Source organism: Andrographis paniculata, unplaced genomic scaffold (assembly GCF_009805555.1).
Source record: "Andrographis paniculata isolate CXL003 unplaced genomic scaffold, ASM980555v1 Contig59END, whole genome shotgun sequence".
NCBI classification, from domain to species: domain Eukaryota; kingdom Viridiplantae; phylum Streptophyta; class Magnoliopsida; order Lamiales; family Acanthaceae; genus Andrographis; species Andrographis paniculata.
Window position 1 is genome coordinate 3,581,247 of NW_026137594.1, and position 144,179 is coordinate 3,725,425.

The window sequence follows — 144,179 nt, forward strand, 5'->3', positions numbered from 1 at the left end:
TATACTTTTATTTTTAATAAATGTATCAATATTAAATATATTTAATAAATTTAATTAAACTTTCTTATTTTTATATATTTTTAATAAACAAATATTTTTATCTATATTTAAAATTCTTAGGGTGTGTTTATTTGTGGGTTTTAGTTTTTTAATTTAGATTTTTAAATAGTAATAAGTTGAATTTGAATAGTTGTTTGATTTTATATAAATAGAGGTTGATGTGATGTTTTGAATGTATAATAAATTTGTAGTATAATGTAAAAAAATTAAAATAATTATTTGATGTGGTATTTTTGGAGGGAAAAAAAATATGAATAGTAAAAACATGCGGTAAAACTCACAAAAGAACACAACTTTAATTTTTTTTAAATAAAATTACTTTATGTTAAATATAAATAAATAAAAAATTGTTTTTATTTAATTATTGTATTATATAAAATTTTATTCACTACGTAATAATATACATTATAATATATTATAGAAATATGATGTTTAAAAAATTTAAGTACGCATTTTATTTTTTTGTAATTATTTGTTTATTAATTTTTATTTTATAAATATCTACCAATATCATTCATATAGAAAAAAGTAATAAGATATCTAATAAAAATAATAAAATAATATCATAATTTATTATATAACTTATTACTCATTTCGTCCTAGATAATTTGTCTACTTTAGCTGGGGCACATAGTTTTAAGTCTTATGCAATTACTAAGTAATTATAAATTGGATTAGTAAAAATAAATACGATATAATTAAAATAAAGAATTATAAATTATAAAATATTACTTTTTCCGTTCAATTTCTATTGTCCTAAAGTATATTTGCACAGTTTTTTAGGTGATTGTCTTTTTGTTATGAATTGACAAATTTGCCTTTAATTGTATGGTATAGAGATTAAAAGTAATAAATGAATGAATGGTAAAAATTTAAAATTTGTGTTTTAAAAAAAAATGACAATAATTGTTAAACGTCCCAAATAAAAAAATAAAATATTAATTTGTGAACGGAGGGCTTATTTCTTTTTATTATTTTAAATTCATTTCAAAGTTGTAAAAAAATTCCTAGTGGAAGGAAGTGAGTAAAATAAAGAGGGCTTTAAATTTGATACCAAGATTGGTACACGTGAGAAACGTCTACTTGTTAAATGCGTGGTTGGAATTTTAAGTGGGCACTCCAAACTTCTGCCTTAATTATTAATGCCTATCCAATAATAATAATAATAATAATAATAATAATAATCTTTTAATATTATTGTATTGGCAAAACAATAGCAAGTATCGCACGTGGAGCCTTTTGGGCCATGTTAATTTTATCCAAACCAAATTAATAATTTTTCATTTGACTTTTAATTATTTAATTAAATGTGTGCTAAAAGTATAATATTATGTAAAGTGGTGTAGGCCCAAAAGCTTAAGAACTCACTTCAGTCGCGGTATGTTTGGTACAGAAAATTGACAATAAAAAAATAAAAATTTTATTTTTCTTGTTTATTTGTATTTTTATTTCTCTTTTATATTCAGAAAAATTAAGAGAAATAGTATTGCAGTATATATATTTTTATTTTTCTTATTTTTTTTATGCTATTTAATTTTTATAATTATTTATATTATATTATTTTAATTTTATAAAAAATATTTTTAATTTATCATTCAAGTATTTAATTTTTTACAATTTTTTCTGTTCGTCCCACATACTATGTTCATATTGCCGTTTCTGTCCGTCCCACATACCATGTCACTTCCCTTTTTTGAAAAATTATTATATACTTTAATCTCATTTTAAAATTTTTAATTTTATTTTTTTTAAATTTTAATTAAACTAATTAGTTATTTTATTTTTAATTTATAATTATTTATATTATAGGATAATTATTTTCACTAATACATTTTTAATTATCTAAACATTACACCCCTCTTAAAATACCGTGTCTACAAAGTAGCAGACACGGTATATGGGATAGAGGGAGTATAATTTTTTGTTCTAAAAAATCACCATAAATATTTTTTCATGATTCTCACTCGTTAAAATTCTCTTTTTTAGATTAATTATTTATTCTTGTCCGATTCATTCAATTTTTTTTACGTTTCTCAATTGAATTCTCTATTTTACCATTTTCATTATCTGCTCAGTTCCCTTTCTCTCCAATTCTATTATCTACTCTCATTTATCTACAATTTTATTATCTATACCAAACGCCACTTATTGTTGTAATCATTTCGTGATCATGACGACACTTATTAATATTCTATACATATATATATATATATATATAGAGACAGAGAGGGGGGTAGAATTAGGGTTACTTTGCTTTGCGAAAAACTTTTAATATAATTATTTGGCAAAATTGCCCATAACTCCCTTGTGGTTTCGAAATTCAGCGTAAATTTTCCATCTACTTTAAAAATTGCATGGTACTCCTTTATACTTTAAAAATTGCATGGTACCCCCTTATACTTTAAAAAACGTTGCATGAAACCCCACCACCATGAAACTTTCCTCATGTGATAAGAAGATGATTTTCTATCTATATGTTTTGCATGGCAGGAGGGTTTTATGCAATATTTTTTAAAGTATAAGTAAACGTCATGCAATTTTTTAAAGTAAAATGAGAATTTATGCTGAGTTTCGAAACCATAAAGTGGTTTCATGCCATATTTTTTAAAGTATAAGGGGGTACCATGCAATTTTTAAAGTAGATGGAGAATTTTCGCTGAGTTTCGAAACTACAAGGGAGTTATGAGCAATTTTGCCTAATTATTTTAAAAATATTAATAATAAATATTTATTATTTTTATACTATCTATAAATTTTTTTTTGTATTTTACTTAAAAATATATATATTTTTTAAAATCAAAATGCAAAAGAAACAAATCCTTATATTACATATATCTATAAACTAAAATATTGTGCAACATAAAGAATGGTCGAATTAGTATAACAGTGATTAATGATTGTTAAATTATGTTGTCATCCTTTCGATAAAAAATTTAGTCATTTTTATTTTAAGAGCAATGGTTACAATTTCGGCATGAAAAAAAGATTAAATTGCATAAAATCAAGATGTATTTTCACAAAATTCGTGTCAAATATCATATAATTCTAAAACAGTTTCAAACTCCTTATAATTTCATAAACTTTGCGTTTAATCTATTCGGCGGTCCTTATTTAATGTGGTAGCGAAGATAAACCTATTCAAAAGATATATTCCGTGTATAGCAGTGGAATAAAAAATCACCTAAAGGGAATTCGAAAACTCTACTCCTTCTCGCGCGTCCATTCGAGATCGCATTTGAAGTTGGCTAATGATTCTGAACTACCGATAAATCCTACTAATGATCAATCTAATGAGCGAATCGAAATCTGTACGATAATGATTAAATATGGCTATAAATTACCAAATCCAATCCCCGAAAGACCCTGCAACACAGGTCAATCAGTTGTCCGAGTAACCAACATTATTGCAAATGTAATGGTAAATCGATATATACATGTAAAATGGTGTCATCATCAAGCACTAAATGTATAGTATAAATAACAGTAATATCCAAAAAGTCTATACATAATAATCATATTATATGTATAAGATATGAGATCTATGAAATAAGAGCAACGGCGAATCAAGTGGATCGCATTACTATCAAGCTCCCAACAAAGAGATACAATATATTTCATATTAATATTGAATCACGATGATACAACTATTAAGTTATCAAAATTATATTTCGAACACAATAATTAAGTTGAGAGTGAGTGTATGTTATTCTCCTATAATTACTTATCCGTTTCGATAGATAGATTAAACTAACGAGCTCAATCAATATGAGATTGTCCGTATATTGTTGTGACGGACAGCTAACTACCTTTATAAGCAAAATACATATCTTTATTTTTTTCTGATTTAAATTAATAATTTCATTATAATGTAATATCAAGTATAAATTTTCTAATACATTTAGTTTTATGCAGTTAAAATAAAGTTGAATCATGTTATGAGTTTGCAAATATAATTTGTTAACCTAAGAGATAAATCACTTAGTTATTCAAAAGAGCTACTTTATTAAATTTTTAAATATAATATGTTGTTTTTCAAACTTTTTCTAGATTATTCTATTGTAATCATAAAAGCTTTATACTTAATATCATTTTAATCAACAAATTTTAAAATAAAAATATTTAAATTTATGAATAAACAGACAAATCTAAAACACTATCAAAATTAAACCTGTCAAAACGGGTTAGTGGGGCGGATTGGCCCACAACCCACCATAACTCGCAATAAGCGGGTTGTTTGCGGGCCAATCCGCGGCGGAGCGGATCAAAATTTCATCAGCCCAACCTAACCCACTGGCGGGTGGCGAGATAAGCGGGCTAGCTCACGAACTTTATAAAAATATTAAAATAATATTAATGTTATAAATATTTTCGTAATTAATATTTATAAATAGCTAAAAATAGTTTTATTGTAGAATTTAAATAATAAATATTTTAAAATAAGTAACAAATATAAAAATTTTCAATTCTAAATATTATTAGTTGGTGTATTTAAAAAAAATTAATATAAGAAATACTTCATTTTAAAAATAAATTATAATTAATTTTATGAATTTGTGAAATTATAAAATGGAAGACGAACAAAACAAATGATGAAAAATCGAAACAAACAACAGTGAGTGACATGGATAACAGAAGAAAAACAACGTGACAATATTGATAATTTATTTAAACTAATGATAATATAAATTTTATTTTATTTGTCTTAATTTAAAGTATTTCTTTTCAGTAGATTAAAAATAATCATATATTATTTATTAAATAAAGTATACAAGATGATTTTGATACTCTTTACTTTTGTACGTTATTTATAAATTAATGGTATATTTGTAATTTATATAAAATCAAAATATATACTTATATTAATATTTAATAAGTTTTATTATAATTTTTTAGTATGACAGTTAAAAATAGTAGAAAAATATTTTTAGTTAGATAGATGAGTATTAATTATTATATTTAATTAGCCCGCGAGCTAACCTGTCCCAGTGCGGGTCAACCCGCAGGCCACGCGGGTTGACCCATTTAGCCCTGCGTTTTAATGGGTTTAAAAAATTACAACACAATCCTCCTTAAAAGTAAGGTGGGGCGGGCCAATCCAACGGGCTCAACCCATTTTGGCGGCTCTAATCAAAATAACTTAAATTCATATTAATATGAAATTCTCCAACTTTAAATTTGAAGTTATAGCTAAACCTAATAACTTAAATATTATCGTGTTTTGATAATATAATTATCATCTTTGTTGTTGATAATTACTCCCTCCGTCTCAATACAATAGTCTTGTTTATCATTTTTATCCGTTCTAAAACAATATTCTTATTTCCATAAATAATTATATTACCAAAAAATTACTCCTACTTTTTTATTTTTATTACACAATTGCCACTACTTTTTACACTAATACACTCCTAAGGGCAAAAAAATATTTTATCCGTACTTTTTAACCAACTACCAATATAATATTAATATTCTATCCAACTCAATTAATACTAATTAATACTGTATTTATGGAATAAAGGGAGTATATTACTATTATTATTATTATTATTATTATTATTATTATTATTATAATTATAATCATTATCATCAACATTATTATTATATATTATAATTTAGTCCTTATCCATCTAAATATATAATAATATAAGTAAAAATAATAATACAAAAAAGATATTAATATTTATTTCTATTTTTCTTATTTGATTATGACAAAAAATTGATAAATAACTCAATTTTATATTCCATAATTTCATTCTTTTATGTATACAGAAAATTAAGAGAGAAATAAAATAAAGAAAATCAATCCGTGTTTATTTATTTTATTTTTTTACATTTAATTTTTACAATTTAATTTATATTTATTTTTAAATTTTTCTTATATTATCTATTATTTTATAACTTTTATATTTTATTCAAATTTCATTATATGTCATATTTAAATTATTATTAAAATAAATTATGAAACTAAAAATATAAATAAAAAATACAATATATATATATATATATTTTATCTAATTTATTAGTAATTTTAGTTACTGATTTTTATATTTTTTTTCAATTTGTAATATAATTTTTCTTTATGCTATAGTATTTTTTTCATTTTACATTTCTCAACCAGAATTCTTTGTTCTACCAAATAAAAAAATCAATTCTCATTCTCTATTGAATTTTTTTTCTATAATTTCATTCTTTATTCTGTGTACAAAACGCACCCTTAAGATACAAAACAACAATACTTTTGTCATAAATATTAATTTATCTGTTCTCAATAAATTTATCAAAAATTTTAATTGATATAATAATATTATTTTATATATTTTAAAATAGGGATTATTGCAATTCACCTCCTTAAAAGAATTTTGTCCCCGAAATCTAAACTCGAACACACAATATTATTAAACTAAACAATCGGAAGCATGCTTTATATATCTCTTGTTTTATATTCCATGAAATTTGAGGTGCCAAACAATAAATTCAGTCACCAATTCGCTCATGATTTCATATGGTGCAACGAAATAAGCACTTAATTTTGCTTCCATCCAAAACTTCATAATTCTTCTCATCTGAGATACTTTGGTTAAAACAAAATCTCCAACTTTGAAGTTGACCATAACATCGAGTTTTATCTGCATAACTCTTATAAAGATCATTATTATATGAAGATTCCACCAAATCAAGTAGTCCTCCCATTTTTTATTTGAAATTCCATTGCACGAGCCCTTAAGGGGTGTTTGTTTGGGGATTCGGATTTTGAGTTGGGATTTAAATAGTAAAAATTTTGAATTTGAATAGTTGTATAACGTGATATAAATAAGTGTTGATACGATGTATTGAAAGATTGATTTTTTAGTATAATATAAAAAATGAAAAATAAATTTTGATTTGATATTTTTTGGGGAATAAAAATGAGATGAATAGTGAATTTAAAATTCAACCCCCCAAATAAATACACCCTAAATATTTTATGTATGACTTAAGTATATATGTAAAAAAAAAAAAAAAACTTTTTGAAAATTCTAAGGGTATTGAAAATTTTATAAAATTAAATGAAAAATAAGTTTTATACATAAAAAATTGATATATTATTTTACATAAAATAAATATTCAAAATGATATTTATAAAATAATACCATATCAAATATAAAATTAATTATATGGGTGTGTACCTTTGGATCTAATATGCAATATATGCATCATATTAACAATGGTAAATGCAGCCTATAACAATAGATTATTAAAAAAGATTATATAGAGATTTTTATTTTTATATATTTTTTTATATCACTTAAATATTCTAATAATATAAGCAAATATAATTCAAATAATTACAATCTAAATTTTACTCTTTCTAAAATATTTACTTTTTTGTCGGTTCGACATAATTTATTTTTTTTTAAAAAAAAATATTATATTTTTTTAATTGTATTTCAAATTATAATTTATAATTTTTTTTAATTTTTAATTAAATTGTTTAGTTATTTTGATATATAATTATTTTTATTATACTTCTTTTTTTCCATAACTATAGTTTGGGTTGTGTTTGGTACGAGATTTAAGGAATATTGATATTAGATTAGTAGTAGTAAAAAATACATGTAAAAGACGTTTTTGCCCTTGTGAGTGTATTAGTGTAAAAAGTAGTGTCAATTTGTAATAATAATGAAATAATAAGAGTAGTTTTATAGTGATATAATTATTTATGAAAATGAGACTATTGTTTCAGAACGTACAAAAATGATAAACTTGTATGGGGATGCAGAGAGTATAAAATAATAATTATTTTAGTAATACATTTATATTTCGCCTAAATTTTCCTATCTACTTTTATATGAATAATTTAATTGAGAGAGAGCGAATAATAATAATTAGAAAGTTATTATATAAAGTTATTTTTATATAAATACAAAAAATATTACATAGTTTATCCAAAAATCAGAATATATATATTTAAATATTTTGATTTAAACAATATCTCAATAAAACATTTTCTATTTATTCTCATATTTTACTTCTTCATTTTTTGTGTCAGTCCGTTTAAACTTGTTCTATTATTGATTTTAGCGAATTAAAATATTAATATTTATAATAATTATTATTATTTAATATTTATTTATCACTGTAATCATTTCGCATTATTCTTTTTTATTTTTTTTTTCTAAATTTTCATTTATATTATATTATATTTATTAAATATACTTTAAATAGGTATATCTATTAAGGATAAAAAATATATATATCTGATTGTTTTGGATATATTAGGGGTGTATTCTTTAAGTTTTTTTCTTTTTTTTTTTCACGTTTTTCTTTAAAAATATTAATATATTATATATTTATTATTCAATTTTTTTACTTTATATTAATTTTTTTTAAAAATTATCTCATAAAATAAACATAATATAAAATAATAATAAATAATAAATATGTAAAATGAAATATTAAATTATAATTTTTAATATTAATATTATATTGATTTATAATTTAAAAAACAAAATATTTTTTTGTATTATTATAAACAAAAATAGAAAGTATTTTATTAGTGCTCATTTAATTTGTTGATTTTAGTTTAAATATTGAGTTTTAAGTATTATGTATAAGTAATTAAAAATTATATTAATAAAATTAATTATAATTTAATAAATAATTATAAATTAAAATAACTAAATAATTTAATTAAAATAATGAAAAGAGTAATATATTTATTATGGAATGAAAAATGGAAAATGGCAGATAATGGTAAGTAAACGGAGGAGAGATTATTAATAAAATCTTATTAAGAAGAAGAAAAGCACCCAAATGATTAGCACCGATGTGACTTCCTTCGCAGTTCTTCCTTCTCCTTCCGTCGTCTCTGCTTCTCGCCGTATTCGCTCCCAACTCCGGCCCTCAATCCCTGTTGACGGCGTGGCATACCCTCCCCTCTCTTCTCAATTGTGCTGTCAATTTGGATGTGCGCCTGTTTTTTGCCAGTGATCTGATTGTCGAACAAAATTGGGGATTTCTGGCGCCGCCGACCGACCATCGTCGATTCTTAGGTGCCGGGAATCACTTGCGTTTCCCGATCATCGAACGGATATTGGTCTGGGCTGGGTTGATTCGTGGAATGGTCGGTCTGATTTCTGCGGCGGATTCTCGATAAGGCTCCGAGTTCCGATTCATCGCGTTTTAGTTCCGATCCAATGGTCTATTTCGATCGCTCTGTTTCGGTTGAGCAGCACGTCGGCATGACCAAATCGGTGAATTCGACGAATTCTTGCCTGAAGCTGAAGCGAATCAATCAGAACAGGCGGACTTCTTTTAGTCTTCCCAATCACTTAAACATCCCGGCTTGCGAGCAATCGCGCTATGCTATAATTGACGTTGTGATCTTAATTGCCGTAATCGGTGCTTGTGGATTTTTGTTCTATCCTTACGCTCGTATTCTAGGGCACAAAACTATTGAATTGGGGGTGGAAGTTTTGAACGCCGTTGGTGAAGAACTTGTCCGTGCCCCTATGGTGTTTGCATGCTTAGGGCTTGCAATTATCTTCGCATCAATGGCGCTCGTAGCAATATTAGTCTGGGCAGACAGGAAATGCGGGAGACCGGACTGTCAGGGCCTCCGCGCCGCCGCTGAATTCGACATTCAATTGGAGACTGAGGAGACTGTGAAGAAATCAAACAGCCTAACTAAAACTGTGTTGAAGAAGGGACTGTTCGAATTGCCGCTTGATCACAACAAGGAATTGGAAGCAGAGCTGAAGCAGATGGCGCCGCCTAATGGAAGAGCAATTCTGATTTTCCGGGCGAGGTGCGGCTGCCCTGTTGGGAGGTTGGAGGTTCCAGGTCATCGGAAACCTCGAAAGGTTAAAAAGTTAGCATCAAATTGATAGATTAATTTTTTGCTTTATACTGAATAGGAAGAGTATATTTGGTGCTGAAAATATTATCTGTGAAGAACATGCCCCTTTGTGGGGTTTAATTTTCTTTGAAGGATATGGATTTGAATAATTTCGACAGAATCATGGGTGATGCATATCTATAAACTGGTTTATTTCAGGGGTATATGTTGGATCTCTTGCTTTCAGTGGTTTTATAGTTTCGAAAACATGTTTATGCTCTTTAATTCTTGGTTTGCTCTGATATCTTTATAGCTGTGATTATGTGAGATCATTCTAATGGTCATTTCATTGAATTTGGGCTGCTGTATAGTTCTTCTGATGTTTCCAGCTTCATTAGTGTTTTAGTAATTTTCCCTTTGCAGTGTGGTGCTTTTGCCGAATAATTTATTTATTTGCACCCGGAAAAGATGGACTTCTTGTTTTGAGGTAAGAGCTTTTCCATTTCATGTAGCAATAGTTTGTAGATAGAACCATAGGATTATCTCCAAATCATCTGTTTCGACTCTTGGAACCATATAAAAACACTTTTAAGAGCCCTCTAGACTGTTCCCAACTTGAATAATCACACCAAGAATTTTCTGCTACATTTTATATACTCTGAAACTGATGTTGTTTAGTTGATGGTAGTTCAGAACTCTGTCTGGTCACATGATCTTGAGTATGAACAGCCACTTAGTATTTGCTCACTTGCTCTGTCTTCGATGAGAAACTCGGGCGCATATACTAAAACTTTACCTGTGTTTTGCTTGTAGTTCCCATTGCTATAATGTAATGCTATTGTGTTGATTGAAATTAAAGGGTATTGTTATTTGTTACAGTTCCAAAATGTTGCTCAAAGATTGGTGTCCAGTTTTGATGAATGTTATGCAATTGCAGAGTGAACAAGTGCATAGAAATGTATGTGGGAGTGAGAGTAGGAATGATTTAGATGCATTTGGAACATTTTGAGCTAGTCTTGGATGGATGGATGGATGGATCTCATCTTGTAATTTAATTGCATTACAAAGACAGACAGACAGACAACCAAGTTGAATGACAAGGACACAGAAAATCTTACATGATTCATGCCCAGAAAATCTTTTATTTTAGTATAAATATACCAAATATTTCATATTTATTTCAAAATATTATCTTGGTCCAAAATTATGCAAGTTTTATTCAAATAAAATATGTAAGATAGTTTAAATGACTTTATTTGAAATAAATAAATGATAAATTTTATAGTTTTTTTATGTATAAAAATTAGGTAATAGTTGATTGATTTCAAAAAACTAAAATTATTAATTATTAAATTATTTAGTTATTTATTTTATTCAAAATATATTATTTAAAATATTTAATTTTTTTATATTTATAAATTGTTTATAATTAAATGTGTGTATACAATAAACATAATTTTAAACTTACAGATTGTTTTGTATCTATTTTAATATAATATAAAAGAATTACATGATATAAATTAGATAAAATACGACATGTTTTTATTCACTTTTACTTAAAAACACAGGTATTCGTTCTTTTAATACATGTATTAAGATATTATACTAGTTATTTATTTTAATTACTATTGAAATTCAAAGTATGAATGCATAATAATAATAATAATAATATTAAAATAACTCTGTCATCAGTCACCACTCCAGTCCGCAAATCGTCAGGACCCGTAACCAAATCCGAACCCGGCCCGCAGGACAAAGAGGTGGACCCTCCATCCTCCGGTCTCCTCCGGCAAGCTGAAGCGGCAAAGCGGGCAGGAGCGGCTGATCCGGAGCCACTTGTCGATGCAGGCGGAGTGAAACTTATGCCCGCACGGCATCTCCTTCGCCTCCGCTTCGTGCTCCGCCAAGCAAATCGGGCACTCCTGATCCGGGTCGGGTACCCGGACCCGAATCAGCGATTCGATCGCAGCTTTCGACGCCGGACATGGACAGGAACAGGAAGACGAAGACGAACCTTCCCAGGACAGAATTTCTCGCAGCAGAGACTCAACGTCGAGCGACCCCTCCACCACCTTGATCAATCCCGTCTGCTGGTGCACCAACACCGCCACCGACGACGACATTTCCAGCTCCATTAATTGATAGTTTTCGATACGAAAATCGACTCCTGCAGCAAATTGAAGTAAAATTATTCTATCCAGCAGACGAGGCTAGGGTTTTATGTATATATATGTATATGTATATGGCCGAAAGAAGGCGAGATTATGCGAGTAAATATTGGAGGCGAAGATGTGGCGCAGCGTTGGGTTTTTGGGAGGTCCGCGGACCTCAACGCCAGATGTGGGAGAATAGTGGGGCAATTGAGGTCCTGGAGCTTCTGGGAGCACGTTGTGTGGAAAGTGGGCACTTAGCTTGTAGGCAAATGGTGATTGATAGTCTATTTGGTTTTAGGAGAAAGTTGTGACATGAGTGCCAAGTAGGTTTGTCGTGGACCATATTGGCCCTCACAAATTTTTATTAGTATTATTTTTATTTTATTTTTATTTCTATTTTTATATTTATCATTTTATTTTCTTGTATTATTATTATTATTAGGCACAATTTGGATTTTGCATGCAGTTTTTATCTGTCAGATAATTTGGATAAAATGTCGGCAGTGTCGATCTACCAATATTTGCGAACCTATATTATTCTTTATAATTATATAATAAGACAACAAATAATATATATTGGAATATTGTTTTCAAATATGATTATATATTTATGTGTAAAGAGTTACATTATTTTTATTTTATTTTATTTTAAATGAGGTAAAAGTTGTAACATGTTTTATTTTGTTTAATGGTGACCGGATTATATCTAATATAAATAAATAATGATTCAATATTTTTAGAGAAAAAATCAAGTTTAGTTCAAATATGATTAAAATTTATCAATTTTGGTCCAAATATAAAAAAAATAAAAAAATCATTAATTTTAGTTTTATTGTAAACAGATAAGGGTGACTTATCTGTCAATTTTTTCACTATCACCCCTGCTTCACCTTAATTGTTATTTGAACAACCGTTAAAAGACTAACGGAAATTGATGACATTGACGTGACAGCTGGCTTGGAAACTATACGGTCTGTGTATCTTTCTGTTTTGGTGTAAAATTTTATTTTTTTTATATTTTTTGTTTAAAAAAAATATTTTGAATTAGAACAATTGATATAGTTAAAATTGAAAAAATCATTAGTCATTCTAATATAATTAAAATGTATCAATTTTAATTCAAATATAAAAAATTATATGATATGTTCTTTTGAAAAGATTTTGCCTAAAATATTCATCAAAATCTTTCATCTTACAAACATCTAATTACACAATTATTTTTTATTTTTATACTATTATATTAAAATTTTATTTTACATTTCAATACAATTTCAATATAGACAGACATACATAATTGTATTGAAATATAAAATTAATTTTTAATAATATAATATACAAAAATAAAAAATAGTGGTGCAATTGAATATTTTTTTTTTTAAAAAAAATGGTAAATAAGTAAAATTTTAGGCAAAATCTTTGTTGAACTAAATTTGATACATTTTAATTATATTATGATTACTATTGATTTTTTTTTTTAACTATATCAACTGTTCTAAATTTTAAATATTTTTTTTAAAACAATATAATAATAATAAATATTTATACCAAAACCGAAAGGTACACGGCCATGTAAAATTATACCTGACCGTATAAGAACATGACAATGTATAATTGTACACTGAAATGGCCGTGTGACAACATGACCGTATATAATTGTACATGGCCGTGCAGTTTCCAGGTCAGCTGCCACGTCAACTCCGTTACGTCCACGTCAGCAATTTCCGTTAGTTTTCTAACGGTATGACCAAACTTGATTAAAATTGTTTATAATGGAACAAAATTGATTGAAATTGTTTATAATATGACTAAAATTATGAATTTTTATATTGAGACTAAAATTGATAAATTTTGATTATATTATAACCAAAATTGATTTTTTTCCCATATTTTAAATATAAAATTATTTTTTTTGAAAGAAAAAAATGAATATTAATCTTTTCAAATTGGAAACAAACACAACCAAAACGCTTTTGATAAAATTATATAGATATCTACTACAAAAGAAATTCAATCAAAAAATTGTTCAAAAAAGTGTTATATTTGCAAGAAAAGTAAATATTACAATCATTTTTAAGTTAGAAAAATAAATAAAAACTTATGAAAAAAGGAAAATTGGAAAGCAAGAAATACAAAATGAAAAATATATTACTAACTTTTTGATATTTAAATATTAATTATTATATTAATAGTAGTACAAATTAATAGAAAATGAAAAAGATAAGTTTATTAGTCTCTTATATACAAATACAATGACATTTCTGAAGTGATTTATTTAAATATAATGATATTTTTAATGTAAGTACAACGATGCAAAAATCAAATGACAATCTTGCACCGGAACATAGAGAGAATATATCCTTTAATGTTTGTTTTCTTATTTTAGTTTTAAATTTAGATTTAATTTAATATTTGGATTAAATTAATTTTGATTGGTATATATTACATTTAATTTATTTATATTAGGATTTAATTATATCCATTATAGATTGATTGTATTGATTATAGTCTATCAAATTTGTTTGATAATATGCGAGGTCTTTATTTTAAGGGTCAATAATAATACAATATTTTAAATTTTTATAAAATTATTTTAAAATTTATTTTATTTAAATAATAGTTCGATTTAATTTTTAAAAAATATATATATAATTTTACTTTGAAAACAAAAATTTATTTAAACAATAATTTAAATATGATATTACATAAGAAAAAAATATATATATTTATAGAAATTGTGACAATTATATATAGTAGTAAAATCAAACTAAAAAATACTCCCTCCGTCTCATGTTTATCATTTTTGTCCGTCTCAAAACAATAGTCTGATTTTCATAAATAATCATATCACTACAAAATTAACCTTATCTTTTCATTATTATTACACAATTGCCGCTACTTTTTACACTAATACACTCACAAGGGTAAAAAAGTCTTTTGCCCGTACTTTTTACTCACTATCAATATAATATCAATATTTCTTAAATCTCGTACCAAACACAACCCAAATTATAGTTCTGGACGGAGGGAGTATGTGTTTCTTTTACCGCAGAATCGTTTTCTACTATTTGGACTCTACATTTCCCGAAGAAAATATATTTTTTTCTCTTACAAAATATTTCATTATACATTATTTTTATACTAAATCTAAACCTAAATTTTCCAAACTAAATGAAAGAAAGAGACTGGTCTGGAACTTTAACCATATTTTTCATGTATATATACATATTATTTTTTTTAAAAAAAAATAGTATATTTAATCTAAACTTTGTAAAACTCTGTTGGAGTTTTTTAAAAATAAATACTAAAGAGTGTATTTCATCGTGATTTTGTAAAATTCTGTTGAACTTTTAAAATATAGTATATTCAATCTAAAATTTTAAAAATATTTAAAAATTTCAAAAGTATTATAAAATCCATTAACTTTGTTTGATTCTTGTTGAAAATTATGAATAAATGATACAAAAATCTTATTGTAAGAGAGATTTATATGGATTCTCAAAAATATATTATTATGAAAAGTGATAAATATTATGATAATATTATTAATAATATTTAATAAAATAATAATTTCAAATTTTAAAATATATAATAATAATAATAATAATTTTAAAAATTAAAATATAATAGCAAAATATTAACAAAATTTTCAAAAATATATATTTTTAGTTGAAATTATAAATTAATTCTTATTTTCTTTTGGATTTTAAAAATAGTCAAATAAATTTAATTGAAAAAAAAAATTATTATTATAATATTATAATATTAATAATAATAATTTAAAAAACTAAAATATATAGAAAAAATATAATAGATTTTAGAAAATAAAATATAATAGCAAAATATTAACAAAATTTTCAAAAATATATGTTTTTAATGGAAAATTACGAAGTAATTCTTATTTTCTCTTGAACTAAAAAATTCAAATGAATCTAATTGAAAAAATATAGAGAGAATTTGAACCAAAGTCATTAGGGACATTATTCATCTCCATATCTTTATTCCATTGTTATTTTACATAAAATTTGTTTAATTAATAATACATATTTACATATATAAAATTAAAAATATTAATATATAAAAATAATATTTCGCTACAATTACGATATATCATTAATAATATATATATTATTTTAATGATTATATTTTTGATATTTTTTATTTAATTATTTTAATATTTAGTAAATATGTTTAGTATAAAATTTTTACAAATTTATAAATTAATAAAAAAATATTTTATAATTGAAATCGTATAAACCTATAAACAATTAATTAAAATCTATAAAAAAATCCATTTAAATTAATATATAAAATTCAAATTTCCAAATCCATGTAACTCTATATATTTTTTTAATTCATTTAAAATATCAAATGAATACTCTATAATAGTATTAAAAGTTCAAGAAAGTCTAAGGGTGTATTTGTTTTTAGGTTTTAGTTTTTAGATTTGAATTTTTAAATAGTAGAAACTTAAATTTGAATAAATATTTAATATGATATAAATTGAGATTGACGTGATATTTTGAATATAAAATAAATTTGTAATATAATAATAATAATAATAATAAGTAACTGTTGATGTGATATTTTTTTAGGATAAAAAGAATCTTAACAGTAAAAACTGTAAAACCCACGTAAAAAAACACAACCTAATTTTTTTCCAACTAAAATTAAAGAATGTTTATGAAATAAATTAAAAAAATATCAATGTCTGAAGTAATTTTAAATTTGGAGATTACGGTGCATTTGTTTGAGAGATTTTGTAAAAATTTCACAGTTCATCCAAAATTTTTTTTCAATAATATCAAATTAAATTTATTTTTTATTTTTATATTATTTTAAAAATTAATTTTACATTTAAAATATCACATCAATATATCACATTATACCACTGATAAAATATAAAATTCAAAACTTTTAGTCTTCAAATTATTACTCAAACTTCAAACGTCCATACAAACAAACACCTTTATTAACAATAAATATATATTTTTTTTATCCAGTAAGTAGGCACACATAATTTTTATTTAAAGATATTATTTATTATATAAAATATTATATATATATATATATATATATAGCCAAATACGTACGCTTGACGCCTTCTTCGAAATTCCAATCGATCGGCACAGGAAAGGAAAGGATTGTGTGAACTGCCATCGCTCTCCGCCGAGAGAGAATCCCCATCGAGGCTTCCGTCCATCCATGGAAGCACAACCGTCGCCAATCGCCATGGATTATTCGTTCGAAATTTTACAAATCTACTGCCAGTACTGTGGTAATTTAGTGCATCTGGTCTTCGCTTTCGTTTTTGTTAACTATGAGTTTGCTTATCGGGGTTTAGGTTGGACGAGTAAAGTTCTTGAAGTTCTTGATGTAGGGATGTCAGGAACTTTTAAATTGCGTTAAAAGTGGATTACTGTCTTTAGGTATTTGTGCCGGTTTAATTTACACGAACTCTTGAAAACTTTTAGGAATTTTGCCTGTGAGTTGTCTGCGTTATAATTGTTCGTTTATGTGGTGAGTTATGAAGACTTGTTTATGACGAAGTTGTGAGTTGTATTTTGTGAGAATGCATAGCCTAGCTTCGCTTCCGTTTTGATGGCCAGCAGCATACGGTTTTCTGTGTTGGTGACTATTTTCTCTGCTTATTGTATTTGCACTTGTATTCTGAAACTGATTTTTTTTTTGCCCCAGAAATTACTTCAGCTGCGGCAATGATCGATGGAAGAAAGGGTTTTGGGCCAGATGGTGAGCAGCAGGGAGCGAGAATATCAAGAGAAGCACTGGCACAATTGTTGAAAATTTTTGAGTCAAGAGTTGCTACAAGGTATCGGTTTTGCTACTATGAGATTCCACACTAGGTGCATTTTACAGATAAATCTTCTGAAGTGAATTCAATGTCCCATTTGTCCAGGAAAAAAGAAAAAAGAAACAATCAAATGTAGATAAAATAGGCTATCATCTGATATTGTCTGCTAATTCAAAGGATGACTTGGAAAATCCAAGTTGTGTTTCCAATTCATTGCATATGTAATTATGTATGAATAAATATTAGTAATTGTTTATAGCTTTCTTTCTCTACTCCCCACTTGGGCCATTTTTAAGTATGTTAAAAATCAATTTCCTTACAGAAAAGAATATGATATTTTAGGTGATTAACCTAGAAAAGTTTGAATATGAGAACTAAGAAGAGTCCTGATGCAGGATTTCAATCTTTGAGGAAATGTACAAGTTTATGTCAAGACTAAATTTCACGGTAAGACCGATATTATTAGTTCTATTCTATACCCTCGATTCAATGGTTGGCAGAGTATTCCTCTTGAAACACATTACCCTTTTCTTTATAGGGTGATTTTGGAACGTTCTCTCGCTTTTATGATTTTGTTTTCTTCATTTGCCGGGAAAATGGTCAAAGAAACATCAGTAAGTTGATATTTAGCATTCACTGTCATTTGTATTTACATTGAAAAATCACTGGCCCAAGATCTAATTTTAAGTACCATAATTGTGAATATTTTCCAGCTGTAAGTAGGGCTGTTATGGCCTGGAGATTAGTTTTGGCTGGCAGGTTTCGGCTGCTTGACCAATGGTGCAAATTTGTTGAGGTAAGGTTATTGCAGATTTGGCCTTGATCTATGCGAAACCGATGTGTCATGTTATTTTTATATTCATCATTTCACACAAGTTCTTGTCGCATTTATTGAAATTGTGTTATGTGGACAAATAAACAACATAGATAATGAATGGTGTGCTTACGTCGGAAATCTAGTCACAGTACTTAACTTTTATGTTCCTATTTGTTGGGGCCTGCACTTCTCTACAGGAAAATCAACGACATAACATATCCGAGGATACATGGCGGCAAGTCTTAGCTTTCAGTCGATGTGTTCATGAAAATCTCGAAGGTTATGATCCCAAAGGTATTTATTTTTGGTGCCTGTTTTTTTGGTACGATGGTCTCTACATGTTTCTTGTTTTCCATGATAAGATCCCCAATTCTCCAAGTTCCAATTTACTCTCTTATGGTTTGTACCTCATTTGTCAGTACTTGGCAGTTAAACCTTTGGTATCTGTCTGATTTTTTTGAAGAAGTGGATATTAATTCAATCCAACACCACACAAACGAACCCAACAAATCTTGTTTTTTTAAGTGGCTGTTTAGTCAATAAAGTTGTTGCTATGTAAATGCTTTAGAATGTTGCACGGATGGGGTTAAATATGATGTTGGAGTATATTTCGTTTTCTTATCGTTTTGCTTTGTCTTCCCTTCAAGGGAATAGTTTGAAGTTGACTGCAGTCTTATTTCCTCTGATTTCTGCTCTGCTGTAAAAGCTATTTAGTTAGTTGTGTTAGTTGATGGAAATGGGCTTCACAGTTGTACATCCTGTCCATCCAAGAAGACACTCTTTACTTTGCTCGTTCATTTTTTGCTATTGATAAGCTGGACCGTTCTTTTTTTCGTAAGAATGTAACGATTTTCTGTATATTGTCTACACAAACTTGTATGGTTTATTGTGTGGGGTGAATTTATCTCCTCAATAGAGTCGTATTTTAAGATACTTTTCATTATTATATATTACAAATATATGTCATATATTGAGTAATAACTTTAATATGCTACGGAAAATAATACATGAGAAGTTTGGCTATTTTATTGATGAAATTTTATATTAAGTTTATTCATTATCACAGTTATCTTTTCTTTTGTAATTTTGACTTTATTTATTTTCTTTCCAGGAGCGTGGCCTGTCTTAATTGATGATTTCGTGGAGTACATGTACAGGTACAGTGAATTTTTGTGCTCCCAAAGTATATTTGTTCATACACACACTTGATGAGACTTTAGATGCAGTAATGGCTTTAGATGTGCTCCCTAAATACCCCAAAATTACAATATTATAGTCACTTTTAAAAATATTATACATATTTCCCAAATTATCTTTCTAATCTATATATTATATATAGAAAAAATATATAGATTATATGTACTTCTGAATATTATCAAAGGTATTAATGATGATCATTCACCAATACAATCCATGCCTTTTAAATTGCAAGAAAGATGTATGATTATCGATAAAAGATGGCACTATGCATAAATAATTTGGTCATATTATTTTGTTGTTAGATAGGATTAGTTTTCCCATATTATACCAGATCGACCTTTTATTATGGGCCCTAATTCAATATGGTAACCATGGGAGACGTTGTACTTTCACGACTGATGCTCATACTAAATCCTGCATGAGATGGAGAACCACATGAATACATTGAATGGTTTTTGTTAAATTACTGATGTAAGGATTTGATCTGGACTAACACTGAGATCAAAATTAATGGTTTTTATCCCATGTACCTTGCTGCTTGCTTTTCGTCGAGTTCATTGTCACTAATACATCAAACTCTAATTTCATACTCGTAACCACTTGTGTGTCTGTCGCGTTTTTTTGGTACTCAGATTGACATATATGTGTTCTATGCAGAACCAAGGGTTCCCACAGCACTCCGACTCTATGCTGCAATTGCAGTGACCCTGAACCCCAACAATGCTCGGATGCTCGGCCTGGTATGCAGAAACTAGACTAACACTGCCAAACGCTTCGATCTGACATCAATACAACACCCCTTCTGAAACATCTGGCACCTGCAGGTTTGAAGTTTTGCCCTGGTTCAAAGAGGAAGTCGAGCGACAACCTGCGGATGGATGAGGACATTCCGGAAAATTCAAAGCGAAGGCACCTTTCCGAGAACACGGGGCTGGCTAGCTGTTGCCATAATCAGCTGTGTAGCAGTGAAGACGACGGCACTGAAACAGCTAAGCATAGTAGCCCATTCAGTTCCTCCAAGTCTCAATGCGCCGTCGAGGGATGTCTGTCTAAGGGCTTCGCAGGACTCCTCTCCGGTCATTCTTGCTTGCAGTTCGACCAGGACCGAAGAGTGTCCTACACGTAGACGGGTTAAAAATTTACGCAATACTCGGGTGGTTCCCTTACCTTTCAGGGAAAACACCCCACAGTTGGAACATGTGTGTTTTGAGTATGAAAAAAAACGAAAAAAGAAACCTATTGAACCTCAATGATAGAGATTTATTGATGTAGAGCAAAATAAGATCACAATACTCCCATCTCTTCTACTTATCTTACTAATTTCACCATTGATATTTTGCAGCTAGAAGAACTTCCTCGTAATGCTGAGCAGCATTGTCCCAGCTGAGATCCTGCGACATCCCGCGCCGTTGCAGCCCCTCCCAGCTCGGCTTGTACTGCCGGTAAGTCGTCAAACAGTTCCCCAAAGCGTGTATAAGTTCGTTCGCATCTGCTCGGGGAAATGTCCACCCCACCCCGGATTCCTCGTACGGGTTGAATGGCATTACTGTGTCTCGTAGCCCGCCGACTGAATGAACTACGGGGATCGTCCCGTATCGCATTGCGTAGAGTTGGTTTAGCCCGCAAGGCTCGAATCTTGACGGCATCAGGAGTATGTCGGCGCCAGCAGTTATGCGGTGAGCCGTTTTCACCGAGAAACCTACCCACCCTCTGGCTTTGTCGTTGTACTGTCCCTCGAACTTCCGAAGCATGTCTTCGAGATCGGGCCTGCCGGTGCCGAGCATCACCAGCTGCACGTTCTGGCCCATCATCCAGGGAATGGCTTCGGCGATAAGATCGACGCCTTTTTGGTGGTCGAGTCTCCCGATGAAACCGATCAGCGGAGCGTCACTTTTAACCGGCAGGCCGAGCTCGTTTTGCAGCGCTGCTTTGCACTGAGCCTTGCCCGTTTTTAGGGTGTCGATCGAGTAGTTTACATATCCGTCCGATTGCAGGTGCACGTCTAGCTCGGGACTCCAATCGTTTGTGTCGATCCCGTTCACGATTCCACGCAGCTTCCAGTCGTGTTCGTTGATGATCCCGTGTAAACCCCATCCGCCTTCCGACGTCTTTACCTCCCAAGCGTATCCATGACTTACCGTGACAATACGATCCGCAGTCTTTAAACCCGCGGCGAAGATGTTGAAGTGTTCTCCTCCGATCGGATCGTACAGCTTGAAAAGATCCATGTAGTGTTCGGGAAGATCGACATACCAAAAATCCTCGACGGGACCACGGCCCTAGATTGTCGACGAATGGATAAAAACAACGGGGAAAGATTATGGCGAAGGTTGTAAGGGCAGGGACAAACCTGATGAGCTATATTGTGGATGACGAGTACGGATCTCGCGTATTTCATCAGCCCGTTGTCCCGATAATACGCCTTTAAGTAGACGGGCAATAACGCCGTGTGCCAGTCATTGGCGATGAAAACTAAATTTCCATCTCCGTAGCACACCCCGCCACAAGGAACATGCCACGGAACCTGTAATTAACATCTGTTCTTGATCATACGAAACCAAGAAATCGAATATTGAAGCTGAAATCGAAAACTACACTCCAATCTTAGCTTACTAAAATGGATTAGACCATCGACAACATGTTTTTATAAATTCTAGAGACGACGAGCTCTCATTAAAAGCAAGATCGACCTACCTCGACAGCAGCCTTGCAGAAGAGAACCATGCGCTTCAGAATCTCCTGCAAGAACACGTAAAGCTGTAAGATCGCCGAAGGATTAATGTTATTGACAATGGGAAGGATTCTGTCGAAATGGAGAAACATATATTGTCACACCTCGCGATTTCCTCCGTAAATTTTATTGCCCATGTGACGAAACGAGGGGCTATCAACAAAAACAAAATCGACACCATCAATGTACGCGTGGTAGAAATTAACTTCGTGATCCTGCAACATACATACATACATACATACATACAATGCAATGTCATACAGCGATTCGAACCCATCTCAAATCATGTAAGCATTCGATTACCTGTCCGTGCACTTTATATCTCTTCCGAACCCCTAAATCCTGAGCTTCAGCATAGTCTCCATATCGAGGGATAACAACCTAACAGATACAGAAGAACTTCATTTAGTTAATCACCTTCAGTAGCCAATACTTAAATCTTTTATTGTTTGTTAGCTTTACGACCAATTCAACTGTATATCGATCCCCTTGAATGAAATAACCTTTCTTCGAAGTTAAAAGTTCACCAAACTCTATATATGACATAAGAAATCATTAGACTTATCATATCAGGTAAACATACAAACCACACCTATGATATCCCCAAAAATCTATCATTACACGAAACATTATTTGCGATTTAGCATCAATCTTGTATGTGTAGATTTGAAATTTACCATGACTCTGTGTCCGCGCCTTGCTAAGGCCTTTGGTAAAGCGCCAGCAACATCTCCAAGTCCACCTAACGTTAATTGTTAGTCTAACATAATTTAATCGACTGTAAATTATTGCCAATTCATCGCAACCTAAATTGTGAAGTACGGACCTGTTTTGTACCAGGGTGCGCATTCAGCAGCTACCAATATTATGTTCATCACATTGACCCCAGCAAGCGGAGGAGGTTTGATGACTTCTTCGGCAGGTCCTTCGACAACAACCGTATCCTCCACATTTACTTTCTTCTCGCCTTGTTTCTCATCTTTTTTGACGAATGGTATGTTAGATAACGTTGCTGTGTTAAAAGTAATATCATTCAAAAATTTCCTCGAATCTTCATTTGGAAGTGTCCTTGAAGCAGGCTCGGAACTTGGCGTTGCAGACGATTTCGAAGGCTGTGATGGCGGCGCTTCCTTTGGCTCAACACCCCGAGGTGTAATGGTTTTGAGCTGTTCTTGGGGGCCGGCACCAAAAGAAGTCCCATTTGCCGGAAGGGTACTTCCCGGCTCCGTTCCAGCTGCAAAGACACATCGCTCGTCTCAAACTCATGACTAATGAACACTATTTTTCGAACTTATGGCTCTTACAGGTACCGGGAGTTCCGGAAACAGAGGCATTAGCCTCCGAAGAAGGCTTTTCGAGGATTTCTGGATCAATTATACTACTTTTGATCGATGAGACTAGCTTCTTCCTTTCTTCTATCTGCAAATTTAGCATAGGCAGGATTACAATTGACTGCTCTACTCCCATTCTTGAATTGACATTAATGGAGTTTGTGTATTAACATGTAGGGTTTTCTACCTCAATGCTAAGTATTTGCACAGTGGAAAAGTAACATAAAATGTAGATTAGATAAAGAAAATGATTCTCAAGAAACAGAAGAACCTGCTGTAAAAGGTTTCTTTGCATAGCAAGAACCTTTTTCCCCTTTTCTATGGTGGCTTGAACGGCGTCTTCTGATTCGCCGCCGGTTTCTGCTCCTCCGGTTTCTTCTCCGGCGGCTTTTGGCCGCCGCTCCTCCGCCCACCTTCGCCGCCGGTTTCTCGGTCCATTGGACAGAGACAGTCCGACTCCTCCCCAAATTTCCTCTTTCAAATTCCTAGAAACCCCTGCCGTACTGCAATCGGAAAAACCCCCAATTTTATCGCCGGTTCTCGGCCGGAATCCGAGCACCGGAGTCTTCGCTCTGTTGAGGAGTATTGCTGTGTCGAATCCGGTGGAGAAGGCTCCCATCGACGCCATTAAAGCAAACCCTTCTACAATTTTAACCTAAGGTAAAAAAAAAAAAAAAAAAAAAATCCTTCCTCCTCTCTCTCTAATCTCTGTATCTATCTCTTCAGGAATGGCCTATCCGGTGGGAAAATGGGGGGCGCAGAATCAGTAATCATCCGATTCAACAATTACTCTGCAGAAATGGCGATTCGAAAGGAGCGTTGGGGAGTGTGATGCGAATGGCCCAGTACTTCACTGATTAGACGAATTATCGATCAGGTAACAAAATATCTATCTGAAAAACTGCTCCCTAATTAGTAGGGCCCATTGGCACACACAAATAAAAACACTTATTACATGAAATTGAACAACAACGATGGACCAGAAACCTCAATTGCATTTGCTGCATATGTAAAAGAAGAGCAGCTGACAAGTATGGATTACCATTTACCATCGGCAATAAAAATCCAATCTTTGCACACCAATGGTATGCTCAAGTTTCCATTTTTATTTCTTTTTTGGTGGTTTTGGGGTAATCCCACGTGGGTTTTTGTTGATCGATTTGGAAGGATTTGATTGATTGGTGTGTTTGAGGACTGTGTTCATTTGATCTTGAAGCAGAGGTGGAGAGGAAAGATGGCGATTGTGGATGAAGACATTAGGCATTTTTATTGATTTTTTTAAGTTAATGTTGTCTGAAGATATGATTTCACACGTGATCTAATGGATCGATCTATTGGGAATGTTTGATGGTGTAGATACACACTGCTATATTATTACGTAGGGTGTGTTTCTGGGGTTTGCACTGTTTCGCCGCTATGCGGTTTGAAATGAGCGGAAAACCAGCCATAAAATGACCAAATCTAACAAGCCTAATTCCTAGGCCTGTGACAAAATGATTTATTGTGTAAGTATTTATTTATTTATTCTTTTTATAATTTGGTGGCGGCCTTGTACAAGAGTTTTAGGTTGTGTTTGGTACAGATAAATGAGACCAGAGAAATGGAAATGGTATTATTTCTCTTTGTTTGTTTGAGTCAGAGAAATGAAACTTGAGAAATAAATCATTTTCATTTCTCTGTTTTTATTTCTCTTCCATATGCAGAGAAATAGAAAGAAATAATGCTGCACTATATATAATTTTTAAATTTTTAAATTTTTTTTACTATTTAATTTTTATAATTTTCTAAAAGTTATATTATTTTAATTTTACAAAAAACAAACTTAATTTATTTTTAAAATATTTAATTTTTACGACATTTTAAGAAATTGTACTAAGATATAATCTTAAAAAACATCGTATATAATTTATATTTTTTTAAAAAAAAAATTACCAAAAATATTTTTCATGAATTCTTATTCGTTAAAACTTTCTTTTTATCGTGTTAATCATTTATTTTTGTTTGCTCATTCATATATCTGCATTTTTTTTAGATTTCTCGAATCAATTTTCTGTTTTATCAAACAAGAGAATTAATTCTCATTTTCTACTCAATTCCATTTCTCTCCAATTCTATTCTTTACTATCATTTCTCCGCAATTCCATTCTCTATACCAAACGCCCCTTAGGATGTGTTTGGTATAGATAAATGAGGTAAGAGAAATGAAAATGGTCTCATTTATTTTGTTTGTTTGAGTCAGAGAAATGAAATTTGAGAAATAAATCATTTTTATTTATATGTTTTCATTTATCTCTTGTATGCAGATAAATTGAAAAAAATGATATGAAGTATATATTTTTTTAATTTTTTAAAATTTTTTTTGTACTATCTAATTTATATATATATTTTTAATATATTATTTTAATTTTACTTTTACGATTTTTTAAGAATTTAAACTAAAATATAAAACATCGTATATAATTTATAATTTTTTTAAAAGAAAGTCACTAAAAATATTTTTTATGAATTTTCATTCGTTAAAACTATTTTTTTTACCCAATTAATCATTTATTCTTATTTGATCCATATTTTCTTTTTATACATTTCTCAATTAAATTTTTTATTTTACCAAACAAGAGAATTAGTTCTCATTGTCTTTCATTCTCTACTCTCGTTTATCTGCAATTTCATTATCGGCACCAAACGTCACTAGGGCTTAATGGTAGTTTTTTTTTTCTTTAATATATTTATAATTAAAAATAATATATTATAAATTTAAAAATATTATTATTAATAATAAATTAAATTTATTTAATTTAATATAATTAATACCTATCAAATCAATACATATAAAAAATTTTCAAATTTAAATTAAATTTATAACTCTAAAGAAATACAATAAATCAAATTTAAATTCACACTCAAATCAAAACTTCTCCAAACCACTCAAAAGAAACACATCCTTAGGAACGCATTAGAAAAAATGTAAAAAAAATTAATTTATAAAAGTGAAAGGTTACTGCACGTGATTTTAGGTCAGAACTCCAAATTTCTTCCTAACAAACAATATAAGGAAGCTTAAGGAGAGGAGACAGAGAAATATTTTGTATCTATTCTATTCATTATTATTATTATTATTATTATTATTATTATTATTTTTTTATTATTATTATTATTATTATTATTATTATATTATCTTAGTGTAACGTATCAAAAATTGACACACTCGGCGTCCAGGTCAAAGGCCCAAATCAGTTATCCCTTGTGCGCAACAAATTTGGATATATCATGGAAAAATATGTGAAACAAGTATATGCATAAAGACATATATTATTGATTAATCGTACAGGATAAGAGACTCGCACACATAAAACGAATTATAATCGAAAACTTGAGACATAAATGTTAGTCCGTGACATTATGATATATTTACATGTATATATACTAAGCGGCATTAACAATGCTGATTTAGAAAAAAAAACATGGCACTAATTTTTCCATATAGCATTGTTCAAGTATTTAAAAAACACCCGTTCAATTGTTCATATAGTATATATTTTAGACTCCTAGTTTGATGATATTTGGATAACTAACAACACCGGACATAGCATAATATATGCTACATAGACAATTCGACATACTTTCATAAAATATCGTATATATACTGAAAATATCAAATTATATATTATTACCGTATTAAAAAAAATTAATATGATATTATATAACACAAAAAATGTTAATATATTAAAATTTCAGTATTTTAAATAAAAAATTTTGGTACAATTTTTTTTTTTATATCAAATTTTTTTATTTTTTTAAGTACAAATAATTTTAAAATTGTACTCCCTCCATTCCAAAATAATAGTCTCATTTTGCAATTTTTGTTCATCATAAAACAATAGTCTCATTTATATTTTTGGCAACAAACTCTCTATTTTTTTACAAAATTATCTCTATTCTTTATGACATAAAATATGACATTTTAATCTTTTAAAAACACTTTTACTTTCACTATTAATATAATAGTATTATTTTTTAATTATCGTGCAAATCTCAAATGTTTCTATTATTTTAAGACAGAGGTTGCCCATGTAGCTAGAGCACTGGGGTCCGTGACTCCGGTCTAAATATTATATCAAAAATACAATATAGAAAATATATTATCAAAATTAATTATGTTTATTTGTGATATTTTCTGATTTTATTATTTAAATATTTTTCTCTAAAAGATCAAATAACACATTTGTTTTTATTTATTATATTGTATTAAAAATTAATTTTATATTTTAAACATTACATCATTATATATTTATATCACATTAATTATTTTAATTTAAAATTTTATTATTCAAAATCGAAATCTAAAAGTAAAATATCGTCTGTAAACAAACTTACCTTTCATGAACAAATCAGGTAGTTGAGCAAAGCTAAGCACAAATTGAATAGTTGTTCAATGCATAGATAAAACATCACAGTCGAAATGACAGATACTTATAAATCATATTTGAAATATCTATTTTTTGTTTTACATAAATTTTATTAGGTTGAAATCAATATAATATATATTTTTATAAATATTGCATTGCGATTTAAGTGTATCAATTATTTTTAAAAATTATTTTACATATTTGAATTGAATCAAATAATTTATTGTGAGCTATGCTTTCAATATTAAGCACCATATATATATTGTTACTTTAAATTCACTTTATTTTTATATTTACTATTGTCCCATAAACTAAATTTTTAAGCTTACATTGATAATAAACTCATATAAAATTTTAAGGGTTGTGTTTATTAAAAAACACCACCGCATCTGTAAATTGCATTGAATTGAATAAAATTATGATATCCTTTATATTTTTTATATAAAGGAAATATATTTTTTTGAAAAAATAATTTGTACTTTTCGAATTAAACCATAATAAATTAAATGTTACAAATACTGATAACAAATAAAATACAACAACTCTCAATAAATTAAAAAGACAATAGTTACATTATTATAAAATTTATTTATTTACTATATAACAAAAAAAAAAAGTAAAAAATCTAACAGTATAAGAATTATATAAAGAATATAAAAATAATGAATATATGTAGTGTATTAATATTTTTTTAAAAAATATATAAAAAATGATAGAAAGAACAAAGTCTCAGGTAGACGAAAAATTTTATTATCATATATTAGGATTGTACTAGTTGTTTCTAAAACGTAAATAACAATTTGTAATAAAAAATAGCAAGTTTATTAGAAGTTCCAGTTAAACCCTTAGTTAGAAAAGAGCGGGAGGTGTCCAAAACCAAAACCCTCGCTACTTCCCCCTCTCACTCTCACTCACTCTCTCTCTCGCCTTCGATTCGGTTGCTCCGAGATGACCGGAAGTCGTGTTCGAGACCTCACACTGCTCTCCGAATTCAAACCATTGGGTTTGACTGCCGAGGCGTTGGACGGCGGGAAGCCTTCCGACGACGACGACGACGATTATCATTATTTCCTCTTCGACCCCCAAGTGGCCGGAGACCGAGGAGGCGGGTCTGACGATGACGATGCGTTTCTGTCTAATGAGAGCGGCGACCACGAGCTTTTTATCAGAGGAAACAGGTGAGGTGATGCTCGCTCGTTCTGGGTCTATAATGCTTGCTTGGGCTGATGCCTTTTTTTTTTTCCATCAGTCTTGACGACGGTTTGGGTTGACTCCCTTTGAGTTGTTGCTTGCTTGATTGCAGCTGCGATCGAGAGCTTTTTATTCTGGGAATGTAGTACATTTTTTTTTTTCTGAGTTTTGATTAGTTTGGGAAGTTTCAGAGTCTTACTCTGAGCGACAGGATGGATCCTGGAGTTTTTTCTATTTTCATCATAACAAATAATGATATGTGGAATTTGTTATTCCCTGTTCTGTGTAATGGACAATACAAAAGATCATTTCTTAAAATTTGATAACCATGACAGAATCATATGGAGCACAGGAACCAGAGTATATAAGAGGTTCACGCTGCCCTCCAAGGTCATCAAGGTGATAAATTTTTTTATGAGTCCTGAAAAGTTTTCCTTTTTTTGCACCCTACAATATTTACATCATTCTATTTTCAGCCGATAACTGTGATCCCTCTTATTACTCAATGTATTTCTTTGGATAGTTGAATTGCTCTTCAACGTCTTATGCTGACATGAAAGCGCCTGGTTACTACAAACTCTCGGAGTTTGAAATAATATTCTATAAGGGTGTGCCGTGGGTCTTTAACTTCAGCAGATTAAATGAGCTTAAACTAATAATGGGAAATAACAATAGATTTAAATTAGCCTAGGTGACCTCTTATTGTGTTAAAAGTTTTTGTTTGGCTTTGATGTTTCTGCTCTACCACTTTCTTCATCCCTTGTTTGTTTTGGATTGGACTTCATTTGGATAGACACCGTGATAAGATAAGTTTATATGCATGCTCGTGTTATTTTACAATGCTATAAATTGTTCATGATGTAACAGCATCATTACTAATACTTTGCATTTCCAAACATTTAAACTCCAAGTCTGAGATTTTGTTTAGGAAACTAAACAATTGTTAAGAGTTTGTTTTGGGTGATCTTGGGTTCATATATTCTGTGTCTGTACTAATTTTTTTTAGTGTGATGGCTAGTTTGGTCCTCTTGATAGGAAACGAAATATTAATGTGAGCTGAAAACGATGGAAAAACTGAAAATAAGAATGCTAACTCTTCTCCCTGTTTGATACGTACAAGCTTGTAGTGGTGCTCTATATATCAGTTTTATGATATGGCTTATGTTAATTGTCTGCAGGCATGCTGGTGTCGGATGGGAGAAATGTCTGAAGCGTCGCTTTGTGTTCTCCAAGTTTCTTGTTTAACCATCTATGGTTTAACAGGTGAGCAATTGTCACATTAATATAGTCTAAACATAGTTGTCCAGCTTTTCAAGAGAATTTCTGATTGGTACACGTATTCTATCATTTATAATTGATCTGTGGTCTGCTTTCTTTGATAAAATGTCATGGCACTTTTTAAGTGTGGGAAATTCTCTTTTGGTTTGCGTACTTGTGTTTCAAACTCAATTTCACACTATTCAATCTATTGTTTTTCCTCCACAAAAATTATAACACCCACTTTTTATTTAAAACATCACATATGACTATTTTCAAATCTAAAAAATTAAAAAATCAAAGTACGAAAATACAATGTATGATTATATTCTTGTAAAATTCTGTATTTCCGTTTTGCTGTTTTAACTTTCATATGATCTGTAAGACAGATGCTTTTCATGAAAATACTTTTTATTATTATAATTTTAAACCCATTACTCAAAGCAGGCAGGCCGCCTTATATAATTACTCTTTTGATATGATGCTCAAATTTTCAAATAAGGAAAACCACTATGGTATTGCTATGCTTATCCCTTTCCATGACATGTTCAACAAGAAGTAAAAATTTCATTTATTAAAAACTTGTTTAACTGATTATGCATAATGCATTGACTATTGAGACTCACTGATAATAAATCTAGACTTTATCTTCCCTCTTCAAGGAAGTTGTGCTTTTGTAACCTTGAAGGTCCTCAATATTAAGCCTGTCTTGTTACAATAGCTGTAACATGGTTTTCTTCTAGCATTTTTGCATCTCCTTGTTTTTGCTTAGACAGTGATGGAGAAATTCTAATCTCTACAGGTGAAGTGGTCTCGGTGCCACTTAGTCACGCCATCGCATCCATATGGCCACTTCCTGTTGGATTACTTCTTCAGCGGGCACCTGAAGGGAGCTTACTTACAAATATGTCATCATCTCCTCCATATGCATTTACAAGTGCACATGATACTTTCCGTCTAAAAAGTGATATTAGATACAGCCCTCGGCATAATTTCACTCCGCCTTCTTTATTTGGTATTGGTACAAGAAATGGTGGGATGTCAATTTCTTCCCATCTAATATTGAAGGATCCGTTAGAGGATCCCCGGGTACTGATTTAGCATGTTTTGATTATTTTTCTGTATTTTGTATTTGAAAACTTGTGGTTCCAGTTTGCCACATTTGAAATAAATCATTTTCTCTTAGGATCTGTTGATCATTGATATAATTATTTCAACTTCCATCTTAGATAACTTATATTGAAGAAAGAGACAAGTTGAATATGATGTCAGAATTTGATGAAGTCACAATTTGGACTAGCGATTATGTTCCTTTGATGGCGTCATATAACCAAGGTAAAGTAACTATTTTTTTTTCATCAGTTTTTATCAATTCTCACTTTTAAATTTGTACAAAGAGATGAATAATTGATTAATTACTCTGTAGGAAAAATGCAGCACTCCTTGTGGGTGGTAGAAGTTTGCAACTCCAACGCTGAAGTGGGAAAACCTAAATCTTGTGACTTATCAGCTCCTGTGGTGTCAGAAAATCATGTTTTTAGAAGAATATGGCTAGGGAAAGGTTCACAAACTGCTGCCAGTAAGGTGCCAAAACTTATCATCTGCTTCTGTGCCTTGTAATACGTATAAAGAGCACTGTTTATATAGAGCTTAGCTATCTGTCTCTAAGAAGAAAATATTGGTATATTGGTGCTTGCCATATCATTGCTAAAGCAGGCCTTTCTAGTATGTCATCATTAGAACTTATCTGGGTAGGATGTATCTTTTGGGGTATTGATGTATATTATTATTATTACTATAGAAGCGCACAGCTTAATTTAACAAGTCCTTGTCTCTGTGGTTAGTATTGCCTTCTGCAATATTTTTGCTTCTATGTTTCAATATAATCTCTTGCATAATGTGCCTATTTGAGTGTGTTTCTTGTTTTTTCAAATAGAATTATTTATATTTTATAATACTTGATTTTAAACGTTATCAGGTTTTTCTGGCGACTGATGATGATGGTACACCAATCATATGTCTTCTTTTTCACGAACAAAAGAAGTTGTTGTCTTTGCGGCTTCAGAGTCTTGAGATAAATAATGATACAATCTATGATATTAAGCCTGAAATGAGCTGGAGCATATCAGCAATTGCAGCAGCTGCTATTACAGTCACTCGACCTAAGTATATTACCTCTTTCCTTTTGTTAATTTTAATCTTCTATGCTTGTGCTAGAATAATTTGTAGGCAACTTATGCAGAGAGAAAGTGGGAAAACTTCCTCTTAGAGACATCATCGCATTAACTCCAGAAAACACACTTCTTCTCTATGTATGTTGCTTTAACTTTTAACCTAGTTTTGTACAAATCTATCTTTTACTGTACTGTCTTTTTTTGTTGTCAAGGTGATGAAGATTGTCAATTACACACTCGATTCTTGTAAAAAGTTAGGAAATGTTAGTTGAGGTCCAATTTTTTTAGTCTTTCATTTGCTGCTACAAAACATTTTGTTTAAAATGCTTATGTTTTTTCACTGTCTTCTAAATCAAAGTTGGATGACTGGTTAGTCTTGTTTAAAAAAAAAGAGTTATCTGTAAAAGTATGCAAATATATGATTGGCCTGTTTTGTGGTTTTAGATTGTTTTCATACCATTAAAAAAATATATATATATATAAATAAAAAGTAAAATTCATTTTTATTGAATTTTCTTTTATGGTGCCTTTGAGGTAAATACATACAGTTTGTTATTGCATATGAAACTATGAGTGAAATGCTTTCATAGAAAGTATTACATTGTGGCTTAGGTTTTTATTAACACACTTCATCATACAGGTATTGTATCATGTAGTCATTTTCCATGTTACTGCTAAACTTGTGTGTTTGTGCTCTATAGTCAGGGAAGCAATGTTTGTGCAAATATGCTATGCCTTCTACTTGGGTTAAAGATCAAGTTTTAAGGAAAACTATGTTACCAAGGGCCAGCAGCATCATGCAAGATCCTAAAATAGTTGATTTAGCAGATGCTGTCGAAGGGCGTGTCAACTTAGTTCTTAATGATGGACAGGTATGTGCGGAAGTATTTGTAATTGCAAATGACAATTTACTGTCCAAGAGCTAACATTAATTGCTGGATATTTTTTGGAGCTTCATGTTGTGTTGAGCAAATATTCATGGAACTGTCAGTGTTTATGTTACTCTTGCTCTAGATTTGCAGATGCACATTGCGGCGTAATCCTTCATCATGCCTAGCTGATGATTGTATTTCAGCAATGGCAGAAGGACTTGGCTCTAGTTTGTTTGGTCATTTCCTTGGCCTTCTATGGGGCGATGATGATTCTACTTATTTACTTGATGCAAGTTCTAGCCCTGATTCAGAATGGGAGTCCTTCTGTGATGTGATAACAAAAATATGTGACAAGTCAGAGTCATCATTGCAATCATTATCCGATTCAGTTTCAAGTTCATCTTGGGAGTTCCTCATCCGGAGCAAATATAATAAGCAATATGTTAGAAGTAATTATATTGCTGATGCGTTTCCTGGATTATCACCTGAATCGCATGGATTTTGTATATCTGGTGCTACTGTAGCTGATAGACAAAATACAGAGCAAGCCTTCTATCTGAAATTTCTGCCCGAAACTTTGGATACATTGCATGCTGTGTATGAAACACTTAAACTTGACAACCTCCGCAAAAGGTATAACAACTTTACTCTTATATATGTATATGTACATATACTTATTAAGCGTTTCTCATCAAGTGAAAAAAAGAATGTGACATGGGTGTATGAATTAAACTTGTGGAGTTTAATATAGATTTCTGCATATTTTATGCAATTGTGTTAACAGTGGATTTTCTTTTCTGTTTGCGAATTTTTGTGATCTCACTTTTTTGTAGATCTGTTTTGATTGTTAGGCTATGATTTTTTTTCTCTCACCACATGTTACTTGAAAGTTCATGTAACTAATTATAAAATTCATTTTATTTGTAGGGATTTGGGTCTTCTGGTAATCCTTTTGTGTGATATTGCTGATTTCCTGAATGAAGTGAGCTACTTGGATCATTATAAGCGTGATTTTCCTGGAATTGTGAAAATTTTTAAGAAGCCTCAGCGCTTGCTTACTTCAAGAACTCCTCCAAGTTTATTCAGATGGCTTGAAACTTGCTTGCAGCATGGATATGATTGTACCAGCACATCTGATTTGCCACTTCTGGTTTGTAAAGATGGAAATTGTATTGTAAGCTGGGCCAGGAAGATAGTGTCTTTTTATAGTCTCTTGTGTGGTGCAGATCACTCAGGAAATACTTCATCATTGGGTTTCACCTTTAATATATCTCCTGGCTTTTATCGTAACCGAGAGGAGCTTACAGTTCTTGCAATGGTTGGTGAAAGGTTTGGTTTGCAACATTTAGACTTGCTGCCAGCTGGTGTCTCTCTGCCACTGAGGCATGTACGTATGATATCTCTTCATGCTGACCTGGTCTTTTACTTTAGTTTTGTTAGATATTATCTTTGCATTCTTTTTTTGTTAATGTATTTGTTATAGAAAAGTGCTCTTGCCTCTTGCATTTGGTCTAGACAGTTTTTTCTTTATCTGGACTGCAATGAGATGTGAAACTAGGTTCTATTTGTATGCTTCAGTTGTATACATCATGACCATTTCATGTGCCATCTTTCATTTTTTTTTGGGAAAGAGGCTACATGTATGTAATATACCATGATATCTATTACATTACTGGTGGCTTTCGACTGAAATCTAATTATTGACTGATAGGTTTTGAATGCTTCATGGTATGCGTTTATCTGCCATCCAATATAATGGTTTAAGTGTTAGGTTCTTGATTGTAGCTACTTATCTTTATGTTCGATTTTGGATGACACGCACATAATTGAATGTTTTATGCTTCCCAAAATAACCAATGGTATTTGATTTTCAGGCAATTGACAAATGTCGTGAGTCTCCTCCGACAAATTGGCCTGCTGCTGCATATGTAATACTTGGTCGTGAAGATTTAGCGTTGCAGCACATGAGACATCCTACAAAATCAGTCAAGCTCGATCATACAAAGTCAAATTTGATTGCAGTTTCTACTCCTTACATGTTACCGTTGCATCCAGTGACCTTACCTTCGTCGTTTTCTGATACGCTTGATGCGGAGAATACAAAGCTCGAGGATGTAGACACTTTTGAAGGTTCTGTGACTGATGGAATGGAACATATTTTCAACTCCACCACACAGTTGAGATATGGTTGTGATCTACGGCTGAATGAGGTACGCAGTGAAGTGCTTAACCAATGATCTTACCTTTTTAATAACTACTTGTGTCTATTCTGTTCATTTCTTTTGGGCAACTATTCTGATCTAACATTTACTTTTATAAAATCAATTAATGAAATTAGTTCTGGTCCGACAGACGTTTTATATTTACCTTTTTGTTGTTTATGTGGGGCTTTGTTGGGGGCTTGGGGCTGACAGCTCAAGTTTCATTATCATAGGTTAGACGCCTTCTGTGCTCTGCAAGACCAGTTGCTATTCAGACACCTGGTAATCCCACGGCTTCTGATCAGGATTTCCAACAGGTAGCAATTGCTTCATTCACTAATTTTTACTTATTTTTTCCTCTTTCCTGAGCAAATTTCCTCATATTCTTCCTTTTTACATGCATCTTTTTGTGACAATCATGTGGTCTAATCTGTTATCAATTTTTTAGACTCAGCTCTGGCATCTTGCTCAAAGAACTACTGCCCTTCCGTTTGGTCGTGGAGCATTTACACTTGGCACTATTTTTACTCTCCTAACTGAGGTGAAAATTATTGTCGTTATTATTGCATTTTTAGCTCAGCCATTCGGGGTCCAATTCTCCAACCTCACCTGGACTTCAGTCTTATTTGGTTGATTTTAACTACTCAAATATAGATGATAGTGTGTTGTATAATCATCTGATTAATTTTTGTCCAGGCACTTGCTGTTCCAAAGCTGGTTTTGGCTGGTCGATTACCTGCTCAACAAAATGCAACAGTGTGTTTTTGTTAAGATTATTGATTTACTTATGCCATATGGAATGCTTAATAACTGTACTAGAATTTATGTTATGATGCAGGTTAATTTGGACCCAAACGTCAGAAATATTCAAGAACTTAAGTCCTGGCCAGAATTTCACAACGCTGTGGCAGCTGGCTTGAGGCTGTCTCCTGTTCAGGTCTTTTTTATATATAAATAAAATTTTTATTAGAACGTGAATTTTCCTAATCAAGTTAGAAATTTTGTTATGCATTGTATTCCTTCATTTCAGGGGAAAATGTCTAGAACGTGGATACTTTATAACAAACCAGATGAACCTAATGCTACTCATGCTGGGCTTCTTTTAGCACTGGGTTTACACGGACATCTTCATGTTTTGACCATTAGTGATATATTCAAATATTTTTCACAGGTAAATATGCCTATATCCTATATTTAGATATCTTCTTATCTCGTACTTATCTCTATTTGCTACTTTTATAAGCTTATCATCATTTGTGTTTCTCTTATTTATGAATGCCATATTCTTACTTTTTGGAATGTACCATTATTAATTTACTTCAGCCTCGTACATGTGAATATCAGATCAACATCTTTTGGCAGGAGATCAAATTTAATATCTAGATTCTGATCAGCTTATACAAATTTGGGTTTGTATTTATTGTTTGGGTTTTGAATGATGTGGTCCTTGATATCTGATTATTATAGAATCTAGTACTTGAGTTCACTGTCACTTGCTGTAACCACGGAGAAGTAGTCAGTCACATTCTACAATAATTGGCAAACTTCTGAATTTTTTGTATCACTGATTTAATTAATTTATTTATTTTTATTGCACATGGTAATAGTATTTCCTTTGTAGGAACATGAGAGTACAACAGTAGGATTAATGCTTGGCCTTGCAGCTTCATATAGAGCAACTATGCAGCCAGCTATCTCAAAGGTCAAATTTAACATCTTGCCTTTTTTCATCTAATTTTATTAACTGAACCTCTTCTGTTGACTTTTCCGTCAATAATTCTAGCGTGTTGAGGTTGGACGGCCTGTTTTAATGCCTAAAATTTATCAGGATTAGTAAGGTGGTCCTTATTTGAAAATGCAAATGATAAAAATGTCCTAATCTTATCTGGTTTCTCTACATTCATGCTGAATTGACTTATTCCTTTTATGCCAACAACTGTATATTAATTTCGTTAGTTTGATATGAGCAGTCGCTTTATGTACACTTGCCGGCCCGACATCCATCTTCCTTTCCGGAATTAGAAATGCCAACACTTATACAGGTAAAATTACATCCCTATGGATCAATGATACTTTGAACCATTAAATGTTATATTTGCTCATTCTGTTTTATTTTTCTTCAGCATTTTGTAATCCTTGCTATGCCTTCTTTGCCTCAGGTGTTCCTATTATGCAATTAGTTAAATCTACTTTTTAAAGAGATGACCATTTTATAGTTGAGTTTCATGACTAGGATAGCATCTTGTGTGATTACAGTGTTGCACAATTTGTTTACTATCTGATTGTGGCATTTTTATGGGCATTTCAATGATTCCCATGTAAAATATTTAAGCTTCAATGTTTTGGCTCTTCAGTCAGCGGCACTTATTTCTGTTGGGCTTCTATACGAAGGATCAGCACATCCACAAACAATGCAAATTCTTCTGGTAATATATTGAATATGATTATGTGGATTGTAATTGTTAATATTCTTTTATATTGGTTGTGTGGTTCTTACATATTATGTTTGTGTCTGCAGTCAATAACTTTGTCATAAATGCATTTACATGGAAAGATAAGGGACATAATGACTGTATGCCCCGGAGAAGATTACTCATTTACTGTTGTTTTATTTTATTATTATTACTATTTAATTCCTTTTAGCTTGAATTACATATTTTTATTTATTTGTTATTTTTAGCACACTATTTAAGAATGATTGCTACTTTACAGTAGAGTACTTTTTATTTATTTTATTGGCATATGCTAGTAAAGGAACATTTTTTAATGCTGACCATGACTAAAGTACTGGAAACTTATGGCTGCCTTTTGTTCTTCCCTTATTATTATTATTATTATTATTATATTAATTTTTTCATGCTTTGTTGAAGCTTTATTAGATTGACTGGAACTAACATCACCCTTATTCTACATTGTTCAACACTTGACAGGATAATAGTTTATTTGAGATATATTGCATATGTTATAGAAGTACAACAACCCCCCCTCCCCCTCCCCCCTAAAAAAAAAAGTCACAAATTGATATTTTTGAAGGTACATATCCTATATCATATAAAGTTGGACCTTGAAAAGCAATTGGTATATGTGTCAAGTACCACAAGACCTAGATCCAAAATGGTGGAAGTTGAGTTTAGTAGTTTAAAATACTAGAAAATCTGGACAGGATTTGGGGCAGTTTCCAAGTGATTGAAATTTAAATTTCTGTGCATATGTGGAGACGGCTATGAATTTTTTTGCCCATGTGTCATGCTTACCTAAAGCCATCTCATTTCCCAGAGTGAAATAGGCCGCAGAAGTGGAGGAGATAATGTACTTGAGAGGGAGGGTTATGCCGTTTCTGCTGGGTTTTCACTTGGACTTGTTGCATTAGGTATGATTTCAAGTGGCTTTTGTCGGTTGCTATTGTGTGTACCCTAACATAGGGCTACCCCTTTCTTTATTAAGGTCGTGGTGAAGATGCTATTGGCTCTGTTGATACCTTGGTTGGTCGGTTGTTCCAATACATTAGCGGCAAAGAACTTCATAATGTATGTACTGCTGCAGCTGCGTGAGTTTGACACTGCTTTTCAAAATAACCTGCTTACTATGATACGCGACTTACAGGACAGGTTCCAACCCTTATTATCATTTAGTGGTGAACAAAATCGAAGTTCAGGCCAGGTTGCTACCTCCAGTTCTGTTAATATAAAAGCTGTTTTATGATATAGATGTGGAATATCCAGATCTAATTTCCTATTTTCTTGCTAGATCATAGAGGGGAATTTGATCAACACTGATGTCACTGCACCTGGAGCTATAATTGCTCTCTCTTTGATGTATTTGAAGGTAAATTTTTGCATGAAATATTTTCTTGTAATTTTTTTCCTTGATTAAAGATTCAGATGTTTTTTTTCTCTTCAATTTCATAATGAGATATTGGTTAATTTATGATTTAAACAGACAGAATCAGAGCTAATAGTGTCCAAATTGACAATTCCACAAACTAAGTCTGAGTTGCAGTATGTAAGGCCTGATTTTATATTGATGCTTGTTGTTGCTCGGAATTTGATTATGTGGAGCAGGTAAAGTTTGTGGTTCTGCTAAATTTGAGATTTATGAAGTTACTGCAATTATATTGTTTGGTTGATGCAATTTTGATGTCACACAGAATCTGTCCCTCAGAAGATTGGATTGAGTCTCAGATTTCCGATGTGGTCAAGAATGGGATAAAGGCTGTTGGAAATGAGATGGATGATATGTATGAGACGGATGCTGAAGCCTTTGTCCAGGCATATGTCAATATAGTGGTTGGAGCATGCATTTCTATTGGTAATTTGTTCTCCTTGCTGAAAATCATCACTTCAGTGATTTTTGAGAAATTAATTTACCCTGCTGTACAATAAAAAACCTTAAAAGTTACATCCAAACTAAGTTCACGTGTTTTGGCATGCATGTGCTTGTGTTGCAAATATATTTGGCTGATTGGATTTAAAAACACTTCTTAATGGACTCATCTCTATTTGGCTACTTTTCTTTGTCAATGATTAGCATATTTATAGCTAGATTTTCTCTGCAATAATTTATTTTGAAATTACTCTAGTTCTTGTTATTTATTAGTTTGTCAAAAATATCAATAAAAGGTGTTTGCAGGGTTGCGATTTGCTGGTACAAGAGATGGAAATGCTCAAGAATTGCTTTATAAATATGCTGTCTACTTCCTGAACGAGGTTTGTCTTAAAATGCTGCCACTCTCTGTTTTTCACTGATACGCAATTAGAAGTGTGCTATTTGAAATGCAGATAAAGCCAACTTGTGTGTCCCATGCTAGTGGTTTGCCTAAAGGACTTTCTGTTTATGTTGATCGTGGAACCTTGGAGACATGCCTTCACCTAATTGTTCTTTCCTTATGTGTGGTCAGTAGATTACTTCACAAATCTTAATATTTGTTTGTAATTCAATTGCAAGATTGTATATGTGAGGTATCATATGGTTGTTCAGGTTATGGCTGGATCTGGTCATCTACAAACATTCAAATTCCTAAAATTTCTTCGCAGTCGAAACTCCACTGAGGGACATTCTTATTTTGGAATTCAAATGGCTGTAAGTCTGCTAAAAATCGAATCTGTGCTAGAACTGCATAATATCTTAGATGTATGTGAGGTCTTGGAGTCTTGGTGTTGGATGCACAAGTTGAATTTTATGAGAGCATTTTGTAATATTGGAAAACTTAAAAAGAAAAAGTACCATTCAATCAGCTAATTAATATAAAAGGGGTACATCTTCCTATTAAGTAATGATGTGAATGAATACTATGGTCTTGATTTCATTTAATTCATTAATCTGCTCACCCTTCGATTTCCATAATGTGGTAATTAGAAAGGTACCATCCAGCCAAACCATTACTCTAACACTATTTAACAAGACCAAAGATTTAACTCACCTTAGGTGTGTTTGTTTGAGGGATTTTAAACAATTTGTACTATTCACATCAATTTTTCCCCCTCAAAAACATCAAATCAAACACCTATTTTTCATTTTTTATATTATTTTAAAAATCAATTTTACATTCAAAACATCACATCAATATCTATTTATATCACATTATACCACTATTCCAATTCAACTTTTTTACTATTCAAATCTCAATCCAAAATCCAAACCCCCAAACAAACACAGCCGGTGAATTAAATCTTTGGAAACCAAAGTGGATAATATTATATTTGAAAGAATGCAAAATGCTTAGGTAGAAAATGGCAAAATAATAATAATAATAAAGTAAGTTCCTTTGGAAACACAAACTAAGAATCAAATGAAACAAAATGTCCTCTTTATTCATGCTCTCCCCACTTCCTTGTTGGCACTAGTTCTTGTACTCTTGTTGATGTGGAGCTTTCTTAAATGCTTGATCTTAATCTAAACAACCCTAATATGGTAGTAATTAATGTTCACTCTCCATGTAGGTAAGCTTAGCAATTGGTTTCTTGTTCCTTGGTGGTGGAATGTGGACATTTTCAACTAGCAACAGCTCCATTGCTGCTTTGCTTATAACTCTTTATCCACGTTTACCTACTGGACCAAATGACAATCGATGCCATATCCAGGTAAATCAATGTGTAGAAATAATTAGCTTAATTATTTATGGATTTACAATTGATGTCTTTCCAGATTTAGGTGATTCTGGTACTGATTTACACACTTTAATTGAATTCAAATCATGCTTAAATTCTGAATCGTTTCTCTTTGGTTTACAAAAAGCATAAGATAATGATGTGTATTTCTATCATCAGTATTCCATTATTTACGTAAGTAGTGTAGGAAAGTCAAACAGATCTAGATTTAACATGTGCTTTCTTGTCAGTTATTGTTGATTAGTTCTATATCACTTTAGAAACATTTTCATTCTGGAGTTTGATCTGGCTGTTTGTGTTGATCTCATGGTTATTGTAATTCATTTGTGTACTACAACTTATTTATATCTTAGAAATCATTGGCTACATCCCTTCATGCATGACATTTGAAAATTTAAAGGATTATTCTGTGTAACTGTAGTATTATGCCATTTCCCTGGTTAAAGATGTTTACCTGTTACACAAATTGGTGATGGGGCACATAAAAGGTTTGTTCTTTAGCTGCTTACTGTTAGATTGGCATAGGATCTCATAGTAGTACAGTTCACATATCCATGCAGTGAGTCTTAAGTTTGTTGTTTTGTTAATATGCTTATATTTTTATGCACTCTATATGATCATAGGCATTCAGGCATTTGTATGTTCTCGCATCTGAAGCTCGGTGGGTACAAACAGTTGATGTGGACACTGGGTTACCTGTATATGTCCCTCTTGAAGTCACCATCAAGGAGAGTGAGCTTTATGCTGAAACAAGCTTCTGTGAGGTCACTCCTTGTATTCTCCCAGAGCGTTGTTTTGTAAGTCTTGGTATTTTTATGCATTTCAGCCATATATCATTCCTTCTAAACCTGCTTGCTATAAAATCAAGTGTCAACATATTATAAACATGTCTACTTTGAAGAGATCACACTCAATCAAGTTTTTGAATTAACTTCCTGATGAGGTGTTGGTCTCTGGGGAAAGATGACCTAGTTGTCAGTTTTCCTTATGCATGGGATTCAGTGACCTTCATCGATGAACTTAAGCACAAGCACAGTAAATATCACATTGTCATGAATAGAACAGTTAGATGGCTTGCCATGCATTTGTGTATGATAATTAGGCTGTTGAGCCACACTAATTCATGATTGCTGCCAGCTGAAGGCTGTTCGTGTCTGTGGCCCTCGATACTGGCCTCAAGTTGTTGAGGTTTCCCCTAAAGGTATAACAACTTTCACTGTGGATTTTCTTTATCCAGTTAATTGCACTTTTGACTATATGGAGCATAGTATGTACAGAGAAACCATGGTGGAATTCTGGAGACAAGGATCACCCATTTAATTCAGGTGTCTTATATGTTAAACGAAAAGTTGGTGTTAGCTCTTATGTGGATGATCCCATTGGAAGTCAATCTTTGTTATCACGGGCTATGCACAAGGTTTGGTCCCCCAGAACTATTGCATTCAATTTGATACTTTATTGTTGTGATTCATGGAAAAATCCTTGTGCGCAGATGAGTGGCTTGACACATTCAAAATCATCCCCTTCAAGTACTGATTCCACAGGTGCTGTAACAATAGAGCAGTTGGTTAGCACTTTCTCATCAGATCCAAGCCTGATTGCCTTTGCCCAACTTTTTTGCAACTCAACCTGGAGTAGCAGGTAAGTTTGTTTGTGTTGGAAAAAATGGAAGGAATAATTTCTCACTCTGCTTCCTCTGTTCTATAGTTTTACATGTTTTAATTTTACTTTTTAGGTAGATTAATTTAGATGGTTGTACATCAAGAAATAAATGAGGAAAACTATATAGGTAAAGAAAAGTTGTAAAAGTATTGGAACAACACATGTAGTATAATTCAGCTTAGTTAGTTAAAGTTATCCTGTACAATATGTTGGATGAAAAATTATCTTGTGCAGCGGCGTCTGCCTGGTGATAGACAATTTTCAAGATATATATGCTTGAGTTAACAATTAAAGTACACCCTAGGTTATACTTTTTGATATCTCTCTGCAGATCTGAGCTCGACTTTAAGGAATTCTGCCTTCAAGTGTTATTTGAATGTGTTAGTAAGGATAGACCAGCAATGTTACAGGTAAGCTATAGGATTTCTGATGAACTTGTGTCTCCATTTGTTGAACTAAATATTCTATTCTGCAAGAGCAGCATCAGTCTTTGGTTATGCATGCTTTAACTCACAATCCATCAATATATTTTAAATACAATGAGCTTACTTATGGAAGTCCTTACTGACCAATTATTTAACCCCAGAAATGGGGTAACTTGTGCCATAGTACAAACTTTGTTTCGATCCTTTGATTTCTTAATGCATACACCTGAGAAGTAAAAACTCTTAGTTAAGCCTAATGAGCTGTTGCAATTAACCTGTACAGGTTTATTTGTCACTTTATACTACAATTGAATGCATGGAGTCTGTTGTTGGTGGCACTTGTATTTCCAGCGACTCACTCTCCCTTTCTAGCTTGAAGGTACATATTTTATTACCTTGCTCTGCGCATATAACATACTATTATTTACCATTTACAATTAATTTATGTGGATTGTTTAAGTTGAGCTAGTTTCTTGGCTAATTATTTTGATTCAACATGTAATATCCTCAGTTCTTTCCCATATGTTTGTATGTGTATGTTAACTGTTGGTTACAAGGGAAAATTTGCTGTGTAATGTTCTGCTTGTCGTGAAAACACATCAATTATTTGTGATATAGCATTGCCATATCATTAAATCATAAGTTTGATGCTTATTTTTAGTTTGTTGCTTGTTTAGCATGCAACTGAGGAATGAAACCAGTGAATCTCTGACGGAAATCTAACTCGCATAATAGACCAATGGTTTTTATCATCGCACTTAGTATTTCCCTGTGCCACTTATTTCTTTTTTTAATGTATATTTTTGGCACAGATTGCTCTAGCCTATAATGAAGCTCTCTCCAATGGAAGATTAACTACTTCGAGAGGGGAAATTATGCAATCAGCTTTTCTTGGGTCGCTCAAGAAACGAGTGGACGACCTTCTGAACAATTCTCTTTACGTGGATTCCAGAACCTTATCTTACACAATATCAGGCGAATGGCCAAGCGACGATTCCCTCCAAAGGAACTCCAGCACAGTCCTTTCTTGGTACCTTGTATGGTATAATTTCCCAACACCTCTTCAAATTAAAAATGCCACGGAGAAGATTAAAGGCAAAATGATAAGCTCTTCTGTTCCATTGTTGAGGCTAGTATTCCCTGCAACTCACATTACTGCCATCAATGCTATTCATAGATTCTTGTCATCTTCCCAATAATTTTTGGTAGGATGGATAATCAATGCTCAGTTTATTGTTGTCATATTTGTTAATTTGTTATGAACAATCCACTACTGTACTATTTGGCGTTGTGTTTTATGCACACTCATGAGCTTTGATATGCCATTGGCCATAATTCTGACTTTAATGCTAAATATTTGGAGTTGTACGCTTGTTTTTCATGTCCAAAGCACAGTTTGTGACAATATTATTTAATTTGTAGAGCAATTAACTATGCATTAGTCATGAAGATATTTTGCCCATGATAGCTTTCATTCCACAAGTGGATGACTTTGCACATATAGATTTTTTCACAACTGGTTAGGTTAATATGTATTTAATGTGCTAGTGGATGCATACCCACTTTGTTCCCTTTTCTAGTCACTGTCATGTTTAACTGAAAAAATTCACAACTTGCTGGGAGATGGACAATGTATCTGACTTGGCAGTGGGTTGGGTCATTCATTTCTAGAAAGAATGATGAATATGTGGCCTACATAATAACACTGGTCCGTACTACCCATAATCCACAGTGCATATATTATACATTGGTTGTGGGCATGTTTTGCATATAAATTGCTTGAAAACAATGGAGAATCAGGTTAGTTTTATTACCATGGAGAATACAGAGAGAAGTTATGCCGACACTAACGCTCAAGACGAAGTGTCTTTGGAGAACCCAAAAAAGGGAAGCCTTTTCGGGCGTTTTACAGAGATGTACCCACAAGACTTTGCCAAAAAGGTGCGAGTGTGCATGTATAGGTATATCATATATATGTATACCTTCCGTGCATATATGTATATGTTACTACTGCATGTGGTGTTTAGCTAGGAGTTGATCATTATCCATCATACAGGTAACGGCAGAGGTGATAGCTACGTACCTGTTGGTGTTTGTGACATGCGGATCAGCAGCCCTGAGCGCCAACGACGAAGGGAAGGTGTCGAGGCTTGGGGCATCGATGGCTGGAGGACTTATTGTGACAGTGATGATCTATGCAGTTGGGCACATCTCCGGGGCTCATATGAACCCTGCTGTCACTCTGGCTTTTGCTTCTGCCAGGCACTTTCCCTGGAATCAGGTTATTCAAATCTCAACTTACATGCCAAGTTAATGTACAAGTCACGCTGTTTATTACAGAGCTCGATAAATTTCACAAATTTTACTTGGCCAATGATTATTGAACTTTAAAAAGGTGGTTGGATATATAAATCAAAATATATACCTGGACAAGAACTGATGGTGATGGAAGGGAAAACATGGAAAAGGATATGTAGGCAGACAGCACATGGAAGATGTTTGAGCTTGTGGTGGGCATTCTTGCAATAATGTTATGGGAAGTCACCTGTACCAGACATAATTAGTGGCTTGAATAAATTGAACGTTACAGTTTGGTAATTTCTTGGAGTAATTTTATTTTTTTAACATAGTATGGAACAACAGGTACCATTATATGCAGCAGCACAGCTGACGGGGGCAACTTGTGCAGGATTCACACTTCATGTTCTCTTGCAGCCTATAAAGCTCGTTGGAACGACATCCCCCTCAGGAAGTGACATCCAAGCCTTGGTCATGGAAATCGTCGTGACATTTTGTATGATGTTCGTGACCTGTGCAGTGGCAACGGATACCAAAGCTGTAAGAAACACCCGGCAGCCACAGACAAAACAGAATCATATAAAACTCAGGGGCAATTTTAACTCTTAACCTCAATTTCTTTTTTATCTGTTGCTGGAATTTCATCTCAACAGATAGGGGAGCTTGCAGGGATAGCAGTGGGATCTGCAGTTTGCATCACTTCAATCTTAGCAGGGTGAGAACATCATTTAAATTAAAAGCAACATGAGCAACAGTAACCTGTGTTCACATGAATTTTGCAGACCAATATCAGGAGGCTCGATGAACCCCGCAAGGACAATAGGACCTGCACTAGCTAGCAAGTACTACAAGGGTATTTGGGTGTATCTAGTTGGACCAGTGTGCGGGACTTTGATGGGAGCATGGTCTTACAGCTTCATCCGTGTCTCGGACAAGCCAACCCATGCTTTAACACCTCGTTCATCTCCATTCAAGATTTTCCGGGTGAGCAATAATCAAGAAATATCAATTAACAGTTATCTTAACCGGGTGTGATGCATGGATCATGTCCATGAATGTTCCTAGTCGAAGCAAGTGCTAGCAAATAATACATTGTATTATAATCTAGTTGCGGAGCAAGAGATGTGCTTAGGTACCGGGACATGTAAAATATATATATATATATGCTACATGTATTTCTTTTCCGATTCCTCTCCAAGTTTACCGCATATAATTAGGTGCAGAAACCAGAATTTTGACATGAAATACTTTCAATAAATACATAAAACCCTTCCTAAGGATCAAGCATGGCTTTGAACACTAGCTACAGCTTGGAAAATTTGTTTTCATATAATAATAAAAGAGTGATCAATTGGGAGCTATTTACAAACCAAGAAGCTCCCAGGGTTGATGGTGATGCTCTTAGTGCAGTTATCGGTCTTATAGATCCCAACAAGCCGATCAGCCAACTCGAACATGTTATTCCGTAGGCTGCAAGAGATCGATGAATTATGAGACATCTGAAACGCTGCGCAACATCAGAGTTAAGTCTTTGAAAACATTTGTTATGGATTTACCTTATGATGACAAATTGTGCATCCTTGGTACGGTCTTTTATGTAATGCCCCACAATAGAAACATTTTTGAAATCTGGAAGTGAACATTGCAGGAGACAGCATCAGATAGTAGTCAAAGGAGAATGTATATATATATATATGTATATAATGATTGGAATAAATCCAAGGGGCAAACCTAAAGCAGCATCAATCTCATCCATTACATAAAGTGGTGTTGGTTTGTAGTGGTGCAGGGCAAAAACAAGGGCTAAGGAGCTGAGTGTCTGAAAGATCACCATAACGAATAAGTGGTAAGGAGGCATAGAGCAAAAAAGTTAATACATATAAGCTTATATGACGATGCAATCGATGCGAGATAACCTGGAGCGAGTAGTATTAATATAACAGTACCTTTTCACCACCTGATAAGTTAGCAATATTTTTCCAGCTCTTTTTGGGCGGTCTGACACTGAAGACGACGCCTTCAGAGAAGGGATCCAATGAGTCAACTAACTCGAGTTCTGCATCACCTCCCAATGTGATCATCTGAAGGTTAAAAAGGAGACATTTTAACGATTTGACACTTAGGCTACAAGCATAGGACCAGGAATATCTATCATATGAATTTATGAATTTGTAGCTTAATCAACAACAATACGGCAACTGAAAATATGAATTTGTACCACATGGACCAGGGATATCTATCATATAGTTAGTAACTTAAAGATAGCATTAATGGTAACAATCAAATCATGAGGAATAAAGATATATCTAGAGATAATAAGGGCCAAAAAATCAAATTGATGTTTTCTTCAACCTGATACATCTCTTTCAATTTCAATGAAATTGTGTTAAAACCAGCCATGAATTCATCCAGCCTGAAACATTGTACAGAAGATAATATAAATAAATCTGAGAGCCAATATTAGATATAACCAAATGCTAAATAAGCTTCAAAGAATCACCTCCTCTTTCTCCATTCATCGTATTGCTTCTTTAGGTCATCGCGCTGCTGAGTAACTGAATTAAGATCTCCAACTCGCTCATTGTACACAGACACTTTGTTTCGGTACCTAATGGAGAATTAGAAGTCACCTCAAAAGGTAGAACAAAATTCACAATATGAAAAGACTAAATAAAGCCCATGCATACTCTGAGATTGAGTCGAGATTGGGGTTCATGTCTTTCAGTTGAGCTTCAAGAAGAGTCACCGTCTCAAGAGCCCTGTTAAGGTCATGAGTTTTACCAAGAGTTTCATCTGACAGTACTGCTTGAATTTTGTCAGGATCTACCATATCCTTCTGAATCCTGAGATTAAAAACAACCAAGAGCGGCAGCTAGTAAATATAGATATGAGGTGGAAAGATTACCAACAGATAGGCAAAAATGGGCGTGGAGATACAAAGCATATTTTACAATTTACGAAAAAAGTCTTACTGCTCCATTTGCTTCAATACAGCAACTTCTAGATCATCAAGTTTTTTCTTGTAACCTTTCCCCTTAATTTCCAACTCTTTGCAGGCTTTTCTCTTATCTTGTAACTTGTATTCAGCATCTACCTGAACTAGTTACTACATTAGCTAAAAACAATGATGCGTAAAGTAAAAGAAGGATGAAAAGGAGAATCGGACCTCTGAAGCACGCAACTCATCCACAACTTTCTTCAAACTTTCATAGTTAGATTTTGCTTGACTCAGAACAGCTTTGTGTTGATCCATTAACTACAAATACAATGTTACTTATGCAAGTCATTCGCCTGTATTAGCATACCAATAGTATTCTACAAAGATTGCTACAAACCTCCTGTGTCTTCTTATAGTTTTCTTGGACCTTAAAAGCCTTCTGTTCTATTTCTTTAAAGGTGGAACGCAACTTCTCCCTTTCCTCCACAAGTTTTTCCTTTTCATTCTTGGCCTCTTCTATTCCCTTTGTGAGCTTCTTAATCATTTTCTGATTTGTTTCTATTTGAACTTTACGACGGTTGATCTCAGTGCTGTTTTTATCAATATCCTAAGAAATGGGGGGGAAAATATGTTCACTCAAAACATCTTTAGATCTTCAACCTCTCTGTTAGAATAAGTTCCTTTGTACTCACAGATTGAATTTTGTTAACTGTCGCCTTCTGGTTTTTCAGTCTTTCACCACCAGCATTTTCTATTTTATTCTGAAGTTCCAAGGCCTACAATGAAAACAATACTTTTAGGTAACAGGACCCTTCAAAACTCAAGTTCATCCATCAGTGGAAATAGCTTGGAATAACATAAATGATAATGCATATGACAAAGTCGTCATGCATGCATATAAATCATGGAATTGAAAAGAACTCGTTTTTATAGAAAAAAGGAATTATATGGAATCATATAAAAGGTGTTAACCTCGGGTGAAGACAGGTTATAATGATAACATGAGGAAATTTTATGCAACCAAGCAATGCTGATTGATCATTAGGATCCATAAACATAAACTAGATAAGGTAAATGAATCAAATAAACCTTGTCCTTCAGCTGTTTCGAACCATTCACAAGCTTGTTTATTTCCCTTTCTGCTGCAGAAATGATAATCCCCAGTTCCTTTAGCCTATCCAACTCTACTTTTGTCGGTTTTGCTGCTGCTTTCAGGGAATCTAGTTGCTTTTCCAGGTCAGCAGACAGCAGCCTTAGACTGTCTATCTGCCATAGAAATATGATTGCTGTAAGGCCAGCTACCACTAGCATTTGAATAGGAAAACAGAAAAAACAGGGATCTTAAAAACTAAAAGCTACCTCTTTTTGGCTTTTCTCTAACTCCATTTCCAGAGCTGAGATTTCTTTCTCTGCATCCTGGAAATCCTTCACTGCATCTGCTAGCTGGCTTCTCACAGTACTTAAGCTTTCAACCAAATCAGAAAGCTCCTTTTCAGCATTTGACATGACTTCGCCAGAGACACTTGAAGCACGAATAGATGTCCCCATTTTACCTCCACGAGGCCGACCTCCCCCACCACTCATAGTACCAGATTTTTCAAAGAGAGCACCATCTAGTGTCACAACACGCCAGAATTCTTTCTTTCCACCATAAGCAATGCGAGTTGCCTACATAAATAGTGACTACTGAGTATAATGAGGAAGAACAGAAAACACTTTATGGTGCACTGTGGGAGAATTCTTTAATATTTTCGAGTAACCAAGTAATATGAGCTTTGAGTAATGTGTAGTGCAGCACATGGATGTTGAATTGAGTTCCAAGTTGGGGTGGGTTGATATGAATTTTGAGCAAGATACACATATATAGACCAAATGAAATCATGGGTAAGGGACAACCATATGAGCATGTCCCATATAAAGTATTTTTTCACCCTCCAGTACCTACCTGATCAATATCTTTAGCTACAAGTGTGTTTCCTAATGCTGCAAAAAATGCAAGTTTCATCTTTTCATCCTGAACCTTGATCAAATCAAATAAGCGAGGAACACTTTCAGGGGTATCTATTTTCTCCTTCATTTTACGTCCTTGATCTGCTTGTTTTTCCTGCAATAAAATAAATACAATAAACAAGCATAGAAACATTTGTCTACCTGATTTGTTTCGGTAGCAAAAAGGTGCTCATGAGGTCAAAACTACCACTAGATTGAAATAAAATCATTACAACCACAACTAGGCGCTAGCAATATTATATTTTAAAGAACAAGAATCGATTTAAACCGAATTGTTTGAAGAACAATTATTAAGTGGATTGACCCCAGTATAAAATAACTCTTGTAGAGCCAAAAAGTTAACGTGCTGGCTGCAGATATCACATAAGCAGATTACCTATGTAGCTAATAGGAACAGGAAATTCAACAGGCCAAGGATTTGATAAACTTTATGATGCTCAACTATATTGAAAACAAGTCCTAGCTGAAAGAAAGCATAGTCAAGTAATTATTCAAATGGCAGGATATGAAGCATTCACATACTAGAATCATGAAAGTAGCAACACCAAGGTTTTGATTTCGAAGCAACTCGACACATGCTTGTGCTGCTGCAGTTGTCTCCACAACAATATAATCCAGCCCAGGGCATGCAGTTGATATGGCAACATCATATTTTCCTTCAACAGGGTGTCATGTATGGTTAGTGAAATACTCTACCAACAAGATCAAGTCACACACCCCAATTCAGGAAACTGAAATGACAACCCACACCTGGAATGACAGTCAATCCAGTACAAACACCTCAAGAATCATGTATTAACAAACTACCCTTTGCTAGTGAAAAATTAAACCATAAGTGGTGGAAGCATGCATTGAGAAATAAGTTAAAATTTATATTTGGCTTGGTTTGAAGAGTGCCAAAGGAATCTTGCAATGCTAAATGGGTGTGTTTGTTTGGGGGTTTGGATTTGAATAGTAAAAATTTTGAATTTGAATAATTGTATAATGTGATATAAATAGGTATTGATGTGATGTTTTGAATGTAAAATTGATTTTTAGTATAATATAAAAAATGAAAAATAAGTGTTTGCTTTGATGTTTTTTTTTTTTTGGGGGGGGGGGAGGGGAATGGAATGAATAGTGTATTTAAAATCCAATCCTCCAAACAAACAGTAAGGGTAAATACCAGGCCTGCGGCTGTGGCAGTGACAGTGAACATCACTACACTCAAAAGATGTGGCATTTGACACAAAAGCTGATGTACTAGTGTTTCTATTTGTAGCCTTTTCATGTGTTAAGAGTTCTAAAAACCAAACAAAGTCAATTCTCTAAGTAAACAAATTTATGCCTCAGCATAAGCTACCAAAGCACACAAGCATATACTCACCATCAATGGCTCCCAAATCTCCCATTCTGCCATAAATTCCTTGTATAAGATTTGTTTCTTTAGCGTGGTGTATTGCTTTTAAGACTGATCCCTGGTTCCTTTCAGATTCCATAACAGATGTAAGCTCTGCTACCTTTTGTCTCACAGCTTGTTCAAGAGGAACCAGCCTTTCTTGTTCTTCAAGGCATTTCTACAAAATTTAAACGCTAAAGATATAGGAAATACTTGACTGAGCAACATAAAAACTTTTAACAAAAATTTACCCGCTCCAATTGCCTAGCGTAAGATGACCGGAGCTTTTGTTTTTCTAGCCGAACTTGAGTATCTTTTAATCCTGAAGTCTTCATACCAATTCTTTCATGTATTTCACCAATTTGTTTCTGTGCATCTTCATATGCAGCACGGTGTCCTTCATGCTGTAATACAGATGTTAACATCCAATGAAGATCAACAAAGAAATTAGACGATTAAGGCCACATAACTACTGTGAGATATCTAAGCAGCAGTACCCTGACCACATTTTCAGAAACCTGAATTCCCTGTGCCAAATAAACAATTACATGGACTAAAAGAACCCATTATTTACACACATGCATAAGCATCATCATACCTTTTCATTCAAAAGGTTCTTTTCAGCTGAAGCGACTTCAAGCTTTCCTCTGTGTTCAATCAATTGCTTTTCCCAAGGTTCTAATTCACTACGAACATCAGCAAGCTCATTGCGGAAGACCTCTGCTTCGGCTGTGGGAATGAAACGGAATCAAATAATATATAACAAAAGCCAGGGGTGAAGCAATAACATAATAAGGATAGTGACACAATCACGCCATCAATCAGCGTACAAAGTTATTATTATTAATCCCATTTCTTCTTGGAGAGAATTGAACCACTACGATTATGCAGCAACCGTAACTCTACAGGCTTAATCACACAATAAATTATAGACTCAGATGTAAAGTATATGTAGAATTAGATCAACATCCATCCACAAGAGAATGGAAAGCCTTTCATGTTTATCAGAAATTATTAGAGAATTGAGAGGCATTACTTTCACAAGAACATTACAGTTAGATTGTAAATGGAACCTAAAGAAACTGTACAAAGATCAAATACAAGATAGATCATTTTTAATTTTACAAGAGCAGCATGTGAAAGTAATTCATAATATTGACTAAGGGGGCAATAAAATAGAAATTCTATATATGTACTAACCCTTAGAACTTTCTTGAATTTCTTCCAAGATTTTCTCTTCATTTGCCAACTGTTTCTGTAGCTTTGGAATGTCTCCTTCAAGCAGTGGAATCATATTGTCAGAGTCCTCACACTCTTTAGTGAGATTGGCAATTTTGGTTGAATCCTAAAATCAAAGAAATGAGAAGAGCCATGTACAGCAACATATAAATAAAAGGAATCAGTCAAAAAAACAACAGACTACACTTTGGGCTATTGCCTCACATACCTTTTCAATTTTATCATCAAGCTTTTTGATTTTATGTTTCATATGCTTAAAATCTTCCCGATACTTCAAGTCCTGCCTTTCAAACTCCTTGAAATCATCCTTGCAACGTCTAAGGTCGCTATCCAGCTCCTAACATTTGCAAAACAGGAGTTCTTAAATAAAGATAATGCAAAAATAATCCAATTGTCAAGTACATAGCATTAGCAAAAGATAATGAAAAGGAAGCTCGTAGGCTCCCACAAACAGCAAAGAACATGAGCAAAGAATGTATATACTTTACTAGGGTTGAGTGCAAACCTCCTGTCTTTTCATGTACTTCGTGTGCAAATCTTCAACCTCTTTCAATTCTTTGCTATTTTCTTTAATTTTCTCCCTGTGAATTACAGCCAACAGATGTCAGCAGCAATTTTATTGTCTGTCCATGACTGAACTGACCCCAACAAAAGCACCTTTCAATCTTCACATTTTCTTCCAGGTTTGACACAGCAACCTGCAGTTCTGCTACTTCAGTACCAGTTTTTTCCGAAGCAAGATTGGTGGCTTTCTGTTGCCATTTTAATAACGACAATTCTTTTAACATGTAGTCTTCTGCTTCATTCTTGACGCCCTGATGAAAGCAGCAGCATGAATGTCAAATACTTTGGACTGTATGCTTAAAGTCATCACAAGGCCCGAAAGTTACAATCACAAAATTTCACCTCCAAACTCTCTCTTTCCTTCTCTGCTAGCTTAACCATTTGAACAACACCAGATCTCTTTTCATTAAGCTCTTCCAGCCTGGAGGACAAAAATCAATGAGAGAACATTAGAATTACTAACACATACACCTTAATTTGAACATTATTGAACTTATAAATGCAGGAACATGGATTCTTGAACTAGGAGTTTAAATGTTGGATGACTTACTATAGAATAATAATATGGCAAACTAATGAGTAAACTCAAAAAAAGAAAAAGAAAAAAAAAAAACTTTAAACATGGTAGTTTATGATAACATCTCCAAGGGTTGATCACTTACTGTTTAAATGATTCATCAATCTTCTCAACGTACTTGATAGTACCAATTATATCCTCAAGATATTCAAGAAAGCCTTCATCATGGGGACCTTGAGCCTTTGGCTTCATCAGTGAAATTTGCTCCACTTCACCCTGAAGAGTGAGAAACATTAGCAAAGAAACTACTAGCAAAGAAACTCAAGCCAATCACACAAATATTACAGTATTCGAACCTGAAGAATCAAAAAGCGGTTGTTATCCAAGTCAACACCTTTCCCTCTCAACAACTTGGTGACCTCTGTGAAATTACTGGATCTATCATTTATATAATATTTCGAGGAATTGTCCCGAAATGCAACTCGTGTTATCACAAAATCACTTCCCGGTACAGCTTCATAAGTACCACCATCCTATAACCAACCATAAGTGAGCAACAAGGCAGTGGTTCAGAAATTAAAAGATAGCCTGAAAGTGGGTTTGAAGATGGCATACATACCACATCAACAATCTCCTGAAAGTGAACTGAGACTCCAGCACTGTCTAAATTTTGATGATTGGTGGAGTTGTGAATAAGCTCTGACACTTTATTCAGCCGCATCTGCGCGTTAGCAAATTCATAACAGCTTTAAATATGGTCTGCAACAACAGTAAATTGAAGATACCAAAATCCAGACGAAAGTTATGCAGATTACAATCTTAAACAATGAAATTAGATAGAGAATTCCGAACCCCTATCGAGGAAAAGGAGTTAAAAATATGTACCTGTTTAGCTCTCTTTCCAAACACAAAAAGCATAGCATCTATAACGTTACTCTTCCCACTTCCATTAGGACCGACAACCGCCGAGAAGCTCTAAATAATAAAGCACCAAAACCAATCATTAACTCCATCAGAATGGGCTCTAATTCATGTAGTTTTCATCGTACATTTTCTCCATCTTCACAATTCACTAAGAAAAAATTCGAGACCAAAAATTATAAAAAACCTAACCTTATGAAATGGGCCAACGCGCTGTTCGCCCGCATAGGATTTGAAATTCTTCATCACCATCTCCTTTATAAATAGCCTAGGAGGACGGCCCGCCGGCGGAGCAGACTTGGTGGCGAACTCCTCGGCGGTTTCCATCGGTTCCGTCTCTGTACCCATCGGTAAGGATTCAAAATTCAACCACGAAAGCTCACAGCACCCGGAGGAGCGTCGGCTTTGGCCAATTAGGGCTCTTCCTACAGCAACGTTGAACTAACAGATCAAAGCAGTGGCAGCAGCTCCATTATCAACCCAGGTCTGAAATTTGAACCCTCAAAATAATTTCGGGCGGGAAATGGAAGAGTTCATCCGGGACCTTAAAAGAACAAAAATGGGCCTAATTTCGGCGGCCCAATAGAAATAGTAATAATAAAAATTAAATTACAATCTATTTCAGAAAAGAATGAATCCCACAGTACAGTAGTACTGTACAGTACACGAAGAATTCGTTTTGACTGTTGTTGAATGTAGAGTGCTATTTTTGGGTAAATTTTCAAAGTGCATCTCATCTGGGCATCTGCGAATCACTTTCTGCGTGTGCTGTTTCTTTTTAGTAAGTAGTAGTAATATTTAATTTCAAGAGGTTGGGGCGTTGGAATCATCCAATTAAAACAAAAAGATCACATTTTTTCCATTTCTTGTGAAGTGAATAATACAATAGCAATAGCAGTAAATGGAGCAGATGATGATGATGAGATTACAGATCTAAAATGGCGAAAGAGGAAGAAATTAGGGGCATTTGGGGCCACCCTCCTTGGTCTTCCAGTTGTTGTAGCAAGGGCAGACACCTTTGTTGGCATAGTAGCCTGGAGGGACACAGAGGCATTTCCGGCAGCATTTCTGGCAGAAGAACATGCAGGGCTTGTGGTACTGTGTCTTGCTGCATCTCCGGGAGCACTGCGACGGGCACTGGAAGCTCTTCAGGCTGCCCGGTCCGTACGGATTCTTCTTCTTGCTGGAGCGTCGATGGTGCTGCCCCTGCCCCTGCTGAGAACCCAAAGCCCAAGCCTGTTTGGAAAAGGGCAGAAGAAATTAAGATGAAGAACTTTTTAAATTTTTGCAAGATACATTGTGCAGATTAATTAATTAAACTAGATTGAATGCGAGAGTGAGAACTCACAGGGAGCAAGGAAATGGCAATGAGGGCGACCAGGAAAAGGGCAATGAGTTTGTTAGCCATTTTCTTGATTTGAGAATCAAGAAATCAAAAAAGGGAGTTTTGAGGTGTGAGAAACAGAGCAGGCTAAAGAGGGCTTTAAATAGTGAGAGAGTGGGAGAGAGATGGTCATGGCGGAATCAATGGAGGTGTGGAGTGCAGAGTGTGCAGTGCAGTGGTCTTTTGGGACTCGGGGTGGGTCGGGGTAGGGCCCACGAGGGTATTGATTTTCTTTACCTATCTGCCATGGAAGAAAGCAGGGACACCCAAGTTATCAGGGTTTCACATGCTCCACAGTGCCCCCTTTGCTTTTTTATTGGGGGTGATGCAGAGGGAGCAAACTGCAAAAACTGGGAAATTAAAATTAATTGTTGGGGATAGATTTCAGAAATTAAAGAAATCTTTTTACAGGAGATAATTGAAGAAAGTAGCTATGCTTATTTATGGCGATGATAAAGAGAACAGGGAAGGTCGTTCTTGCGCGCTAACAGGAGTCTGGCTCCAGATATGATCGTGGCCGTTGATTGTGTGGGTCTTGCTGATGTATGTGTACGGCCCCACTCAATGAACGGCCTGGATGATTAGCTACCGAGTAAGAATTAGTTGTTGGACTTAAATTATGTGCTTGTGTCAAACAGTTTCCGTTAGGTCGAATATCATGGAATAAATATGTGATTAAATAAAAAACCCCATAAAGAAAAAAATAAATTTCAAAAATTAAAAATGAAAGAAACACAATGTGCCATTGGGTCATAACTCATTTAGTTGGACTAATTTGAATCAGACTCAAGCCCAATCTTAACTATATGGGCCTACAATTGCAGGCTCATATGGCCCAATAAGGTCGAGGGCCAATCCTAAATTATTTGATCCATCCCAATTTTATTTTATTGTACTATACACTATAATTTTTTCAAATAAATATATTAGATTATTTTAATTTCAAAATTATTATCTCACACATTTTCTTTAAGCAATATAAGCCAAAATTCATAATTGTGGTAGAGGTTAGGAACCAACAATTATTGAACTCGAACCACTAGAATGATTGGAGATCCCTCTTGCACGCGCTGCGCACGTGAACCCTCTGGAACTTAAGAAATATCATAATGTTAATAAAAGGCAGTCCTAAAACAATATATATAACCGTAAAAAAATAATAATAATAATAATAATAAAAAATGGATCCTCCTACTAGTGAAAAATGAAAACAAATAAATGGGCCTAACGAGGTCGAATATTGAGATGACCCATACTATTTTCATGGGCCCAAACACAATTAATCACTTATCCTAATTGGGCCGACTTACTGGTTGAATAAATAATTTACATAAAATATTATTTATTTTATTATAGACGTATTTTTTCCATATTTAACATTTAAAATATATATATATTTAAAATACATATCAAACACACCCTATATTTCTATATTTTTTGTTTATTGGTTGCAACATTATTGTCTTCATTATTTAAATTTTATGAAAAATATTTCACCAATGTGATTTTCTAATTTAAACAATTAAAAAACCAATAGTGTGTTTTCTTATGATTTCAAACACATTTCACAGCTAATCAATCAGTAAGATTTTAAATAAAAGCACATTATTATTTTTTAAATATTAAATTAAAATACTATTTTTAAAATTCAAATAAAATATTCAAATTTAAATAATAAAAAAAAAAAAACAAATTAACAAACCCCAATCAAAAGCAAACATATACCAATTAAGAGTTTGTTAACTTAATATTTTTTTATAGAACCGTCTCTCGTAAATATTATTAAAAAATTTAATATGCATACGCATGACATAATAAATATAATATATATCTTCATTAATACTTATAATTTAATAAAAAATAATATTTTTTATATTATCAATATAAATTTTTATACCGAACATAAAAAAATATATTTATTCAAAAATATAAAGTAAACAAACAGATGTTTTTTCAGAAAAAAAAAAATAATATATTACACACATTCATAATTTTTATATTATTTATATAATTTTTTCTATATTTTAACAAAAAAAAAAAAATTACATTTCTTCAAATTAAAATACAAAGCAAACAAATCCTTAAATGCCTCTTGGGTTATCCATTGTGTCGGTGGTATATAACTCTCAAAATTTTCTCTTAAATATTTTCCAATATTGTTCAAATAGGAGTATATTTTTGCATGTCTGTTATTATTATTATTATTAAAATAAAAAAATAATAATAAATAAATAAATAGGAGTATATTTTTGAAAAACTAATGTATTTTTAATATTTTTGTTAATACTTGCTATTTTTTTATATATATACATATAAAGGTACTCCATATATTTGAAACTAGATAAATCAATAAAAAAAATATTTAATTTACAAATTTATAAACACTAACGAAATCTAAATAAATCAACCGTAATAATCCAATCAGATCTATCAAAATCTATATAAATCAATAAGAAAAATCAATTAAAATCCGTATAGATTCAATAAACTTTCTAAATCCATTGAAATTTACAAATTTTTTAAAATCTAAACAAATCAATTAAAATTCTAATTTAAATACATCCCTAAGTTTTTTAGGAGAAAATTTTTAAGATATTTTACTGTTAAATTAATTTTTATGAAAAATATTAAATTAAATTTTAAATTCATAATAGGACATCAATTTTTATTAATAATAAATCGAATAATTATTAAATTTAAAATTTTACTCTTTAAAAATTCAAACTCAAACAAATGTAATCTTTATTTCGGCCGAGAATGTGAGAGCGCTTTTAAATGAAATAAGGCCCAATAAAAAAATGAGAAAACCCAATAATTTTATTATATCTAGGGTTTGGGCGCTTATATATAAGGTCCAAACCATTAAAAATCTTGCGGTGCATGTGGAAACGGGAGCTGTAGGGATTCACAGAGGAAGGTTTGTTCGAGCGAGGGAAGCATACGTGATCGTCTCCGAGATGCAGCCTTGGAGGGAGGAGCAATACTGTGTAACCTCTCCTTCATCGTCTATTGCTCGGTTGGTTTGTTTGTTTGTTTTTACTTTCTCTGTTGCTTAAATTTGGAGAAGGGAATATTTTGGAGAATTTCGCAGTGGCGTCTATAGATTGGGATAGTTCTTCAAATTCTCTGCAAGTTTGTCTAAAAATATATTCCAGTAATTTGGTTTGAACTTTGGATGTTCTACGTAATTTATTGATTCTGTATTGGCCTATTGAAGGTTAGAGGGGACGGATTCGGGTTGGGAGTTGAGGTTTATGGAGATTCTAGATGTTCTAATTCAATTGTGCGTGGTTTTTACCTGTTATAAAACTATTCAAGTATGCATATAAGACGAAAATGGTGATTGTTAGGTATTTAGATGCGGAAGAACTATTAGAGGCTTGATTTATTCAAGGACTTCTCCGATAGGATTGAGATTTTGTATGAGGATTTATATACGATAGGATTTATGTTCTTAGATTTGAATCCTATCCTGTGTTTGTGTTTTGTGTTTGTGTTTGGACGGGGTGTTTAGTTTAAGGATTTTGATTTTTGATATTTTAAACGACGTAATTATTCTTTTTATTTATTGTGATAAATTAAATTTTATATCCATTGCTATTTTTCGTAAACTTATTTTTTACTAAATTTAGTGTATTCTAATAAAAAAAAATTAATACGATTTTTTATTAATAATAAAAGATATAATATATATTCATTTAAAATACGACTCTAATATATAATCTATACATTAAAAAATATGACAATTTAATTATTTTTTACACTATCGACATTCTTTCTCATATTTAATATAAAAAAACAATTTAAACTAACAATACAAAATTAATACATTTTTAAAATAAATTTAAATTATTAATTGATATTTTAAATTGTTAATTTATTTAAATTATCATTACTAAAAAAATTAAATATATATATATATAATATTTTTATAAATAAATATATGATTTGTAATAGTATGCTTAAATACAATATTATATTTTATAAAATCAATAAAATATAATTTAAATGTAAATAAATATTTATATACATTTAATATTAAAAATGAAAAGAAATATGATTTTTTTATGGGAGAGTATAATAGTAAAATGAAAAATACAATGACATCGGATTTTAAAGTAAGACGGGTGGAGTACACTGAAAAATAGGATTTTAAAATCCCATGCACTTAAAATTCAATTATCAATTTTATAATCAAATATAAATTCATTAGGATTTTGAAATCCAAATCCATGGAATCCCACCAACCAAACAACCCCTTAGTTTTTCATGTTGCCAATTGAGGCGATTATTTTACTTTAGTTTTGCTTGTTCCAATTATAGGCATGGTAACATGATCCGTCAAGATCCTAAGTAATATCCTTAGATTAATAATAACTACTAGATAGAGAGTATTTGAGGTTGTGGGTGAGATATATTTAAAAAATATATGTTATATTTATGAAAGTTCTTTTATTTAAGAGATCTGTAAGACTTTTATCTTATTTAGAAGATTTATATATGGTTATAAATATATACGTATTTCATATGATTTCAATTACATATTCTAACATGATATTAGAGACAGTTTCTCTCAACGTACATAAATGACCTGTTATATCTCGTATATATTTTATATTTTATTAATGTATTTGCTTCTATCCACAGTTATGTGTCATATTCATGCAGTCTCCATCTCTGCTAATTTAATCTCCATTAACATAGTTCTATTTTTTACTCTAATGCCGTTGGAGAGTTCTATTTTTTACTCTAACGTCGTTGAAAGTTCTATTTTCGACTTTAACTTGATTGAGAGCAAGCGAGCCCTATTTTCGACTATAATTCAATTGAGAGCGAGCGAGTCATGTTTCTGACTTTAACTTTGATGTTATGATATATTTAGAATATTTATATTATATTTATGATAATTGTTCTATTTAAGATTTTTGTAAGATTTTTGTCTCATTTAGACGATTTGTATATCACTATAAATATATATTTATTTTTAGTAATTTATTTAAAAGTTTTGTATGTCTATACCTTAACTTATAAATCATCATTCTTATGTACGATTAATATAACAAAAGTTGTTTTTATTGCTTTGTCATCATTATCATTTCAACTTCAAATTTAGAGTCTGGTGGTGTACTTATTTCGAACAACTCTCTACCCATTTGTAAAATTTTTTGGTAGATGACTTCATCATCGATTGATATGGTTCTCGTCGATAGTAGTCAGTTGTCGTCCTCATTGCCACTACATTTGCTTTTTCCTTTCATCAACTTCAACTGTTGATCGATTTCACTCTCCAATGTTCCTACTCATACACATCGAGAAGTCGAACGAGACTTGTTCATATTTGTTACTATGATTAATTAGAGCAAATATGAGCAAAGTTTCGTTCTTGTTCTGCTTCTCTGTCATTTGTTTGAGAATATTTTCAAACTATCACATAGTGTATGAGTAGGAATATTGGATGATGAAATTGATCAATGGTTGAAGTTGATGAAGGGAAAAGGCTAATGCATTGGCAATGAGGACGACAACCGACTGCTATCGATGAGAACCATAGTCATTTGATAGAGTATTGACCAAAAAATTTTACAAATAGGAATAGAGTTGTTAGAAATAAGAATACCATCATACTCTGAAATGATAATGATGACAAAATAATGAAAATAACTTTTATTACATAAATCATAAGTTAAGGTATACACACAGTTTTTAAATAAATTACTAAAATTTAGAGCAAAACTAATTTGCTTTTTTGTTTATATTCCTTTTTCATTTAGACAACTTTTGTTTATATATATATATATATGATGTGTTGTCCTTTTCCATATTATCAATTATATTGTATTATGTATTTATATTATATTAACTTATGTGTTCTTTGTGTATCACTTGTGTATTGTTTGTTCTTATATCATGTATTGTCAATGTTGAAGTTGGATTTTGTATATCAACACAATAGCATCACCCAAACTAAACAACCTGATAGATATCGTAATACAATTATCACCAAACAATGAGTGTGTTTGTTTAATATTTTAGTTTGAAGTGTTATATACATAAAGTATTAGAAATTATGTTTATAATATAAAAAAAATAATATTTTGTATTGAATTGTTAATTTTTTTAAAAAATAATATTATAATATAGTATATATTGTATATATATTATATTTTTGTAATGTTAATTGAAAATTGTATCAATGAAAATTATTTGATTGAAGACATCAATACCTCAATATATTAATTTTGAGCTACAAAACCAACAATCAAACAAGTCCATAATCTTAGTCCGTAAAGGATGGTTTGATAGTGTGGGGAGTGAACGTGTGACTATGAGGTTATGGGTTTGAATCCCGACCCCTTTAGGTCGACGGTATAGAAAAGGACAAAAACAAGCCCTTAGATTTCATTGTAAATATTTGTTTGTTTTATAAAATTAGAATTCTACGGATGTGTTATTATATCAAAAATATTTAATACATTTTTTAAAAAATATATATATTATATACACTCATTGTTTTTATATTACCTTCATAGTTTTATATATTTTACATAACAAAGTTTTATTTCAAATCAAAATGCAAAATAAACAGACCCGACATTCTCCATAAAAGTTAATATACTATGAAGCTTAATACAAAAAAAAACATATATAGATCAGGGTATATTATATTCGATCGAATGTTTATCCAGATATATATATATATATAAGTATGGATTACAAATTAAAAAAATTATGGATTACAAATGGGCATCAAACATAAAATTATGACAATATGACAAAATGTATTATTATTAATAATAATATTGGATTGTGAATTAATAAATCAAAGAATGGTATTTTCAAGTGTCAAGTCGCAGCTGCTGACAAAAATGATTCCTCCAACCTTCAGACAAGAAGTGATGTGGATTCATCTCATCGTATTTAATTATCTTCAATCCTCATCAGTTTAATAACCAATCTAATAATTCAAATATTAATTAATTGTCTGGAAAATAATTGGTTGGCTGTTAGTGCTACCCACTTATGGGCTTCTGTGGGCTTTGGTTGGTAGCCCGTTGTGTACTGGTGGGCCCATATTTTAAAATATACAAATGATATATAATTAACTATATTTAGGCCCATAATATTTATTAATTAATTCTCTGATAATTTGTGTGTTTAGTTTTTATTTTGAATCAAAATCACTATTACCATGAAGTTTCTTATTATTTAAAAAATACAATATATACATATTAGGATAATATACTTTCTCACTCCAATTCAAAATATTTTTTTTATTATTTTCATATGTTCCACTCAAGATATTTATTTCATCTTTTGGAAAAAGTAATAATAACTAATACTAAAATATCGTTAAATTTTACTTAAATTATAAATATATCAGTACACATACAATTATCTTATACATAAAGTCAAATTGCAAAAATATCAAAAATTTTTACACACTTCCACTAACTTCTAAAATACTACTACTATTATTTCTTATTATGCTACAAATCTCCAAATGATCCACCTAATTAGGGACATATGGAGTATAACTTTACACATTCATTAAAAAAAAAAAAAAAAAAAAAAAAAAAAAAAAAAAAAAAACTATTTAACAGTATATACTCCATCCGTCCAGCTACAAAGTATACATATTTATGGGACGTCCAATCACAAAATAACCATTTCATTAAATACTCCACTTCTTTTCACAAATATCCTTATTTTACATCACATCATTACTTTTATATCAAAAAGTAAGGACTAAAATGTCATTACACTACTTTTATCTACTCATTATAATTAAAATACTATATTTCTTAAACTACGTGTAAAAAATAAATGTATACTTCTTGTTTGGACGGAGGGAGTATTATTTTGTATGTTATTAACAAAATTCTCTATACCTAATATAAAAAATATATTCGTCCGAAAAATTAAAAAAACAAATTATGCTTCAATATAAATACTTATTATTTTTTATGTTACTAATAAAATTTTCTATACCTAATATACAAAATATATCTACCAAAAAAATAAGTGAACAAATAATTTCAATATAAATATTTGACGTCCCTTTATTTTTAATTTCAATAGCTACTTGCTTGGATTTCAAATTTTAGAGATAGAGTCAAGTTTCCTGTTTGTTTATTTTTAAAATATTATATAAAAGATTTATTTATTTATTTTTATCTATAATTTCATATTAAAATAATTTAATTAGTTAAATTCTGCATTAATGTCGAGTTGGGGAGCTCGTTAGTTAATATACACACGCATTAATATTAACCTGTGCGTGGCATCGACTGTTTGGATGACCTCATCAAAAACTTTTCATCTACGGCTGATATTAATTGCATTCCTGCACCGCGATGCACCTAATCACACCTCCGAACTGATTCCACATTTTCTAAGAAAAATATTATTTTATGGAATTCGACCCAATATAATAGTTTTGTTTATCATTTTTATCCGTTTCAAAATAATAGCTTAATTTTCATAAATGATTATATCACCATAAAACTATCTCTATTTTTTCATTATTATTACACAAATATCACTACTTTTTACACTAATATATTCAGAGGCAAAAAAGTTATTTATCTATATTTTTACCGACTATTAATATAATATTAATATTTTTTAAATCTCAATTCCAATATAATAAAACTATGCTTTTGAGACATATGAAGTATTAAAAGAATATTTATTACTGTGGAAAGTAAATTTTCGCAAATGTGCTTCTAATTTAGTTTAGATTAATCATCGATTACGCGTAGATACGAAAATAAAAGTAAAATATAATTAATAAATAATTAAAAAATATAATAGTAAAATAATTATAAATTAAAATTAAAATAATTAAAATAATTTAATTAAAATTAAAAAAATTAAAATAAAATTAAAATGTATAATCATATTTAAAAAATTAACAAATTATATAAGATTAATAAAAATAAAAAATATGAACAAATTATGTAGATGGAAAAAAGTACTCCATCCGTTCCAAACAAGGCCCAATATTTGGGCACGGGTTTTTAAATGTGTAATATTAAATAGAATAATTTAAAAATTAGATAATATAATAGAGAGATAAATATATATTTTATTTTTTTATTCGGATGATGGATAAAATATAAAGTAGAAATTAAGTATAATTAATTATTTCTTATTTTAAAAATATTGCAATAGTATTTAAAGCAAAATATTACAGGAAGTTTGGGGCAGAGGGAGTATTTAATAGCTAAACGTGGCTGGTAACTTACGGCTGAAAATTATAAGAGAACACACGTGTTGGAGCATGAGGCTATTTTTGAGACACGTGGCTACATATTATTAAGAGGGATTCTTACACTAATATTTTGTATTTATTTATTTATTTTGTTTGGTTGGAATTAAGGAGGGGTTGTAAGAAGAGTTAAACCGTATTTAATTGACGGATAAACATCCAGCTTGGGATTCACTAGACGACAAAACTGTCATTCCTACAGTGCGTGCAGTTCCCGACTCCACTCATGGAGGAAGGAATCCGACAAAAAGCGCTTCACACTAACATTATACGACCAACAATATTTAAATTTTGAATTCTGGTGGTAAATCTCTATGTACACATATATATATATTTTATTTTTACTTTCTAAAATATAAAAAAAAAGAAAAAAAAGAAAGCTTTTAGAATAATTAACCAAAATGAAATTTCCAGCTTGGCCGTGGTTGAGATATACGGATATAGGTGAATTTAATTAACTATTGTACGTATTGCATGCATGCACACATGTTTGTACTGAGTATATACAGAGTTTGTTTGATTTTCATTTTCGGAAGGTCCTGTTAAAAAAGTAAAGAAAAAATGTACTCTCTCGTTTTCAAATATCATGTAATATTTGTGTTTGGCACAAAAATTTAGATGGAGAGTATTAAGTATGGTAATTTGCGATAATTTGGATATTAAGTGATGTGATTGAAAAGAAAAATAATTTTTTATTATTATTTTTTATTTGAGTGATGTGAGGGATAAAGTGAAGCGTATATTAATATATATATATATATAAATATTATTAATTATTTTTAAATTTAGAAATGTTGCAGTGAGTTTGGGACAAACAAAAAAAGAAATGTTGCAGGGTGTTTGGGAGAGAGAGCACTAATTTATCTTTTCAGAAAAATATAATTTGTATTAAAAAATTTTCAAATTCGAAGGATCGTAACATCACAAAAATATAGTACTCCCTCCGTCTACAAACTAATATCCTACTTTTCTATTTGGGAGGTTCAACAACTATTGTCCGATTTTTTTTTTAAACACAAATTTTATATTTTTACCTTTCATTCATTTATTACTTTTAATTTCTATTATACATTTAAGGGTAAATTTATCAATTTATAACAAAAAGACAATTACCTAAAAAATTGTATAAATATACTTTAAGACAATAAAAATTGGACGAGGAAGAAAATAAAAATTGGACGGAGGAAGGAATAAATACAATCTTGTATGATGATCTAAAAATGTGAAATGAAATAAACAATAAAAAATAAATAGCTGGGGGGAATGTTAATTAATAAAAAAATTGATCAAGTCAAATGTCAGACGAAAGCGAAGCGCCCAGGTCACGACCGTTGAAGAAGTGGGCTCCACTTGATCAACGGTTCAGATTGCTCCGTGATGAATCTCTACGGATCTCCTCCCCCAATTCACATGACCCAAAAGGTCCCAAGCTTAAAAAAACTTAAGTGTCTCCAAATTTCATATTTTATTATTTGAATTTTGTATTTTTTAAAAATATATTTTAATATCAAATTTAAATTTATTTTTTTCTAAATTTTTATAAAAAAAAAACAAAAACATTACATTACAAGCACCTAACCAACCCAACCAAACCCAGGCAAGGCTAAGGCTAAGGTAACCACGGACACTAACCAGATAACATAACAACAGCAACCCAGGTTAAATTTTTTGTTTCAAAAACCAATCCAAGTGGTTAGTTAACGAGGACAGCCACATAACCCAGATCTTTATCATCATCATCATCATCACTCTAACCAATTAGACCAAAACTATTATTCTCTTTTCTTCCCTATTTTGCCCATGTCTGAAACTTCAATTCCTTTTCAGACAACAGCCCTAGCCCTGCTTCTCTAATAGGTAATAAACTAATAATCCATGTCCATGGACCTCGCCAGCTCCGTCGTCAAAACACCCGAAGCCGAATCCGAGACGCCGACCAGAATCCAGCCGCCGCCGTTAACTAACGGCGCCTTCAAGCGCCTGCAGATTAACCACCCCGTCGTCGTAACCTACAAAGAATGTTTGAAAAACCACGCCGCCGCCATCGGCGGCCACGCCGTCGACGGCTGCGGCGAATTCATGCCGGCGCCGAACTCCAACCCAGCCGAGCCGACCACGCTCAAATGCGCGGCTTGCGGATGCCACCGCAATTTCCACCGCCGCGAGCCGGACGAGCCGCCGCCGCCGCCGATACCGCTCCCGCTCCCGCTCCCCCTCCCGCCGTCCTCCGCCGTCCCCGCCCTCGAATATCAGCCCCACCACCGCCACCACCCGCTCCCGCCGCCGCGCCGCGCCGCGAGCCCCAACAATTCCCCCTCCCCCCCGCCGATCTCCTCCTCGTACTACCCGTCGGCGCCGCACATGCTGCTGGCTCTCAGCCACGGCTTGTCGAGCCTACCCTCCGACTGCAACATCACCACCTCCGCTGCCGCACCGGTAAACAGCTCCGGCCACCGGAAACGCTACCGCACGAAATTCACCCAAAATCAAAAGGACAGAATGCAAGAATTCGCAGAAAAGATCGGATGGAAAATGCAAAAAGCCGAGGAAGACGCAACGGTCGATTTCCTGTCGGAAATCGGCGTCGACAAAGGGGTTTTCAAAGTATGGATGCACAACAACAAGAACGCCGGAAAAAAAGAGCCGCCGTCGCAATCAGCCGCCGGAATCTCCACCCCACCGACCTCCGGCGCCTCCGCGGATAACGGCGGGCACGAGAGTACAACCGGTCAAGCTCTCGGTACAAACGGCACTTCGTCTTCTTCGTGATGAACTTCCGATTAAAGAAATCAAAAGTTTTAGAGAAAAAGCGTAAAACGTCGACATGTGGAAGCTGATCTGATCTGCCGCTGCTGCAACTGTTAGTTTTCTTGATTCTGTTTATTAATTAGATTAAATTTTTTATCTTTTAATTAACTAATTAATTAATCTTTAATCTTCGTTTTCATTAATTAATTATTAATTAACTGTTGTCTCTGAGCTCTGATCCCAACACGAATACCTATAATAATGATCTTTCTCATTTCTTTATTATTTTTCCAATACTCGCCATTTCTGTGGGGGACTGTTTGTCTGTGTTGCAGAAGCAGAAAGTATAGAAATATCATACTACTATTTTAAAAAAATAAAAAAATAATAAAATATGCACATTATTTTAATTTATTTATATATTGACTACCTAACTAATTTATAGGGTTACTATTGCTTTAAATATACACGTCAAATCTACTTTCAGTATTCCTGCACCTTTTATTTTATTCAGATTATTGTTAATCCTTATCCAACCATGGGGAAGAATCTTTGCATTTAATTTATTTTTATATGTTTAATTTAGCATTTGAATTAAATCACATCTATTTTATTTTGGTATTATTAATGTAATTTAATTCAATTAATATTTATCCACTGTCTTTATTTTTATTAATTTCTAAATCCAGCATTATGTAGTGTAAATTACAAAACTGTCATCAGCCAACAATTTGCTTATTTACCTATGCATGTTTGGCAAATGCAATGTTAAAAATATTTTTCAGGTCATTAATCTATTAGGCATGTTTAAGGTAAATAAATAATTGCCAAGTTAGTTATAAATTATTATTATTATTATTTTTGGCTTATGATGTTAGTATATTTGTCCAAATGTTATTAAAATAGTATTGTGGAGGTGGGGGGTGGTTCAGACCCCCACCCCCACCCCCACCCCGAACCCAACCACCATAGGCATGGCAGCAGTCCTTGTAATAAATAATAATTGGATTGGATTTGTGGGGTTGATTGGTAAGTTGTGGAGGATCTGTAAAATTAAATGTGATAATGAAGGGTCACAAAATTATGCAATCTAATGAATAATCATTATTATTATTATTATTATTATTGTTCAACTTTCAAAGTTAAAATATAGTGGAACTTATCTTTTTCTTCAGTGCCCGTCCATGTTTACTATTTACTACAAATTAAATTCGATAATATATATATATATATGTGATATATGTACTTTTGTGTTAGGAATAATATTTGTGTCGAATATAATTATTTGGTACTTTCTCCGGACCCAAAAATTAGTTCATTTGGAGCTGATGCAAAGATTAAGAAAGATAAATATTTTATTATTAAATTACTAAAAAATTGAACAGACAAAATGTATTATATTTATTATAAATAAGTATTAAATCAAAAATAATAACTAAATATTGATTTTTTGACTTTTTTCTTAATATAGTAATTGAGTAAATTTAATAAACAAAGGAAAAAATATATAAATAAATTTGACAGTCGAAGAAAGTATGACACAACAATACGTTAAATATTAATAGGCGGTATATAAAAAATCAATAAACAACAAAAAAAATTGCATTGACTTAATATAAATATAAATACAATATATGAATCGACACTGCACAACAATAATTTATAAAATACATACTATTATTAATTTCATTACAAAATATGTGTCAATACAACAAATTCAATAAGACATCATATGGTGTTATTTGAAATTGTATATTGTTTTTATTAGAACAAAAAAAAATCATGTGATGACAAAGGCAAATCAATAATAAGCATTGTATCAGGGGTAGACTTGTGACTGCGAGGTCACGAGTTCAAACCCTAAACGCTTCAGGTCACTTGATACACATAGTTCGCCTAATGTGACTTTCCCGTCGGATCTGGTTTGCAGGGTATTAGGTTCGGTCAGAGGTTTACCAGGTGCCTATTCTCAGGTAATCGTTGCGGATTCACACGTCATCAAAATAATAATAATAATAAGCATTGTAAATATAATTTAATCAAATAATAGAACATGCCTTCATATTGTAATGTAATTAATTGCAATTTTCAGGATCTTAAAATTTAACAACATAGATATGCATCCATTTTAAGAAAACCCTATCATTCATCAAAACAGGACCACCTCATCTTAAAATTAAAAAAGGGCTTTATGCACTTTTTATTTATATTTATATTATATTATATATATATATATATGTGTGTATATTTCCAAAAATTCTTCAATTTAATTCCTCCAGTGGTCCCTTTTATACAATAATTAATTTTGTCATAAATCTACATGACACCATTCATTCTTTCCATGGCTGTTAACATTAAATTATTTGTAATCATTATAGTATTTAACTACTTAATCATTTAAATTTTTCCAAAATTATACACTAAGTAGACCAGGGAGAACATTCCTAATTTGATCAAATTAATAACAATTGTAGCAACTGAAAATGATACACAAAATGTTGTCATTTTCCACAAATATTTTTATTTAGATATATATATATATAAACTTCCCTAAATTTAAATTATTTCGATTTTATTAATGAAGTGAGATCAGATGCTGAATCAAATTGTTCAGCATGAATGCTGAACGGCATGAAACTTAATTATTTTATTTCATATAATTAAATTTTATTATTATTATAATCGTGTAAATTAATTTTAATGAGGTTCATTCAGCACCGGATCTCCTCTATTTATTAATAACCATTTTTTTGCAGTCATTTTCACAGTCTCTTGACATATATAATTGAAAAAATAAAATAAAACTACACCCTAAATTTAGAATAAAGTGCAATGTTTCACAGAAAGGCTTATAACATTTTTTCTCTTAAATTTTTGTTTGGTTTCATTTTACAAAAGTAGCTATATATTAATTCTTTAAATGAAATAAAAATAAAAATATATTTATTCTCTTAATACTCTCTTATTTATTTATTTTTAGAAAAATCTAGTATGTTCCATTATATAAAATTTAAGTATGGAACTCAATAAATACATTCCTTGGATGAAAATTCATCAAGTTCATCTATTGTTATTATTATTGTGAAAAAAATAAAAATAAAAATAAAAATTGTTTGTGGCGTGGACCAACAACCATTAATTAATATTTGCGATCGTGTCATTCGTAAACGATCTCCGATCCGATTAGGGTTTGAAATTCGGGACCAAAATCTATGCAACTTTGTATGTCTAACCAGAAGAAGAACTAATGAATATGGAAATTAATTACCAAAGCTTCGATGATGTCTTCTCTTTACAAAACCTTGGAACATGGCAACTTGGACTTTAAATCATCTTCGATTTTTTATGTCCCACCCACCATTATATGTGTCGAATTAATTCGATTTATCGACTAGATTAATTTGAATGTTATAATTATTAGTATAATGAATATATAATTTAATTTATTTATTTTTCTTTTTTTTTTTGGTCCAAATTAAGAGTTTGTTTGATTGTAGTTTGAATTTTTATTTAAATAGTATTTTGAATTATATTTTTATTAGAAACTATGTAAGTCAGATTGTGTTGATTTTAATTTAAAATCACGTAACAAACCATAAGTTGAGGGTTTGAAATGAAATTCTAATGACTTTTGGGGCAATGGTGTAAGAATAATTGCTTTAAAATGTGGTGTAAATGTGAATATAACAAAAAAAAAAAATGAAAAATAAGGTGTAATTATAGTGGTTACATCTGATTGGGCAGACTCTAATCTCAGCCCTTCACGTGACCAATATTAAATTGGTCCTATTTGTTTGTCCAGATTTCGTAACAATTAATCAATTTCAGGGATTTCTTACATTCATTCATTCAAGCCAATATCATTTTCAATACTTACCTAATAATAATAATAATAATAATAATAATAATAATAATAATATAAATAATAAATAATAAATAATAATAATAATAAATAATAATAATAATAATAATAATAATAATAATAATAATAATAATAATAATAATAAAAGCTCCAAGCTAAATCCTTAGGACAAACACACCCTAAAAATTTAATAAAATAGATGATGCCGAAAATATTTTTTTCAATATTATCTAAAGAATTAAAATGCATGTTTATCTTTATATGTGTATGGATCTAATATAAAAATAAATTAAAATTTGGGTGTAATTTATAAATATGAAAAGTTATATAAAATAATATAAAAGAGGAATATATATGGAATATACTTTTTAGAGCAAAAATTGGAGTTTATGGTTGGAGTAAAATTACCGTAGATCAACTGCATTTTTGCTGTAACAACTGCAAAAATGTAGTGGATGGTTGGAGATGGCCTAAAGGCCATTCATATAATATCATGAGGTTTAGACGTTAATTTTGGACCAAAAAAAATGTATTTTAGACAAATTTTATGCCAATACAATTGGTTTTCATGCAACAAATGAAAAAACGATCAATGTGTGATATATAATTCAATGTGTGATGTATAATTTAGCCTAAAAACAATTATTTTTAACTTTTATTTGGATTTGCTAGATTTTAATTGAAAATTATAAATAATTGTATTTAATTTGAGTTTTGATTTAAATAATATTTTTATATGATATTTTTATGAAAACAATACTCCATCCGTCTTAGAATTATAGTTTTAATTGAGTTGGGCACGAAATTTAAGGAATATTGATATTATATTGATAGTTGGTAAAAAGTATAGATAAAAGACTTTTTTGTCATTGAGAGTGTATTAGTGTAAAAAGTAGTGGCAATTGTGTAATAAAATGAAAAAGTAAAGGTAATTTTATGGTGATATGATTATTCATGGAAATAAAACTATTGTTATGGTACGGACAAAAATAGTAAACAAGACTATTATATTGAGACGGAAGGAGTAATATATTTTTATTAAAAACGGTGTAGAATGAATAATAATCTTATTTTAAGTAAAAAATAGGTACATTATTTTTTATAAATACATTTAATATTTTCGTGTTTAAAACATTTATTAATTTTTATATATTTATTAAAGTGAATTATATTTAAATCAATAATAACAATTAAATTATATTTTTAGTTATGTATTCAGAATATTTAAAGTCAATTTTCATACAAATATATATTAATTACGAGTATATTTTTTTCTTAAACATCTTTTGAATCATATTTAAAGTGTTTTAAGATTTAAAATTATTTAGCAAATTAGAAGAAATTATTTATCAATTAATACATATTTTAAATTCTAATGGCTTATTTATTGACGATTTTTAAATATTTAAATATGATATCAGAATCATAAATTTTTCATCCGACACATATATATATATATATGCAAGTTTCACATACATCTACTTGCATCTTAAGAGACGTATTACAGACTCTCATAATTTAAAAAAATAATTAATGATGTATATTCTTAATATTTTAATCGTTTAGTTGAGACAGACATTCCGGTCATCTAACATTTAGAGGTTAGCACCCAAGAAGTAATGAGTGCGTAATGAGTGCGTAAACTTTATTATTATTTATATCATTTTTAAAATAGTATTTATTGAAAAATATAAAATTTCTATTAATTGAAGTTTTTTGTCATTAAATAAAATGATGATTGAATATATATATATCTAGATATATATATACAATTAATTGAAATAACATATACCTTCTCTGTACTATCACAATTGACACTATTTCTATTTTTGTTTGTCCGGTAATAATTGACATATTTCTATTTTTAGTAACAATTATTAAATCAAAACGTACCATTTAAAAATGTAAATCAACTTAATTAGCAACATAACATACATCAATTACGTAGGATCCATTCAAAACCTCTTTATTTTTATCTCTCTTCTAAAAAAATATATTTTTATCAATATTTAAAATTACACATCTTTTATAAAATTGATTTATATTAATTATAAATTAAAAAAAATTTATTTACTTTGTATTATAGAAAATTTTATTCTCTACAAAATGATATCCATATTACATATAGTTTTTAATTGCTATATAATTTTTAAATATTTAAACATATATTTTAATTTTTTAATTATATATATTAAATTTACTTTAAAATTATAAAATATTATTAATTATAAAAGAATAATATAATAATATCATAACTCATTATTATTAATTAATTAAATATTATTACCTTAAATACCGTATCCATAATCAAATAGTTCAACTCCGGTGGGACGGAGGAAGTATGTATTAAGTGCAGAAACTAGACCAATAATAAAAAATTAAAGAGGAGTACAATGCTTTTCACATATATTTTAATCTCATGCACACCTATCAAATTCAAAATAGTCTTATAATTTACAATATATTACACAAATGTCATTACCTTTGTATTATACAATAATAGGGGTAATTTAATCTTTTTTACCTTTATTTCTACTTTATACCAATATAATACTAATATTTCTAAAACTTTATGCAAAATACAAATGGATATATAAATATGGAACGGAAGGAATATATTATTAGAAAGTACAAAAATCTTATCTTAAGTTCTAAATTGAACTGGATTTTCAATATTCTTTTTCTTACAAACTCGGGATTTACTCTCAATTACATATAAGACTTGTTCACTTGTATTTTTAAAATTATTATCTTTATTATTTAATCTTACAATATTTTTCTTTAGAAATGTATTTACGATAATTTCAGTTCAAAATATCATGTTTAATAGCAAAATATATATATCTTGTGTATATTGAGGTGGGCCGGGTTATAATGGGCTTGACAAACCAGAAAAAATAAATAAATCATTAGCCCATTACAAAATTTGGGTATCCTACAAATTGAATCGCTCATTTTTATGACAATGGGCCTTCTGCCAAAGTAAGAAGATTATAACAAGTTCTTTTTTTAAATGTTGCATTCAATTTTTATTTATTATTATTTTTTTTTTTCATTGAAAACTCACAAAATTTATTTATTTTTTATTTTTAAAAAATAAATCATAAATAACCAAAAACTACAGAGTATCATATTCATTCGTTTAAACTTTAAAGATTTGACTTATGCCTGAAAATCAACAAATACCTAAAGGTTGCTCCCGCCAACTAAATACCTAATATCATCACAAGAGATGCTTTAAGAGTTTTAAAAGTTTAAAAATTATTAAAAACTAATATTTGATTTAATATTTTATATAAAAAATATGTTTTAATATGATATTTCTAAAAAGTCAAATAATACACAAGTTATTGTATAAAAGGCGCCTAAATTTTGATATATAGTCCATCACACACGTGCGCACATAGTTAAATTTGGATTCATTTATTTAAAAAAAAAAATAAAAAAATACTCTATCGGTCTTATGTTCTTGTTACGATAAATATGAAAATTTAGAAGAAATATTAACTAGTAAATAATAAAAAATATATTCATAATACAAATAATTATATTAAAGCAAATTATAAATATAAAAATATAAAATGTGATTAAAATATATAATATTTTAGTAAAAATAATAAAAATATAATGTAAATAATTATAAATTAAGATAACTGATTCTTTTAATTAAAATTAAAATAAATTATAAATAAAAATATATAAAATATAGTAGTATATATTTAAAAAAAGAAAAATAACATTAAATGTAGAACATACATAAACATCAATGTGAATACAAAAACGGAGGTAGTATTGATCTATCTAAGCAAAGTAATTAAGATATAAGATAAATAAATGTCAACATGTATATGTAAATTGTATCAAACTTTTCTTTTTCACTATAGTGCTAGTACATTATTTACTCCATAATACATCAATTAACAGTACCATATTTATTAATTTTAATTATTTTCATTTTAACACATAACAAATTGATTTGCTTCCAATAAACTAAATAATTCGTTATACAATATGTATATATATATATTATTAGATTTTTAAAAATAAAGAAATAAATTAGAGATTTATTTTATTTTGTGAAAAAAATGAAAATAATATAAAATAATAAGCGGATGGAAGTGTGATCACATAAAGCAGCTGACACACCCGCCGGCCCGGCCGGCGCCATAATAATGCACCCAACTCCCACACAAACATGCATCACGTGCATCGGTAGGACGCGCACGTGCGCGAGCTGTCGCAAACCACCACTTCCTGCCGGTGGAAATTCCGGTGGCAGCCGCAGGCGGCGCAGGTCAGCGCTCCGGAAGTCCCCTCCTCCCCGCACGCCATGAACTCGCCGCAGCCGTCCACCGCGTATCTTCCCACGTTCGCCGCCTGGTTTTTCCGGCACTCCCCGTAATGCACCGCCGCCGCCGGATTTCCTGAGTTTCTCCGAAATTGATCGTCGTCTCGCTTCAACACCACCACCTGCATCCGTTTCTTCATCTCTCTCTCTCTCTCTCTAGTTCTCGCTCTCTCTCTCTCTCTCTCTGTGTAGATATATAGATAGATACAATTATTCTGACGATAATAATGGAATAGTTCCAATGAATCTGATCGAGAGTTGGGAGGGAGGGTAGGGATGCTGCACTTGAAATGCATGTAACGGCTAATTAATTGCGCGCAAGGCCTAACACTAATCCTATCGACCTCTATATTTTTTAACCCTCCCATTCTTAGGCTAGTTTCGTAAGTTAAAAAAAAATACATTTCTCTATTTTTACGGACTTTTTTCAGTGATTTATCTCAAATCATATCTTTTATTTCTGCAAAATATATATCAACGCGCATTATATATATTAACAACACATAGTGTGTATAACAAAAATATGTGTTGTTTTTTAATAATAATAACAATAGTATTGTATAAGAGTATATCCTGTGCTAAAAATCAATTGTTGTATGAGACTATAACATATTTTGTTAGTTCATATTGTATTTGTATTATATTAACATATAAAATGTATTATTTGTAGTAATGTTGTGAGCTAGTTGTAGTAATATTGTATGATGTCTATGTATTGTTGAAATTATAACATACTAGCTTTTTATGTGTTGTATTTATATTATATTAACATATACAGTAATATTATGTTATGTCAAATAGCACATAATTTATTGTTTAGAACAATGTTAAATTTTAAATTCAGCATATCTCCCATCACACCATTTATTTTTCGCAGGTTAAAGAATATTTTATTTTATATATTACTTTTTATAATTTTTTTAATTTATAAACAATACCGAATATTTTTATATATATATATATATTTGATTTATAAAAATATTCTAAATATTATATCAAGATATTAAATTTATAATATTTTATTATTTGATCATAAAAAATTATATGAGTAAATATAGTTTTTTTTAATTAAATAAAGTAAAATTTAATATTATTAAATAATCTTTATGCAAAATATAAATAAAAATATTATATAATATCTTTTGTTAGATATAATAATTATAATACTTTCTCTGTCCCGCAAGAAGGTTGTCATTGGTGTTTTACATGTAATTTTTTTAATATTAATTATTATATCAATACGTAGTAAAAATTAAGAGATATGGACATAATTATGTTTATTAGTTTATTATAATACAAATACAATAATATTTTTGGAGTAAATTATTCAAATATAAAAATATTTTTAAGGTCAAATACAATGACACAAAACTAGAGAGTAACCTTCTTGCGTGACGGAGGAAGTATAAAAATTAATACTCTCTCCGTCCCAGCTAATTTGTCCTTTTAGCTTAACACAAAATTTTAAGTATTGTATAATTAGTAGTAAAAATAATTATAATTTAATAAAAATAATTATAAATTAAGTTTAAAATGAATAAATAGTTTAATTAAAATAATAAATTATGAATTTTAAAATATGATTAAAATGTATAATTATATTTTAAAAAAAATGATAAATTATATTGACAAACGAAAATAAAAAGATGGGATAATTAAGTGAAACGGAAAAAGTATTAATTATAAAATTAAAACAATAATTTATTTTATGAATAATAAACTAAAAATAAAATAGATAAGTAAAATTTTAAATTTTAAATTAATTTTAAATTTTAAATAAAAAAATAAAAACCATAATAAAAGTCCCCCTCTCATCAAAGAGTGCACTCTCGTACGAGAGGAATTTTGTATTGAGAGGGTCAAGGTGAATTAGGGAAAAATTACGGTGCTAAATTTAAAAAATTAATGCATAATTTTATTACAAATATATATTTTATGTAATAAAAGTACGTGTTATTTATTTATAATTACAGTGTATTGTGTTGTATAAGAATATGTCATATGCTAAAATAAAATATCGTTTGTATGAAACCATGTCATGTGATGTTAAATCATTCAGCACTGCAGCGCCGCCGGCAATTGAACATAGTAATAATGGAATAGTTCCAATGAATCTAATCGAGAGGTTGGGGGGAGGGTAGGGGTGCTGCACTTGAAATGTAACGGCTAATTAAGTGCGTGCAAGGCCGAACACTAACCCGATCAACCTTTATTTTTTTTGACCCATCCATTCTTAGGCTCGTTTCATATAAGTTTTTAATTTTTTTTATAATTAATAAAAAAAATGAGATTGATATAGTTTTGAAAATATTATACTAATTAATAAATAGTCACAGAAAATTTAAAAAATATATTTGAGTGTGTTTAGTTATAAAATTTTTATTTTGGCTTCCTTGTTTAAGAAAAAAATATTATTTAAAATATTAAATTAAACATATGTTTCATTAGTTATATTAAATTAAAAGTTAAGTTTTCGTTCAAAATATTACATTAATACATATTTAATTACATAACAATTATTTCAATTCAAAATTTTATTAATAAAAATCAAAATCCAAAATAAAAATCTCATAGGTAAAGTACTATGTAAATTTAAGGGGTGTATTAAATTGAGATTTTAATGAATTTTTTATTTTATTTTATTTTAAAAAGTTTATGGATTTATGTAGATTTAGAAAATTTACAAAGTTTACGCTGAGTTCGATGGATTTATATGAATTTTATAGGATTGTAAAATAATATTTTTTTTTATGAATATAGATTAATTACATAAATTTATATCCAACACAAATTTTATAAATATAATATATAATTATTAATAAAATAAATCTTAATATTAATAAATAATATATAATTATTAATAATGTAGAAATATTGTACCATGTAAATTACTAATTTTAATTTTATAATTTTAGTATTATATTATCATTCAATATATTAAATTAGTTTTATATTTCTTTATTATTTATTATTATTATTTATATAACTTTTTTACATAAAAAATATAATTTGCAATTTTTGAAAAAAATATTAAAATAAATAAATAAATATAAATTAACGGTTTAACAAAAAATATATATTTAAATATCTATTTCACCATTATCGGATGATAATACAATGTACTCGATAATTGAAAAAGAAAAATTACACCGAAATGACAATATATTATATTCGATAATTGAAAAGAAAAAAAAGACAGTAATACATATTTATTATGATAATAATATTTTTTAAAATTACATTTATAATATAAAAATATATATATTTTAAAAAAATCATAATAATTTACTAATATATTTTAGTTTTAAATTATTATTTTTATTAAAAATTATGATAATATTAATAAGTATTATCATATTATTTATCATAACAACAATAACACCACCAATAATAATAATAATAATAATAATTTTAAAAATCCATTAAAATATTTGTAGACTCTAATTTTTTTTTTAGAAAAAGAAAAGTTATATATATATATATAGTTTTAAGTATCAAATTAAATATTATTTAAATAAAAATTCAAATAATTTTTTTCAAATCAAACAGTACAAAGAAACACACCTAATCTACATCACAACAAAGCTGGAGAAAATTGATATAGATAATAAAATTGCAAAAAAAACAAAAGTATGAAATAGAATTGTTGAAAAAAGAATTCAACATAGAATAAGAATTAATTTTTTTATTTGATAAAATAGAAAATTCAATTAAAACAAAAAAGTAAAAAAATACAGTTATTTGGATGGATAAATTTAAAATAAATGAAACCATAAATTGTGTTTATAAATATATAAATTACAGTTTAAATAAGTTAAACTATTTATTATTATACTATATATATATATAACCAATCAACTCTACACTTAATGGCAATATTAATTTAGTTAATGTAAATATAATGAAACCCTACAAAACTGATAAAATTCATTAACAGATGACAAAAATCAAGCTTCTGACAGGCCCAAAGGCCCATCGATTTTAGAAGTCGTTGCAACTGCTCTTTTAGCCTGAATATAATTTGACATATCAAATTAAAATTATAGTGATTCATTTTGTACAGTTTTTAATAAAAATATTAACTAATAGAATGATATTTGTACAAACTTTATACAAATATAAGAATTTTTTTAATATTAAGTACAATGACGCAAAGAGTAAATGTGACCGTTGAGATGGACGAAAGTAATATTTTTTTCACAAAATATTGAATTAAAATATTATTTAAATAAAAATTCAAAACTATATTCGATTTCAAATCAATTTACAACCCCAAGCAAACAAACTCTAAGATTAAAGGGCCACTTAAAAGGCTGGTTAGCACTCATGCTTTGTTTATCACCGACCCAACCCATCTTCTTAAGAATATTTGTCCCGTAAGGGATGACCTGATGCTGTAGGAGTTGAATTTGTGATCATGAAGTCATGGGTTCAAACCTCCGTGACTTTTTCGTCGGGTCTGTATATGACTTTTTTATATATATATTTGATTCAAAAAAATATATATATAAAAAAGTATGAAATTAAATTTTGAAAAATATATTTCAAATAATTTTAAGTATGACGAAAGAGCGGAAAAAAATTTCCAAACTTCAAATTTTCCTTGGCTAGAAAATTATAGGCTACAGAATCCGGCCCATCTTGAACCTGTAATGTTTGGGACCAATCCAAAAAATTCAAATTATTTCATAAAATATATTTATATATCATTTTTTTAAAAAGATATTTATAGATTATATAATAAAGCGTAATTAAAAATTCAGATATTAAATAATAAGTATTTTAAATATTAAAAATTTCAATAATGAAAACAGTTATATATTTTCAATGACAGTGATAATGGGGTTTGAAAAAATAGTAAATTAAAAGATATACAATACAATTAAAATTTGTGAAAAATTCAAAAATAAAAAATAATAAAAGTATATAATATTAATGATTATATAAATATAATATTAATTCTCATAGTTATTAATTTAAACAAGTTCAAACTGTGAACAGATTTGGAATGAATTTTTGATGAAATTCGTGACCCATTCTAAATCTGACCGGATTTAAAATCATAAAACCCACAATTTGTTCCCGCTAAGACCGAGTCTTTGGCCAATTCGTTCCGATTGTCATTCCTAAATATTTTTTTGAAATACATACAAGGCTACAGTGTCCACTGCTAGAAAATTTTGGTATAAATGCGACCAAATTCTCTCAAATTATGTTCAAACAATGCAATATATTAGGTTCGACCAAGGATTTACCCAGTGCACTTTCGGTAACAACTGCGGTTTCCACGTCATAATAAAAAAAAAAAAGACATATAGTTGATGAAGATTATGAAATGGTAAGAAAAAAAAAACACCTTTGCTTCCAAAAAGGCATTGTTTTGGGCCTATTACTTGGGCTTTACTAAACGGTAAGCCCAAAATTTGGCAACTGAGACACACACATGATCCAAAAATAAATAAAGAAATGTTTAATTATGCAATATTTAAGATAAAATAATACTCACTCCTTCGCACATATTATGTCACGATTTTGATTGTTTGTTCGTTGTATATTTTATGTCATATGTTTTTGTGAAATGATTACATACTTTACTTTTATTTTAAAATTTATAATTTATAATTATTTTTATTATAATATAATTATTTATTAATTATACTCTTTTAAATTAAGCTGTCTACAAGTAATTATAACATTATATCTAGGATGGACGAAGTAGTTTTCTTTATGATGTGAGAAATAAAAATTTAATTTTACAATAGACTATTTTCAACCTCTCCAAAAAACTGACTTGTGATCGTGAGGGTCACCTGGACTTTTCGGTCGGGCTTGATTTGTAGGGTATTAGATTCGACTGGAAATTTACCCAGTGCGCACTACGCACTTTCTGGTAGCGACTGCGGATTCTCACATCATTTAAAAAAAAAAAAAAACAAAAAAAAACAAAAAAAACAAAAAAAACGACCAAACTTACTAGAAAAAATTCTTGAAACTCTGGAATTCGGTTATGGGCAAAAAAATGGGTTATGAAAATTGTACAATAATCTACATTGAAAAAGATAAGAGAGACCCTTTTTTATTAGTATTATTATTATTTCTAAAAAAATTAGTATTGAGAAAATAGAGTTGAATTCTTTCTGGCTAGCTAAGTATTTTACATAGATTAAGTAATGCCTAACAAAAAATCATATAGGAAAATTAGAAGAAATTTCACATAAAATTATTGGTTTGAAATTAATTTAAAATAAAATGTTAGATTTAAATTTTTGTATAAATAGTATTTTGACGTGATTATTTATAAAAGAAAATAATACTCCCTCCGTCTATTTATACTCATTTGACCCAATATGAATTATAAGAAAAATAGGTAAAATATTATAAATTTTCTTTAATAATAAATAAAAAATAGCAAAACTAGTAATTTTTATTTTTAAAAAATTATTTTTTTAAAACAACCATAAAAGACGTGATTATTTTACAATTGATATAATAATTTTATTAAAAAAATTAATTTCAAAATATAAAATAAAAAATAATTATTTTATTTTTATTTTAATATTTCACCAAATAAATTAATTGAAATAAAAATGCATTACAAATATTATATAAATTAATCAAACTAATTAACTATGTCATACAATATTTTTTAAACTTCTTAAAAAAAAAAACTAATTTTATAGGAATAAATGAATATTTATTTAATATAAATATAATATATTATTATATGAACTAACAACGCATTAAAGTAGTTAGTATAATAATAAATACTATTATTAATTTCTTCAAATAAAATCTACGTGCATATACTTCCTCTGTTTTGGTGAATTTTTAATGTTTAAAATAACTTAATTAATTTTATTTAATTAATAGTTAGGATGTAATTCAGTAGTGCTGAATTAAAAATTAATGTCAGCATATGATCTTGTCTCCGTATCAAAAAAATATTTGTAACAAGTAATGAATATGTAGTTAATAAACAAAAAAAAAAAAAAAAAAAAAAAATCTTGTAAGTGAACATTTAAATTTAGAAAGTATAACTCTTTGTTGTTAGAGTCAAACTCTTTTGTAAATCAAGCGGTAAAATATTTCTAGCTTTGAATGTTTGGTCTTGGGAGGATACGTGTGTATATGTTGTATTTTACGTGTGTTTACTCGTAAGATTTTAGTTTTTTGAATTGAAATAGTTGTTTGATGTAAAATAAATAGGTATTGACGTGATGTTTTGAATGTAAAATTAAATTTAATTGTAATAAAAAAAAAGTTAATATTTAATTTGATATTTAAAAAAAATAAAATTAAAATAGTATAATTAAGGATAAAATTCCACGTAAACACACCCGGTTTTCACATCTTTATTAACCCAATCAGGACTCCAACAATTGATAATATATATATATATATATATATACACGAACGAGGAGTGTAATGAGAAGAACAGTACAAAAAAGTCGTCCATCAGTCAACGGTGGAGGGTCCGGTCCACCCACACTAGAACTTCCACAGTCTTCGTTCTATTCAAAGGTCAAAGCCATTGACCTTCTGTTTGGTGTATTGTATATTATATGTGGATTTCCTTTATAAAAGTCTTTCGACTTTTTCTTCCTGATTTTCCCTAGAAGGAAAATAATAATTGTAATATTTATTGAAAATAATAATAATAATAATAATAAGTTGGGGCAAAAACATGGGCGAATTGGAGGAGGTGTGGAAGGAGGCGATCAACGCAGCGATCACAGCCCAAAAACTGAAGGTTTGAAAAATCTGAAAAGAAAAAACCCTAAAATTGGGTGCCCTAATCCGATGAGGTCGGACATCAACTTCTTTCGAGTCAGATTTTCGAGGGGTCTGTTGTGGTTTCATGCGAATTTTGTTTACAGGTGCTGAGTCCATTTCCATCTCTGAATAATTCAAACCACCCATGGATTGCATTTCTCCCTTTGCTTCCAACTCAATCCATCGTCTCCACCGACCCCTCTAATCTCGATTTTCATGCCTCTCCATGGCCGGTTCGAAATTCCGGTTTTTGTTGCAGAAGTTGGTTCTCTTGCCTCGCGCTGTCTCCCTATATCTTGCCTTTCTCTTAGGGTTCTTCTCCTCGTACATTTTCAGGTTTTCGTTTTTGTTCTTTAAGGTTTCTTTTTGTGTGTGTGTGTGTGTGGTTATGGTTTTTGTTGATCGGGTTTTGATTCGATGGTCGTGCTCCAGGCTGGGAGGGGACAATGGCCGTAGTGAAAAGAATGATCAGAGATTGAAGAATTTTGTAGAGCCGGATGATGGGGACGACGATGAAGGAGAGAATGAAGAGGTGTGTTTGAAATTCAAGTTCCCCAGTTACGAAGAGTTCAGACAAATCCAGAAAGAAGGAGGTAATCTTTTCGATGAAATTGACGATGATCCCGGTGGAAATTTAGAGATTGATGAAGGAATTGAGGAAGAAGATGCTGTTGATCTTGATCTTGATGAGAATCAATTTAGTGTTGAAAATTGTGATTTGGAGAGCGGTTCTTCGAATTCTTACACCAATGGTTTCTTGTCGGAGATTGATTTTGTGGAGGAAATGGAAATCAGCAGCGATTATAAATGGGATTTTACCGAAGAAGATTCATCACAGGTCGATGATATTAACCTAGACAAAGGTTTCTTGTCCGAGCAGGACTTTGATGATAATGAAAATGTTGAGTATTCAGACAACATAGACGATTTCGAGGATGATTCCGAAGAAGAAGATGCCGAATGCGAGGATTCAGACAGTCTGTGGGAGCATCAAGAGCTGATCGAGCAGCTAAAAATGGAGCTGAAGAAGGTGAAGGCAACAGGGCTTCCCACCATTCTAGAAGAATCCGAAACCTCCCCTAAGATACTCATGGAAGACTTGAAGCCATGGAAAATCGACGAATTCCAGCGCCAAGATTCCTTCGGCGATCTCCACAGATTCTACAAAACTTACCACGAAAGAATGCGAAAATTCGACATTGTCAGCTACCAGAAGATGTATGCTATTGGTAATAAATTAACTAACTAACCTGCTGTTTCCTTATTACATTCTCGTCGATTGTTCTCGGGAGCTAATCGAAGTTGCAGGTTGTCTGCAGCTGAAGGATCCTCTGCAATCCTTGTCCAAGGAAAAATCATCGCCGACCTTCAGATCTGTCCTGTCCCAGAATCCTCTGCATCTCTTTAAGAACAGAGTCCACGGCGCGGATGATCCGATGAAGAAGTTCGTAAAGGAGCTGCAGGAGGATCTAGAAGCCGTGTACGTGGCGCACACGTGTCTTTCGTGGGAGTTCTTACAATGGCAGTATGAGAAGGCCCTGGATTTGTGCGACAACGATCCACGTGGCGTTCGAACATACAACAAAGTCGCCGGCGAGTTCCAGCAGTTTCAAGTGCTGATGCATAGATTCATCGAAGACGAACCGTTCCGCGGCCCGCGATTGCAGCATTACGTCACCACGCGGCGCGCGCATCGCAATCTTCTTCAAATCCCCGTAATAAGACGTGAGTATGAGCTATTTAGATTATTACACCTACTTTTGGCGGCGCCGTTGCATTAAAAGATTATGTAATATGTAATTAATGATCTAGTTTAAAGATGGTCTACCTGGCGTATTTAGGTGAGATGATCATTTAATATAATAACTTTAATTATTTCCGACAGAGGACAACCCGAAAGACAGAAGAAAGAACTGGAAATCAGACAACGGAGAAGACGCCTACATCGTCACCAGCGAAACTCTCGTGGAAATTCTCGAAGAATCGATTCGGGTATTCTGGCGATTTGTCCGGGCTGACAAGGACTGCATTGTCTCAGGCGACAAAAAGCTTCCGGAGCTCGCTTTTCCGGAAGACCTCAAGCTACTAATGGAGGCCAAGAAGGCTCTCCAAAAGGTTCGTATTTCCCATCATCGACAAAGATTGTAATAATCACACAATCAACTCGATATACCATATGATGTAATAAGATCGTTTTGAAATGCAGAAGCAGAGGAAGCTCCGGGAAGTAGTTAAGAGCGAAAAGTGCATCCTGAGGAAAATGAGCCGATGCCGGGGAGACGACGAGTACGACCACGTGCTGTGGTTTTTCTCGCAGGTGGACATGAGATTAGTCGGGAGGACATTGAACATGTCGAAGATAACGAGGGATCAGTTGCAATGGTGTCATAACAAGCTTGATAGGATTAGTTTTGTCGATAGGAGATTATATGTAGAGCCTGCTTTCTTGCTCTTCCCTTGTTAGATTTTAATTTTGTCACCAATTAATTAATTGAATCGATCCATAGAAGAAGTAGATAGTTGCTTCTATAGCTTGCTTTGGCAATGGCAGAACTACTCTGATTAAATGAATAATTAAATAAAGAAGAAGAAGAACAAAATAATACTCTAATTTTTTTTATTTGAATAATGTGAGGGAATAAATTGTGGAGTAGAAATTAAGTATAATAAATTATTATTCATATTGCATGATGTTTGGGACGGAGAGAGTCCTTGCTAATGCACAAAATTGGACAAAAATATGTCAAGAGAAGGGGATAAAAATGGTAAAGAAAGGAAAACTAAAAAAAAATTGTGTCAAGAGTGGGATTTGAACCCACGCCCTTTCGGACCAGTACCTGAAACTGGCGCCTTAGACCGCTCGGCCATCTTGACAGTTTTGTTTATATTTGATCACAAAAAATAGATAAACACAAAAGTAATTTCATTTCACTTTTTTTTTTTTGGGTAATTAACTGTACATTACGTTACATGGCAAGAAAAATTAATTTATGTATAGCAGTTAGTTGTTGGTAGAGTGGTTAGAGGATGAAATCTCAGTAGGATATGGAGGTAGAGAATAATCCCATGAATCTTGTCCTTGTCCTTGTGCAGCTGTTGTTGCAGCCAAGCTGAAAGGGAATCCCATCTGTCGGATCATATTGATACCTTCTTCGTCGTCCGGCATGTTTATGTCAGCAGCAGTCTGCAATCTGTAATTGGAAGAATCCATGGCTGCAGATTGGCAGAAAAGCATGGAGGTTAGGTCACCTGCTGCACCAATTTTAACGGTCGTCTCTGAATCTGAGCCTTGGGGAAATCCGAGGTTATCCGGGAAGCAATCTGCAGCATTGGATTTGAACGATGAAGGAAGATCCGATGATGAGTAGCAATTCGAGTGGATCATCGTTTCTGATTCGACCAAGTTACTGTAGTAACAACCATCGAGTGGTGGGGCCGATGAAGACGACAGGGCCTGCCAAGATTGGGAAAGCACCGCCGCCCTGGAGGCGGCGGCTGCCGCCGTCTTCTTGAAAATCCGACAAATGGCCCATGAATCCTGTTCGGTTAATGGAGATCATTGATTAATTAGGTCAATTGGATTATCTGATTGAATTAATTGCTTGGAAGAGATGTTTATACTCCCTACTGTGATTTTTATGCCGTATTATATATTGATTATTATTTTTTTAAAGCTATTTGTTATTAGATTATGGAAATGTTTGGGAAACAGCGTTTTTTTAAGAGTTTTTAACTTATTCAACAGTTTTTAGTTGTTTGACTAGTCAAAAAGCTAGGTGTTTGGTAAATTAGCTTTTCTTGAAAGAGCGTTTATGACCCAAAAAGCTAATTTTTGAAAAGCTCATCACCCAGCATTTTGAAAGAGCTTTTTCATTTTAATTTTGTTTATTCCTTTTTATCCTTAAAACTTAATTATTTATTTTTTACATATAAATATATTTTTATAGCAGTATTTATTAAATATTTTTAATATATTTAATTTTTTTTTGTAAATTTAAAATAATTACTATTATTAATTATTAGATATAAAATTATTTTATTTGTAAAATATATAATTTATAACTAAATCAAATAGAAAAAACAAAGGTTATTAATTTATTTTTATATATTAAAATAATAATTAACACAATAAAAATATATATACGAAAGATTTATTATTTTATATTTTATATAATTTCAATAAAAAAATTATTATTTTTTTAGTAAAAATAATTTTTTCGGATCTAAATAATAAAAATAAAAAATAAATATTTTATAATTTTCAATAATTAATAACAAAAATTCTCATAAATTTCAAACCAAAATGAACAAAATTAAATATTTTATAAAATAACATATCAATGTCCTTAATATAAATAGCTAATGTCAAAGAGTTATTTTACCAAACACTTTAATACAAACCGCTAATTGAATTAGCTAGTCAAACCAGCTAATTTAATCAGCTAACAGCTAAAAGCTATCAGCGAATTGCCAAACGCACCCTATGCATAAGTTCAACATAAACTTAGGCAAAATTAATAATTTAATTTTGTTTTCGAAAGTGAGTGTAAATTTTTTTTATACTTTAAAAATGTTAAGGTGAAACTTATTTTTACATTTTATTTTTGTTATGAAAAAGATGATTTCTAATCAATATTTTTTGCATTGTGCCATTTATACCTTAAAAATGTTACATGAAAATCCCTTTTTATATATATTTTTTTTTTATGAAAAAATTATTTCTATCAGTATTTTTTGTATGGCGGGGGTTCATACAATATTTTTAAAATATAAAAGGGTGCTATATAATTTTTAAAATATACGTGATATACAATGAATTTCGAAACTATAGAAGAGTTATGAACAATTTTGCTATAAAAATAAATAAACTGACATAAGTATCTCTAACAGAGAGAGTATTACCGTTGACGGAAGATGGTTCCTATTGATCGATTTTTTGTCAGTGGTTGCTGTTGTTGATGTTGGCAGTGGCGGCAGGGATCGGTCCGGCGCAGAAGGGAGCCGGAACTCGTGCATCATCCAATCGGTTTTGGCACCTTTGGCAGCCCGGCCGCGGTAGAACACCAACGACTTCTTTAGGCCGATGCATTTAGTCCCGTCGGAGGAGTAAATAGGCCTATCGGTGCCGGTGGCCTTCCAGAAGCCCGATCCAGTGACCCGATTAGGCCTCGTGCTGTTTCGGTATTTCCGGTCCCTCGGACAGTAGAAGTACCATTCCTTCTCCCCTGTTGTTGTCGAGGCCAATTCTGTGTATATTCGATTTTTTTTTTATTTTATTTTTTAAAGTATGCTCGCAAAAATTAGTAAGTAATTAATTGATGTATGTTTGTATGAGTATCTTACTCGGAAGGTCCCATGGATCGTACTTGTAGATGTCGACCTGCCTAATGAGGTCGACGGGGAGGGGTTTGAGCTGAAGCTTTCTTTTGAGGTAGAACGCGATGAGCTCTTCATCGGTTGGATGGAACCGGAAACCCGGCATCGGCGACGTCGGGAAATCGTCGGAGTTGGTCGTGTGATCTTGAGGAGGCTGAGAAGTGATGGTTGTATTAATCTTGTTTGGATCCATGATCATCATCATCATTTTTCTTGTTGGATATGATCAATCTCTAATTAATTTGTTGAATGATTTGGAATGGTAAAAATGAATAAAATTGAGAAAGGGGTTCATAAATTGAATGATGATTTGGTGGGTATATGGGGATATGTGGTTTATTGAGGGTTCCTAAGAATATATTAGATTAGATTAGATTTTATATGAAGATTGGATTGGGGAATACTAATAATAATAATTCATTTTTATAGATATTTTGGGATTACGACTGAGTGACTACAGACAAAGCAACCTTCTCTTCTCTGTTCCCTAATGCCAAAATTTATTTATTTATAATATATATATATATATATATATATGTATGTATATGATGTAAGGTGAGGTGGGGGTTTGAACAATATGTTGTTACTTTGATATAGATGCATGAATGAATACAGTCTTTAATTCTAATAAATGAAATAATTTACTAGTAATTCAGATTCAGATTATATCATCAATTAGATTTAATTGCATTATATTCCTCTATTTGATACATATTATTTTATTACAAAAATAAAAAATGACAAACAAATATGATAGAGTGGATCTCATTTTATTAAAAAAAATGACAAAAAAGTAACGTATAAAAATTGTACACACTCAAAATTAATTGGACCGGTTCAACACAAGTGTAGCCCAAATCTTCGAGGTTCGCAGTCCAACAGAAGGTCCAGATCAGCGAGTGAGCCGAGACTAGCCCAAGGACCATTTGAAGTAGTCGAAAGAAGGTGGAAGTAAAGGTGGTTGGAGTTGTTGAGAATAATTAGGGATAATATCTTATTCAAACAGAATTAAAAAAACAAAATAAATATCCAAGGGTAGAACCAGAAGAAGAGACGGCCAATCATCATGAATCTTCTTCATTTTTTTTCATAATTTTTCTCTACATTATTTTCTTGTAATTTTTTTAGATTTTCACAATTTTCTTCGATTAATTCAAATTTAATTTTCAGCTTCGTTCTTATTTATTTACCTTCTTCTTTTTTTTTTTGTTAATTATTCGGATCCTTTATTGAGGAGGCCGAGGAACCCTTCAAACAAATCAATTCCGACAGGCTTTTCCAATTAAACCGTTGGTGGCGATTTTTTTACGATAACAAAACTCTACAGGGACGGCTTTTAGTAAGTACATTTAAATTACAATTTCATTATTATTAATAATAATAATGATAATAATAATAATAATAATAAGTTTTAGCTTTTAATAAGTACATTTAAATTACAATTTCATTAATTATATCAATTAATATAATTATTTAATATCAATTATAATGAAAATTTTGAAAAATTTAATCATCCATTAATTGTGGGTATAAATAAAAATAATAAAAATTACATTTCAAAATTATTACATTTTTATTACCTTTAATTAAGAGTATAAATAGACAAGATTATAATTTACTTTAATCATAAAATTAAATCAATTATTTTATTATCTTTAAAAATATATTAAATATAATTTTATTAGTTATAGTATACTTAATAACATTTAATACATATTTATTTTATTAAAAAAATCAAAATATTAAAACAAATAAAAAAAAATTGACAAAATAGATTTGGTAGGGTAATCCTATACCGATCACTTTTATATATATAGATTATGAGGTGTTTCGTACCAAAAAAATAATAATAATAAAATTGGAATAAAAAATAAAAATAATACTAATTTTCTGCTTTTATTTTTCACACGTGTAGAGAAATGTAAATAAATAAAAGTTGATAACTTAAATTGTGTGTTTATATGTTTATTTTTTTATTTTTTTTACTGTTTAATATTTATAATTTTTTATAAAAAGATATTACTCTTTTTATCCCTTTAAAAAGTAAATATTTATTTTTTTAAAAAAATTTAATAAATATTTCATTTGAATGACAATAGATAATTTTAATATGTTAAAAATAATTTTATCTTTATAATTTTTAAAATTAATTTGAATTGATGTAAATAAATATAAATGTGAGATATTTGTCATATACAGTGTGGTTCATATATACTTTAAAAAAATAATAAATAAATAAAAATTGATGCATATTTGGACAACAAAAAGTACGAAGGAAGTATTTCGATCTCATGAAAATCACATTTAAATTATTACTAAAAAAAATTTAAAAAAAATCATTAATAAAAGTATGAGTATTCACATATTCTTAATTCATTGAACTTTCTCTTATTCATTATTTGAGATCCTCAATTCATTGAAAATTTCTTTTAATTTATTTTTCACTCCTAATATATAAGTCATTTTGAATTGTTTAATTTAGATCGTTGCAATTTTTTTTAATATTTTTAATTGACTTACTTTACGTTACCAAGCAAAAGAAAAACATATCATTCTCTCTTTTTTTTTTTTTTACAATTTTATTACCTAATCATTTCTTTATGATTTTTTCCACGAAAGGCACTTTGGGTGTGTTTGTTTGGGAATTTGAATTTTGAGTTGAGATTTAAATAGTAAAATTTTTTAATTTGAATAGTGGTATAATATGATATAAATAGGTATTAATGTGATATTTTAAATATACAAAATAAATTTTTAATTTAATATTGTTTAAGAAAAACTTTTTTTTTTTTTTTTTTTGGAATAGTAAATTTTGGAAATTTTTTCCAAAACAAACACTTCAACATTATTAAATTAGATGGAATTGATGGTGTGAACACGTGACCCTGCCTGGCTGAAGAAATTACTATTTTATTGTTAAAAACACGCTCTTCAATTCCTCGTATAAATTGACTTATGAGTCTTGCATTGACGGACCATAATTAATTATTAGTAAATAATTAAAAAAATATATTAATAAAAATAATTATTATATAGTAAGAATAATTATATATTAAAATTAGAATAATTAAATAGTTTAATTAAAATTAAAAAAATTATAAAATTCAAAATGTGATTAATGTGTACATTATATTTAAAAAAATAGCAAATTATATGAAACGAACGAAAATAGAAAATATGAATAAATTATGTGGAATAGAGGGAGTAGTATTATATTGTATTAATCTATTTCCCAACATATATATAGGGGTGTCAAAAGTAAACTCGACCCGAAAAACTAAATCCGTTCGACCTGAAATTTTTCAGGTTCGGGTTTGGGTATTTCGGGTTTGAAAAAAATCAGGTCGACCCGAACCTGAAACGAAAAAAATTCGTGTCGTGTTCGGGTCGTGTTTCGGATTGACCTGATAACCTGAAATATCAAAATCAGGTTAGGTTTTGGGTTTCGTGTTTCGTGTTGACCTGAAATTTTTATTATTATTATTTTAATTTATAATATTTATATTATTTTAAATATAAAATAATATAAAAATTAAAATAAAAATGATATTTTTTAGGTTAATTTAATTTTTTTAAAATTTTTGGGTCTGTTTCGTGTCGGGTTCGTATCGGGTTTGTTCGAGTTTCGGGTGACCTGAAACTAATTCAGGTCAACCTGAACCCGACCTGAAAGAATTCGTGTAGTGTTCGGGTCTAGGGTTTCAGGTCAGATTCGGGTTCGGGTCGGGTTCGGATTGACAGTTTCTTTGTTATCCTTATGGCTCAACCCGACACGAACACAACCCAAAAACACGAATTGACACCTCTATATATATATATATATTTATATGACTTATATTCATTTAACAAACAATAATAGTACTATGTTGTTATATATGCATTAATGATTGTCTCTATAATGTATAAATAAATAAATATATTTTCTTAAATTTAAGTTCTTAAATAAATAAATGATATGTATGTATTTAGTTTTGGGGTGACTAAGGGTGTAAACTTTATTACATACATAGAGTTAATTACAGCATGTGTTTCCTGGAAGGGTGACAGGTAATGACCACGGCTCTACAACAAGAACAACTTACTTCGAGAAATTTCAGATCTCAATTAAATCAAATTTCCTAAAACTAGTCTGTATATATAATTTTATTCACTACTTAATTTGGTGTTTTTACTTTTTAAATTATTTTATTATACAATTCTTACAATTATATATATATACACACTTAAAATATTATTGGGTGTTTGACAAATAGTTTTTTGAAGAGCTTTTTAGCTTATTGGACAGCTTTTAGTTATTTGACCAATCAAAAAGCTAATTTAGGTGTTTGGTAAATTATCTTTTTGGAACCAAAAAGCTAATTTCTGAAAAGCTAACTTACCCAACGTTTTGAAATAGCTTTTTCTGTTAAAAAAATTTTATTCATTGTATGCCCTTAATAATTTATTATGCATTTTACGACAAATAAATATATTTTTATTATATTAGAATATTTTATTATAATATAGTTTTACTTTTATAAATTTAAAATAATTAATTTTTATATAAAAATTATTTTAATTGTAAAATATATAAATTTATTAAAATCAACATAAAATATAAAATATGAATATTAATAATTTATTTTTATATTAAAATTACATTATATAAATTTTATACTAAAAATAAATTAAATTTATTGAAAATTATAAATATAATGAACTAATCGATAATTAACATAATAAATATATACACGAAAAATTTATTATTTTATATTTTACATCATTTTCAATAAAAAAAAACTATTTATATAGTTTAATAAAAATATATTATTTTTTAAAATCTAACTCTAATAAAAATAAATACTTTTATAACACTTTTATAATTTTCAATAACTAATAACAAAAAATTTTAAACATTCTAAACTCAAAATAACATAATTAATATATTAGAAATAAAAATAAAATAGAAATGTCCTCAATTGTCATTGTACGTATAAACAGCTAATATCAAACAGTTATTTTATCAAACATTTTAAAACAGTTAATCAAATCAGCTAGTCAAACCAACTAATTGAATCAACTAACAACTATCAGCTAATTGAATAGCTAACAATTAATCGCCAAATACACCATATATCTCAATCACTATCAAATAATAATAATAAAAAAATTAAAAATAGATAATGAATATGAATATATAGTAATAATATTATGGGCTTGTTCGCTTACTGGTTTTTTTTTTTTTTAAATAATTTTTTATAAATATTATTAAAAAAATACAATGTATATATATATTAACATAATGTATGTATATATAATACTTTGTTCGTCAAGATTTACATTTACTTTTTACATTATTGTATCTAATATTAATTTTATATACAAATGTCTTTCTATTAGTATGATAAGACATTAATTGAAATATTTTTGTAATTTTTTTTTTAATTTGTATTATGTTTAGATACTATAATTAATATTAAAAGATGCAACATGCAAAAAATAATCATACACTAATATTAAAATACTCTTAACTTTTATCTAAATTAAAAACATACTATTACACGTACAATTACTTTATAAAAAAAATAAAAATTAAAAGACAAATATGTAAAATCTCTTACATCCTTTCACTAACCAATAAAAAATTATAATTTTTTAATTTATTTCAAAATTCCAAATGATACATTTCAAAAAGATGGAGGGAGTATTAATTATAGTTATTATTATTATTATTATTTTTTCCGTCCAATTGAAAGGTTACCATTTTCTATTTTCCGTCTGTCCCAAAACAAGGTTACTATTTATTATCTACTTAACATAATAAATATCCTTTCAACTTACAATATAATAGACAAATGTCATTACTTTTATATTACACCATACTAATAGGGTATTTTTGTCTTTCTACTATAATTCAATATAATACTTATATTTAAAAATTTACGTGCAAAAAATAAACATCATCCTTCCAATAGGACGGATGGAGTATTATTATTAGCAGTAGTAGTAGTAGTAGTAGAAGGGTTAGTTACTTAGTTGATCATGGGATTTAGTATTTTTTATGAACAAATAGTTGTCAATCACTGACATCAACTGATTTGTTGTTGGATGCACAGGAAACAAAATTAGAGAAGTAATTTTTGTCTTTCTCCTTTGTCCCATTTAAATTAAAATTATTATTTTCTTTGTCAATCATCTCCCTCTCCAACTATAATAATCCTAAGAAAAAATTATTATCATTATTATTGTTATTGAGAAAAAGACTAGGAAAAATTATTCAAATTAAAATTAAACCCAACAATCATTCAAATTAAATTAAATGTGAACAGCATCACAGAATTCACATTTATCTACACCATCACCCTCATGACTACTATTATCTTTGTATTCATGTAAAATAATTTCAAACGAATGTTCTCATTAGAAAAAAAAATGTCAATAATTTAATTTTGTGTGTTTCATTATATGTGTAATGTAATTCTCTACTTAATTTTTTTAAAAATATATAATATATTTAAATAACTAATTTTGTACAAAAAATTGTTAAAATTATTGCACAAATATATGTATATATATTGGCGTAATGTTGAGTCTCTAAATGGCCCAATTGGGCCTATCCTGAATCCATTTCAACCACAATGGGCTGGGCTTAAAATTACATGCCAGTCTGTTTGGGCTCGATATTCTATTCTGGTGAGGCCTATAAAGATATGGTATCATGGGTGTTTGGCAATTAGTTCTTGGCTAAATCAAGAGTCTCTTATTTGATTCTATTAGCTGGTTTCACTAGTTGAATATATTTGTTAAAATAACAAAAAAGTAATCTAATCCATGAATTGTGAACAAGAGTGAGGAACACGTACACTCTAATCTTATTGATTAAGAGCACAACGGTGTACACAGACAGCGAGATAAAAACAGTATGTACTCGCTACGGTCGCAAAGGACCAGATCAAAGATCAACACAATCAACACATAAAGCAGCTGTGTTCTCACAGGAACATACAAACTAGTTCACAGCTAATCACAAGCCAACAAATAATCAAATGATGTAAAAGATAACAATACAACCAGATTTAATTCATTCCAAGAGACAATCATCACTTTAGCTGCTTTCCAAAAAGTCTGGTACACCAAACCTTAGATTCAATCACAGAAAGTCACCAAATCAACCTTGTAACCTGCGGAGGGAAAAGATATGAAAGAAGTAACACAATAATAGATGTAAGTGAGAAATTAAACGCAAATGAGATGAAGAAAAATCGATGCGGAAATAGATTTGAGAGCGAACGAAGGCGAAAACGACATGAAGCGATTCAATTAATCGCGTGCAAAAAGATCGTGCACAAGTGAGGAAAGTGTACGAGATAGCAGTGAAACAATGGGAAGATGGAGTGTATTACATGCTCTGTGTGTGAAGTAGGTGTATGGAGGAAGATTGAAAATGGGGATGGTGTGCACAGTGCATTCCCGTGAGTGAAGAAAGATGGAGGCGTGAGTGATGGTGATGATTTCTTATTCTGCCTTATTAAGGCTAAAGGTATATATATATATATATATATATATATAGATATATATAGAGTATAATGGGTCCAGCCCAATGTGAGACCAAATGTAAGGCCCAGATAAGTGTATCATGGTTTTAACAATATTAGATGTTTGTATTAAAGTGTTTTGATAAAATAACAGTTTAATATTAGCTATTTAAACCATTCTTTCTATGCTTATAATGTTTTGAATTTTTTTTTTAATTACTTATTAAGATTATGAAAGTTCTATTAAAATATTTGTTTACGTGAGAAAATTAATATATTTTTAATAAAAATATATAAATATATATATATTAGAAATAGTATAAAATTTTTAAAAATAAATAATTTGTATATGTATTTTTATTAATTTAAAATTTTAACTAAATTTATTCAATATATCTGTCAATATTAAAAAGATTATGACAAAAATATATAGTATATATAAATAAATTAATAATATTAATATTTTTTATTGTCTTTATTTAAACAAATATAAAAATTTTACAAATAGAACAATTTTTTATATAATTTTAATTAATTTAATTTTATAAAGTAAATTTATAGTTTATTAAAAGAAAATATATTAAAAATAATTAAATATTGCAATGAAAAATATATTAATATGTTAAAAGGATGAATTATTTTAACGACAAAATAAAAAACAAAACATCTATTCTAAGACATTAAAATATACATTGTTTCAAAAATTAAATTTTGGATACAATAAGATATTTGAAAAAGCTAATATACCAATCACTCTCCTAATCCTACCACTTCCATAATCATGTGTCATATTTATTAATAAATAAATAAATTGATAAAGTTGGTAGATAGAAATTAATCATTTATTTTTTATTTTCTTATTACTATTTTTATAATTTCCTTTTTAATATAAGTAAATTCATATATAAATATCAAAATACTGTTTATTTTTCAATAATAGTATTTGTCGCATTTGGAAGGCTATAAACTTTGCTATGCTTATAGTATTATATTATTATAAATGGCCGAATCAGCATATGCTATATATGCTATGCTTATAGTATTATATTATTATAAATGGCCGAATCAGCATATGCTATATATATAATATATCAAATATAGTGATCACCCATATAATATATATTGATCCAAATCATGAGCTGTCCTTTGTATGTACTATGTCGTTGTTTGTCATTATTCGCACAGTAACAACCGCCAAAAAAATTAAATACAATACTACTATCGGCTAACCGATTCCTATCATTTCCCAATTCTCCCTCCTTCTTCCTCATCATCATCATATTAATAACCCTAACCGCTTATGATGTCACTCCCTTTCTTAGTTTCCATTTTGCACCTCTATAAATGTCACACTCCCAACCAACTTCTCCTCACATCCTCAAATTACAGTCACCGCTGTAACAACAAACCACATCAATCTATACCAATGAAGGGAGTGTTCTTGGCCGTCCTGGTCGTGTTCTGTCTTACAACGGCGCCAGCTGACGCTGTGTCGTGTGGCGACGTCCAGGCTCAACTCGCACCCTGCCTCTCATACATCACAGCCGGCGGCAACCCCACCGCCACATGCTGCAATGGGGTGAAGACCCTTTCCGGCGGCCTTCGGTCCCCGCAGGACAGACAGGAGGCCTGCCGTTGCATGAAGGCTGCTGCGGCCACCTTCAACGTGCAGCCCGATGTAGCCTCCAGCCTCGCCTCAAAGTGTGGAGTTTCTGTCGGGGTTTCCATCAGTCCCAATATTGACTGCAGCCAGTAAGTACAGTGCTATTATATATTTTTCTACTGCAAATCATATATATAATTTTGTTAATGCTATTGCATTCAAATCGGTTGCAGGATTTCTTAAATGGGACAGCAATTGAAGAAAATAAATAGACAGAGGGAAAGCTTCAATATGGACTTCTTCCTCCTATATATATATGAAAAGATGAAGAACTGTGGCTAGGGGCTTTCCCTCGAGCTGTTAATATATATTTATTCTGTCATGTCCATCTCATTGAAATAAAATCACATTTTTTTCTAATGCTTGTTAGTATTTGTAAGTCAATAATATGACAGAATTCTCTAAATCAATCACCAAATAGCCATACAAGCAATTGAAATTGAAAAGGAAAGTGAAAATACACGACCTTCACCTGAAAATCACAACAATGATCATGGTAAAATATTACAAAAAAGAAAAAAGAAAATGAAAATATAAAAGCAAGTTGAACTTGATGCTAAAAAACTACAATATTCAACACACATTCTGCGCGTGGTTCAACAAATCTATATACACAACATGATTCAAAACGTTTTTACACTATAATTCAATATTAGTACTAATATGTTATATGGTTCAATATATAATTCATTTTATATGGTCTGACATTTTTTGTATGTGATTCAGAGATTTGATTAAGTGGTTCAATAGATTTACTAATCTCTAAACAACACCATTATGAAATAAATTCAAGATATTATATAAAACCAATACAAAGTACAAAGTTCTCAATATCTCCCAAAATTCTTTATCTGCCAATTCTAAATTGTGTATGTAGAATCAGGATTAAATACTATTAAATATAATATTAAACAGATTACAGTTCAATGTAACAATATATGCACGTAAATGGACGCATCAGCGACATCTTTCACAAAGCATGGAAAAAAGGCAAAAAAATCAAATACAAAATCAATTTCTAAGAATCTTGAGATGCAGCAGACATACCTGATTGGAGGTTACGTTAATGACAAGTATGTATATCATGGTACAACAATAATTGTCTTCACTTTAGTAGAAAATAAGGATTGAATTCGACCCAAATGGAATTGCTGTCTTTCCACTTCTGGCTTAGATTAGCAGCACTTTCACCCAAAGAGTTGATGACTATGGCATACAAGTTGGAGATCAAGGGGTTGCCGAGGAAGGGGCGAATAGCGTCCTCAAGGGCAGACACTTCCATCATCATCTGATAGCTACTCTCTGGTTCCATCTTCAAGATGCAGTTAGACAGGGCACAAAATGCAAGCAAATTTGCATACAAAGGTAGAAATGCATCCTTGTGATTGCAAACTCCGCCAATCCAGTCGGCACTCTCCCCTTTCCCCATATGCTCGTGGATGAAACGCATCAACTGTTCGAAAAACCTGCTTCTCCATTTGTATAAAAGATCCCTTGCCTTGGGTTTTGAAATCTGAACATCTTCTATCTGTGAGCAGCAAATCTGACATATCAACAGCTTCTCTTCATGATAGTTATCAATCTCCTTGTCAAAAACACGTCTGACAAGGTCGCCTGACACAGTGTAGTTCGCATTGTTGGCAGTATTCATGACCCAGCCACACAGATAATCCAGATAATCGAGCCACGCACCAAACACACTCGACAAATATTTGAAACATGATTCAATCACTTTCTCAACTTGGCAGGAAGACACAGAAGGACCACTGTTTTGATTTGTTATTATAGATAGGAAATGCTTCTGGACGTCTAAAGCAAGTCTCTTCCTGATGCCCACATCTTCATCTTCAAGAAGCTTTATACATGTCACCCATAGATCAAGTACCTTATGCGCAAACAGTCCAATGGACTCTTCTGACTTTAAACTTGAAAGAATATTTCTATCAGAAACTGGGTAGCTGGAAACTAAGGGACCGAGAACATCTGCATGGGCCAGCAGACCAGAGGCAACCAAAGATTCCGCAGCTGCCTTTCGCATGTTTACTGGCTCTGATGCATCACTTTTTCGTTCAATGAGTTTCACAAAGTAACTCAACGAATCATAGAAATCAGAAAATGAACTACTTTGATCTACTTGGATTGGCCCGGTTGATTTACCCATTTCAGAAATAGAGCTCAGATATAAGTTTGAAATTTGCTTGATGCATATCCCCAAGATGCAGATGAGTGATTCTCGAGTCTTTGCATGCCTTGTGATCGCAAGCAGGGAAACCAACTGCTTCCATAAATGGAATACAAACACCCAGTCCATACTCCAAATATATCTCGGTCCTGAACTTGGTTGGCTCTCACCTTGAAATTCAAGTGAGTTCCAAATGTAGAGGATTTTGACAAGGTAACGCATGCATTTGTGGTGTTTCTCAGAAGCCATAAGCTTTGTCAGTGTGTCTTGAAGATTGATATTGGCCAACAATATGTTCATAGCCTCACAATAGAATGGATCCTCATAGCAGTCGCCAGACAACTCTTTCCCCTTCAAGAACAAATAAAGCCACTTTAGTGTAGCAATCCTTACTTCATATGATGCATCAGACATGGAGCGGATCAATCTCTCTTGGAACCCAGTGAAGGCAACCTCCACTCCAACTATTCTTGATGAAGGAGAAGGCAAAGAGAAAAGCCTACGTGCTAGAACAACATCCTCTGCTGCATCTTTTGATGTTTGCAAAACACAATTGAAATAGGATGTGGCAGCCTGCTTACGAAGCTCTTGAATAGTCGGATCAAAATATGACCAGCCAGAAGCATGTTCTAAATCAAGGCATTCTGAGGATAACTCCCAGAGGAGGCTCCATATGACACCAGCACTTTGTTGCCCTTGGCAGGATCTTGCAATGCTGAGCATATTATCGAGAACTTTTAGCATGGAGCTATTCAAGATGGGGCAGGGACACCATTGTGGTCTTCCAATCCATTGGCGGGCTGCTAAGATTTCACCAAGTTTGTGGAGAACTTTATCCTGTTTAGAGGAGTCAGCCAGGTTTCTGCAATTGATGTCGACAAGAGCGTTCAGCTGTAGCAACATTCCATGAATTGCATTGAAAGAAAAGGGCATATTGTTTGCTGAGTCTGAGGTAGTTGATGAATCCGAAGTTCTGTTATGGATTTCTTCACATGGTAACTCTGAGGCGATATTGAGCATAACCTCTTGCAGTTTTTCATTGGAAACCAGACCCACCAAAGCTCCAGATGCAAGCACACGAATCCGAAAATTTCTCTGGACAGCACACCTCCTGATGAAAGGCATAAAGAGGAAAGGGTCCAAAGGGTCTCCAGTTTCGCTTGAAAGAGGTGAGGGTTTAAGACGTGACAATAATATCAACATTGGACATAAGCTGGGATGGACAACATTTATCAGGTTGGAATTAGACTTCAACTGTTCCGATGATCCATTCAAAAGCAATGCAGTAGCCACTTGCAGTTCGTTGAACAAAAATGGGTGCAATGCAGGGTACCTTCAGGCATAGAAAAGAGAGATGAGTCAGTATATTCATGGTTAAAACATGCAGAATAATGAAAATTCTCCCCTATTTCTTTGTTGAGAAATGCGAAAGGGTAAAAAAGGATCATATACAGTTCCTGAATTTGACAGACAAAACTCACCGGTGAAAAAATTCAAGGCCAGTTATAGCTCGCCTTGCAGATTCTCTTTTCTGTATGTTAAGAAATCCAACCATGCGCCGTACCAAAGCAGTATATGCCAGGCAAGCACTGTTACGAACCTCCCAGTACGGAGAAGAGAATGAGCGTACAGCCAATATCAAAGCCTCAGCACAGAAGCCTGAGGTATCAGTGGCTAGGTTTGTATCATTAAAAGCTGCCCTAAGCACATTGAAAGCATGCACAGTAGGTACAACACCTTCATCCCGAAACTTTGACAATTCACTATTTGTACCAGGAAGAGGGGTACAACTGGTTTCCTGGCTTGACTTTGATCTGCATATGTTATTGGTATCGCACATTGCATTGTGTTGATTAGCTAAAGACTCCTTAATTACATCAATTAGCCAGTATAATGCCTTTGGGAGTAGTCTCTTCGGTGTTCCCTCTGGCTCTGAAAGAAAAAATGCAATAAATGCAGCAGGAATGCCAGCACTTCTTCTCAACAGATCATCCACTGTCTGTCCCTTGGCCACAGTTCTTTCCATCAGTTTCTCCATCCAAGATTCAGTCAACTTACATAGCCTGTAAATGAAATGGTAGTACCAACACATGGAAATTCAAAACTTCCAATAATTAGGAAAAAATCATTTACACACTATGGCTAGTGTGACTACTGGCTATTGCCTTGTCAACACAAAAAAATAGATGCATTGCAAACAATACCTTGAATCATCCGAGCAAAGCAATCGGTTGCAAAGTGCAGTGAACCCAGCCCTTGTCTTGTCGATTGCACCATTATGTTTCATCTTGACAAGGACTTCTAGAAAATGGTTGCCTATTGTCTCGAGTTGCTTAAGATTAAGCATCCCATCGGATACTGGAAGATATTCATCAGTTGTGGTGTTCACCGTGTTCTTCAAATCACCAGAAGTAGGCAAAGGAACTTTTCTGGTTAAGGTTCCCAGTAGAAGGCTCAACTGGATATGGAAGAAAGATAAGTAAGTACTAAATTCTTCTGAGGATTTGCAAGACAAATTGCAATATCTTTCTTTGAGAATTACAAGAATGAAGAGCCAATACCACAGGTTAACCAAGATAGGACACTAAAACCCCACACAAAGGTTTCAACAAAATAGCGGATAGAATTATACCTCTTTCATGGCAAGCCAACACCCAACCATAACAATCTGTTCAGATGACCTGATCTCATCCGCACCATTTTTATCTTCATCTGAGCTCTGCAATTTCTGGCCAGATGAATCAATCTCATCTGGACTTTCCAAAAGAAATGACTCCTCATCCACCATTTCTTCCATATCTTCAGGTATGTGCCATGCATCAGCAGAGACTACCCAAAGGGCCAAGGATGTAATTCGCATGACTAATTCCAAGAGCCTTTCTAGTGCATGCTTCATGTCAGCAAAGCTATCCAAAAACACATTAGAATCCCAATCAAGTTCTTCGAATGTATATCGGAGTGTGAGCAATATGCCATGCACAAAACTATTCTTGCATGCTTCTAAAAGATTCTTTTCAGCATCTTCTACAGAAGAAAGCAACCAATCAATAAGTGATATCACATAACTCACAACAGGAGAGTTTGACTTGCCATTTCGACCAGACCCATTTGGAAGGTTGGCCGCTGAAGCTAAAGAAACGACATTGCTTGATGGTTCAACAATCCAACCTAGTTCTTCGACATACTTCCTAAAAAAAAGCCGAAGGGTTAGAGCTCCAGCATCACTTTCTCGGACACGGGGACTGCAGACTAGCTTTTTCGCCCAAATAATTGCCTCCCTGACCAAGTCTGGACCAGCGAACCCAGGAAGAAGGGTTGGAAAATTAAGTAAAATACGAAATGAACTCACTCTCAGTCGATCCCAACTATCCACAATCGATCCAACTAGCTGCAAAGTTGAATTGGGTGAAGTAAAACTTTTGCTGTAAGGATTCAGTGCATCCTCATTTCCCAGAGGCCAAACATTTAGCATTACTAATAGGAGATCCATAGCCATTATCTTTCTCTCATATGGAGCAGAAGGGTAACAGGAAAAAAATAAGAAACAGCTCAACCATTTTGTGAAATTGAAGAGATTCTTGGCCCTGAGTTTTATTGGATTTTCAGCTCCTGTATCTATGCAGAGTCCATTCACATCTCCAGAAGCATGAGGATTCCATGTGCCCTGCTTCAGTTGCCTCTCCAATGCGGTTCGAACCCGAGAAAAGAACTTTCTGAACAGACTATTCCACTTCATTTGAAAAGCACTAGAAGAACATCTCATGTTTAGTGGAATGGCTTGTCTCATCAAAATAAGTTCCAACGAAGAAGGAAGATGAGCAGTCTTGGGGTTCAAAAATAGAGTTTCAGCTGCATCCATACGGAGAGACTCATCCAAGTGGGTCAAAGCTAATATAAGCCACTTCACAGGAACTTTAACACTGGTATTCTTTATATTAACAACACACTGAAAATTGCAATCTTCCACATCAAGCACTGCTCCTTTGGATGACATGGGTGAAATTTCATTTTCATACAACTCAATGTCTCCTTCCATCAATGCAAGTACACGTGAAACCTTCAGTAAAGATATCAAAACAGAAATTTGTTGTTCCAGTTGGAGATCCAGACAGGAAGAACTGATTTCAGTATAATCAAACAATGGACCATCATCCCACTCTGTCCCAATTAATGCAAGCATATTAAATATACAGTCTACATCTAGTTCTAGTAACACAGGCAACGCATAAGTGCTCAAGTTGGAGCGTAGCTTTGCCACACCACAAGCAAGTCCATGCAGAAATGGAGGTAAGCAATGACTTCTGTATTTTGTATATCCATTGTTAACACCATCACTACTCCAATACTCATCTCTCAAACACTCCAAGAAACACTTCAAAAATGTAGTAGCAGCACAGCACACATCATCATCAATGTATGCATTTGCCGTTTCAAACACCAGGTCAGGATTCATGTTTAGTACTGCCTTAGCCCCTAACCTCCTTGTAACTGAAGCTAAAGGAACATATCTTCCTTTGCAACGTGGCCCCAGACAAAGAAGATCAGAAGCAATCTTCCTCAAGAACAACTTTGTAGTTTCACTACCCTCCGCCCACGGGAGGCTAGACAAGATATCTAAATATAAGTCAAAGATAAGGTGTACTTGTTTAACAGTTTGACTTAAAGGATCTTCCAAGTTATTCCATACAATCTTTAATATCCTTCCTCCCATCTCCTCAGGGATAGGATCATAACCATCCAAAACTCCATCAGTATCACTGTGTAGCAATGTTTTTATCTGCTGCAGGCATATTTGCATCACAGTTAATGCATGAAAATTAGAATGACTATCAGTAGGGTTTTCAGCAAAGCTACATAACTCAGGCAATATAGCATCATAGAGAATGGTCTTCACCGAGCAATCACCATCTCTAACATCTGTACAGCCACTCAGTGAATCATTACTCAAAACAAAAAGGTTATTAAGAACAGTTCTTGAAACTGCCGTCAGGATTCCTCTGATCAAACAAAGCCTACTCAATGCTGAACATTTAGAAATTTCGCCAACCAAATCACCCTTATACGGCATAGCTTTACCTAAAACAGCATTAAGTTCAATAGTAGAATGAGCAACATTTGTCTGATGAAAAAAGCCTTCCATTATAAACAAACCAAGTTCATCCGGAGACAAACACACCTGCAAGGCAGCAAAGAAACTCACACCAGCTGCCACAAAACAGTCCCTTGAAAATCCCTGCGACCTCAGAATTATCAAAATATTTGAGAAAGCCATTTCCAAGACACTTCCATCAATCAAACCCAACTCGTGATGTTTGGCTCCTGCATTAGAAAACTGGTCGGGGAAGCGTTGAAGCAAGTAATACAAACATGATAGTGCTTCCTGGCATTGCTCCATAACAATGGGGGAAGGCCTTGACAACTCATTTGTTTCAGTAACAACGCTGTGCAGCCCTAGAACCACATCCAAAGCCACCAGAACCGCGCACTGTTCGACAACTTGTACTAAATATCCTAATTTAGGTGTGCTCATCATCGACAGCGCAGCCCGTGAAACGCAGAATCTCTTTTTCCCATTTCTCCCGCTCTCGCCGCCGCCATACTCCTCGCACAGCTGCCGGAAACATTGCTCAATTAAACTCCGAAAGTTCTTGCACTTTGCCAAGACCGACGCTAGAGTCCTATGCAAAGGTAACGAGTTTTCTAGAAGAAGGATTTCTAAATAAAATCTGACAGCGCTAGAAATCAATTTCTCATCAGAGGTCGGGTCGGAGAGTAACTTCGAAAACTCTGCGGCAACTTTCTTGGCGTGTTCTAGCTGCGCATAAGTGGAGCTGAGTGAGATTAGGCGCTTCAATTCATCAAAGAAAGGAGAGGCATGAGGCGCTTGATTGAGTGCCAGAATAAACTCCGGCGGGAACACGACGGCGCTGTAAGTATAGCGGTGGCGGTGCTGTATCGCACGCCATTTGGCTGACATGGTTGCTGGAGCAGGAATGATTAGGCCAAAATCGTCGCGGCGGCCGGCCGGCGGCGGGAGGCGTTAGGGTTTAGGGCTTACAGCGTACGAACAAAACTAGTAATTTAATTTACTTTCTCAAATTCAAATAGTAAACTAATAAAACGAAACACACATAATGTGAAAATAATAATAATAATGAAGGCTAGTTATTTTCGTATTAATTATAATACATTTTTAAATATCATATACTCCCTTTACTCCCTAGGTATATTTTTTGAGTGATTGTATTTACCTTAAAAAAATATTTTTATATTTTATAAATTCTTTTATAAATATTATTCTATTATTAAAATTATAAGACACTAAGACTAGGGTTGGCAAACGGATCAAGTCGGGTTCAGGTTCGGGTTAGCTTAAACGGGTTACAAAACTTTTGATCTGAACTTAACCCATTTAATTAAATGGATTGATATTTGCAATCTTAATCTGACCTTTTATTAATCGGGTCAACCTAAATATGACTTATATAACCCGTTTAAATCTAAAAATTTTAAATTTTAATTTAAAACTACAATTTATACTAACAAAATTTTTAAATGTATAATATATATAAATATTAAAGCAAAAAATTATTTATTCATATTATAAAACCGATATTCAAGAATTGAATTAACAAACACTACGTAATAGTACATAACACAATCCTTTATTTTTTATTGTTTATTTTTATAAAATTGGTATTGTATTGATAAAATTAAAAAAAATATATTTAAATTTAAAATAATATTAATTAAACAGGTTAGACGGATTAATTTCAGGGCGAAAATGTAGACCTTAACCTGATCCATTTAATTAAATGAGTTAAATGAATTTGACCCAATTATTAATTGGGTCGAAAATCTCAATTCAAACCCAACTATTTCAGGTCAAGTTCGGATCAGATTATCAGGTCGGGTTAATTTTTGTCAGCCCTAACTAAGACAAAGAGCTCAAGTAGAGTTGACATCTTAAGGTATTTTTAAGTTTTAGTTTCGACTAATCTTCTAAAAAGAAATAGACAAAAGAATATTTTTAGTAACACATTAGAATGACAAAATGGACAAATGAGTAGACAGATGAAAGGGGTATAATTATTTGTAACACATTTTAGATTTGTTTGTTATCAATTTGTATCAAAATTAGTATCAGGCTAACATTTATTTTTCTAATAAATTAACCGTTGAAGTATCCGTTAATTATTCATTCCATGAAAAAATATATATATATATATATAAATTTGGAATTTTCAAAATCTATGATTGAAAATTCAACAAAGTGACAAAACAAATTATATCACTTGGAGAGCTAAATATAATACTCCCTCCGTCCCATATAATGTGGGCGTATTACTGTAGACATGAGAATTTAGGTAAAGTATAATTAGTAAGTAATTAAGAAGTGTATTAGTAAAAATAATTATTATTTAGTAAAAATAATTATAGATTAAGATTAAAATAAATAAATAGTTATATTAAAATTAAGAAATTTATAAAATTTAAAATTTAAAATGCGATTAAAGTGCATAATTATATTTCCAAAAAAATAGAAAGAACAAATTATGTGGGACGAACGAAAATAGAAAATAGGGACAAATTATGTGGGACGGAGGGAGTAATTGGACTCTCACGTTAAAAATTGTAACACAAATAAATTGTGTTTAAATACAACTTCATTACATAAAGCATTGCTAAGGCATCAAATTAAATGCTACCTCCGAATTGGCGTAGTTAATAGATAATTAAAAATATATTAGTAAAAATAATTATTTTATAATATAAATAATTATAAATTAAGATTAAGATAATTAATTAGTTGAATTAAAATTTTAAAAAAATAAAATTTAAAAATTTAAATTAAAATTAAAGTGTGTAATCATTTTCCAAAAAAAGAAAATGACATGATATATGAGACGGACAAAAACGACAACGTGGACATGGTATGTAATCTATTGTGTGTTTTTTTTTAAATTTAAAATATATAAATAATAGTTTATTTAATATTTATAATAATTATAGGATAAAAAAAATATACTCCCTCCGTCAACTTACACTGTTTACATATTTCTATTTTGGAACGTCCAATTACAAAGTTAACATTTCATTAAATACCCTACTTTTTTCCACAAATACCCTTACTTTACATCACATCATTACTTTTACACAAAAAAAAGTAAGGGCAAAAATGACATTACACTACTTTTAATTACTCACTATAATTAAAATACTATTATTTCTTAAACATCGCGCCAAAAATAAATGTAAATTTTGTAAGTAGACGAATGGAGTATATAATATATATGTCATTTTGTAGAGAATAAAATATTTTAAAATACAAATAAATAAAAATTTAAATATATATACATTGAATATAATATAAATTCATAATCAAATCATAATACTGTAAAGTTTATCAATTAAATCTAATAGACATTTTTTACATTATTATATTATTATCCATCAAATATATATCAAAACTCTCCAAATCAAAACCAAATTCAAACACAAAAAAAAATACAAAAATTCAAACATATTTTAAAAGTCACCCGGCTTAAAGAAACACACCCTTAATTTTTTAGATTGACTGTATTATACAATAATTAATTTACAATCATGTAATATATCTTTCTTTTTTTTTTTTGTTCAACCATAAAATTAAAATTTCAACTATAAATTATATTTTGCAAGCAAATTATTGTTTAAATAGAAAAACAAGAGCTAAACTAAAAACACACTATAGTTCTTTGAAAGTTAATTATAAATCCAAGAACAAAAATATTACTCCGTCAGTCCCACATAATTTGTCCCTATTTTCTATTTTCGTTCGTCCCACATAACGTGTCCTTTCTATTTTTGAAAATATACTTATGCACTTTAATCGCATTTTAAATTTTATAATTTTCTTAATTTTAATTAAACTATTTACTTATCTTAATCTTAATCTATAATTATTTTTACTAATACACTTCTTAATTACTTATTAATTATATTTTACCTAAATTCTTGTGTCTACGGTAATACACCCATATTATGTAAGACGAAGAGAGCAACATGTTTGAGGTCTATTTGAAAAGGTTTCCTTTCTATATGATGTTTATCAGCTGCCTAATTAACATAAATAGATTAAACAGTCTCTTATAATAAAAATAAACAAAAAAAAAATAGTACGCATGCTTTTAAAATAGTAAAAATTTTGAATTTAATAGTTGTATGATGCGATATAAATAGGTGTTAATGTGATATTTTGAATATAAAATTAATTTTTAGTATATAAAAAAATAAAAAATAGGTGTTTGATTTGATGTTTTTGAAGAAAAAAAATTGGATGAATAATGTATTTAAAATCCAATCCCCCAGTCAAACACCGTAAAAGTAACTTTTTTTTGTAAATATTATTTTTTGGGAGTAAAATAAGGATTAAAAATTTATTATTTTAAATAAAAAATAATACTATTAAATACTCTCAATGTACCATTTTAAATGTTTTTTTTATTATTATTATTAGAAACACAACTTTTAAAAGTTATAGAGGTTTAATTCGTTAATAATAATTTATAATATTATTTTAATTTTATAAAAATAATATTTATGATAAAAAAAATAGAATATGTATTTAAATATTTTATAATTTATATCTCAATAAAAAAGATATGTAATAGGAATATTATTTTGTAAAAAATAAAATTTTATATCATATAAATAAATAAATAATTTTTTATTTATTTATGATTTTATTTATTTATGATTAACATAAAATAATTTTATAAACTATTCAGAAGTTTAAATATATATAAAAAATATTTGTTTCTTGAGAATAGATATAGAAATAAAGAAGTTTTGAATGTCTGTCTAAGTGAGTATAATAATATATATTGTGAAGTTAATTAAATTAATTTAAATTTGTTAAATATATATAAAATTAATATAATTTACCAAATATAGAAAGATATAATTTGTTATGTTTCTAAAATACTCACTCTCTTATACTGCGTTATAATTATTGGAGATATGAAAATTTAAACAAAATTATAAGTAATAAATAAATAAATAAATAAATAATAGTAAAAGTAATTACTGTAAATATAAATAATTATGAATTAATATTGAAAATTAATTAATTTCATTAAAATTAAATAATTATAAATTTAGAAATTTAAGATATGATTTGTGTAATTTTGTTTTTTTTTTGAAAAAAAATAATATGAGGTGTAAAACGTATATGACGATATGAACCCTAAGTGTGTGGGAACAAAAAATAGTAATATGAAATAATAATACTAAAAAACAAGTACACATAATGAAATAATTTTTTTCATTGTAAAATTAAGGTGAGATTGTTTGAACACGGAAAATCAATTAAAAATATTAATATTTTAAGATTAAAGTGAATAAGTAATAAAATATTATAAAAATTGATGAAAAAAAAGTAGTAAATATAAAAATAAATAAGGATTAAATTAAATTTTATTAAACTATGAATAATAAAATTATAAGGAAATAAAAAATTTGTTAAATAAATTTTGTGCAAGATTAATAGACCAAAAAAGAAAAGAAAAATTAATGTTCTTTCTGTCATGTCGAACGCAAAATATCATTTTTATTATTTTCGTTTATCTTATTCAAAAATATATATTTTTTTTATTTTTTAGTAAAAATAATTATATATTAATATTAAATCATCATTGTCTTTTACCTAAATTATAAATATATAATTACATATACAATTCATTTATACACATTTTTACTGACCAATACGTATTATAATTAAAGCAAGAGAAAAAGATAAAAATATGTTTATTAGTATCTTATAATACAAATACAATAACATTTGTTAAGTAAATTATTCAAATATAATACTATTTAATGTCAAATACAATTACGCAAAAATCAAATGACAACTTTACATCGACATTGATATAGTATTTTGATTTTGGGGGTTAGGGGTCAATGCTTTCTGGCCTGGCCGTATGGCCTAACCGTATGGCAGCCTGTTAGAATATGAATACATGCCTATTTATAGCATAAGTCCATGCTAATAATATTCAAATCATACATCTAAATCAAGGATATAATATCTAATATCCAAATCATATCTTTATGATATAATACCTAATATCCAAATCATATATTTAGATTCAAAGCATATCAACAAATCTCCACATTGATTTGAATCTCACTTCCAGATGCATCATTATAATGCCAGATGAACAAACTCCTCCATTATGCTAGCATTTGGTCCTTCTCAGACAATTACCAGGATGCATCAGTACAATGTTCAGATGAACAAGTGGAAAACTAGTCTCAAGGCATATTAACAAATCTCCACATTGACTTGAATTTCACTTCCAGATGCATCGTTACAATGCTAGATGAACAAGTGACAAATTAGCTTCAAGGCATCTTCACATTGACTTGAATCTCACTTCCAGATACATCTTTACAATGCCAGATGAACAAGTGGCAAACTAGCTTCAAGGCATCTCCACCTTGACTTGAATCCCACTTTCAGATGCATCATTATGATGCCAGATGAACAGACTCCTCCGTTATGCCTCAAATTTGCCCCTCCTCGGGCAACTACTTTCGTAGCCTGAACAGACGTTGCTTCAAAAACAACTTATTGGTTAGAGATTTCGTCATATACAAACTCTCCAACTTCTTCCAGAGGCCAACGGTAGTTTCCTGATCGGCAACTTCAATGATTACATCATCGGACAAACACAATAAAATTGTCGATCGGGTCTTCTCCTCTGGTATATCCCACTCTTCATTTCTACGTTTTTACCTCTCGGTTTTCCAGATAGCGACGTCCACAAACCCTGCTGCTTCAGCAAATATCGCATCTTGATTTGCTATAAGCTAAAACTATTCTTCCCGATGAATTTGTCAACCTTTACGTTGAAAGTAGACATTGTTGATCGACTCACGAAATCCTAACATTGAGGAAATAACAAAATCCTAATCGAAACGACTAGGCTCTGATACCAGTTTGTTGTGACGGATTAGGGTTGATGATCAAATAATAAACATAAAACGTAGTGAAAACACAGGTTTACGTGGTTAAACAAAAACGAGTTGACTACCTCCAAAGACAGAAATGGAGAACAAATTTTATTGCAGGATTTGAGCCGCTTGACCGCATGGCCTGACCGTATGGCCTAACCGTATGGCTTGGCCTAATGGCCTAACCGTATGACAACATGTTAGAATGAGAATACATGTCTATTTATAGTATAAGTCCATGCTAATAATATTCAAATCATATATCTAAATCTAGGATATAATATCTAATATCCAAATCATATCTCTATGATATAATACCTAATATCCAAATCATATTTCAATATTCAAGGCATATCAACATATATGCATAGTAGCTGTTAAACAAATCGAATGTTCGTAAACTTGGCTTGATTAAAATTCGTTTGCGAATGTTAACAAACAAAGCCGAATTATAGCATAAATAGACTTGTTTGATTAACGAATGAGTCCGATCTTTATTCACGAACATTCATTAAAATTATATATTTATTATAAATATTGTATATATAATTATAATTTATAAATAAATAAAATATCAATTTAAAATAAATAAATAAAATAATTTTAAATTTCCACTTTATTTTATATATGAATTTTAAAAGTAAGACAAACGAATTCGAAGAAACATAATCGAACTTAATCGAACCAAACACATATATGAGCTCAATGACTCCAAATACGAACATATTCTCCGTTTGACAAAACTATGTATTACTTGAATTTCTATATAAAACTATCATAATACATGATTTATGACATACTTTATTAATTTAACTCGCTTGACATGATCCAAAATTGGTTTGTTGAGATTATTAACAATCTTTGCCCTTTAAGCGGTGATACGGGTCCAGAAAAGTTAAGACAGATGAGATAAGCGACAACCATTTCCGCTCATAAGCGACGACGCCATCGCTCAGTCCAGCGACCCAGATACCCACCGCAGCAGAACGACGACAACTGGTTGCAAATGATGTCTAAGTGTTCAATCAGCAGCGGTACAACCATCCCACTACCAGCCAACATTGATGACTCCACTCAGCTGCGCTAATGCTCTCCAACCATCTGGGTGAGCGAGGAAGATCTGTGGCCTTACAAGTCGAAACGAGCGACGCAAGCACCCTGGGAGTTACGGCCAGCAACTGCCCCAACGGTAAAACTGCCGGCAACTGTCCAGCGGTTGGAATCACTTCTCAACTGCTTGCAACTGCTATTCCCATTAGCTATAAATAGGGCCAGATATTCATTTGTAAAATATACTTCGAGAGAAGTATACAAACAATTTTTGTACACGCATACTAGCTGTCTTCCTACCTCCAGAGAGCTCCAACCATGTAAGGAAGTTCTCAGCATGAATGACAGGGGGTTGAGATATTTCTTCTCCCTTGGCTACACTTTATTGCTTACTTAGTTTTAGTTTACTGCTTTAGTTACAACTTTTATAGAATTAGAAGTTCCTGCTTTGGTAGTAAGTAATAAAATATCATTTGTTCTTCGTCATAGCATTTTCCAACTAATATCATTATAATTTATAAATAAATAAAATATCAATTTAAATAAAGTAAATAAATAAAATAATTTTAAATTTCCACTTTATTTTATATATGAATTTTAAAAGTGAAACAAACGAATTCAAACAAACTTAATAGAGCCTAATTGAGCCAAACACAAATATGAGCTCAAACTAACAAGCTGAATTCAAACACACTTAAAATTTTGTTACTAGTTAACCAAATGTAGATTAAATAATAAGTGGACAAGAGATTAAGTGAGGAAAAAATGCAGATTCATGCATTGATCTGACACTTCAAAACAAAATGGATCAAATAAATGTTTGGTTAGTGTAGTGTAGTGTCGCAAGTGCAAAGTCTTTACAAAATGGTCATGTACACCACACCAACCACTAAGATTATTTAAAAACATTGTAAAAATAATTGAATAAATCAATAGTTATAACAATAATTATTATTATTTCACACTAATAACAATAAGAGAAAATAGTACAAAGTATGGGAAGAAAAAGTTGCAAGCAATAATCATGTCACAAACCACAACTAGTTTTATGACAATTTTTGCAATCCATAATTGAGCCATGTTTAATTTCATAATTGAATTTGCGTTGGAAAGCTCCCATATTTTAAATCAAACAATAAAATCAATTCCCAATTTTTTAATGGGTCCAAAAGTGTGGTCCATTTTCAACACCTATCATCTCTATTATCTAACCCCTTTTCCAGTTTTTATTCTAAATATTTTAATTAAAACTTTTTTGGGCTTAATATATAATTTTATAATTTACTATTTATTCAAAATTCTCTTTAACTTGACAGCACATGGGCAAGAAAAAGAAAAAAAAGAAAGAAATTAGGGCATAAAAAACCTGGTAATGAAGGATTACACTAATTGGGCTAAAAAAAGGACCAATTTCTTGTCCCCAAAAGCACATACAACACCACTTCATTTGTGCAATAAATTAAATATAAATAACATTATTAAAAATAACACCTTAATTAATTAATTAATTTCAATTTAAGTAGAAACAATAAAGCAGTTTAGAACAACTAATTTTTAACATGCATGATTATTAATAAAGATTTGGCTAATGAATATTTGATGGCTCCCCTGGATTTCCTCAACCCTTTTTTGACAATAGTATTAATAATGTGCTTTTATTCATTTATTTCTGCAATACTATCATTATTATTATTATTATTATTATTAAATTAACGAACATGCTAGCTGCTTTAGTTCCTATTTGGGCCAATCGATTACATTTTTTTACAATTTGATATTTTTATTTTAATAGGAAACCTTTTTTAAGGACAATAATAGTACTAATAATATTCAGTACTGTGCTAAACAACACATCGTGCGCTAATGAACAACACACGGTATAATCACATGCAGCACACAACATGCGCAAATATAATATAAATACAACACATGATATATTATCACCTAGCATGTTCAACAATTGATTTTAACAAATAACATATTCTCATACAACACATGTTGTAATTATGAACAAACAATACATGTTTTTATTACAAATAACATATGTTTTATGTAATAAAAATATGTACTATTTCAGTACTGTTTTTAAAATTCAACACCACACCACCGTAATCTTTCCTTTCTTTAGTATCGGAGGAAAAAAAAAAATATATATATATATATCTTATAATGGTTAAAACATAAATGTGTCTTGATGAATCAAGGGTCAATGACACCCACAATTGGGGCATCATTTACTTGTTTAACAAACTTGTTTATTATTATTATTATTATTATTATTATTATTATTATGTTAAATTGCACAAAATTCACACGTAGTTTTAAGAAATTGCACCAAATTTTTCATGCTTTTAAAACTGTGTCTAACTCCCTCGTGGTTTCATAAACTTTGCGTTTAATCCTCTCAGCGATCCTTATTTAACGGTATTTGACCTAAATGCGCTCAAACTGCGAATAAATTTTAGAATTTCAATTTCTAAATTCCTAAAATTACAAAAATATTTATTTTTATATATATATATATTTAATCTTAAAAAATAGTAAAAATAAACTCTTAAAACCTGAGAAAAATACCTAATTTTGAGTATATTTACTATTTTTTGAAGGTAAATATAAAAAAAATAAATATATTTGTGATTTTAGGGGTTTAGAAATTGATATTTTAAAATTTATTCGCAACTTGAACGCATTTAAGTTAAATACCGTTAAATAAGGACCGCTGAGGGTGTTAGATGCAAAGTTTTTGAAACCACGAGGGAGTTTGATGCAATTTTAAAAATACGAAAAATTTGATACAATTTCATAAAACCAGGTCAATTTAGCCTTATTATTATTGAAAGAAATCTAAAAATGTATAACATTGGAAGAATTTGTTGTAGACTTGTAAGGAATATGGAAAATTCGTGGGGGCATTCTTGTCTTTTCGCCAAAGAATAAAATTCACCTATGAATTTTGTCGGGTATCAATCAATGCAAGTTACTTCTTTGACTCGCTAAGTTCGTTTGAACTTTGTTATATTTAGGTTATGTCCGTACGTTTCCCTTTTTTTTTTTGAAGTCTCGTGCTATTCATTTCTTTATAATAATTTTAAAAATATTTATTTAATTTTTTTCTTTTAAGTATCAAATTAAATATTTTGGATATTTATTATCTTAAAATTTTAAGGATTTAAATTTTTTGGAGTTACGTATTGATTTTATAGTGCTAAGTTTTCACATTCTCTAATACTAAAATATATGTATATATATTTTTCAAAGGGAAAGGGTTTCTTTGCCTTTTTTCTTTTTTGCAATAGGATATTTTTTTTCATAAAAATTAATATTTAATATAAAATAATTTTTATTACTAACATAACTTTTTATATTTCACGTAAAAAAAAGTTTCAAATCAAAACACTAAATAAATAAACTCATTCATCAAAAACTTTTAAAATACTTTTTGATTAATATTATAAAAAAATATAATATATATATTATTCATTCAAAAAATTAACAATTACATACAAAATATTAATATTAATATTATTTTTATATTATCTACACAATTTTTTATATTTCATATTAAAAAATTTTCAAACCAAAATACAAAACAAACACACTCCAAGACTATATACACATTTTAAAATTATTTTATACCATTATCGAACAATTATTTTATTTTAGTATTATATTTTAAAATATATCTTATTAAATTTCTCATAAAACATTTAAGCAAATACACAATTTTTTTATTATTTTCAAAATTCTTATTCAAACAAAGCTGAAATACTTCAAGGGAAAAAAAAAAATATTTATGATTAAAACAAAGTTTTAGTCACACAAAAGCGGGTTCAAACCTTCAACCTCTTCACGTCTTAGTTACTACACATGGTTCTCATAATAAATAAATAAATAAAAATATATATATATATAACATATGATTGCATACACATTTGAACATGATTTATTAACCATATATATTTTTTAAATATTATATTCAATATTTATATTTATAAATTTTATATTGATTAAATTTAATTCTTTAACAAAATTTCAATCTTGATTTTTTTTTTTTAGAAAAAAAACTCTTGCCTATGATTGCATACAAATTTACAGTATTTTTTAAAACTTGGACAATATTTAATAATAATAATATTTTAAAAAAGTCATATCGAATATTTATTTTTATAAATGCTAATATTTTCGTTTTGGCTATCGTGTTTATGTTAACGTAGACACAATAAAAATGTATTAGTAAAAATAATTATAAATTAAAATAACAGATTAGTATAATTAAAATTAAAATTTTTAAATTAAATTAAAATATACTGTAATTTTTTAAAAAAAGAAAAATTAAAAAAAAATAAATGAGACAAGAACGAAATTAAAGATAGACACGGTAAATAGATGGATGAAATATAATTAATTTTTTTTTTTCAAAAATTTCAAACTTGTTTTTTTTTTAAAAAAAAAAAAATTAATTTCTTTACAGTGCAAAATTATTCCTGTTTGGATTTAGTTAGAATATATTAAAATAATACTCTCTCTGTCTCATATCTATTTATCAATTCACTTTTTACATGGAGTTTTGTCCCATGTCTATCTATCTATTTATTTTTTGTACGGAGTTTTAGAGATATTAATATTATATTGAAATATAGTAGAAATAAAAGTAAAAAGACTAAATTACATTACATTTGTGTAATATATTTTAAATTAAAAGGATATTTGTAATGTTAGGTAGACAGTACAATTACCGGAAAAAAATTGATATTTTGTTATAGGACATACCAAAATAAAAAAATAATAAATTGTCAAGGAACAAAGAGACTATTTTAAAAACTTAAAAAATTATATTATATTAATTATCAAGATAAATGTTTATAATAAATATTACATACAATCCACATTCAAATCCAGTAAATGAACTTATGATCGTAAAGTATAGGTTCAAACCCGATACTTCTAAATCCACATGCCACATATGGTTAGCGGCTGCAGATTTCCACTTAACATTGCAAAATTGTAAACAAATTTTGAAATCAAACATATACGTGACGCCATAAAATTATAAACTAATACCAACAACAATAAGGAAGACTATATTTACTCCAAGAGGCAATAGATTTTGATATCATATTTAAATAAATTTACGAAATAGACTAGATAAATTCAACTATAAACAATCTAATCTATAATGGATAAATCTAATCAATGATAGATAAGACAAGATAAACGGATAGGACCAAATAATAATTTAAATATACCAAATTTAACTAAAAATTTAAATAATAAATTAAATATCAGAATATTTCAACAAAATATATTAGTAACTAAATTACTCGTTTCGCAAAAAAAGTATATATATTTTTATTTTGATTTGTTTATTTATAAAATAATATTTTTTTGTATTTTTTTTTAATAGCTATGCACTTCACTTTTTCTATTTTTAAATATCTATACATTATCGATTATATTATAGTTTTTATATAAAAAATCAAAAGTAAAAATTATCGTTATACTATTTTTAATTATAATTTATAATTTAAAAATTATCATATTTTAAATTCCACATCAAAATAAATATCTGTACTTTTTAAAATGGACCAAGTATTTTTTCTCTTAAAATACTGCCAAACCAAATTGTAGTACACATTATACATAAGTAAAAGAATATAATATATTTACTTGCATAATTTTTTTATCTGATTTTATTATTATTATTTTTTCCTTAAAAAATATTCAATTATACATCTAAATTTTAAAAATTATATTATTTAAATTTTAATTTTACATTATTATATTGCGTTTATATTATATTAAATGACTATTTTATTTTAAAATTTTACTATTTAAAACGAAAGTAAAAAACCAAATTATTACTAATAAACATACCCATGAAAGTACTCCATCCGTCCCGTTGATTTTTCCGTGGTACCTAGTTTGCAGAGTATTAAGTTCGGCCGAGGTTTACCCATTGTGCACTTTTGGTAGCAACTGCGGGTTCCCACGTCATAAAAAAGGAAATACTCCCTCCGTCCCACGTACCGTGTCTGCTACACTGTAGACACGGTATTTTAGGAGATGTGCAATTAATAGATAATTAAGAATGTATTAGTGAAAATAATTATCCGATAATATAAATAATTATAAATTAAAATTAAGATAACTAATTAGTTTAATTAAAATTTTAAAAAAATAAAATTAAAAAGTTTAAAATGAGATTAAAGTGTGTAATTATTTTCCAAAAAAGAAAGTGATATGGTACGTGGGACGGACAGAAACTCAACGTGGACATGGTATGTGGGACGAAAGAAGTAATTAATTATATTTAATATCTACTTCATACTTTATCTCATCACATGACCAAAATAAAAAAAATAAAATATACCCCCTCCGTCCAGAGTATATATTTATATTTTGGAATGTAAATTATAAATTAAAATTTTCATTAAATACTTTGTTTTTTCTACAAATTTATGTAAATTTATTTTACTTTAAGTTATTATTTTTATATTTATCCACTGTAATTAAAATATCTTATTTTTTAAAGTTCCCACCTAAATTAAATATGTACATTGTAAGTAGATAGAGGAAATACATTTTTCTTTCTATGGTAACATCTAATTTATGAATTATCTTATTTAATATTATTTACCTAAAAATTTGTATCCAGAGCAAATATTGCAACTCCTTTAAGACCAACGAGTATTTAATGCACTGCATATCATTAAAATAAATAAGAAATAAATTCCCAGCTAATTTATTTTGTTTTTCCTTTACTTTGTACGTGAGTGAGGTCTATAAGTGCGAGTGCAAAGGCCACAGTCTGATCCCCTCACTCCTACCGTCCCTGCTTTGACCACTACACCACTCTCCCATTCCCTTTCCAATTCCGCCATTGATGAACCTCCGCGCTACCCCCCTACCTCCTTCAACTGTCAACTCATACTAACTGCAGAATATTCCCATTCCCCAGATCTTAACGCCCAAAATGACCCAACCTAGAAGAAATTCCCCACTCATTTCAACCTAATTGCTTTTCCGGTTCCTTCGTTCAGCTACTATATACTCCACCATACTATTACTGTCCAAATTCCGGCAATGGCGGCGGCGGAGGCGACAGACGCGGCGCCGTCGGCGGAGAAAAAGAACGAGCAGAGCCTGCCGTTTCACCAACTGTTCTCGTTCGCGGATAAATACGACTACGCGTTGATGATTTCTGGAAGCCTCGGCGCCGTCGTCCATGGCTCCTCCATGCCTGTCTTCTTCCTCCTCTTCGGTCAAATGGTCAATGGCTTCGGCAAAAACCAGATGGATTTGGACAAGATGACTCATGAAGTCGCCAAGGTTTTCTTTCCTTTCGTTTTGTTTATTCTTCAACTTTTTTTTGTCTCTCCCGCCATTACCATCAGATCTGAGCTTCGTTCTTCTTCCGACAGTATGCTCTCTACTTCGTGTACCTCGGATTGGTCGTCTGCTTTTCTTCCTACGCAGGTCAGATTAAAAAAAAACAAGTTGTTTCAATTTGTGATTGATTAATCGCCACCATTTCTGATTGCTGTAGCAAATATTTGGATGGATATATTCATATTTAATACATTCAAAGCTGGAACAGCTTAGCCAGTTCGATACGGATCATTCTCACGTGGTCCTCGAACTATATCTCTTTGTCTCGATCCTCTTCACCTGTCGATATCCAGAACTGTTTGCGTAGCCATTTCGTATTATTATTATTATGGCGTCACTGACGAATCTCAATCAACGACTATATTTTGGAATTTAATGTTAAGGTCTATTTCAATTTTCCTGAACGCAGAAATCGCGTGTTGGATGTACACCGGCGAGAGGCAAGCGGGTGCTCTGAGGAAGAAGTATTTGGAGGCTGTACTACAACAGGATGTCGGATTCTTCGACACCGATGCAAGAACCGGCGATATCGTTTTCAGTGTCTCCACAGATACTCTGCTCGTCCAGGACGCCATCAGCGAGAAGGTTTTCGATATTACAACAAACAATGCATGAAAAATCCGATAATGTCCTAACCTTGATTTCGTCGAATTTGTGCTGTGTAGGTTGGCAATTTCATTCATTACCTCTCGACATTTCTCGCCGGGCTAGTGGTCGGTTTCGTGTCAGCATGGAAGCTGGCATTACTCAGCGTCGCTGTGATTCCCGGCATCGCATTTGCCGGAGGCTTATACGCGTATACTCTAACAGGATTAACCTCAAAGAGCCGGGAGTCTTATGCGAATGCCGGCATTATTGCCGAGCAGGTGAGGAATGGGGATAGGAGCAAGATCATTTGTTTTCGTTTCTTTAATTACTTTATCGTAAACTTTAAGCATTCGATCTAAAAGGGATTGCTGTTCTTGATCACTCGAGTGGTACTCGTGCCTTTTTTGCTCACTATAGATGTAGATACAAATAATGTCGTAGGATTGGTTTACTTTTTAGGGGCTAAACTTTTCTTTTTTCAGTCGATTGCGCAAGTGAGGACGGTGTATTCTTACGTAGGCGAGGCCAAAGCGCTCGGGGCGTATTCAGATATGATACAGAATACTTTAAAGCTCGGTTACAAGGCAGGAATGGCTAAAGGGCTCGGGTTAGGATGCACGTACGGTATCGCGTGCATGTCGTGGGCTCTTGTTTTCTGGTACGCCGGTGTTTTCATACGTAACGGACAGACGGATGGCGGCAAAGCATTCACTGCTATATTCTCTGCCATTGTTGGCGGCATGTACGATCGATATAGCTACAATGTTTTTCAAGTTTATTCTGATTGGATGAGTCTGGATCGAAATCGAGGTTCTGATTGTTCGATTTTTACAGGAGCTTGGGTCAGTCGTTTTCGAACCTCGGCGCTTTCAGCAAAGGTAAAGCTGCGGGATACAAACTTATGGAGATAATCAAGCAGAAACCAAAAATAGGTCAAGATGCATTGTCTGAATCACAGTGCCCGTCTGAGGTCGATGGAAACATCGAGTTCAAAAACGTGACCTTTAGCTACCCTTCTAGGCCTGATGTTTTCATCTTAAGAGACTTTTCGATTTTCTTCCCTGCCGGAAAGACTGTTGCGGTGGTTGGTGGTAGTGGCTCGGGGAAAAGCACCGTGGTCTCCTTGATCGAAAGATTTTACGATCCTAATCAAGGTATGCTCGAAAGCCTTCGTTCAGCTTGATTCGCGATACGATTCTCCTGGTTTAGATTGAAACGATTCGATGGTCTTGACATTACTTATAACAGGTGAGATTTTGCTGGACAACGTGAACATTAAGATGCTGCAGCTACGATGGCTGCGCAATCAGATTGGTTTGGTGAATCAAGAACCGGCGCTCTTTGCGACCACGATACTTGAAAACATTCTCTACGGCAAACCCGATGCCACCACGGCAGAAGTCGAGGCTGCTGCCTCTGCTGCCAATGCTCATTCGTTTGTCACGTTGCTTCCCAACGGATACGGCACACAGGTCGGGGAGAAAGGTGTCCAGCTCTCAGGTGGTCAGAAGCAGAGAATAGCCATTGCTCGCGCTATGCTGAAAGACCCTAAGATACTTCTTCTCGACGAAGCGACGAGCGCGTTGGACGCAGGCTCAGAAAGCATTGTTCAAGAGGCTCTCGATCGTCTGATGGTCGGAAGAACTACTGTTGTCATAGCCCACCGCCTTTCAACGATCAGAAACGTGGACAGCATTGCAGTTATGCAGCAAGGGCAGGTCGTCGAGACCGGGACTCACGACGAGCTGATCGATAAAGCGAGTGGCGCTTATGCATCTTTGATTCGATTTCAAGAAATGGCTGGGAAGGGGGATTACTCGAATCCGTCCACTCGTCGTACTCGATCGTCGCGCCTAAGTCATTCGTTATCGACGAAGTCTCTCAGCCTTCGATCGGGGAGTTTAAGAAACTTGAGCTATTCTTACAGCACCGGCGCAGATGGCCGCATTGAGATGGTATCGAGTGCTGAAACCGACAGGAAAAATCCAGCCCCGGCTGGTTACTTCTGCCGGCTGCTTAAACTGAATGCTCCCGAGTGGCCTTATTCGATTATGGGAGCTGTTGGATCGGTTCTTTCGGGGTTCATTGGCCCGACGTTCGCCATTGTAATGGGTAACATGATCGATGTGTTCTATTATCAGAATCCCGTGGCTATGGAAAGGAAAACGAAGGAGTACGTTTTCATTTACGTTGGCGCCGGTGTTTATGCCGTGGTTGCGTACTTGATTCAGCACTACTTCTTTAGCATCATGGGCGAGAATCTTACGACAAGAGTTCGCCGGATGATGCTTGCCGGTAAGATCAAGAACATAACTTGTATGGAATGAAACATAGATGTTTTTGTAATAGCAATGTCGAAGCAACTAATTCATTCATCCTTTTACATTCTGTTTTTCTTCAGCCATTTTAAGGAATGAAGTCGGGTGGTTCGACGAGGAGGAGAACAACTCGAGCCTGTTGGCTGCGCGGCTAGCAACCGATGCAGCGGATGTGAAGTCCGCCATTGCTGAGAGGATATCAGTTGTGCTGCAAAACATGACATCTCTTCTCACTTCCTTCATCGTCGCTTTCGTCATCGAATGGCGCGTTTCGCTGCTCATTCTGGGGACCTTCCCCCTCCTTGTTCTTGCAAACTTTGCTCAGGTAAAATTTGATCTTCACTTAGTATGATAGTTAGTTTATTTCCCTAACCATAAGGGTGTTGAGGTAAATATAATCTGAACTTGAATCTAGCAAGATGGAATCAATGGAATATAGGATCACTGTGTTCTTGGCACTACAGGACAAGAAATGTCGATACAAAAATTGCAGGCACAATCTCCATGCTTTAAGCTTCTTTTGAGAAATTCACATTGTTGACTGACCATAGAAAAATTCCATTTATTAGTATATTACCCAGTGAATTCTTCATTATTGGCATTGTCTTTTTGACCATTTTTACCTGTACTATACTAAAAAGCTTTTCACCATGTCTGCAACTTTCTGGGACCTTTAAGTTAAATGCTGCAGAGTGCAGGCAGGCAGTCAGCAATGGCAGTGTTTGAATATGGCTGGACTGACTGATCATTATTTTCTCTTTGTCCCACTGCACATCTCTTCTTCTGTATATTTGCCAGAGATTCCATTAATCCTGTGGTCATATTTTGCATCATCGCCATTGCCATCATCTTTAATTTGCCAGCTATAACATCTCTCCAAATGGTTTCTTTAACCTGATGTTCAAGAGCTGATTAATCTGACAGTTTTGAGTTAATTTTTGGACTTTTACAGCAACTCTCTCTGAAAGGATTCTCCGGCGACACGGCGACAGCGCACGCGAAGACGAGCATGATCGCCGGCGAAGGAGTGAGTAACATCCGTACGGTGGCGGCGTTCAACGCGCAAGAGAAGATACTCTTCCTGTTCTGCCAGCAGCTCCGCATTCCGCAGCGCCGAAGCCTCCATCGTAGCCTGTGTTCAGGGATTTTATTTGGCCTGTCGCAGCTCGCGCTGTACGCTTCCGAAGCTCTCATCCTATGGTACGGCGCGCATCTCGTCGGCAAAGGGATCTCGACCTTCTCGAAGGTGATCAAGGTGTTTGTAGTCCTTGTGATCACCGCGAACTCAGTCGCTGAAACCGTCAGCCTCGCTCCCGAGATCGTCCGCGGCGGAGAAGCCGTCGGATCGGTCTTCTCGATCCTCGATCGCTGCACGCGAATCGATCCCGACGATCCCGAAGCCGAGCCCGTCGAATCAATCCGCGGCGAGATTGAGCTGCGCCACGTCAATTTCGCGTATCCGTCCCGCCCGGACGTCGCCGTGTTTAAGGACCTCAGCTTACGAATCCGGGCGGGACAGAGCCAAGCCTTAGTCGGCGCGAGCGGGTCGGGAAAGAGCACGGTGATCGCACTAATTGAAAGATTCTACGATCCCACCGGAGGGAAAGTTATGGTCGACGGAAAGGACGTCCGGAGGCTAAACCTAAAGTCCCTCCGGCTAAAAATCGGGCTGGTACAACAAGAACCGGCGCTGTTCGCCGCGACGATATTCGACAACATCGCGTACGGGAGGGACGGAGCGTCGGAGGCAGAGGTGATCAAAGCGGCGACTGCGGCGAACGCCCACGCGTTCATCAGCGCATTGCCGGAGGGGTACAAAACTCCGGTGGGGGAGCGGGGCGTGCAGCTATCGGGGGGCCAGAAGCAGCGGATCGCGATAGCGCGGGCGGTATTGAAGGACCCGACGATCCTGTTGCTCGACGAGGCGACGAGCGCGCTCGACGCAGAATCGGAATGCGTGCTGCAGGAGGCGCTGGAGAGGGTGATGCATGGACGGACGACGGTGGTGGTGGCTCACCGGCTGTCGACGATACGCGGCGTCGACAGCATCGCGGTGGTCCAGGACGGCCGGATTGTGGAGCACGGCAGCCACGGCGAGCTGGCGCGGCGGCCGGAGGGGGCGTACAGGAGGCTGTTGCAGGTGCAGGTGCAGGTGCAACGCCATGGGAACGTACAGTTGAATTGAAGTGCATTGGGTTATTGAATTGGTTTAGTAATGGAGATTGTTTAAAATATGACTTTATATAATGAATCAATCAAGTAGTAAACAATTCTATCAATATAGTTTAACTTTACCCACGGTAACGCTGCCGATTTTGACGTCATAAAAAAAATTTAACTATTGAAATACAAATATATGTATACATATAAATCATAAATTATATCGAATTACTGTTTATAAATTCAAATTACTGTTAACAAGACTGAAATAAATTCCACTATTCCAAAATCGGATAATAAAATAATTCCATACTGTGTGTGGGTTTGTGTTTTTTATGAGAAGAAATAAACTTCACTATTCCACAATCACAAATGACATTATAATCCATGAAAAAAAAGAAAAAAGTGTAGACCAGAAGAAATCAAAGATCCAAAATGAACAAATTTTTTTATCTTTTCAGACCGAGCTTTGCAGCAATCCATAAGAACAGGTCTAAGTGTGAACTCGATCAGGAGAGTGACGTAAGATTCTGTTTTGCAGAAAAAATGTGAAATTTTTTATTAGAAAAAGTTAGAAAAGTGAAAAATTATTAAAAAAAAAGAGGGTGGAAGGTAAGATTTTTATGAAAAAAAATAAAGACCAAAGATTTATTTTTATTTTAAAAAAAAAGAGATTGTAAGGTCAATAATTTGTAGAGAGCGTCCAAAGAGAAGAAAAATTTATAAAAAAAAGAGAAGGTTGAAAGGTAAGCTTTTATGGAGATAATCAAGATAAGATAGAAGACTTTGTGTAGATGGTGGATCTATATTCATAGGATTTAGATTTAATAAAAATGACGTTCCAAGGATTGAAAAGGACCAGAACAATATTCTTCGGCACTTTTATACATTAAGGGTGCGGTAGTTTGGGAGAATTCCCCAAAAATTTACTATTCATCGATTTCCTTATTTATTTCATTGACAAAATATAGTTTACATATTTGTAAAACTCACAATTTCTGTTATTCGACTGCGTGTAGTACAGTCACCGTGTAAATATTACCAGGGGCGGAACTACACGGGGTTAGGAGGGTCAACTGACGCGCAACCCTCAAAATATATGTATTTTTTAATGTAAAAAAACAAACTATGTATTTTATAGTAATTTGCCTCTTCTAATTTTTTATTTTGTAATATAAAAAGTCATAAAAATTTTATCCATTGATTTATATTTTAGTCTTCAAATTTTATTTTTTATAGTAAAATAATATTAAATTTTATATAATTTTATTGAATTTTTTTCTAAAATGTTTAAAATTTCCAATTTCTTTTTATCTTTTGCCGCAGTTTACTATGAATAAAAAAAACAACATTGAATCATTAAAAAAAAGTCGATTTTGCCCCCCGAATTTTTACTGTTCATTCCGTCACTGAACATGACGCATGGCCGGAGGTAAAAAATAACAACTTTTGCAAGTATATAGGATATATTTCGCCAATAAAATAAATAAAAGATAGAAGTGATAATTAAATATACGTTAATTATATAATTCACTATTTTCTCATTAAATTTATGTCAATTACATATTTGAATAACTTTTGTAAAGTCACGAGTTCATTTCATTGAACTATATGTGTTTGGTAGTACTATAGATGAACAATATTAAGTTTGATGTTAATTTATAAAATGACGGTTTGTTTTGTCTTTTGGTTTGAAATATATATATAATTTTATACAAGTATAAAAAATTGTGTAAGTAATATAATAAAATAATATTTTATGTTAAATATATTTTTTATAAGATTGTAAAATATAATATTTATAGATATTATTGTCGGAAAAAAATTGGAAAAATTAATTCAAAATACTTACTCCGTCTCGGAACTAAATATTCATTTGCTTTTTGCACGTAATTTTAGAAATATTAATATTATATTGGGATATAGTAGGAATAAAGTAAAAATGACTAAAATAACCTTATTAGTACGTGTGATATAAAGGTAATGATGTAATATATTGTAAGTTGTAAGGGTATTTGTAATGTTAGATAGATAGTACAGTTACTATAAAAAAGGAAAATGGATACTTTATTATGAAACGGACTAAAATAGAAAAATAAATACTTTATTATGGGACAGAAAAAATATGTATTTTGTCAATTAAAAATTGAATCATAAAAGTTTTAATCTAAAATATTTTATTAATATATAAAGTTGGGCTGCGTCGTGTTTGACCATATAACTACAACAAAATAGTATTTCCATAACGATTTTTTTTTCCCTAAATTCAATGATATTAAGGATATAATTAATAACAAAATTTATTAAATTTTATTTCTAAAATTTACTAAGCCGTCCCCAATTCTCGTTATAAATATATATATATTTTTTTGTTGTAATAGGGTTTTAAAAAATTCAATTTAAAATATCATTTCAATAGATTTATATATTAAATAATATTTTTTTTATTATTTTTAATACAAAAATTATATCGTCGTAACAAGATCAGACACTACTTAGTACTTTGTCCTGACCTGACAATATTTATTTTTATCCACATGGCTACTGACAATTAAATAAAAATATTACTCAAGAAAAAATTAATTTAATAAAAAAATCATAAATTTCAATTGGCCCAATAATGGACACGCACTTTTAAAGCCCAAAAGAAGCGCGACTACATTAGCGAAATAGGCTTAAATTAGCCATCAATTATTGGGCCAAATTAATATTCTGGGCCTGGCTAAAAAAAGCCCAAATAATTATATTTTGTCTTTATATGGGTGGATTATTTTGGGGTGAGGGGAATGGGCACTTTACAATACGCATGGCTGGATTGCCCCTTAAATAAATTAAATTAATATAAAATCAAAAAAATAAATGCATAATAGGACGTGGGCCCCACTTGACCCTATATTGTATGGTCTATTAGTACACAGGAATAAAATCGCTGCAGTAAGAAGAACATGCGAGAACAGGAAAAATATCTGCCTATATATAATATATGCACGTCCTAATTTTATTTATTTATTGTTTTATAAAATAAATAAATATATATTTCTTCAAAAAAATTCATATATTACACATAATTATTTTTTTTTATATGTGACAATTTTATCTATATAGTGCATTCTATAAACATATATTATTATGTGCTAAAAGTACGCATTATATTGACAATTGTCATATATTTATGTATTATATTTATATAATGATAAGATAAATGATAAATATATTGTCTTTTATTATCTCATGTACCATCTTTTGTTATATATCGATGTAATTTTTTAAAGTGTTTAATTTAAAATTCAGCACTGTTTTAAACAAACAAACAATACATTGTACTACTTTTAGCAGTACATTCTTTATATTAAAATAATACAAATATAACAAATGAATTAACGACACATGCTATAGTCACATATAACATATACAACAGTTGATTTTAACACATAAAATACTTGTGTACAATACACATATAATTATGAACAAACAACACATGTTTTTATTATAGGCGTTGTTTGTATATGTATATAATTGTATCATTCTACTTGAATTAGTTCTCAATTTAATTGAAACAACATTAAATGGGCAACGACCAAAGTTTTTTATTTTACATTTAATTAGGGCAAGGGTGGGTATAAATGTGTAACTAATTCAGATAGTAGTAATAAATGCAAGGAAAAGGGAAATACAGTAATGTTGTACTCTCTCAATTCTTTTAACTAGGAGGGTGTTTTGCAAATAGTTTATTTATTTATTTTTTTTAAGAGTTTTTAATTTATTTAATAGTTTTTAGCTATTTGACCAATTAAAAATTAATTTAGGTGTTTGATAAATTAGCTTTTTAAAATAGCTTATTGGTTCTAAAAAGTTAATTTTTGAAAAATTATATGACCCAATATTTTGGAAAAGCTTTTTCTATTTTATTTTTTTTATTTCTTATTTGCCCTTAAAATTTTATTATTTATTTCAATATACAAATAAATATATTTTCTACTGCAGTAATTATTAATTATTTTAATATATTATTTATTAAATTATAATTTTATTTTTATAAATTTAAATTAATTAATTTTTATATATAATTAATTTTATTCATAAACTGTATATATTTATTAAAATAAAATAAAAAATAAAACATAAATATTATTATTTTATCTTTATATTAAAATTAAATAAAATAAAATAAATTTATTAAAAATTATAAATATAACAAATTAATCAATCATTAATGTAATATATATATATATACAGAAATTTTATTACATTATATTTTACATCATTTTTTAATAAAAAATATTCATATTTCTTAATAAAAACATATGCTATTATTTTTCTCACATTTAAAATTAATAAAAAAATATATTTTATAACACATTCGTAATTTCAAATAACTAATAACAAAAGTTTTAAAATTTTCAAATCTAAAAAAACACAATTAAAAATTTTTAAAAGTTAAAATATAAATGTCATCTATTGTCATTTTACATATAAATAGTCAATATCAAACTGTTATTTTACCAAACACTTTAATACAAATAACTAATTGAATCAGCTAGTCAAACCAGCTAATTGAATCAGCTAAACGTTAACAACTAATTGAATCAGCTAACAGCTAAAAGTTATCAACTGATTGCCAAACACACCCTAGATGTCAATTTATTAAAATAGCCTTAGTGCCGTTTAACATAGATATAATGATATTTGTATAATATATTAAAAATTGTAAGAATATTTATAATATTATGTAGATAATATACTTATTAAAAGAAGAAATTAATACTATTTTGTTATGAGACCGATAAAAAAAATTAAATTGAATAATTTGTTAAAGAGCAGCGAGAGAAGTAAAAGTGTGTTTGGATTGTATAATTATATTATAATTTATAATAGCATTATTTTAATAAATTATATAATCATAAAATTTATTAATAGGAGTATTATATTTGCCTCGATCAAATAGAAAATATTATAAACTTTCGGTATATACCCCATTCGTTTTACATAATTTGTTTATATTTTTTTATTTTTGTCTGTTTTACATGATTTGTCTTTTTTTTTAAAAAAAATAATTATACATTTTAATTATACTTTAAATTTATAATTTATACTTTTTTATCTTAAGTATTAAATTAATTAATTATTTTGATTTTAATAGTTATCTGTATTATATTATAATTATTTTTACTAATATACATAATAATTATTTATTAACTATACTTTTGTTTAGATTCTAGTATCTACTAAAAATTGGACAACTAAGATAGAACGGAAAAAATATATTATTTAAAATAAATTAATCCAACTCATTTAAGTATGATTAATTATTCCTAAATATATATATTTTTTACGAGATTTTCAATATATATATATTTATCCTCTTATAAAATCAATAAAATATAAAATATTATTTTTAATATTACAAACAGAATTCTTGTACCTTACATAAAAAAATTCAAATAAAAGATTATAAAAATTAAACAAAACCCTATACAGAAGTGAAAAAGAAAGTAATATTAATAAAATAAAATCGAGTGTTTCTTCAACTAATCAATACGTTAATTGTCTGTGATCATTAATGTTGTATTTAATTTTTTTAATATAATAAATGTGGTTTGGTAGTAATAAAAATATATTTATATTTCAAAAAAAATTTATGATACATTATTATGCAATTTATGATATATTTATATTTCATATTTCATAAATAGAGATAATATTAGGTAAGCATACGTATATATAATTAAAGTACATATCTTGATTGTATATAATAGAATAAAAAAATAATTAGTGGCTGGGGGGGGAGAGGGGGGTGAGGTCCATGCATGCAGGAAATAGCATCTGACACGCATGTGAGTAGAGAGGGGGTGCGTGTAGGGTAAGGGGTTAGGGCTTTAGGAGTAAGGGGTAAAAGGGTAGGGGGTAGGGGGTGGGGGTCGACCCCAAAGCATGGGTTGTTAATTAAAATTACTTTTCAATTTACATTAACATTTTAAAGTATAAATTAATATTATTGATTAATATTTATATATTATTTAAAAATATAAATATTAAATAATTATTTTTTCTTACGTAACAACAAATATTTAATTATTTATTATTTTTAAAAATCTTACATAAAAACCTATACGCACAAACTACGCCTAATTAATTCATTCGTTCACTGCATGGAAGATGATCATATATATATATATATATCTGTACAGATACCGAGCATATGCACAGTTCTTTTTTTAATAAATATATTTAAATTATTTTATAAAAGAAAATTATTATTTATGTAATTGTAATATTAACATTTATATAAATTAATATTAATTTATTTAAGAAAAAATTAGGCTCTATTTACATACTTTTGAAGTTTTATAACAATTCATTAATAATAATTATTTAAAAAAATAGTACATGAAACACTTTTTACAAAATATCACACGAAATTAAATCAGTATTCAACTTTTTACTTTCTATTTTATTTTCCAAAACTTTGAAATTTTTAAAAAATATGTCTAACAAAATCTTGTATATCTTTATAATAATCTAGAAAAAAAATAAAAGATAAATAAAATAAAAAGAACACAAGTGATATAGTTTGTTTTCCAATATTATTTTTAATTGTGATTCTCTAAAAAAATAATAAAATATTTTATACAAAAATTATAAAGTAAAAAAACTTTAAATACTCATTATAAAATGTAAAATAAAAATTAAATATTCAATTAAAAATAATATATTTTATATTTTTGATACAATTTCTAATGCCACACACCTAAGATCATTTTATATAAAAATGTTGGGTGAAACGGATAGTCTATAATATAATACTATTATAGGTTTATTTGAAGATTTGTTTGGTTGTGATTTGAAATTGATTTAAAATAACATGTTAATTTGAGTTTTTATTTAAAAATTAGTTTAATTTGCTATTTTGTGAAAGATAAAAATATATTTTTATTTAAAACTGTACAGAAAAAATAATATTAATTTCAATTTAAATTAAAAAATAATAAAGCCTATATTGGATGTGTTTATTATATAATTTTATTTATTTATTATTTAATTTTCAAATTTTTTTTATAAAAATAATATATATATTTTCTTAATAAAACATTATATTTAAATCACTATTATAATAAAAATTAACTAATTAAACAGACCTACAGTGTGATACTACAGAGTTGGCCGGTTGCTTGGCCAACTCCCAATTATCGTGGATAAACCGATGCTAGGCCATTCAAGATTGATTAGAAGTTAAATGGATTGAATAGACTATTCGTGTTAACAATATGCACGTTCCTTTTCGAAAGCCATACTGAAATAACTCTAAAGTTAAGCGTGCTTACCCTGAAATAATTTGAGGATGACTGACTTCCTGAGAGACTTCCCAAGGTGCGCGTGAGTGAGGACATAATAATTTGAGGATATGTGACCTTTGGAAAGTCTCCCAAAGTGCGCGTGGGTGATGAAGGAAGCGTCCTATAAGTACTCGTGTTGATCTGTGGGATCAGTTTATGATCCTGACATGCTTGGCTTTGGGTAGCTTGCAGGACGAGGTGTCACATATAGTATATTCATTTTTATGCTATAAAAATATACAATATAATGGAATGAAATAATATATTTTTACTAAAAATCATGCCTGCTGAATAATATTGTATTTGGAATTGAAAACCATCTATTGAAAGTAGTTTTAAAATGACCTCAAAATTTATTAATTTCATAAATTAAATTGCACAATTCTTTGAATTCTTGGGATAATTCTGAAGGATATGGCCCTTCCGATGAAAATAGTGACACACAATTTTAAGATAGTGAATAAAAATATGATAAGCATTTCGGCAAAGGTGACACTTATCAGACTGAGGTGGCTGGACATCCTTACGAGCATCCCTGTAATAAGGAGTGGGGGAGGAAAATGCCAAGTTCGAATCAATGGTAGGAGCCTTGAGCATCTTGAGATGAGTGTCCTCAAATAAAATCTCCTTTACTGTTGTTTCCAAGGAAGACAAGAGATGACGATGAAACGAAGAAGCATGCACAAATTCGTATTATGGACCAAGCTTCATTAAGAGCTGAATCAATCGAAAATGTTCAATATGTATATCTGCTTCATCAATGCGATCCTAGATATATTGTATAGTAGAAAAGAACTCATTTATATCCTTGCCCGATTCATGCGTCAATGCATTTTTTAACGACCCGATAAGCTGATAATAATGCATACACAGTGGATTGATATCAATATTGCAAATAATTTCAAGCTTTCTTAGCAGTGTCCATGCGGCTAAATTCGATCTAAACAGACTTGGAAGAGGTATTCTGAATCCAAGTAAGAATAATATGATTTTTATTATCCCAATCTCCAAGGCTTCCCGATGATTTATGAGCTCTTTATTGGTGAGAGACGCCGTAGAAGTGACAATATGAGCAACCGGTACAGTAAAGTCACTAGTAACATAGCACCATAATATTTTACTAATGAAGAAGCTTTTCATGGATTCAGCTCATGAATTATAATTATCACCATAAAGCAAAATAGTAATCCCGGAAGCTTCCACACGGTCCATATTAAAAGTCATACTATGAAGTGAGAATATACAAAATAGTATAGCATGCGTAGAAAATCATGCAAGAAATTAGATTGAGTAATCCAACCCAATAACAGTTGCAAAATAAATTCAAATTAGATGACAAAACTGACTATACTAAAATGTCGGGAATCGAAACAGGAGGCGGAGGCCGAAAACCGCCAGATGCATTGTCACGCTCGGCGGCAGAGAAGAAGGTCCAACGCTGATTTGCGTCACTGGCGCATGGGATTGCGATGCGCCGTTGATGGCGACAAAACTTTGGGGACGGGCCGATCTCGGCGAAGAGGAGGCGATGATCGTGGCAGTGTCAACCGGTGACCTTGACGGCGAAATAGGACAATAACACAGTTGAAAAAGTAAACTCTAATTTAGAACTTTAATATCATATCAAAATATTTGCGGAAATAGAAATTATATTATATAATTAAAAGTAAATTATAATATATTTATTTATATAGGAGTATATATGACCCCTAATGGGCTATGTACAATATATACTATCAGCTTTCATTTAAATCATAGTCAATAGATAGTTGAAATATATAAATATGTATGTTGACATTTTGTTTTGGCAGATGTTCTGTTACTTGTAGTTTATCAAACTACTTTTACATTATGTAATTTTGTTTGCCAAAAGTGTATTTCTTTGAAGGATTACGAAAGATTTTCACTATTAATTAATACAATTTTTTATTTTTAAAAAATATCAAATTAAATATTTATTTTTAATTTTTCTATATTATATGAAAAATCGATATTACATTAAAATATTACATTAATACTTATTTATATTTTTCCTTCCGGTCCCGTATAATTTGTCCACTCTTTCTATTTTAGTCTGTCTTACATAATTTGTCATTTTTATTGAAAATATAATTATACACTTTAATCACATTTTAAAGTTTATAAATTATAATTTTTTTTATTTTAATTAAACTATTTAATTATCTTAATTTTGTTCTATAATTATTTTTATTAAATACACTTCTTAATTACTTACTAATTACATAAAGCCTAAAACTCTGTACTCTAGCTAAAGTAGACAAATTAACTTAAACGAAAAAAAATACCATGCTTATATAACTATTTCAATTAAAAATTTTCGGTATTCAAATTCCAACTCCCAGACAAATAAACACTAGAAGCTGATTGCCATTAGCATGCATATTTAGGAGAATTTTTGTAATATGATAAGATTATTTTGTAAAAAAAATAAATTGATATAGGAAAATGCAATTATTTTTTAATGCATATATTACATTGCCTTTGAATTGAATTTTTTTTTTTTTTTTTTTTTTTTTTTTTTTTTTTTTTTTAAAGTGGTGTTTATGGCACTGCAATTTTGCTCATTTTCAGTCTGAATTTTAGTGGAAAGGCTTATTTTAAAACTCTAGATGTTGGTCTCTTTTTGGTTAAATTGTGTAAACAGATTACAATTTTCTAAATAGATTATCATACTTGGTATTTTTATTTTATTTCTACTCCATAATTAATAATTTTGTAAATATAATTAATATTTCAAGACAATATATGTATGTGTGTAGGAGAGAGGAGAGGGGCGTGGTGCCACGTGTCGTGTCGTTGAAAAGGCATGTGGATCTGTGAAGATGATTTGTGACAGTGAAATATGCCACACTCTCTCGTGGTTATGTCGACGAATTTAATTTAATTTATTAAATATTAAAGCTAGTTCATACCATGGTTTTTGAGAATTTAAAAATAGTAAAAATTAAATATTTGATGTAATATTTTTATTAAAAAAATAGTTATTTGAAATAATATATATATATATTAGCAAAATTTAAAAATATGTATATAAGAAATCAGGTTAATAAATAAATAAATAAATTAATAGATGGACTTTGGTGGAACCATGCACCCATTTTTTGTTCCCAATTAATTGCACACACCAACATTGATACAACTACCCTACTCCCCTACCCCTACCCCTACCCCCTACCCTACACTGCCCCCAGCCCCCATAACACATATCATATCATATCACTTCGTATCAACAATCAATTAATTAAATATTATTTAAGAGATGATATTATATATATATATATATATATAGATATAAAGAATTGGAGGATAGGGATAAGGTAAAGTAAAAAACACACACACAGCAGAACAGAACAGAGCAGAGATAGTTGGGTGAAAATGGTACGTACGTACCACACCTGCCTTGATATATGGATTATTAATATAAGATAAATAATTAAATAAATGATACTCTACTAGTAATATTAAATATGAAGTCTAAATAATCACGTGGAGTTTGTTTGTTGTGTGTGGGTTGAGACATGCACATGCACATGCATATGAACCCACCACCCTCCCTTTAATATAATTAATAATAATAATAATAATGATTAATTGAATTGCAATATAGCTAGGCGGATGGATGGATGCATGCTTGCCTTCAATTTATTTTTGGTGGTCCTCTCTTCTCCTATCCTATTCATTTCTACAACGTAATTGATTTCTACTTTAAATTTAAACTAATAATTATTTACCATATGATTTGTGTGTTGGTATAATTATTGGTATTTGTTATATGAGTGATGATGGCCTGTATTCATTTGCTTTGCCCCCAACCTACTTCCTACATTCTATTCCCTATTCTATCATTCATTCACACACACACACACATATATATATATAAATATATATATTAATCAATACATATATACCATCCTAATCCAACCCATCCTCTCCTGCCTCCTACCCTCTTCTCAATTTCACATATATATATATATATATAAAAGGTTAAGGTGCTGAATTTGGAAAATCAGCACACGTAAAATATAGAAACAGCACACGTCTTTATCATATACAATACGCGTTGTTTGTAATAAAAGCATGTATTGTTAGTTCATAATTATAACGTGTACTGTATGAGAGTATGTCATGTGCTGAAATTTGTGAAACTATATCATGTGCTGTTAGGTTATGTGATGTATTTGTATTATATTAAAATATAATGTGTGTTGTTTATGGTAACACCGTGTGCTGTCTTGTAGCACATGGTGTGTTATTCAGCACTGTAGCCGCCACCGTGTATATATATATATCACCCACACCCTCTACCCCCTATCCCCCACCCCCCCCCCCCTCTCTCTCTCTCTATATATATATACACACATATGTATGTATGTTGAGATTGATGTTATTGCATTAAGAAGAGGCAAGCTAGCTATAGGTAGCTAATATAAGAAAGCATATATACCACACTACTACATTCATTTTGAGTTTGTACTTAGTTATTGAGAATACATATATACAAAGATAGATGTCGTCGGGAAGAAGGTCTCGGCAATCGGCGGCGGCGGGAGGCACGGCGGCGGCGCCCCGAATAAGCGAGGCCCAAATAATCGATCTCGTCTCCAAACTCCACCAACTCCTCCCGGAGATTCGCAGCTCCACCACCGGCCGCCGTGGCGCCACAAAGGTCCTCAATTCATCGTTAATTATTCATCTATATTACAATGAATAATATATTTAATTAAATAAAATAGGTTGAATTGCAGGCTGCAGGATCAGCATCGGCAAACAAAGTGCTTCAGGAGACGTGCAATTACATACGAAATTTGCACAAAGAAGTGGATGATCTGAGTGAGAGGCTTTCCAATTTGCTGTCAACCGTTGAAGCTGACAGTCCCCAGGCTGCAATTATTAGGACCTTAATCTAGCTAGCTAGCTAGCTCCACTCTTAATAATAATTAATTTAATTAACTATATATATATATATATATATATAATATGTATTCTAATTAACTTCAAATTAAACTTACGTTGATAAATAAATTTGTTATTTAGGACCCCCCCGGCCAGGTACGTATCATCAGATTAAATAATATTTATATGCTGATTCAATATTGCCATAGCTAGCTAGCTAGCTTGGTATGAATTAATTAATTAATTATATTATTAAGTAACTAATATTACTACGTACTACTATTTCATGAGGAGGCCGGCTAGCTAGGGAATACGACGTCGTTATGTAATATATTTGTAATAATAATAATAATTATTACTACTATGTATCCCTCACTGCTCTGCTGTAATGGATCTGCCTTAATTGATTGATATTATTCCATCACAAAACTTTTATTTAATATATAACTCCAACGTCGCATTATTGTGTGTGCATTTATATATATATATATATATATGTATATATTCTTTTTAATATTGGGCCTCATTGCATGTCTAAAGTTGCATGCATTTACCAAAATTAATTAACATATAATAACAGTGAAGAGTGTGTTCTTTTTTCACTAAATAAACAACCCAGAAAATTTTTCAAAGAAAGTTTTAGATGAATTATCAATTTATTGGGTATTATTATTGCAAAGTTATCAACCACCTTAAATAATTCGATTTGATCCACACTGAATCTTCTTGGATCTCATCATAGGCTATGACACAAAAATTGATAACATAAACGAATACTCACATCCTGTTACTAATCATTTGTTATTTCCCCTTAAAATCATTTGAAACTTTTTAGTATTATTATTGATTTATAAAATGTTTCAAAGAAAATATGAATCATGAATATAGTGGAAATTTATATAGATTAAATTTTACTACTTACGAAATACATCATAATAAAAAGTAATTAGATGAATGTAATTAATATTACTCGAAAAGCACAAAGCACACACATATTTTATTTAGAAAGGACAGTTATGTATTTTATTTTAATAAAGGCACATAATTAAATAGACAATAATTAATTAATTAATTAATTAAGATACGAAATGATGATTAGTAGAAAATAAATGATGGGAAATGATAGAGATTAGTGTGTAATCCAAGAGACAAATATGCACCCCAGCAGGGGATAGAAAGGGACACTCCTTTTCTCTATTAAACTAATGTCTTAATCATAAAAGGCATTCATAAATTTAAAATAATAATAATAAATAAATAATAAACATGTTCTTTTTATTTTTCTAACACAATCACTATTTTTAAACAGTACAATCAACAAACGGTTCTATTTCTTTTTAGATTGCTAATTTTTTTTATAAATATTATTAAATAATTTCTCTTATAAAAAATAACACGTTCTACTAATATTTATATACAAAATTTAAATTTAAATTTTAATACAAACCAAACAGACCCGACATGTTTAAACAATAAACACTATATATGTTAAGTTAGTCATTAATTATCAGCCATGATTAGGACCACTGAAAATTTGTCTTATTAATTTTATATTTATATTTATATTTATATTTATAACCCAGACCGACAACTAAATTGTTGTTATTTATTTACAGATATTAGTTAATAGCAATATAATGAGTATATATTTTGTTGGCTTTACAAGTTCTTTACGTGTTCAATATTACATTTACTTTTCTGTCTTTGCATTGAAAATTCCCTAAGGGTTTGTTTGTTTGGGGCTTTTGGATTTTGAATTGAAATTTGAATAGTAAAATTTTTTAATTTGAATAGTTGTATGATGTGATATAAATAGGTGTCGATGTGATATTTTTAACATAAAATTGATTTTTAGTATGATATAAAAAATAAAAAATAAGTGTTTGATATGATGATTTTTTTTTTTTTTAAAAAAGATAAATAATAAATTTAAAATCCAATTCCAAACAAAGAAACCTTTAGGGGGCCTTTGTTAAATAAGAGAATTAATTTTTTATTTACTTAGTAAAATAGAGAATTCAATTAATATATATATATATATATATAAGAATTTTAACGTATAAGGATCCATAAAAAAAATATTTTTTGTGATTTTTTAAATAATAAATTAAATATGATATTTTGTAAAATCAAATTTTAATGTAATATTTTTTAAAAAATCATAAAAATGAAATAATTGAATTGTAAAATTAAATGAAATGTTTTGTAAGATTGACATAATATAATTTTTTTAAAAATAAATAATAAAAAAATTTTAAAATATAATATACTTAATCAAAATTCATTATTTCTTTATATTTTTTTAGATTTGGGGGAGAAAGAAATGAAAAAAAAAAGAAGGAAGATAAATTAAAATAATATATTTTTTAAGTTTCATTTATCTTAATCAAACAAATCAAAAAATAAAAATATTTTTTATTTCTTTGTTCTCAATTTGTTGTACCAAATACACTTTTACTGTTGATAATGAATCAAATGAAATCTTTACAATATGCGAATCTATAATGGCTACTCTTTAAATACATATTGAATAAACTTATAAACTACGTCGTTACATTCTATACCAAAAATAAGTTACTAATATAATAGGCGGCAGAGCGTTGATTTAATGAGCACCGTTTGATTGTGCTCAAGTTAGATCACAAGGTTATTTATTGATAGGGTAAACTATTATTTAGTCCCGTAACTGGACTTTCTTATCATTTTAGTCCTGTAAATAGAGCTTGTCACAAACTAGTCCTATAAGTGAAAAATTTTTGCTGTTTTAATCCTCCGACGCCGGAGACGCCCGCCTGGCTAGCCGGAGGCTAAGTGTCTGCCAGGTCAGCGACACCTGGCGGATATGTGGATTTTATTATTATTATTTTTTATTTTTTTAATTTTTTTATTTGGTTCAATTGAAAAAAAATAAATAAATAAATCCACGTGTCCGTCCGGTGTCGCTGACCTGGTGGGACAGACACGTGGTTTCTGGCTAGCCAAGCGGGCGCCTTTGGCATCGGATGACTAAAACAGCGAAAATTTATCATTTATGGGACTAGTTTGCGACAGACTCCACTTACGGAACTAAAATGATAAGGAGGTAGTGTTACTGTACTAAAAAAACAGTTTAAGTTTACCCTTATTGATAAGATTAATTTTGAAATTTTGTATTTTATAATTTATATTTAGATTTAGTTAGAAGATATAGAAGAATGTGCTTTGTTGTGTGAATATAGAAAACATTATTTATATTTTTTTTATCTATTAATATTTGCTATGTTATATGTAATAATATGTTATTCGGAAGAAATACAATGTGCTAAATCAAAACAAATGATTTAAGGATGCCTTAAAAATTGAACTTATGTCTGTGATAATATTTGTATCAAGGGAGCAAATATTTACATTATAATGAACACATTTCACCACACACAAAATATATTTTGAAAGTAGCATATTATTACGTCTGAAATAGCACTTTAGTAATTTAGCACATACTTACACTATAGATAACAAACGATTAGACTATAACGAGCATATTTCGCTACACAACAAACACATTTGAATTTTAACATATTATTATATTTAAAATAATATATTATTAGTTTAATTCATTTTTATATAGATAGAAAATAATTACACTATAACCAATACATTTCATTACACAACAAACATATTGCAAAATTAACATATTATTGATTTAATTTATGTTTATATAATAGATAACAAACAATTACACTATATCAAACACATTTTACCACACAAAAAATGCATTGCAGAATTAATATATATTATTATATTTAAAATATTACACTATTAGTTTAGCACATATTTATATTATAGATAGCAAATAATTAACTATAACCAACACATTTCACCACAATAAGCACATTGCAAAATTAATATATTATTATATTTAAAATAACATATTAATAAATTAGCACCTATTTATATTATAAATAACAAATAATTACACTATAACTAACAAATTTCACCATATAATAAACTCATTGCATAATTATTATATTTAAAATAAAACATTATTATATTAGCACGTATTTATATTATAGATAACAAACGATTGTATTATAACAGTCACATTTTATCATATAATAAATATTATATTGCAAAATTAACATATTATTATTATTATTATTATTTAAATATCACAATTGAACATTATACAAAATATATTATTATTTATTATATAACAAATATATTTCAAGAAGTGCAGGAAGGAGAAGATAA

General features: G+C 30.7%; 15 protein-coding genes, 1 long non-coding RNA gene and 1 other non-coding gene across 34 annotated transcripts; 9 read left to right on the top strand and 8 right to left on the bottom strand.

Moving 5' to 3' along the window:
- The first annotated feature begins 8,798 nt into the window (after positions 1-8,798).
- Positions 8,799-11,789, top strand: LOC127258391 (uncharacterized protein At5g19025-like). Of its 10 annotated transcripts, none has more exons than XM_051285210.1 (3): positions 8,799-9,910; positions 10,301-10,364; positions 11,570-11,727. In XM_051285210.1, the coding sequence occupies exons 1-3, from the start codon at positions 9,237-9,239 to the stop codon at positions 11,603-11,605; spliced, it is 774 nt and encodes a 257-aa protein (XP_051141167.1). In that variant the 5' UTR covers positions 8,799-9,236; the 3' UTR covers positions 11,606-11,727. The 10 variants fall into 10 exon arrangements, with proteins under 10 accessions (XP_051141167.1, XP_051141172.1, XP_051141164.1 ...); XM_051285215.1 differs by having other exon boundaries at positions 8,799-9,902; positions 11,570-11,708; XM_051285207.1 differs by lacking the exon at positions 11,570-11,727 and adding an exon at positions 10,757-11,080.
- Positions 11,790-17,130: 5,341 nt separating this feature from the next.
- LOC127257948 (defective in cullin neddylation protein AAR3) lies at positions 17,131-21,163 on the top strand. The gene is made up of 9 exons (XM_051284541.1): positions 17,131-17,305; positions 17,725-17,857; positions 18,235-18,286; positions 18,378-18,453; positions 18,553-18,635; positions 18,854-18,950; positions 19,768-19,813; positions 20,514-20,596; positions 20,681-21,163. The coding sequence occupies exons 1-9, from the start codon at positions 17,233-17,235 to the stop codon at positions 20,980-20,982; spliced, it is 945 nt and encodes a 314-aa protein (XP_051140498.1). The 5' UTR covers positions 17,131-17,232; the 3' UTR covers positions 20,983-21,163.
- LOC127257947 (granule-bound starch synthase 2, chloroplastic/amyloplastic) lies at positions 21,096-24,894 on the bottom strand. 2 transcript variants are annotated; one of them, XM_051284540.1, is made up of 9 exons: positions 24,190-24,894; positions 23,898-24,006; positions 23,414-23,821; positions 23,265-23,329; positions 22,891-22,968; positions 22,692-22,802; positions 22,551-22,595; positions 22,207-22,380; positions 21,096-22,135 (listed from the first exon to the last, which is right to left on the bottom strand). In XM_051284540.1, the coding sequence occupies exons 1-9, from the start codon at positions 24,544-24,546 to the stop codon at positions 21,179-21,181; spliced, it is 2,304 nt and encodes a 767-aa protein (XP_051140497.1). In that variant the 5' UTR covers positions 24,547-24,894; the 3' UTR covers positions 21,096-21,178. The 2 variants fall into 2 exon arrangements, with proteins under 2 accessions (XP_051140497.1, XP_051140496.1); XM_051284539.1 differs by having other exon boundaries at positions 23,892-24,006.
- Positions 24,895-29,173: 4,279 nt separating this feature from the next.
- Positions 29,174-46,090, top strand: LOC127257926 (anaphase-promoting complex subunit 1). 3 transcript variants are annotated; one of them, XM_051284506.1, is made up of 37 exons: positions 29,174-29,502; positions 29,851-29,914; positions 30,694-30,778; positions 31,575-31,861; positions 32,002-32,107; positions 32,199-32,356; positions 32,751-32,938; positions 33,015-33,084; positions 33,648-33,818; positions 33,961-34,451; positions 34,746-35,205; positions 35,693-36,028; positions 36,253-36,336; positions 36,468-36,560; positions 36,716-36,775; positions 36,858-36,956; positions 37,050-37,190; positions 37,641-37,721; positions 37,990-38,061; positions 38,374-38,445; positions 39,296-39,389; positions 39,464-39,546; positions 39,623-39,679; positions 39,767-39,844; positions 39,959-40,080; positions 40,167-40,327; positions 40,649-40,725; positions 40,798-40,911; positions 40,997-41,098; positions 41,959-42,099; positions 42,750-42,923; positions 43,264-43,327; positions 43,395-43,543; positions 43,619-43,767; positions 44,120-44,198; positions 44,497-44,592; positions 45,026-46,090. In XM_051284506.1, exons 1-37 carry the CDS (start codon positions 29,273-29,275, stop codon positions 45,410-45,412), a joined length of 5,475 nt encoding a protein of 1,824 aa, XP_051140463.1. In that variant the 5' UTR covers positions 29,174-29,272; the 3' UTR covers positions 45,413-46,090. The 3 variants fall into 3 exon arrangements, with proteins under 3 accessions (XP_051140463.1, XP_051140465.1, XP_051140466.1); XM_051284508.1 differs by having other exon boundaries at positions 43,404-43,543; XM_051284509.1 differs by having other exon boundaries at positions 29,473-29,507.
- Positions 46,002-47,695, top strand: LOC127257928 (aquaporin NIP2-1-like). The gene is made up of 5 exons (XM_051284511.1): positions 46,002-46,154; positions 46,270-46,494; positions 46,857-47,051; positions 47,165-47,226; positions 47,294-47,695. The coding sequence occupies exons 1-5, from the start codon at positions 46,002-46,004 to the stop codon at positions 47,544-47,546; spliced, it is 888 nt and encodes a 295-aa protein (XP_051140468.1). The 3' UTR covers positions 47,547-47,695.
- Positions 46,586-47,007, bottom strand: LOC127257929 (uncharacterized). Its single transcript, XR_007840190.1, has 2 exons — positions 46,861-47,007; positions 46,586-46,758 (listed from the first exon to the last, which is right to left on the bottom strand). It is a non-coding gene; the product is annotated as an uncharacterized LOC127257929 (long non-coding RNA).
- Positions 47,624-56,583, bottom strand: LOC127257927 (structural maintenance of chromosomes protein 4). Its single transcript, XM_051284510.1, has 28 exons — positions 56,271-56,583; positions 56,043-56,132; positions 55,777-55,878; positions 55,514-55,690; positions 55,303-55,433; positions 54,983-55,061; positions 54,734-54,891; positions 54,582-54,657; positions 54,285-54,413; positions 54,038-54,182; positions 53,436-53,566; positions 53,089-53,241; positions 52,826-53,015; positions 51,982-52,115; positions 51,395-51,553; positions 50,809-51,117; positions 50,539-50,715; positions 50,142-50,225; positions 49,847-50,056; positions 49,678-49,767; positions 49,484-49,605; positions 49,199-49,354; positions 49,012-49,119; positions 48,864-48,924; positions 48,458-48,592; positions 48,243-48,330; positions 48,068-48,140; positions 47,624-47,981 (listed from the first exon to the last, which is right to left on the bottom strand). Exons 1-28 carry the CDS (start codon positions 56,424-56,426, stop codon positions 47,870-47,872), a joined length of 3,735 nt encoding a protein of 1,244 aa, XP_051140467.1. The 5' UTR covers positions 56,427-56,583; the 3' UTR covers positions 47,624-47,869.
- A 329-nt stretch (positions 56,584-56,912) lies between these two features.
- LOC127258316 (gibberellin-regulated protein 6-like) lies at positions 56,913-57,584 on the bottom strand. Its single transcript, XM_051285115.1, has 2 exons — positions 57,427-57,584; positions 56,913-57,314 (listed from the first exon to the last, which is right to left on the bottom strand). Exons 1-2 carry the CDS (start codon positions 57,484-57,486, stop codon positions 57,036-57,038), a joined length of 339 nt encoding a protein of 112 aa, XP_051141072.1. The 5' UTR covers positions 57,487-57,584; the 3' UTR covers positions 56,913-57,035.
- A 10,777-nt stretch (positions 57,585-68,361) lies between these two features.
- Positions 68,362-69,763, top strand: LOC127257779 (zinc-finger homeodomain protein 9-like). The gene has a single exon (XM_051284242.1). It carries the CDS (start codon positions 68,609-68,611, stop codon positions 69,500-69,502), a length of 894 nt encoding a protein of 297 aa, XP_051140199.1. The 5' UTR covers positions 68,362-68,608; the 3' UTR covers positions 69,503-69,763.
- A 7,780-nt stretch (positions 69,764-77,543) lies between these two features.
- Positions 77,544-77,831, bottom strand: LOC127258076 (mini zinc finger protein 3-like). Its single transcript, XM_051284716.1, has one exon. The coding sequence runs from the start codon at positions 77,829-77,831 to the stop codon at positions 77,544-77,546; it is 288 nt and encodes a 95-aa protein (XP_051140673.1).
- A 7,189-nt stretch (positions 77,832-85,020) lies between these two features.
- On the top strand, positions 85,021-88,073 carry LOC127258632 (uncharacterized). 3 transcript variants are annotated; one of them, XM_051285562.1, is made up of 5 exons: positions 85,021-85,496; positions 85,569-86,693; positions 86,773-87,189; positions 87,350-87,579; positions 87,671-88,073. In XM_051285562.1, the coding sequence occupies exons 2-5, from the start codon at positions 85,691-85,693 to the stop codon at positions 87,926-87,928; spliced, it is 1,908 nt and encodes a 635-aa protein (XP_051141519.1). In that variant the 5' UTR covers positions 85,021-85,496; positions 85,569-85,690; the 3' UTR covers positions 87,929-88,073. The 3 variants fall into 3 exon arrangements, with proteins under 3 accessions (XP_051141519.1, XP_051141520.1, XP_051141518.1); XM_051285563.1 differs by having other exon boundaries at positions 85,021-85,800; positions 85,897-86,693; positions 87,671-88,072; XM_051285561.1 differs by having other exon boundaries at positions 85,021-86,693.
- A 185-nt stretch (positions 88,074-88,258) lies between these two features.
- Positions 88,259-88,338, bottom strand: TRNAL-CAG (transfer RNA leucine (anticodon CAG)). Its single transcript has one exon. It is a non-coding gene; the product is annotated as a tRNA-Leu (tRNA).
- A 76-nt stretch (positions 88,339-88,414) lies between these two features.
- Positions 88,415-91,163, bottom strand: LOC127258369 (putative NAC domain-containing protein 94). Of its 2 annotated transcripts, none has more exons than XM_051285183.1 (3): positions 90,831-91,163; positions 90,367-90,710; positions 88,415-89,002 (listed from the first exon to the last, which is right to left on the bottom strand). In XM_051285183.1, the coding sequence occupies exons 1-3, from the start codon at positions 90,916-90,918 to the stop codon at positions 88,466-88,468; spliced, it is 969 nt and encodes a 322-aa protein (XP_051141140.1). In that variant the 5' UTR covers positions 90,919-91,163; the 3' UTR covers positions 88,415-88,465. The 2 variants fall into 2 exon arrangements, with proteins under 2 accessions (XP_051141140.1, XP_051141139.1); XM_051285182.1 differs by having other exon boundaries at positions 90,808-91,163.
- An 8,339-nt stretch (positions 91,164-99,502) lies between these two features.
- Positions 99,503-100,377, top strand: LOC127257975 (non-specific lipid-transfer protein 1-like). The gene is made up of 2 exons (XM_051284587.1): positions 99,503-100,106; positions 100,191-100,377. The coding sequence occupies exons 1-2, from the start codon at positions 99,655-99,657 to the stop codon at positions 100,198-100,200; spliced, it is 462 nt and encodes a 153-aa protein (XP_051140544.1). The 5' UTR covers positions 99,503-99,654; the 3' UTR covers positions 100,201-100,377.
- On the bottom strand, positions 99,935-108,284 carry LOC127257974 (uncharacterized). 2 transcript variants are annotated; one of them, XM_051284585.1, is made up of 5 exons: positions 104,832-108,284; positions 104,404-104,657; positions 103,681-104,262; positions 101,065-103,532; positions 99,935-100,097 (listed from the first exon to the last, which is right to left on the bottom strand). In XM_051284585.1, exons 1-4 carry the CDS (start codon positions 108,174-108,176, stop codon positions 101,123-101,125), a joined length of 6,591 nt encoding a protein of 2,196 aa, XP_051140542.1. In that variant the 5' UTR covers positions 108,177-108,284; the 3' UTR covers positions 99,935-100,097; positions 101,065-101,122. The 2 variants fall into 2 exon arrangements, with proteins under 2 accessions (XP_051140542.1, XP_051140543.1); XM_051284586.1 differs by having other exon boundaries at positions 99,935-100,136.
- A 13,796-nt stretch (positions 108,285-122,080) lies between these two features.
- LOC127258265 (ABC transporter B family member 19-like) lies at positions 122,081-127,839 on the top strand. Its single transcript, XM_051285055.1, has 9 exons — positions 122,081-122,575; positions 122,668-122,722; positions 123,045-123,220; positions 123,301-123,501; positions 123,706-123,965; positions 124,058-124,377; positions 124,472-125,518; positions 125,625-125,866; positions 126,494-127,839. Exons 1-9 carry the CDS (start codon positions 122,330-122,332, stop codon positions 127,724-127,726), a joined length of 3,780 nt encoding a protein of 1,259 aa, XP_051141012.1. The 5' UTR covers positions 122,081-122,329; the 3' UTR covers positions 127,727-127,839.
- An 11,597-nt stretch (positions 127,840-139,436) lies between these two features.
- LOC127258625 (transcription factor PRE1-like) lies at positions 139,437-140,412 on the top strand. 2 transcript variants are annotated; one of them, XM_051285550.1, is made up of 2 exons: positions 139,437-139,722; positions 139,790-140,412. In XM_051285550.1, the coding sequence occupies exons 1-2, from the start codon at positions 139,564-139,566 to the stop codon at positions 139,961-139,963; spliced, it is 333 nt and encodes a 110-aa protein (XP_051141507.1). In that variant the 5' UTR covers positions 139,437-139,563; the 3' UTR covers positions 139,964-140,412. The 2 variants fall into 2 exon arrangements, with proteins under 2 accessions (XP_051141507.1, XP_051141508.1); XM_051285551.1 differs by having other exon boundaries at positions 139,802-140,412.
- Positions 140,413-144,179: the final 3,767 nt, after the last annotated feature.

Excerpts from the sequence above, each read along its gene's own strand:
- LOC127258625 (XM_051285550.1), top strand. The coding sequence starts at position 139,564 with ATGTCGTCGGGAAGAAGGTCTCGGCAATCGGCGGCGGCGGGAGGCACG. Across the intron at positions 139,723-139,789 it reads GCCGCCGTGGCGCCACAAAG|GTTGAATTGCAGGCTGCAGG; the intron begins GTCCTCAATTCA and ends TAAATAAAATAG.
- LOC127258076 (XM_051284716.1), bottom strand. The coding sequence starts at position 77,831 with ATGAAGAAACGGATGCAGGTGGTGGTGTTGAAGCGAGACGACGATCAA.
- LOC127257927 (XM_051284510.1), bottom strand. The coding sequence starts at position 56,426 with ATGGGTACAGAGACGGAACCGATGGAAACCGCCGAGGAGTTCGCCACC. Across the intron at positions 51,118-51,394 it reads TAGCTAAAGATATTGATCAG|GCAACTCGCATTGCTTATGG; the intron begins GTAGGTACTGGA and ends CTATTTATGTAG. Across the intron at positions 48,925-49,011 it reads GATGAATGGAGAAAGAGGAG|GCTGGATGAATTCATGGCTG; the intron begins GTGATTCTTTGA and ends ACAATGTTTCAG.
- LOC127257926 (XM_051284506.1), top strand. The coding sequence starts at position 29,273 with ATGACCGGAAGTCGTGTTCGAGACCTCACACTGCTCTCCGAATTCAAA. Across the intron at positions 31,862-32,001 it reads ATCCGTTAGAGGATCCCCGG|ATAACTTATATTGAAGAAAG; the intron begins GTACTGATTTAG and ends CTTCCATCTTAG. Across the intron at positions 40,912-40,996 it reads TTGTTCTTTCCTTATGTGTG|GTTATGGCTGGATCTGGTCA; the intron begins GTCAGTAGATTA and ends ATGGTTGTTCAG.
- LOC127258632 (XM_051285561.1), top strand. The coding sequence starts at position 85,691 with ATGGCCGGTTCGAAATTCCGGTTTTTGTTGCAGAAGTTGGTTCTCTTG. Across the intron at positions 86,694-86,772 it reads CCAGAAGATGTATGCTATTG|GTTGTCTGCAGCTGAAGGAT; the intron begins GTAATAAATTAA and ends TCGAAGTTGCAG. Across the intron at positions 87,190-87,349 it reads TCAAATCCCCGTAATAAGAC|AGGACAACCCGAAAGACAGA; the intron begins GTGAGTATGAGC and ends TATTTCCGACAG.
- LOC127258391 (XM_051285217.1), top strand. The coding sequence starts at position 9,237 with ATGGTCTATTTCGATCGCTCTGTTTCGGTTGAGCAGCACGTCGGCATG. Across the intron at positions 9,911-10,300 it reads AAACCTCGAAAGGTTAAAAA|TGTGGTGCTTTTGCCGAATA; the intron begins GTTAGCATCAAA and ends TTCCCTTTGCAG. Across the intron at positions 10,365-10,814 it reads GATGGACTTCTTGTTTTGAG|AGTGAACAAGTGCATAGAAA; the intron begins GTAAGAGCTTTT and ends ATGCAATTGCAG.
- LOC127258316 (XM_051285115.1), bottom strand. The coding sequence starts at position 57,486 with ATGGCTAACAAACTCATTGCCCTTTTCCTGGTCGCCCTCATTGCCATT. Across the intron at positions 57,315-57,426 it reads TTGCCATTTCCTTGCTCCCT|GCTTGGGCTTTGGGTTCTCA; the intron begins GTGAGTTCTCAC and ends TTTTCCAAACAG.
- LOC127258265 (XM_051285055.1), top strand. The coding sequence starts at position 122,330 with ATGGCGGCGGCGGAGGCGACAGACGCGGCGCCGTCGGCGGAGAAAAAG. Across the intron at positions 122,723-123,044 it reads CTGCTTTTCTTCCTACGCAG|AAATCGCGTGTTGGATGTAC; the intron begins GTCAGATTAAAA and ends TCCTGAACGCAG. Across the intron at positions 123,221-123,300 it reads AGGACGCCATCAGCGAGAAG|GTTGGCAATTTCATTCATTA; the intron begins GTTTTCGATATT and ends TGTGCTGTGTAG.
- LOC127257948 (XM_051284541.1), top strand. The coding sequence starts at position 17,233 with ATGGAAGCACAACCGTCGCCAATCGCCATGGATTATTCGTTCGAAATT. Across the intron at positions 18,287-18,377 it reads TGTCAAGACTAAATTTCACG|GGTGATTTTGGAACGTTCTC; the intron begins GTAAGACCGATA and ends TTTTCTTTATAG. Across the intron at positions 18,636-18,853 it reads AATGGTGCAAATTTGTTGAG|GAAAATCAACGACATAACAT; the intron begins GTAAGGTTATTG and ends ACTTCTCTACAG.
- LOC127257947 (XM_051284539.1), bottom strand. The coding sequence starts at position 24,546 with ATGGCGTCGATGGGAGCCTTCTCCACCGGATTCGACACAGCAATACTC. Across the intron at positions 23,822-23,891 it reads TTCCGGAACTCCCGGTACCT|CTGGAACGGAGCCGGGAAGT; the intron begins GTAAGAGCCATA and ends GTGTCTTTGCAG. Across the intron at positions 22,381-22,550 it reads TCTGCAAGGCTGCTGTCGAG|GTTCCGTGGCATGTTCCTTG; the intron begins GTAGGTCGATCT and ends TGTTAATTACAG.
- LOC127257974 (XM_051284585.1), bottom strand. The coding sequence starts at position 108,176 with ATGTCAGCCAAATGGCGTGCGATACAGCACCGCCACCGCTATACTTAC. Across the intron at positions 104,263-104,403 it reads CTTTGCTCGGATGATTCAAG|GCTATGTAAGTTGACTGAAT; the intron begins GTATTGTTTGCA and ends TTTCATTTACAG. Across the intron at positions 103,533-103,680 it reads GGCCTTGAATTTTTTCACCG|GTACCCTGCATTGCACCCAT; the intron begins GTGAGTTTTGTC and ends CTATGCCTGAAG.
- LOC127258369 (XM_051285182.1), bottom strand. The coding sequence starts at position 91,048 with ATGATGATGATGATCATGGATCCAAACAAGATTAATACAACCATCACT. Across the intron at positions 90,711-90,807 it reads CGATCCATGGGACCTTCCGA|AATTGGCCTCGACAACAACA; the intron begins GTAAGATACTCA and ends GAATATACACAG. Across the intron at positions 89,003-90,366 it reads GGAACCATCTTCCGTCAACG|GATTCATGGGCCATTTGTCG; the intron begins GTAATACTCTCT and ends TTAACCGAACAG.
- LOC127257779 (XM_051284242.1), top strand. The coding sequence starts at position 68,609 with ATGTCCATGGACCTCGCCAGCTCCGTCGTCAAAACACCCGAAGCCGAA.
- LOC127257975 (XM_051284587.1), top strand. The coding sequence starts at position 99,655 with ATGATGTCACTCCCTTTCTTAGTTTCCATTTTGCACCTCTATAAATGT.
- LOC127257928 (XM_051284511.1), top strand. The coding sequence starts at position 46,002 with ATGGAGAATCAGGTTAGTTTTATTACCATGGAGAATACAGAGAGAAGT. Across the intron at positions 47,052-47,164 it reads TGGCAACGGATACCAAAGCT|ATAGGGGAGCTTGCAGGGAT; the intron begins GTAAGAAACACC and ends TCATCTCAACAG. Across the intron at positions 47,227-47,293 it reads ATCACTTCAATCTTAGCAGG|ACCAATATCAGGAGGCTCGA; the intron begins GTGAGAACATCA and ends TGAATTTTGCAG.